At 39.7% G+C, this 126,163-nt stretch overlaps 10 protein-coding genes and 5 pseudogenes across 10 annotated transcripts; 11 read left to right on the forward strand and 4 right to left on the reverse strand.

Annotated features, from left to right (window-relative positions):
* Nucleotides 1-4,895: 4,895 nt before the first annotated feature.
* LOC113100095 (olfactory receptor 6N1-like) lies at nt 4,896-13,504 on the reverse strand (annotated as a pseudogene).
* On the reverse strand, nt 13,488-14,823 carry LOC113100108 (olfactory receptor 6N1-like). The gene has a single exon (XM_026264976.1). The coding sequence runs from the start codon at nt 14,534-14,536 to the stop codon at nt 13,547-13,549; it is 990 nt and encodes a 329-aa protein (XP_026120761.1). The 5' UTR covers nt 14,537-14,823; the 3' UTR covers nt 13,488-13,546.
* A 6,175-nt stretch (nt 14,824-20,998) lies between these two features.
* LOC113100092 (olfactory receptor 6N1-like) lies at nt 20,999-21,964 on the reverse strand. The gene has a single exon (XM_026264966.1). The coding sequence runs from the start codon at nt 21,962-21,964 to the stop codon at nt 20,999-21,001; it is 966 nt and encodes a 321-aa protein (XP_026120751.1).
* Nucleotides 21,965-27,493: 5,529 nt separating this feature from the next.
* On the reverse strand, nt 27,494-28,480 carry LOC113100093 (olfactory receptor 6N1-like). The gene has a single exon (XM_026264967.1). The coding sequence runs from the start codon at nt 28,478-28,480 to the stop codon at nt 27,494-27,496; it is 987 nt and encodes a 328-aa protein (XP_026120752.1).
* An 11,206-nt stretch (nt 28,481-39,686) lies between these two features.
* Nucleotides 39,687-40,646, forward strand: LOC113100094 (olfactory receptor 19-like). The gene has a single exon (XM_026264968.1). It carries the CDS (start codon nt 39,687-39,689, stop codon nt 40,644-40,646), a length of 960 nt encoding a protein of 319 aa, XP_026120753.1.
* Nucleotides 40,647-62,495: 21,849 nt separating this feature from the next.
* LOC113100097 (olfactory receptor 13C2-like) lies at nt 62,496-63,455 on the forward strand. The gene has a single exon (XM_026264969.1). The coding sequence runs from the start codon at nt 62,496-62,498 to the stop codon at nt 63,453-63,455; it is 960 nt and encodes a 319-aa protein (XP_026120754.1).
* A 4,225-nt stretch (nt 63,456-67,680) lies between these two features.
* Nucleotides 67,681-68,639, forward strand: LOC113100106 (olfactory receptor 13C2-like). The gene has a single exon (XM_026264975.1). The coding sequence runs from the start codon at nt 67,681-67,683 to the stop codon at nt 68,629-68,631; it is 951 nt and encodes a 316-aa protein (XP_026120760.1). The 3' UTR covers nt 68,632-68,639.
* Nucleotides 68,640-69,824: 1,185 nt separating this feature from the next.
* On the forward strand, nt 69,825-70,732 carry LOC113100098 (olfactory receptor 1C1-like; annotated as a pseudogene).
* Nucleotides 70,733-83,517: 12,785 nt separating this feature from the next.
* Nucleotides 83,518-84,546, forward strand: LOC113100104 (olfactory receptor 1C1-like). Its single transcript, XM_026264973.1, has one exon. The coding sequence runs from the start codon at nt 83,542-83,544 to the stop codon at nt 84,544-84,546; it is 1,005 nt and encodes a 334-aa protein (XP_026120758.1). The 5' UTR covers nt 83,518-83,541.
* Nucleotides 84,547-90,246: 5,700 nt separating this feature from the next.
* Nucleotides 90,247-91,260, forward strand: LOC113100099 (olfactory receptor 51E2-like). Its single transcript, XM_026264970.1, has one exon. The coding sequence runs from the start codon at nt 90,262-90,264 to the stop codon at nt 91,258-91,260; it is 999 nt and encodes a 332-aa protein (XP_026120755.1). The 5' UTR covers nt 90,247-90,261.
* Nucleotides 91,261-93,219: 1,959 nt separating this feature from the next.
* On the forward strand, nt 93,220-94,218 carry LOC113100103 (olfactory receptor 2A12-like). Its single transcript, XM_026264972.1, has one exon. It carries the CDS (start codon nt 93,220-93,222, stop codon nt 94,216-94,218), a length of 999 nt encoding a protein of 332 aa, XP_026120757.1.
* A 4,977-nt stretch (nt 94,219-99,195) lies between these two features.
* On the forward strand, nt 99,196-100,192 carry LOC113100100 (olfactory receptor 6N1-like; annotated as a pseudogene).
* A 9,353-nt stretch (nt 100,193-109,545) lies between these two features.
* On the forward strand, nt 109,546-110,544 carry LOC113100105 (olfactory receptor 1468-like). The gene has a single exon (XM_026264974.1). The coding sequence runs from the start codon at nt 109,546-109,548 to the stop codon at nt 110,542-110,544; it is 999 nt and encodes a 332-aa protein (XP_026120759.1).
* A 4,400-nt stretch (nt 110,545-114,944) lies between these two features.
* On the forward strand, nt 114,945-115,949 carry LOC113100101 (olfactory receptor 1468-like; annotated as a pseudogene).
* Nucleotides 115,950-119,167: 3,218 nt separating this feature from the next.
* LOC113100102 (olfactory receptor 1468-like) lies at nt 119,168-120,746 on the forward strand (annotated as a pseudogene).
* Nucleotides 120,747-126,163: the final 5,417 nt, after the last annotated feature.

A 126,163-nucleotide genomic window follows, 5' to 3' on the forward strand; every position in this document is an offset into this window, starting at 1 on the left:
TCTTACCTTTTCAAAAGACTCCAATTTGAAGCTAAGAGACAAGATCGAACTCTTACACCTCAAACTTATGAACTGAATGTACAGGTGTACAGACAGGATGACATCCAGTTTGAACAGGTTGTTCCCATTCACCTGACATTCGTTCCGATGAGTCTAATACCATCCCATGTATGTCCCACCAATGAACACTCATACATTGCTCATCGACAAAGACCTGCTAGAACACTTTGACCCTTTTCTGAACTTCAAACAGCTAAAAGACTTTGCTCAAGTGCGAGAACCTCTTTCTCTCCAGCCACACAGGTTGCTAGAGCCAGACTGTCAGGTCGCAGAGGTCACGGGAACTCCCACAGAGCCAGACGGTCAGGTCACAGAGGTCACGGGAACCCCAGCAGCCAGCCATGAGTACAACGCCCTAACAACAGGCCCAAGTTCAAGCCTCTGTACCTTAGTCAACAAACAGGGTACGGTGGTACCAGCTTACACCAAAGGGGTCGCTGTTCGGCTCAACCTGCAAGGTGGTCAAACCTTACACCACACGCTGGGTTTCTTCCAATCCTCACCTGAATGTGTGGAACTCGGACTCACACTTGCAAACAAGCATGTCAAACACCAACACCTGTTCCAGCAATGTGATAACATCACAAAAACACACAATGTGATCGTGTACTGGAAGAAGGAAAAAGGACACTCAAAGTTACCAAGTCTAGACGAGGACTTTAAAGATCACACTGACACCCTTGCCAAAACTGGCACACTAAACAACATTCTGTGGTCACTCCCCAACCCACCCACCCACATTCAAGGTTGAAGTGATTACACACAGCACAAGAACTTTACTAGCTAAACTGCCTACCTCAGAATCGCTTACGCAGGCTCCGTTGTCTACACAGACCAACATAGCGGACATGCGGGCTTCTGAAACCTTGATAATGACTTTGATTTACCACCTCTCAGACCCCTCCATCCACCCTGGCAACCAGTCTACAGTCACTGACAACCAAAGCCCCAGACCACTGCATGATACACAAACCATGCTGCGTGCACAGAACAATATTGTGGGTTGTGCACCGTCTGACATCACAATGCCAGGGCGTGTAATGCCACGGAGCAAAAGGGGGATACTGCCAATATATTTCCATGACGCAGCATGTGCTGCACCACGCAGCACCAGAGCCACTGACATAACACTGAAGCAAGCGTCATACCAGCAGCAAGATGTGGCAAAACATGGGCGAGGGCGAGCTAAACCCAGTCACCGCCACGAAGCAAAGAGACTGTCCTGTCCAACCAAAGACAGGCCTTGTTTGTTTCTTTCTCCCCTTTCTCTCTCTCTCTCCCTATTATCTGTACCAGGATGCTGCTGTGGTTTGCTGTGCCGTGCTGTCAGCCAAAGAGAGGACAGCTGCCACCGAGAAAACCGCTGAGACTCCTGACTACCGATGACAGGGCACACTACCCCAGCACTGTAACCAAATACAGCTGTACAAGGTTCCGATGGAGAGAGGACTCCCTCACTCACACGGAGGCCGATGTCAAACACCTGTTCAGCCAATATGAGAAAGTGACGGTTACACAAATGGAGTTAGGTGGACACCACCACCGCTCCAAACAGCTCCCGGGAGCTTTGCTTAGAGCCGCTGCTGCTGCCGCCAGAATGTTTAACATTGTTATGTCCAGTGTCAATGCAGCGAACCAGACTGTAAACTCCTTGAAACCACTGTTTACTGTCTTCCAGAAGAACTTTACCCAGACTCAGCTGTTTACAGCATTAACAACAACCATGCTGTGGGAGGTTAACTCCTCCAATGACAGCCTAACCACGAGTAAAACCCCACCGTACATGATATCTTTAAGCCTTGTGTTAACTGTGCTGTCTTACGCCATCACCATGCCAGCTGACCTGCTACAAATACACCTGGCCAACTCTCTGGATAGCGCCTTCCTACGGCACGTAAACCCCAAACAGAGAGAAGTGAACGTGCTCCTGAACCAACTCATCAGCGAGTCAAACCAAGTCTACAGACCTAAAGACATTGTCAGTGTCAGGATGTGGAAGAGCAACACCCACACCAAAACACACATTCCAAATGTGGTGGCCTACCACGACAGCAACACACAGCTGTACCTGGCCCCAAACATGCACATGTGTACTTTAACCAAAGACATTCATTATCTCTGCCTTAGCAAACCCTTCCTCAGACACAACTCTGAAGGAATCAGCGAGCTGCAACCCTGGGTCAGCGATACGCGCTGCCCTGCCGAAGCCAAGCCTCGTACACAAGTCACAGAAACGCAAGCAGAGATTGTGGGTAACAGATGGCTCGTCAACACTCCTGTGCGCTCAGCTATGCTGACCTACGACCAGCATGACACCGCCACCCGTGCCAACCTGCTGGACCAAGTACTGAAAGGTACCACCCAACACATTGACATTACTCCTGTCGATACAGCCCTCCAAGCACTGTCTCGACAGCCCATTCTGAACCAGTCATCTGCGGTCCTAGCCTGGACTGCTGCCGACACTGCACGGTGCATCTCCACCGTCATTGGTCCCGCCCTTACTCTTGGCGTGACCTTCATCCTATACAGGATACTCAACGAGATGCAAACCTCTACAGCCAAACTCACGACAACTGTGGCTGGAGGTCTCCGATGGAATCCCCGGAAAAGGGACGCAAAGTGAAAGACAATACCGAACCTCACCAAGCTGAATCCTCAGCTTCAGGAACCACCTGTCATCATGACCCACCTGCTGCATGACCATCACGATTCACCTGTCATCTGCCCATCCGGATGATTGCCGTCCGATGATGTCCACACAGGGACTTCATCTGACGTAAAGGGGGAGATGTAACAGATATGCAGGTCAGCGATTCATGGGTTAAATTCTGTTTTGTAAATTCAGACTGTTGGTACTAAATGCCAGCCTGGCTGGACTTAAATTACTTTACGATACCCATGTGAGCCTCAAAGGATACCTGAAACCAAATTCCTTAACACACACACACACACACACACAAAAAGAAACCTTTCTTTTTGTTCCTTACTTTTGTAAGTCCTTTATTAAATATGTATTTTATATGTTTGTGTATTGCATAAAATGGTTAATCCTGGGTAAATGGTTAAAGTGCTGACTTATAAGTGGAAATGCTTGATTTCAATCTTATACTTTCTCAAAAAGAAATGTTCTGCAACCCCCACACTCCTTGGTAGCTCGTAAAATTTTACGAGCTCACAGGACCACAGGACAGGAAACCTAATCCTTACAAAAGAATGATAGAATGTACTCAAATGTAGTCTTAATGTGTATAGTATTGTTTTTGCGGTACATTAGAGGTTTCCCATATAAATTGGGAATATCTGCAGTGTTATCATGTGTTAATCAAATCTTTAAATGTGTGTAATTCTGCATTTGAATGTATCTTCATGTTTTGATCATTTGCACATATTAATTTTAGTATCTGTGTAATCGTCATGCTTTGACAGACCCATTTATCTAGAGCAAAGTAATGAAAAATGTATTTAATCTGGAATAATGAACTTGCTTTAATATTCCTGATGAAATCGGACAGGCCCTAAATCATCAGGGGGTTGTCTCAACAGAGACAAAGGAACTTTCCCGCCGCTTCAGATCACGGATGTTCATTGGGTGGTTCACGCGAAAAGAGGCGTGAACATCTCAAGCTATAAGAGTCGACCGAACAAGGTCCGCCTCTCTCTTGTCTCTTCGTCGCTCTTCTTGCTCTTCTTCCCGTTCTCCGTTCTCGGACACGTCGCTCCGCGCGGCCTCGGGCCGCGCTTGGTTCTCCTCCCCCCTCAGCACACGGACTGAGGAGAGGAAAGCCATTTTCATGGCTCATTTGGAAACTTTCCTTTTCGTTTCGTTCTTTTCTTTTCTTTACTAAGTTTATTCAACTATTCGCCTCTCCACGCAAGGAAGACGAATTCTGGAACAATGTTTGTTGAACCTTTCAAATACCGCGCGAGGACAGAACAAAGGACCACGTGCTCCACGCTCACGCCAAGCGCAGCGTGCATGCGCGTCACATGGCCTCCGTTTCATGGCACATGGCTGTTTCAACGGGAACAGTGCGTAAAGCTCACAAGCTCGACGCCGATCTCACGCCACTCACATGGGACACCTTTTGCAAGTATCACTTTCTCTATGGAGATTTAAATGCTGCTTTAAAGTGTTGTTATGATCTGATTTGTTGTTGGCTTCTAAAAGTTACTGACTATGATTTTCATACCTGAGCTCCTTATGTGATTCCATTCTATTTTCTCTCTCTCTCTCTCTCTCTCTCTTTCTCTCTCTTTTATTTGGATTCGTTATGTATTGTATAAAGCTTACTGTTTGTATTGTCGTACGCATATTTACTCTGTGTGATTTGTAGTTTGATGTATTACTAGTTTAATTATTAAAAACCCATATACTGACGATTGGCCTGGACTCCACCCCACTCACATTACGAGTCCCTGAGATGTGTCTGATCTTTAGCTACAAGCTCTAAATTTAGAAACTAAATTTATCATAAGGATAGGATAATATTTTCATGGCCAGAGAATACTTTTCCTTGAATTATAAGGCGTGATAACTTTATTGAAAATTGATAGGTCTACAGTGGTGTGCTGGACATACCACGGTTTGATCTGCAGTAATTTACGGTTAAGAGATATCACAATAATTGATATGAAGAATGTAATATTGACATATTAATGAGTAAATTACAGTGCCCTGTGATTAGTATTGGTATTGGCAATTGAGCTATTTTTCATAATCAATAAAATTAAATGTAACTGTCATCTGAGATATATATTAATCAAATTTTTGATTAATTATTCAAATTCCCTATATATCATTTGAGTTAATTACTATGTAAAACTCATTTTTGTTACATCTCTTTAGTTCTGGTGCAGTAAAATGTGGGGTTTATTAAGGGAGGTATAAGAGAAGCAACAATTAAAAATGCATTTCTCTCTGTTAAAGTCAGCACAACTCCTATTTGAGTAAACAATCTGGAGACCATTTTTGGTGCATAATAACTAAATAATACAATGAGGTGACTCAAACAAGTGTTGATCATTTTAGTCGCACTATAGGCCAGGACAGTATGTGTGCACTTAATAAAGGGGAACTGCCCACAGAACCACCACTGATTAATCATTGCAGGCAAGAAAAAATAGGTTTCAGGATTAACACAAGCAGCTCTGATCATAGAACAGGCTGACAGTATGGGACGTTGTCTACCACAGATGTCAAAACACCCATTAAAGTGATAGCAATGAGCCAAGTCAGAAAAATGAACAGAAATGTTCTTGAATTTGTTGCAATGCTGTAGTATGTCAATGGAAGCCTGATCGCAATAAGCAGGTATATTGCCATTAATGTCAGAGCCATGCATACTGTGAAATCACCAAGATGATAGAAGAACATCCTTGAGATACAAGAGTAGTATGAAATGGTTTTAATATCAGCCAGCACCTGAGATCATGGTTATGCTGCAGGTAGAGGAGAAGATTGTCAACAACAGATAGATAACAGATTAATATATACATTGGTTTGTGTAAATGCCCATTAGTTGAGATGATACACAGATTAATCCCGTTCCCAAGCAATATGAGCAGTGAGCATTTCACCAAGTACAACATGTTTCTGGATCAACATCCTTATTGATCCTGGTACAACATTCCAATCAACCAATCAGAATTGAGATAACTTTTCACGAAATATCTGTTTTAGGCTTAAAATCAGGGTTAGGAGCTTCTACACCCTTGTATATCAGCTATCATTTCCCACTGATTTTAGGAATAAATTACCAGTAAGATTAGTTTTAGGGGTAGGAATTGGGCTTAGTCTATATTTTTGGACAATAATGTTGATCCAGGATCATCAAAAGATGTTGACCAAGAAAAGATGTTGACCAACATGTCTTATGTGTCTTTATGACCCAATTTGAGCATGTAGGTTAATAAGATGAGGAATGATCTGAGGAGCTTTTGATTCCGCAGGTGATCAAATCCAGTGATTATAAAGCTAAATTGTTCACAGTTTCATTTGCCATTTTCAGTCAACTGCTAAAACAGACACAAGCAAAATACAATATATACACATGATTAGTCAAAATTAATTATATCCTTGATGTACTTATTTATGCACAGAAAAAAAGCTCCTATGAAGGAAAATGGCAGCAGGATGCAGACGATGTTTGTAAAGGACATCAATCTGAGTATCATCTTGATTAACAGATGTTTACATTAACCAGTGTACATAGTATTCTCTGATGTAGATTGATAACAATGTTTGTGGTTTGGATGTAACACCCCATCCTGAATGGTTAAAATCATTATGCATCAGAAGTTAAGTCTAGTTAGAGGTTAGATTGTTTCTGCCTTTGTATCTGAAGCATGAATCTTCTTAATGTTAGTGATGTTTCATAAACAAGTTTTGGGAGGAGCATGCACAGATAATTAACACGGCCAATTCATCATCATTTATCACATCCAATAATCAAAGCAGTCCTACCTTCGTTATTCTAATCTTTCAGCATTCGGTTTGCTCTATTTGCCACCTTATCACAGACCCAATTTTCCGTCCAATGAAGAGATCTATACCGGGGATTTTTTAAGATCTTCCGCAATTTGCCAGCCCCATGATCACTCCTTCTCTGCCAAACACGGCCGCCAAGCACCAAGCATTATCGTGACAGCTACTCTTCTCGACCAGCCACACGCTGTGGCCAATAGACCGTGCAAAGCCCCGAGCTTGCCCCGCTTGACACCACCATTGTCCCGCTTAAGACCCGGCCCTCCTCGAGCGCTGGATCACAGCAGACATTCAGCGAGCTTGGGCCGCACCCCAGATCTCACCGCAGCAAAGCCTCACTTGCTTCCTGCTATGGCTCAGCCTTTCACCATGGCTTTTCCAGTCACAGCGCAGTTTTTTTTTAACCATGAAGCCAAGAAGGCATTTTTTTCCAGAGTTGTCATCCACACTGAAATGTCTGAAAGCATTACATTTGCCTAACTGTCCATCTCCAAACCTCACTGAGATGATACCATAGACTGTATAAAAACGTAGACGTAGTGTCCATGACTTTCACCCATAGGTGAAGGAGTAAGTACCGAGCTCAGAGCTCTTTCCCTGGACAGCACGCCAAATACGCATAACCCTTTACTCAGTTTATTATATATAAGTGTGAACTCGTGAATTGAGCATAAAATAATGTCTGCTGGCCCTCAGTCCCAAAAGTGACATCAGTTACTGATTCTATTAAAACAATTGTGTAATGGGATCTCAAATACTACAGGGAACATTATCGGCTCAATCATTAAGAGGGCCCCTGTGTATATTAATGGGGCGGAAGCATCATTGCTATTTTACTAAGATAGTGAAGCAATTGCTTGAGCAGGAGCGAATTATTTATTTTCAGTATTACAAATTATTTATCATTCAGAAATTTAAGCAGACCGCAAGTTAGTTTATTTTAACATCACAAATAAGTGGAACATTAAAGACCACAACCTGGCAAATCGTTAAATCATAAGCAAAAGCTGATGCATTTGAGCCCTAAATGGCTGATTAGATTTGTGGAAATAGTAGTTTATATTCTTACATAATTTATCCATCATTTTATTTTATTTTTAATACAGCTTGATTATTATGTCTTCTGAGAGAAGGTGTGCTCACTGAGGAAGACATTAGAGATCTGATGTCAAGAGTTTTCATGGAACATAGTGCTACAAACAATGTGACCATTTTTTATTCTTTTTTTTGCCTGAAGAGTGTCAACACATTTGCTATGTTAATTTGCTCTCTGGAGACTTAAAGATTCTGAAGATTGTACAGATGCGAAACCTAACCTGGGAGTATTATCAATAATGAGCGATGTAAATAAGTGACATTATCGATTAATGTTCACAATGACACACAAACACAATCAAACCAAGCTGCCTGTAACCTTTAACCTTTACCGTAAGTTATTTATCTATCAATAAAGACCCATACAAAATACAAAATAAATACTTACACAACTAAACCACTTATTAAGCATTTGGATATAACATGTAATATGACTTGTGAACAGGGCCGTGCACAGACCTTTTGAGGGGCATGTGCTGAAACTGAAAAGGGCACCCCCCTCCCTTTTTTTATATCAATTATATATATTATCTTTTTTAGCTATTGTGTTTGGTTTTATAAGCTAATTTGTATTATTTGGTTAACATGATTATGAATGACATTGAGAAGAGGGGAAGGTGAGCAATGAGTCAAGTATTTTTGACAAACTTTTTTGAAATATAATTTAAGTAATTATGTCCAACTCAATTCCAGATTATAAGAGACTATAGCCATACCGTTACTATAACATATCCAACATGTATCCGCCTACTTGGCAAAAATTTGATACTGTGGTGGACCAGGGATGTTGGTCTCTTGAAGGTCTCTTATTCAGTACACTTTCCCTAAAATAAGCCAGCAATGAAAAAATAAATAAAAATAGTGTGAAATGTACAGTTGCAGTGAAAAGCATTTCTGAAGGATCACGTGACACTGAAGAGTACTGAACTGGAGTAATGATGCTGAAAATTCAGCTTTGATCACAAAAATAAATTACATTTTAAAATATATTCATATAGAAAACAGTTATTTAAAATTGTAAAAATATTACACAATATTACTGTTTTTGCTGTATTTTGGATCAAATAAATGAAGCCTTGGAATGAATCATGAATTACATTCTGCATGATAAAATATAAAGATTTCACAGTGATCTTCTGTAAAAAAAATTTAGTTACTACTAAATTACTGTAGTAAAACCATGTTTTACTACATGTTATACATGTGAGGACGAGCAGAGAGTATACCATAACATGATTAGCCTAAATAATAAATTAAGTCTATCAGCAATCATAAATCAAAGAAGAATTTCTTAGAAATATATGTTATCTAGGTGACGAGGATCACTCGTCGCTTTGTGTAAGTTCCAGTACGAAACAGCGGGGGGCGCTCCTGTTATGATTTTCCGATGGTAAAAACAAATTATATGTTGTTGTATTACTTGTCAATATATAGTTTTTGACCAGCGAATGTGTGCAAATGTGAATTTTTTTGTCCATCATTAAAACGAAGACGGCGCCTGCCGCTGCCGGGATCACATTACATTTTCATCTACAGGTTACAAACTAGTTTTTCTAGACGGAGCGCTCAGTTTTTCCTGTGGTAAAATGCATTTGGCCAAAATCGCATTTTATAAAAGATGAAATGCTACTGTATGCACAGGCTATTTAAGTGTTGGCTATATATTGGCTATGACTAGATGGCAAATGCTAGCCCTCTCTCTCACGCGACGTCCCCCCTGTGGAACTTCAGTTGATTCAATGAATATTGAGGGGGCGGAGTTATCAGCTTACTGACAGCTTGAGGATCGAATAAGATTTACAAAAGCTCGTTTTAAGAACTTTCATTTGCTAAATATTTGTAAAACAGACAGACAGATGTAAAGGGTGACCAATAGCATTGATAAAAAAAAATAAAAAATAAAAAAACACCACCAAAAAAAGGGCACTTCAAAGTGTAAGGGCAAAAAGGGCATGTGCTCTGCACAGGTTGAGCCCTACCTGTGCACGTGCCTGCTTGTGAACAACATTGGAGTAACAGCGTTTGGTCATAAAATAGGCTTTGTACATTGTAGAATTAAATTCTTATTATTTTCTTACATTCTTTTTTTCTTCACTTTAAAAAAAAAAGAACCGTCTATAACAAGATCAAGTCATCACAACATTATATGTAAGGATGTTGTTTGTTGACTTCAACTCAGCATTTAACACTGTCATTCCCACCAAGCTGACCACAAAACTTGGAGACTAAATTAACACCTCTCTCTGCAACTTGATTATGCACTTTCTGACCAGCAGACCTCAGCATGTTAGGTCAGGACACACCTGCCCCACCACAGGCGGCAAGGAAGTCGACCGGAAGATGAAGTCGGCCGCGTGCCGCCATCTTGTAGCAGAACTTCACTTGCGTTAGCATCCCATTGACCTCCCATTCATTTTGGCATCACTTTGACAGCGAATAACTTTACATCGGAGGCGTTTAAAGACTCCATTATTTATTTCTAAAGATACACCACAATGTATAAAGGGCTCCATTACCTTCTTTGTTACATTATAGCCCCGTAGAAACAGTTTTTGTAAAAATAGGCTAACGATTGCGTCATAACCACTCGACTCTCTGTCAGTAAAGAAATTACCGTACAGACAGGAGGAGAAGCTCGCAGGCAATTAACTTAATATGGCGTACTGGCGTTACATTTTAAAATACTACACAAAATAATTAATCAGAATACTTACTCCTGCTCACTCACGCCAAAGAACTCCCCGCTCAAGCTCGCCGTCTCTTCAAGATTAACGATGGCAGTTTGCACGCACAGCTACTTGAAGATTTACATCTGTCAGACAGGTTGCTGACGTCATCAAGCTTAGTTTGAGTCTGCGCATCAGAAACGGAAGTGCTAAAAATAGCTAAAAATGGGCTTCACTTGTCTCAATTGAGTTCCAATGGGGTCGCTGTGTCCATTTCTTTTACTGTCTATGCTCCACCACCATCACAATCAACACCGGCATACCACAGGACTTTGTGCTGAGCCCATTTCTCTATCCCCTCTACACCCACGACTGCAAGCATGGATCTAACTCCATCATCAAGTTTGCAGATGACATCACAGTGACTGACCACATCAGAGACAACAACGAGACTGCCTACAGGGAGGAGGACTTATTAAAATGTAAGATTTAAGATTTAACTAAGTATGCCAATTACAGTACATCCTGAGATTGCTAGAAATACAGCATTTAAAACGAATTCTGCTCATATAGTTAATTATCATGTGCTGACGTGCTGATGGCCAGTTATAGAGATGGTAATCATACTAATGCGCCTTAAAGTCAATAATCACACTTTATTCATATAGACGGTGTTCACATTGATAGCTGTGATTAAGTCAAGTCAAGTCACCTTGATTTATATAGCGCCTTAAACAAAATACATTGCGTCAAAGCAACTGAATAACATTCATTAGGAAAACAGTGTCTCAATAATGCAAAATGACATTTAAAGGCAGTTCATCATTGAATTCAGTGATGTCCTCTCAGTTCAGTTTAAATGGTGTCTGTGCAATCATTTGCAATCAAGTCAATGATATCGCTTTAAATGAAGTGACCCCCAACTAAGCAAACCAGAGATGACAGCGGCAAGGAACCAAAACTCCATCTGTGACAGAATGGAGAAAAAAACCTTGGGAGAAGCCAGGCTCAGTTGGGGGGCCAGTTCTCCTCTGACCAAATGAAACCAGCAGTTAAATTCCAGGCTGCAGCAAAGTCAGATTGTGCAGAAGAATCATCTGTTTTTAATCTGGTCTTGTCCCAGTGGAAGGTCTTTACAGGGGATCTGTATCTGGGGCTCTAGTTGTACTGGTCTCCGCTGTCTTTCAGGGCTGTAGAGGTCCTCTCTATGTGCTGATCCACGATCTGGTCTGGATACATATTGGATCCGGGTGACTGCAGTGACCCTCTGATCTGGATACAGACTGGATCTGGTGGCTACGGTGACCTCGGAATAAGAGAGAAACAGACTAATATTAGCGTAGATGCCATTCTTCTAATGATGTAGCAAGTACATCGGGTTTTATAGGAAGTGTTCCCGGTTCCGGTTTACCTAAGTAATGCAGCCTAAAAATCCTTTTACGGATTTGGATATTAGAAGCATATTAGTATGTTATGTGTAAACCAGGTTAAAGAGATGGGTCTTTAATCTAGATTTAATCTAGAATAATGCGCTCTCGACATTTGTCAGTATAATAATGCCCTAACCCTAACCCATATTTTATAAAGTCTTTGATAAGTTTACAATACGAAGGTCTAGCAATGTAATTTGCGTGATGTCCCCGCAGGTTGGGGCGGGTAAAGAAATTTAACTTTATGCGCGATGCGGGCTGGGGCAGGCCAAATAATTTCAGAAAAGCAGGACCTGCGGCTTGGAAAAAAATCGAGACCCGCGCATCACTAGTACCCAGTAGCCTATTTATACTGAAAATTAATCAAACTAATCAAGCTCATAATGGAATATTACAATTTTTTGAGATAATGAAATTTACATTTTCTAAGGTGTAACCACCAGAATTAAAAACTTAAAATATTTCAGTTTGTGTGCAACGAATCTAGAGTACAAGAAAGTTTGATTTAATTAAATTACAAAAAATAAAGACATTTTCAATGATTTTTAAAAAAGATGCATCTATATGCAATAATAGCCTAAATGAGACAGCCAATGATCACCAGATTTTATACAGGTGTTATTATAACGATTTTGTAAATGGTGATCAGCAACCAAATAATTGATAATGTGGAAGTTACTGCCTCTTGACTTGGTGTGACTTGTCACGTTTTGCAGACAATGCAAAGGCATTATCTTCAAAATAGGAGTAAATATCAAGTTTGAGTTGTTTGAGTTGAATTTTTTTTACTGTTGGCAATTTAGATTACTAAAATATCTAATTGTTGCTTGGCCATGTGCTCTTCTGTCCACGTGTGTTGTGTTTTGTGGAGCACATGGTTTGTGTTCGACCACGTTGTCCTGTATTGTTGTTGCATGCAGATCATGTTATCAGCTGCGTGCTTTCATATCCTGTTTTGTTGTGTGCTGTGTAGCGCACAGCTTGGTTTTCCCTGGCTGCATGTTGTCTTATCTTGTATGAAAAACTGAAAAAACTATATGGGGTAGTTTTTGTTGCTCTTTTGTTTAATTTTATCAATAAAAGCCCATTGTCTGCAGCATTGAGTCTTCGCATCAACCCTTCGTCCCCTACCCTGTCAAAAGGGGCCCTCAGTATGATTGCTTTGGGGCTTGGTTCACATTGTGTCTTCATTCTGCACTTGGTTTTGGAATGGTGCTGTTGGACACATTCCCTATATGTGTGTCAGTGCAATTGGTGAAGAAGAAATCACCCACCAAAGGAAGGTTTATGTAGCAGTTTAGCTAACTGATATGAACATATTCAAGATATGTCAAAATTTAACCAATCAGTGTCAACAAAAATTTTACAAATTGGGCTATTTCTCTATCGCACCTATAGAGTCAGGACTTGTCTGTAAGGCCTTAATAAAGTCTGATATGGTTGCATGTCTGGCGAATGTTGTACACAGGAGTTAGCAAGGGTCAATGGTTATTTTTGTACATATGAGTATCAGTTTATCTTAGAGCTTGCAAAAAATAATGAGAATCAAACTTAACCATGAACTTGTTGAAACACATCTTTATTTAAAATGTTTTAAACCTCAATATTTTTCTTAAAATTTGTCTCTTACTGTTAGCATTACTTCATACTGGGATGTTTGCTAAAACTGATGGATGTGACACATCACAGCCCTACTTAGAACATTTTCCACCAGTCACCACTGCTGTAAATCACCTTGCATCACCAACATCTTCAGAATCACCCATGATATTTAATACCATATTATATAATTTTATCATATAATATTATTATGATACAGCCTTTAAGTGATTTGGTACAATTCTTTTGTGCAAAAATACATCAGCTAATCGTTTCCTGATCTCTTTAGTCCTGGTGCAATAAACAGTGGGGTTTATTAATGAAGGAACAAGAGAGGCTATGATTATTATTGCGTTTCTGTCTGTTAAGCTTAACACGACTCCTATTCGAGTTAGTAAATTAGAAACCAGCTTTGGTGCATAATAACTAAACAAGACAATGAGATGACTGGAGCAGGTGCTGATCATTTGCTTTTTGTTTGAGTTGTTGGAGAGTCTAGTAACGCTGTAAGCCAGGACAGCATAGGTACACAGAATAAAGGGAAACTGCCCACACAGCAACCAAAGATTGATCATTGTAGGCAAGAAAAAATAGGGTTCAGGATTAACACAAGCAGCTCTGATCATAGATGGATAATCACAGAACACATATCTGATGACAGGCTGACAGTATGGGACGCTATCTATCACTGATATCTCAACACCCATTATAGCAAAACCAATGAGCCAAGTCAGTGAAATAAGCAGAAATGTTCGTGAATTTGTTACAATGCTGTGGTACCTTAATGGAAGCCTGATGGCAATAAGTCGGTCTATTGCCATCAATGTCAAAGCCATGCATGCTGTGATACCACCGAGATGATAAAAGTATGTCCTTGAGATACAAGAGTAATATGAAACAGTTTTAATCTCAGCCAGCAGCACTGAGATCATGGTTGTGCTGCAGGTAGAGGAGAATATTATGTCAACAATGGCTAGATTACAGATTAATATGTACATTGGTTTGTGTAAATGTCGGTTAATCGAGATGACACACAGATTAATTCCATTCCCAAGCAGTATGAGCATGTAGGTTAATAAGATGAGGAATCCGAGGAGCTTTTGATTCTGGAGGTGATCAAATCCAGTGATTATAAAGCTCTGTACATTGTTCACAGAGTAATTTTCAGCTGCCATTTGCATTAACTCACTTCCTAACATTCAGACACAACTATTTTAAAATACAAATATAAAATCAAATGACAACAATTACACCCATGAAGTTCTCATATATACACAGAAAAAAAGCTCCTATGAAGGAAAATGGCAGAAGGATGCAGACAGCGTCTGTTACGGCCAGGTGATGAAAACTGTAAAAGTTGAAATATAGTTTTAACAGAAATATAAAAAGAGTTTTGATCATTTTAAATTCTAAACATGAATAATATGCAAAGCATTTTCCAGTCTTATTCTTCCTTAGAAATGCATTTTTAGATCTTTACAAATATTAGAATTTCTTATACAAGAGCTTCTCAGACGTTGCTCTCATCCATTTCAACAAATGTGTATGTGTGATGTTGTGCCTTTTATTTTTTTAATTGCGTGACACATAAAGTGCGTCACAGTTTTTCAGCAGCAGTGATTAATCAATTAAAATATACAAATATGTTTTCTTTAGCAATGGTTTTTCATGTTGGTCTTACACAGCTTAAATGTCAAAAAGTATAGAATATTTTAAGAAAATTAAAATGCCAATATCGTATTTTTTGAAACCTGTTGTGAAGAACTCAGTATAGCCATACTGGTAAAAAATTCAGGCAAGGGCCTCCCAAGAGGCGAGTTGAGGTCTTTTGTGTTTGTAGGGCAGTATAGGTAGGCAGGGAATGACCTCCTGCTGGGCTTGGTCATATTCTATTGGTGATATGTAGGGAGAAAAAAATCTATTCACCTAACTATCGCAATTCTTTTTCAATTTTCCATTCGATTGGTTTTACCTCAGAATCGATTTTTATTTATTTAATTATTTTACTTTTCCTAAGAAGTGGAGGGGAGAACGTTGTGCTTTTTAATTTCAACAGTGGGCGAAATGTAGCCTATAGATGTGTTCGCTTGAAGCAGCACAGTGCAGACGATCAGCATATGACATCAAAGAACTGCAAAAGAAATTTGAGAAATCAAGACCATGACAAAGGCAAAGGATAAAACCTCTTCCAGAATTATTTCTGCACTTTCCTGATTTGAATCCCAAGTGTGGAAACACTTTGTGCCATAGGCAGGGAATTACCAGGGAATTACCTAGGGAATTTCTATTGGTGATATGTAGGGGTGGGAGAAAAAAATACATTTACCTTACTATCGCAATTCATTATAAATTTTCAATTTGATTGGTTTACCTCAGAATTTATTTTTATTTAATTATTTTACTTTTCCCAAGAGGTGGAGGGGAGAACGTCATGCTTTTTAATTCAAACAGTGGGCGAAATGTGTTTGCTTGAAGCAGCACAGTGCAGATGATCAGCATATGACATCAAAGTAGTGCGAAAGCAATTTGAGAAATCAAAACCGTGACAAAAGCAGAGGATCAAACCTCTTCCAGAATTATTTCTGCACTTTCCTGGTTTGAATCCCAAGCCTGGAAACACTTTGTATTTTACATACTGCTGGGAAAACATGACTAAATAGGACTAAAACCTTTTTGCAAGGTAACTTTATCTTACTAATTTTGTTGAACATTTGACATTATATTCATGTGCAAGTTCAGGGTTTTGGTACCTGAAAGTTTCATGCTTCAAGGTACTTTTAAATATACACTGTACATACACATGTATACTTCTGAAATCAAAGTTCAGAGAGATGTGATGCATTTTGCCAGCCTGTTTTTCCCCCATGGGGTAGTTTTTGTTGCTCTTTTGTTTATTTTTATCAATAAATAAAAATTTATCATTCTCTGCAGAATTGAGTCTTTGCATCATCCCTTCATCCCCTACCCTGTCAACAGGGGCCCTCAGTATGATTGCTTTGGGGCTGGGTTCACATTGTAGGGGACCCTGACAACATGTCACAGTGATGAACAAAGGTTCCAAAAGCAAAGATGACAGGAATAACAGTCTTTAATTGACAAAGAATCTACCAGAGCAAACACCAGATAAAAGGTGAACACTTAAGGCAAAGTAGAAACAGGTTTCAAAGCAAATCAGCTAATTGCAATGACAAACAGGTGCATGAAGAGAGAGAGGTCAGCAGAACAGAGAAAGAGAAAGTGTAATATGATAATGAGCTAAGAAGGTGTGTGTGTGTGTGTGTGTGTGTGTAAATGAGTGAGAGATCATGTGAGAGAGAAAAGGAAGAAACCTGACTCATGACAGTATCCCTCCCTCAACAAGCACCTTAAGGCACTCGAGGAAGGAGCCTGATGGGACCGGTAGAAGTCATCAATCAGCGAGCGTTCCAGGACATCCCAGGCCGGAATCCACCACTTCTCCTCAGGACCGTACCCCTCCCAGTCAGAGGATGAACTTTGAGTAGTCTTTGCAAGTCACATGAAAAACCGAATGAACACGGCGCATCTGACCAGACAGTCTAAGTTTTACAGTGACTAGACTGATGACCTTAACAATAGAAAAGGGTCCAATAAAACGAGGCTGTGAGCTTGCGAGACATCCCTTTAATAGGCAAATTGCGGGTGGATAACCACACCCTCTGTCCGCAAATATATATGGCAGATCTCACCCTGCGGCGATTAGCAGCTCGACGAGTACGTTCCCTAGTTTGACATAAGGCAGATCTCACCCTCTTCCAGGTATGCTTACATATCTGAATAAAAGCCTTGATGGACGGAACCGAAGCCTGAGGCTACTGTTCAGAGAAAACGGGCGGTTGGAAACCAAGGCAACCTTCAAACGTAGATAACTCAGTGGCAGACGATGGGAGAGAATTGTGAGCATATTCGGCCCATGGTAACTGCTCGCACCATGATGAGGGATTCTGAGAGGTGAGACTACGTAGCATGCGACCAAGAATCTGATTGGTCCTTTCGGCTTGCCCATTGGTCTGTGGATGGAATCCTGACGACAGGCTGGGGGAAGCCCCTATCTGGCGACAGAATTCCCTCCAGAACAGAAAGGTGAACTGAGGACCTATGTCAGACACAATGTCTGAAGTAAGACCATGGATCTTGAGAATACATGATCCACCATAATCTGTGCGGTCTCCTGAGCCGACGGTAACTTAGGGAGCGGAATAAAATGCGCAGCTGTAGAAAAACGGTCCACAATGGTGAGAATGACATATTACTAGACGAAGGGGGAAGCCCGGTAACAAAATCCAATGCAATATGCGACCATGGATACGAAGGAACGGGAAAAGGTCTGAGAAGACCCGCCAGAGGATTGTTACTAGACTTAAAATGAAGAATATCGCGCTCATGAGTGGGCCACCAAAATCTCTGATGGATAGCCGCTAGCATTCCTCTTACTCCGGCGTGCGTGACTAATTTCGAAGAATGACCCCAGCGAAGAACCTTCGAACGAGGAGCCTCGGGTACAAACAAAGTTCCCTCAGGAGTGCGGGCTGGTCTTGTAGTATGTGGAAGAGCATGCCTGACTGCTTGTTCCATTCCCCAGACGGCTGCCCCGACCACAAAGTGCTGAGGCAAAATCATCTCCTCGGTCGAGGCACCCTCCGCAGGGAAAGGGCGTCAGGTTTGAGGTTCTTGGAACTACGTCTAAATGAAATCAAAAAAATAAAACGATCGAAAAATTAAGCCCAGCAGGCCTGACGAGTGTTAAGACGTTAAGCAGAACAAAAGTACTCTAGATTGCGGTGATCCGTCCAGACAATGAATGGTACACTGGCTCTCTCAAGCCAGTGTCACCACTCACCAAGCGCCAGACGGATAGCCAAGAGTTCTCAATTACCCACGTCGTAGTTGCGCTCCGCAGGTGAAAGACGGTGGGAGTAAAACGTGCAAGGATGAACCTTGTCAACCTTGAAATCGCTGAAGCATGACTCGAGAATCAGGAACAGCCTAATCAAGAACTGCTCGAGCCTTGTCAGGGTTCATACTAATCCCCTTCGCTGAAATAACCGAACTGAGCAAAGTAACCAATTGGGCATGAAAGACACATTTCTCAGCTTTGACGAATAGACGATTCTCTAATAAGCACTGCAGGACGCGGCGAACGTGTAGCTGGAGAGAGGGTGAGAAAATTAAGATGTCATCCAAATAAACAAACACAAAAACATTTAGCATGTCTCTTAAGACATTGTTTAATAATGCTTGAAATACAGTGGGAGCATTGACCAAACCGAAAGGAAGAACCCGGTATTCAAAGTGACTGACAGGCGTGTTGACCGCGGTCTTCCACTCGTCTCCCTCCTTGATATGCACTAAATAGTAGGGATTGCGCTAGTCTAACTTTGTAAAAATCCTTGCGCCCTGTAGGCAAAGGATAACGGTTCTTGACTGTTAAGTCGTTCAGCCCTTGATAATTGATACAAGAACGCAAAGAGCCATCTTTCTTCTTTACACAGAAGAACCCAGCGCTGGCGGTAGACGAAGGAGTAATGATCCCCGCATCGAGAGACTCTGTGAGATATCTCTCCAGAGCCTCTCGTTTGGGTGCCAAAAGACTGTACTCTACCTCGAGGAGGCGTGGTGCCAGGAAGGAGTTCGATAGAGCAGTCGTATGGACGGTGAGGCGGTAAGGAAACCACCCGGGAATGACTGAAAACCGGCCACAGATCATGGTACTCCTCCGGGACACCAGACAAATCATCAGGCTCTTCCTGGAAAAGAGGAACAGAAGGCACGGGTGAGACAGCGGAAACCAGACAAATTACATGGCAAGATAAATTCCATGAATGAATAGACCCCTTAACCCAGTCAATATGAGGATTATGTTGGGTAAACCAGGGATGTCCTAAAACAATAGGGGTAAAGTGAGACTGAAAAACATAATATGAAATTGTCTCATGATGATTGCTGGAAACAGTGAGACTAACTGGACTGGTGACACGACGAACTGAAGTAAGCTCTCTGCCATCCAGGGAAAAGACAGAAGTGACATCTGTCAAATCAACTAAGGGAATCTTGTTCTCACGAGCCCACATCTCATTGATGAAATTGCCCTCAGCACCCGAGTCAACAAAGGCAAGACCGGTAACAGAAAAACCAGCCCAACGGAGAACAGCAGATATAGTGGTTCGAGACCTGGGTGATGAGGAGATGACAGAAGCGCTTACCAGTACTCCTCCGCACTGTTGGGAACGTTACTTTAAAAAAGTTATTAGTTATAGTTACTCACTACTTGTTCCAAAAAGTAACTGCGTTAGTAACTGAATTACTCTATAATAAAAGTAACTCGTTACCAGGGAAAGTAACTTATTTGTCTCCCTCTGGGGAGATGCGCATGCTCCCCAGCTGCATGGGTACAGCATCAGGTTGGTTCTGAACAGAGGCAGTGGCAGAAGAAAAGTTATCACATGGTGTAATATGGAGAACGAACTCGGCGCCTTTGCTCGAAACACTTGTCAAGGTGGATGGCCAGGTCAATAAGCTGATCGAGCTGAGGCGGTAACCCCCGTGCGTAGATCTCATCCTTAAGGTCTACATTCAACCCTTCAAGAAATCGTGCTGTTAGTGCAGGATCATTCCACTCACTTGTAGTAGCCAGAGTCCGGAACTCTTTCGTGAAGTCAGCTACAGATCTTCTGCCTCGACGTAGCAAAGCAAGAAGACGTGATGCCTCACTGCAGAAAACGGATCTATCAAAGATCTTTATCATCTCATCCTTAAAAAGAGTGTACTTGCTGCAGCATGCAGACTGTGCCTCCCAAACCGATGTACCCCAATACGTGTTAGAGATAAAGAGGAAGAAACCTGGTTCATGACACAACAGGGGCCCTTAGTATGATTGCTTTGGGGTTGAGTTCACATTGTGTCTTCATTCTGCATTTGGTTGTGGCATGGTGCTATTGGACGCATTCCCCATATGCGTGTCAATGCAATTGGTGAAGAAGAAATTGCTCACCAAAGGAAGGTATATGTACCAGTTTAGCTAACTGCTATGAACATATTCAAGATCTGTCAAAATTAAATCAATCATTGTCCACAAATATTGTACAAAATGGGCTATTTCTATATCGCACCTATGGAGTCAGGACTTGTCTGTAAGGCCACAATAAAGCAAACCAGTATCCCATCATAAAGTTTTGGTGGATGATGATTTTAATCAAGGTAAAGTACAATGCAAGTCTGATATGGCAGCATGTCTGGCGAATGTTGTACAAAGGAGTTAGCAAGGGTCAGTGGTGATTTTTGTACATATGAGTATCAGTTTATCTTAGAAAGAGCTTACAAAAAATAATGAGAATCAAACTTCTTTTTTACCTTTTTTATCTAAAAAAAATCTTTTTTTAAAATGTTTTAAACCTCAATATTTTCCATTTTTAAACTTTTTTCTTAAACTTTGTATGTTTCTGTTAGCATTACTTCATACTGGGATGTTTGCTAAAACTGATGGATGTGACACATCACAGCCCTACTTAGAACATTTTCCACCAGTCACCACTGCTGTAAGCATAGCATAAAATATGAATGTCAATCACCTTGCATCACCAACATCTTGAGAATCGCCCATGATATTTAATACAATATTATATAATTTTATCATATAATATTATTTACGATACAGCCTTTAAGTGATTCGGTACAATTCTTTTGTGCAAAAATACATCAGCTAATCGTTTCCTGATCTCTTTAGTCCTGGTGCAATAAACAGTGGGGTTTATTAATGAAGGAACAAGAGAGGCTATGATTGTTACTGCGTTTCTGTCTGTTAAGCTTAACACGACTCCTATTCGAGTTAGTAAAACAGAGACCAGCTTTGGTGCATAATAACTAAACAAGACAATGAGATGACTGGAGCAGGTGCTGATCATTTGCTTTTTGTTTGAGTTGTTGGAGAGTCTAGTAACGCTGTAAGCCAGGACAGCATAGGTACACAGAATAAAGGGAAACTGCCCACATAGCAACCAAAGACTGATCATTGCAGGCAAGAAAAAATAGGGTTCAGGATTAACACAAGCAGTTCTGATCATAGAAGGATAATCACAGAACACATATCTGATGACAGGCTGACAGTATGGGACGCTATCTATCACTGATATCACAACACCCATTATAGCAAAACCAATGAGCCAAGTTAGTGAAATAAGCAGAAATGTTCGTGAATTTGTAACAATGCTGTGGTACCTTAATGGAAGCCTGATCGCAATAAGTCGGTCTATTGCCATCAATGTCAGAGCCAAGCATACTGTGATATCACCGAGATGATAAAAGTATGTCCTTGAGATACAAGAGTAATATGAAACAGTTTTAATCTCAGCCAGCAGCACTGAGATCATAGTTGTGCTGCAGGTAGAGGAGAATATTATGTCAACAATGGCTAGATTACAGATTAAAATGTACATTGGTTTGTGTAAATGTCTGTTAATAGAAATGACACACAGATTAATTCCATTCCCAAGCAGTATGAGCATGTAGGTTAATAAGATGAGGAATCCGAGGAGCTTTTGATTCTGGAGGTGATCAAATCCAGTGATTATAAAGCTCTGTACATTGTTCACAGAGTAATTTTCAGCTGCCATTTCCAGTAAATCACTTCCTAAAATTCAGACACAACTATTTCAAAATACATATATAAAATTATATGACAACAATTACACCCATGAAGTTCTCATATATACACAGAAAAAAAGCTCCTATGAAGGAAAATGGCAGAAGGATGCAGACAGCGTCTGTAATGGCCAGGTGATGAAAACTGTGAAAGTTGAAATATAGTTTTAACAGAATTATAAAAAGAGTTTTGATCATTTTAAATTCTAAATATGAATAATATGCAAAACATTTTCCAGTCTGATTCTTCCTTAGAAATTCATTTTTAGATCTTTACAAATATTAGAATTTCTTATACAAGAGCTTCTCAGATGTTGCTCTCATCCATTTCAACAAATGTGTATGTGTTATGTTGTGCCTTTTATTGTTTTAATTCGGTGACACATACTGTGCGTCACAGTTTTTCAGCAGCAGTGATTAATCAATTACAAATAGGTTTTCTATAGCAATGGTTTTTCATGTTGGTCTTAAACACACAGTTGAAAGGTCAAAAAGTATAGAATATTTTAAGAAAATTAAACCGCTAATATCGTATTTTGTAAAGCCTGTTGTGAAGAACTTAGTATAATCATACTGGTAAAACATTCAAGCAAAGGCCACCCAAGAAGTCAACTGTAGTAGCAATTTTTGAGGGAAATTAGCTCTTTTTAATCTTACTTTTTCACCCATCTCATGGTGTATGCTGAATTGATGTCTGAGTTTCTAATGGTTTTGTATTCTTTGCATTGTTCTAAACATTAATATTGTATGTGCAACAATAGCATGCTCTGGCTCAGTGGCCTTATACCTAATTTTAAATCTTTTTTGTTTGTTTGTTTACATTATGATTTAAATGGTGATGAATGTTTAGAGAATGTCATCTTTTCAACACTTTTCATCATAATAGTTTTTCAGTGTTGTTTTGATGTATTTTAAAGAGTTGGCAGTCAAAATGAAAACGTCTGGATGATAGATATTCTTCATTCTTTCTGACAAACAACAAAAGATAATGTGCATTACAGTATGTAATATATATATATATACCGTATTGCTTCAGGCACAAAATTAAATTTATAATGATAGTAGAGCATTTAATTGCTCTTAAACGTCGCCCCAGGGCCATCCACTCAAAGTCCAAGTGCAGCGGGTGAGTACTATCTCCTAATATTTTGTGTGCCATCCTCATCACCTGCTGTTCAATAAGAAGTAAAGCTTCTTAAGGGGACACCCATGATTTTAGAGCACGTGCTAAAAATACCTTGCAACCGATTTTTGTTTTTTATAGACAATGAAGAAAACCAACAAATAAAAGAAAAGGACAAAATACTTTCAACAAATGAATTATAAAAAGACTTAAGAACAACTCTCTGTACATTAAAAGAATTCAGTTTTCTCAGCACAAACAATCTTTGATGTGACTTTTTGACGTTTACCTCAGAATTCTGATCAAACTTTAACTTGTTGTCAAAAACCGTACCCAGGTACTTATATTGTTCTACTTCTTCTACATGTGTGCCATTAATGACTATCGTTGAAGTGCTAATGTCATCCTGCTAAAATTAATAATCATCTCTTTAGTTTGAGACGTTCAGATTTAGTTTCATATTACTGCACCCAGTGATGAAATTGTACAAAACAGAACCATATTCCTGATCTGAATGTGAAAGCAAGGAGAGCAACACAGTATCATCTGCATATTTTTTTACCAAGTAACTATTATCTTGCAAACTCTGACAGTCATTTGTATATAATATAAACAAAATAGGAGAGAGCACACACCCTTGTGGGGTACCTGTGGAGATATTTACAACATCTGATAACACATCATTAATCCTAACCCTTCGTTGTCTGTCTGATAAAAAGTTCATAATCCATAAAACTAATCCATGATTAAAATTAAACTGACTGATAAGTTTTTGCCCTAACGTTACAGGTTGCAAAAGATTAAATGCAGATGAAAAATCTACAAACAAACGCCACACAAAAGCTCTGCTGTTTTCCAGATGACCACTAAGAGTATTATCAAGAACAGTTTTGCATCATCTACGCCTCTTCCAGTGCGATATGCAAACTGCAGCGGATCTAAAAGTGGTCCAGCAACTGTCATTATATACCTCTTAATCTCTTTTTCAAAAATCTTCATAACTAAGGAGGTCAAGGCGATTGGATGGTAATCTTCAAGGAATTGGTTTAGTTTTTTTAGGTATCGGTACAATAATTGAACTTTTCCACAAATCAGGAACCATGTATGTATTTGCATGTCTATTTGTTGTTATATGTATGTTAACATAATACCAGTTTGCAATATTCAGCGACATAACAAACTGATTTTGTACAGGTAAAATAACTGGAAGTGAAAGCCTTGGACATTTAAGTTAAAAATGGCTGTTTCCACTCTAATGTTAAAAATAGCAACATTTTATCATTTTCCATGTAAGCTGCAGAGTAGGTCTGTCTTTTTTCCCAATAGCTCCTCAATACCAACAGGGACAGAGCCACAATGCTTTCACCTTAAACAATGGTCCTCTTAATGATCCATTATTATCTGAGCAGATACTGTCATGATTCTGCCCTCGTGTCCTTGATTTTTCCTAGTCTTGAGGCAGGATCATGACAGACCCGTGTTTTGTGTACAAGCGCATGGCCTTGTCTTTGGGCCATGTGCTTGTGTTGTCTCGTTCCCTTGCCCCGCCCCCCTTGTTAACCTAGTCGTGTCTTGATTGTCCCATCTGTGCCACCTGTCGTGTCTTGATTGTTCCCCCTATTTAGATCTCCTAGTGTGCTCTGTCTTGCGTCGGTTCATTGTTTCACATATGTATTCCTACTGGTCAGTCCTGTGAGAAGTTTACCCTTGTAACCCCCTTTGAGAAGTCTTTGTATTAATGTGAGTGTTTGTTTGTAGTTAGTGTTTAAGAGTTTTGTTTTTTCATGTCAATCCTGTCCTGTTAAGTTGTTTTGTTTCTCCCTAGCTATTGTTTTCCCCCTCGTGGGTTTTGTTTTCCCCTTTTGTGAATAAACCCCTTGTTTTGTGATTCCCTGTCTGCACTTGAGTTCCTCCTTGCCTAACCTTGACAGAATGAACCGACCACGAAGGAACTCAGCAGACAGGAGGCAATGCTGGATGGCATCAGCCAGCCAGCGAGATTGTTTTGAGGGCTCTCGCCTTGTGGTGTTCCGGGGGACCAGGGGAGGTCGTTCCGGAGCGAGCGGGCGAGAGGAGGAGCCCCAGAGGTCCCCACCTACCCAGCTGCCAACGATCCCAGAGGGTCGTGTCCTGGCCGTGGCAACCCTGGGGGAACAGGCAGATCCCCCCCAGAGTCCTGAGGCGCCTTCCACAGCCAGCAGTCTCCCCATGAAGCGAGGGAGACGATTGTCGTGGGAGTCAGCTTCAGAGTCTTCGGCGTCCGAGGCTGCCCTACCCGAGACCAAACTCCCCCAACCCGCCTCTGACCCAGCTGTAGCCTCTGCACCGCGCCCGAGGAGGAAGAGGAAGAAGAAGGGGCCTGCCGGTCCTGTGACCCTGTCTCCTCTCGAGCCAGCAGCGGTGAGCGTGCCCGAGCCAGCAGCGGTGAGCGTGCTCGTGCCAGCAGCAGTGAGAGCTGGCGTGCCCGTGCCAGCAGCAGTGAGCGCTGGCGTGCCCGTGCCAGCAGCGGAGAGAGCTGGCGTGCCCGAGCCAGCAGCGGTGAGCGTGCCCGAGCCAGCAGCGGTGAGCGTGCCCGAGCCAGCAGCGGTGAGCGTGCCCGAGCCAGCAGCGGTGAGCGCTGGCGTGCCCGAGCCGGCAAGGAAGAGAGCTGTATGCAAGTCTGCAGTCGTGAGAGCGGAGGAGAAAGCCGCGGCCGACTCTGCAGCAAAGACTCTTGTACAGTCGGTCTCATCTCATAAGGAGATGCCTATTATCCTAGCTGCTAAAGCCTTTTCTGATTATTTGTCCCGTCTTGTCCAAATTTTAGAAATCCCCGTCAGTCCTGTCTTGTCCCCTGACCCTGTCCCCAGAAGTCCCAAGTGTCCAGCCGTTGTCTCCCCGTGTCCTGTTGATGTGGCCCCGTGTCCTGTTGATGTGGCCCCGTGTCCTGTTGAGGTGGCCCCGTGTCCTGCTGATGTAGTCATGTGTCCCGTTAATGTCCCCCCGTGTCCTGTGGTCCCCCCGTGTCCAGTAGATGTGGTCCCCCCGTGTCCAGTAGATGTCGTCTCCCCGCGTCCCGTAAGTCTTGCCCCGCGTCCCGTAAGTGTTGCCCCGCGTCCCTTGTCTGCTCCTGTCATGTCCCCTGTCAGTTGTCCCGAGACCCCTCCCCGCCCCTCACCACCCAGACCTGCCCGTACCCCCCGTCGTCAGCCTTCGTCCTGTCCTCCTAAGATTCCTACCCCTCCCACCCGCCCTGGTCTGTCCCCCATGAACTTTGTGGTCCCGCCCCCTCCCCTTCCCTGTTTGTTTTTTTTGATTTGTCACCCCAACCCTGCCGTTGTGTATTCATGTTTGCCCTTGTTGTTGTTCGTCATGTCTTGTTGGTTTGTGTCTGTGTCCCAGTCTGTCATGTCAGTCGTGTCCCGTGTTTGATGTTCCCTTGAGGAGCGTCTGGAAGCCGCTCCTTAAGGGAGGGGTTCTGTCATGATTCTGCCCTCGTGTCCTTGATTTTTCCTAGTCTTGAGGCAGGATCATGACAGACCCGTGTTTTGTGTACAAGCGCATGGCCTTGTCTTTGGGCCATGTGCTTGTGTTGTCTCGTTCCCTTGCCCCGCCCCCCTTGTTAACCTAGTCGTGTCTTGATTGTCCCATCTGTGCCACCTGTCGTGTCTTGATTGTTCCCCCTATTTAGATCTCCTAGTGTGCTCTGTCTTGCGTCGGTTCATTGTTTCACATATGTATTCCTACTGGTCAGTCTTGTGAGAAGTTTACCCTTGTAACCCCCTTTGAGAAGTCTTTGTATTAACGTGAGTGTTTGTTTGTAGTTAGTGTTTAAGAGTTTGTTTTTTCATGTCAATCCTGTCCTGTTAAGTTGTTTTGTTTCTCCCTAGCTATTGTTTTCCCCCTCGTGGGTTTTGTTTTCCCCTTTTGTGAATAAACCCCTTGTTTTGTGATTCCCTGTCTGCACTTGAGTTCCTCCTTGCCTAACCTTGACAGATACGTGCTTTAAATCCCAGTGCACAAATGTTTTAACAGAATCAATAACTGATATTGCTGGTGCTGAGGGACAACAGACTTAATTTTACATTTATTATGATATTTAATATTATTCATGCTTATGATTCAAGCTCCATATGTAAATATTAAATACATCTACAAACTGTTTTGTTTCACAGGTAGGCTTTTTGTCAATGTATAGAAAGTAATTTTGTTTAACATTTTAAATGTCCACCAATACTGTAATTTAAAAAAATAAACAGAGCTCCAAATATTTTCCCTGTTTTCTTTTACTTTATTGGAAAACAAGCAATTCAACATCAGCATATCTGTGCTTTTGCATTTAGTCTCTAGCATTATTAACAACACATTTTTAAAACAAGCAACATTATCACAATCAGAATTAAGATGATAAAGCTATTGAAACTGACTTGATTTGATTTAATTTGGTACAATTTTTTGTGTGCAAAAATATATCTGCTAATAGTTTCCTGATCTCTTTCGTTCTGGTGCAATAAATAGTGGGGTTTATTAAAGGAGAAACTAGAGAGGCTACAATAAGAACAGCATTCCTTTCTGTTAAATTTAGCTCAACTCCTATTCGAGTTAGTAAAATAGAGACCAGCTTTGGTGCATAATAACTAAACAAGACAATGAGATGACTGGAGCAGGTGCTGATCATTTGCTTTTTGCTTGAGCTGTTGGAGAGTCTAGTAACGCTGTAAGCCAGGACAGCATAGGTACACAGAATAAAGGGAAACTGTCCACATATTGGCCCCAAACTTATAATTGTAGTTATGAAAAAATAAGGTTCAGGATTAACACAAGCAGCTCTGATCAAGGAAGCATAATTACAGAACACATATCTGATGACAGGCTGACAGTATGGTGCACTGTCTGCTTTTGATATCACAAAACCTATAACAGCAAAGCTAGCAAGCCAGGTTAGAAAAATGAACAGAAATGTTCGTGAATTTGTTACAATGCTGTGGTATCTTAAAGGAAGTCTAATTGCAATAAGTCTGTCTATTGCCATTAATGTCAGAGCCATGCACTCTGTAAAATCACCGAGATGATAAAAGTATGTTCTTGAGATACAAGAGTAATATGAAACAGTTTTAATCTCAGCCAGCAGCACTGAGATCATGGTTGTGCTGCAGGTAGAAGAGAACATTATGTCAACAACAGCTAGATTGCAGATTAATATGTACATTGGTTTGTGTAAATGCCCGTTAGTTGAGATGATACACAGATTAATGCCATTCCCAAGCAGTATGAGCATGTAGGTTAATAAGATGAGGAATCCGAGGAGCTTTTGATTCTGCAGGTGATCAAATCCAGTGATTATAAAGCTGTCTACATTTTTTACAGAGTAATTTTCAGCTGCCATTTTCAGTCAGCTACTTCTCAATATCCAAATATTTCAAGATATAGTTAGTACAGGTGATGAGAAATCAATTAGGGTCTCAATGCACTCATATATGCACTGAAAAAAAGCTCCTATAAAGGAAAATGGCAGAAAGATGCAGAAAGTGTCTGTAACTGCAAGGTGATGAAAACTCTGAAAGTTGAAATATAGTTTTATCAGAAGTACAAAAAGTGTTTCATGCATTCTTAAGATTAAAAAAAAGATATAATGTAATATAATTATTGTCCTTTTCTTCTTTAGTTCCTTAATTCCAATCAGAGTAGTAAAATAGCATAACAAATAGCATAAAACTGCCTGAGATGTTCTTCCTATTCAGATAAACACATGTCTGAAATCCTGCCTTTTATATTTTAATATGTTACAGACTGTACATTATGGTTTCCTAGCAACCATGAATGAGTAAACATAGGACTTAAATAACATAGAAATTCTCTGAAGTATTGTACTTTGTGGTTAAAAAAACACACATATATTAAAAAAAATTATATATCCAGTAAAATTATAATGTATTAAAGGGGTCATATGATGCTTTTTTAAAGATCATTATTTTGTGTATTTGGTGTAACAGAATATGATGACATGTTTTAATGTTACATTTTTTTTTTCAATACTGTACATTATTGTAGGTCCTCTATGCCCCGCCTCACTCAAACGCATTGTTTTCTACAAAATCCCTACTTCCGACAAGCGCAGTCTGCTCTGATTGGCCAGCTGACCCAGTGCATTGTGATTGGCTGAACACCGCAAGCACTAGTTGCAAATGACACCCTTTTCCATAATCGGATATGTGTTTGTGGTATACAAGCCATGGACGGTTAAGACAGTTGACTCCACTGTGTGACCATCTTTCTCTCTCTCTCTCTTTCTCTCTCTCACACACACACACACAACTCGCAAAACTCTGAATTTAAAAACATTCAATAGCAAATACTTAAACTAACAAAAAAACATACTTCCAGTAGTTGATTCAGAAGAGCCAGATTGTCGTAGCAAAGTCAGAATAACCTCCTCTCCTAGATTCACGAAACGGTCATCCATAAAATGCATTGCTGTCCTGTTGTAAGTAATCTTAAAGATTCCTAAATGCATCTACTTTTGGAAGGCCAAATAAAAAGTGCATTTGCTTTTACCTAGATACACACAGCATCTCCCTAACATGGCTGTTTTTATGTAACTGTAATTTTATGTAAATACACACAGCATCTCCCTAACATGGCTGTTTTTTTAGTAATTATCTTACTTAGTTACTTTTTATAGAAAGTATTGCGTTATCTTACTTTTGCGGTACTTTTTGAACCTGGGCTAGGCTTGCTTGTTTGCTTATAAAACAAAAAGTTATATTTTTGGCGAATGTAAAAGTCCTTTCACACCAAAAGTCTCAGGCTGAAGGAAATGTAAATTCACATCTGTACAGTAGAATGCGGAGGAAGAAAATTCAACACTCTATAAAACGTTAGTTTATCTTGTGTAATCTTTGCTTATTAGTTTGGTTGAATTGGATCATCAAAGGTCAGCAGCAAATTATAAAATGAGATTAAAAACATAAAGGATATTTGTATTATTTAACATATTTAATTATTGCAGCATCATAATCTGAGTTGCTTTTTAACTGTTTTTATTAATTTTGATTTGTTTTTTGTTTTTTAGTTGAATTAATTCATGTTTACATTTATCCTAGAACTGAAGTTACATCTTTTCATGATTTCTCTCAGCATGGGGACAGGAGAGCTTTCAATCAATAAATGGAAAAAAGTAACTGGTGTTACTTATTTGAAAAAGTATTTTTAATTTTTTTTTGTAAATTAAAAAATAATGCGTTGCACTATGCGTTTACTAGTTAATTGAAAAAAGTAATCTGACTACGTAACTTGCATTAATTGTAATGCGTTACCCCCAACACTGTTAACCAATTTGTAATAATTGAACCAAAAACCAGTGAGTGAGATTACTCATCACAGAGACGTCACTGTGAACCATAATGTATAGGCCAACTTAGTAATGTACATAAAGGCCTTTTTTAATTTAATAGCTGAGCTGATAATGATCCCATTACACAAATGTTTTAATAGAATTAGTAACTTCCGGGTATTTAGTGACAACACATGCTATTTTATGATGACTTCCATTTTTATTTTTTTATACCCTGCAGATATAAGATAAGATTTTTTCTTTTTCGGACCATTCTCTGTAAACCCTAGAGATGGTTGTGCATGGAAAATTCAAATAGATCAGCAGTTTTTGAAATACTCAGACCAGCCCGTCTGGCACCAACAACCATTCCAAGTTCAAAGTCAATTAAATCCACTTTTCCCCATTTTGAGTGAAGTCATCTTCACCACATCTAGATGCCTAAAGCATTGAGTTGCTGCCATGTGATTGGTTGATTAGCAATTTGTGTTATCAAGCAATTGAACAGGTGTATCTAATAAAGTGGCCGGTGAGTGTAAACAATGAATCTACAAATATTTTCTGTTTAACATTAAATAAAAAAGGATAATAATTAAAATACTGAGATTTAAAAAAGACATAAGTATTCATTGTTTTAAAAGTAAATGTCTGCTTTGCCCTTGTCTCTAACATGATTAGGGTTTTATTTTTTATTGTATTTTTTGCCTAATGTTGCAAAACCACTGAGCCATTTCATAGTACCCAGTAAACGAGGGACAATAGACTTATTTTTTTGTTTATAATTATGAAGAATTTTATGCTTCACATACACAAAGATGAAATACACAATACATGTACAAATAGTTCCCTGTCAAGGGAACTTCGAACTGCGTCCTCTGAAGGGACACTATGGGGAACACCTTGTCGTGACCCGTGTCTGAAGCATACTTTGAAAAATGCCAACATGTTGGCCAGCGACAGCCTCTGACGTCGCTACCGCCGCGACTATAAATACGCGCCCGTAGGACCTGTCACTTATCTTCTTCGTCTTCATTGACTGTTTTGTTTGAAGCGTGCAAATCTGAGAAACGACCAAAACGGTAAAAGCGATCTATTATTGTTATACAATGGCATCCATTAGCAAGGCGTTTAGACAGTGTGTGCATCCGTGTCAGCGTTATTTGACACCTGATGACACACACACTCTTTTCGTCTCTTGTTTGGGCGAAGAGCACACGCGCGATGTTCTTGAGGGGGCAATCTGCGCGCACTGCGAGCGTTTTTCTATGAAAAAGCTCCGTTCTCGTTTGTCTCTCTTTTCGAGGAAAGAGGGACAGCCATCTGGATCTCGCGGCTCAGGCCCCGCCGTTGCCGAGGCACGGAGCAGAATGAGCTTGTGGGGATCACAGGTGGATCTCGCTGAGGAGTGTAGAGAGGGACTTTTCCTCTCACACTCTCCTGCGGCAAAAGAGAGCGAACTTCGGGAGGAAGATGTGTTGTCATTAACCCCTTCTGACACTGAAGTTAGTGCTCTGCTGGGTTCTACCCAGAAAGAGCAGGAGATGTCTGAGAGTGGCGAAGGAGCTGAGGCTGAGCCTTCTCAATCCTCCTGCCCTGCGTATGAGGAGCTGTTAGAGGTTATGGATCTCACCACGGCAAAATCAGACTTGCCATGGAAACGTGCCAGAAAGGTAACGTCACGAGGTCGCCTCGATGAGCGTTATTTGTCTGACCATAGCCCTCCAGCCCAAGTGAGCCTTCCATTCTTGCCTGACTTGCATGCAGAAGTCGAAAAGGAATGGAAGAAGCCATTTTCCTCTCGCATCCATCGGTTTCAGCATACGAGTTATGCTAATATCGAGGGCATGCACGAAAACGGCTATGAGAGGATGCCCCCTGTAGAAGAGACGCTGGCTAGCTATCTCTCTGTGGGTGAAACGTCCTCTCTTAAATCTCCCTCTTTGCCATCTAAGCCCCTCCAGGATACATCCTGCTTAAATGGCAAATCATACGTGGCAGCAGGCCAGGCTGTGGCTTCGTTGCACACGATGGCAGTGCTTCAGGCTTACCAGGCTGACCTGCTGAAGGACCTGGATACAGGCGAGGGCCTTTCACCTGACCAGGTAGCCGAGCTGCGCCGCACCACAGACCTCTCTCTCCGGGCTACCAAGCAGGCCGCCTCTACCATGGGCAGATCTATGGCGGCCATGGTGGTAACGGAGAGACATCTGTGGGTGAACCTGGCAGACATCGGGAGGGAAGAAAGGGGGTTTCTTCTCGATGCTCTGGTCTCGCCTTCTGAGCTTTTCGGTACCTCCGTCGAGACGGTGGTCGAAAAGTTCAGGGAGGCAAGGGCGCGCTCCGCTGCCTTTAAATCCTTCATTCCACGAAGGTCCAGGTCCGAGCCCAAACAACAAAGGGGTCCTGGCCCATCTCGATCTGAGGATCGTAGATGGGCACGGAAGGCTAGTGTCGCGGCTCGCGCTCCTCCCCCGCCTAGGGGCAGGGGCAAGAGGAACCGCGGGTCACGGAGAGGTAAGCAGGGTCTGAGGGATGTGATTCAGATGAGGCAGCGTCCTCGCCCCGGATCAGAGCGATACCTAGTAGCTCCGGATGTTTTTTACCTCTGTTTTAACTTCTGTTTTTATCCTCCCCTGCCTAATTCCCCTGTAGCCACCAGCTCTCCACCTGATCGAGGTTAGGTGGAAAGTTTCTCACATAACAGTCTCCTTTCCTGGACCTATGATGTTTTGGTTGGTTCTATGCTAAGAGCATAGTAACCGCCTTACTGACGGTCCGGACCAGAAGGGGGCGCCCCGCAAGCGGGACTCCAGTACAGGAGGGTGGGTGAGTACATAACCCTTGCTTTACCTGCTTATGGGTGTTATGTTGCTGGTGGTTATATGTCTACTAACAACTCTGTGAGTTTCCTTTACAGAGCTTGGCTGATCATCAGAATTGGCACAGCACTGCAGGGAATTTCATGGATGTCCGGCCAGGTCACCCTGAGGGGCCGCCTGGCCGCTTGGCGCATCCGGGGAGGTAGTTACGGAGTCCTTCTGTATGTGCTGCCTCGGGTGATGCTCCCCTCGCTTGGGGGTTGGAGCTCGCCTCTCCCGTACGATCCAGCGCCTCTGCGATGCTTTTCTGTACACACGCTAAGCTTGTGTACTTTCTCAAAACCACATGGTGGTCAGTGTGCACGTGAACACTCTGCGCACTTTCTAAAATCCTGTACGGTAAGGGTTACGCGCTCCGCTTCGTTCCCTTTCTTAAGATGATTAGCCCCGGGGTTCCTTGGGCTTCATCCAACCAGTGTGTATTTGTTATACACCTCAAGCATCGCTTCCCTCAACATGAGGGGCTGTGTGGACTTCCACATATTGTGGTTATCAGGTAGTAGGCTTCACCAGGCCTCTCTGATGGTGAGCTCCCACATACTGTGGTTGCCAGATAGTAGGCCTCACCAGGCCTCCCTGGAGATTTAGCTCCCACATACTGTGCGTTTCCACTAAATAGCATATTGTGGTTTTCAGATAGTAGGCTTCACCAGGTCTCTCTGAAGGCGAGCTCCCACATACTGTGGTTGTCAGGTAGTAGGCCTCACCAGGCCTCCCTGGAGATTTAGCTCCTACATACTGTGTGTTTCCTCAAAAAATACGAGCTCCCACGGTTTGTGGTTGTCAGGTAGTAGGCCTCACCAGGCCTCCCTGGAGTCGAGTTCCATATTACTTTCAGTTTCCACTGAGGTGGTTATCTGGTAACAGGTAGTAGGCCTCTCTAGGCCTCTCTGTAGGTGAACTCCCACATATTGTGGTTATCAGATAGTAGGCTTCACAGGTCTCTCTGAAGGTGAGCTCCCACATACTGTGGTTGTCAGGTAACCTTTCAGTACACACGCTAAGCCTGTGTACTTTCTCAAAACCACATGGTTTTGCGCACTGTCTGAAATCCACGTAAGTGGTAAGTGTGCACGCAAGACTCTGCACACTTTCTGAAATCCTGTATGGTAAGGGTTACGCGCTCCGCTTCATTCCCTTTCTTAAGATGATTAGCCCCGAGGTTCCTTGGGCTTCATTCAACCAGTGTGTATTTGTTATACACCTCAATCACTGCCCCTCAACATGGGGGGCTGTGTGGGCTATTCTCGTGGTAGTTAGCAGCGCTCCCCTTTTCTGAAAGGGTCGCCTATGAGCATGCTGCTCGGAGCTCGGACTCCTCCTCTCATGGGAGACTGAATTCTCTGTTTTTTCTTCAGAGCGCTCCAGTACTACATACTGTTATGAGACGCACTGTGAGAGCAGACATCCTGCTGAGGCAGGGGCTGAGGCTCGGGAATGGCGCCTTCGCACCAAGGTGTTGAAGCAGAGTTGGGAAGGTTGGCCAGATTTGGGTGGATCGTTTTTTGCGGCTCGAGAGCATCACACTATCCCCTCTGGCTTCCTCTGACTCATCCAGCTCCATTGGGGCTGGACGCCATGGTACAGGTGTGGCCGAGGCTTCATCTGTACGTTCCGTCCTCGAATTGCTCTGCTCCCGGGCCATTCCATTTACGAGCTGCTCTATCAGAGTGCCACGAGAGCCCCTCCTTTGTGACAGGCAAGACTTGGTAATAGACAATGTTAAGTTCTTAGCCGTATCCCTTTAAAGGAATCTTTTGTGATTCCAAGACTTCAGCTCTACCCCGGGCTGAGGCCCCACAGGTAAGTTGGGTATGTAGCTTAGGCCTTTGGCCATAAGGGATAATGTCACGGACAGCCGTCGAACCGTCCCAGGGGCGACTACAGGTGAAATGGTAGAGTTGGTACTTAGTGTTTGCCATGTTTCTGGCCTGCACTCCCCTCAGCATGGTGGCGTGGGTATACTGTTCCCCATAGTGTCCCTTCAGAGGACGCAGTTCGAAGTTCCCTTGACAGAGTCTCAGGAGATGTCTCAGGTTTCGAATGTAACCATGGTTCCCTGAGAGGGAACGAGACACTGCGTCCTCTAGCTCCCTGCCATGCTTTGGACGCAAGCTTCACGAAGAAGATAAGTGATGGGTCCTACGGGCGCGTATTTATAGTCGCGCCGGTAGCGACGACAGAGGCTGTCGCTGGCCAACATGTTGGCGTTTTTCAAAGTATGCTTCAGACACGGGTCACGACGAGGTGTTCCCCATAGTGTCCCTTCAGAGGACGCAGTGTCTCGTTCTCTCTCAGGGAACCATGGTTACATTCGTAACCTGAGACGTTTTGTTTAACAAGTAGGCTATTTTTTTCAATACAAAGAAAGTCTATCTGTTTAATGTTTCAAATTTCTGCTAATTCTGTCATTAAAAATATATATATTTAACAAATATTTTACTTATTTAATTTGCTTTATTGCAAAACAGGCAATTCAACATAAGTATGTCTATGCTATGGCTTATAGTTTCTGACATTAGCAGGAGCATCACAAAACACATTATCAAAACAAGAAACATAATCACAATCAGAATTAAGACAATAAAGTTGTTGAAATTAACTTTAAATGATGTGGTACAATTTCTTTGCACGAAAATACATCTGCTAGCCTTGTTCTGATCTGTTTAGTTCTGGTGCAATAAACAGTGGGGTTTATTAAGGGAGGAATTAGAGAGGCTACAATCAAAAGTGCATTTCACTCTGCTGTGGTATCTCAATGGAAGCCTGATCGCAATAAATTGGTCTATTGCCATTAATGTCAGACCCATGCACTCTGTGAAATCACCAAGATGATAGAAGTACATTCTTGAGATGCAAGAGTAATGTGAAATGGTTTAAATCTCACCCAGCAGCACTGAGATCATGGTTGGTCTGCAGGTAGCAGAGAACATTATATCAACAACAGCTAGATTACAGATTAATATGTACATTGGTATGTATAAATGCCTGTTAGTTGAGATAATACACAGATTAATGCCATTCCAAAGAAGTATGAGCATGTAGGTTAATCCATCAATCCGTCTTCTTCCGCTTATCTGGGGCCGGGTCACAGGGGCAACAGTCTAAGCAGAGATGCCCAGACTTCCTTCTCCCTAGAAACTTCCTCCAGATCTTCAGGGGGGATACCGAGGCGTTCCCAGGCCAGCCGGGAGACATAGTCCCTGCAGCGTGTCCTCGGTCTTCCCTGGGGCCTCCTTCCGGTGGGACGTGCCCGAAACACCTTCCCAGGAAGGCGTTTAGGAGGCATCCGGAACAGCTCCTTTTTCACCACGACAGACAGGTACATCAACCGCATCACTGCAGAAGCTGCACCTATCTGCCTGTCAATCTCCCGCTCCATCCTTCCCTCACTCGTGAACAAGACCCCAAGATACTTAAATTCCTCCATTGGAGGCAGGAGCTCACCACCAACCTGAAGGGGGCAGGCGATAACCACCGAAGACATTGAAGAGGGCTAGTCCCCCCAATAATTAGAAATCACTAAACCCTTTTCTCAAACATTGAGAGACAGAGAGAGAGAGAGAGAGAGAGAGAGAGAGAGATTGAAGTTGCGCGAATGCGCGTCTGTGTGTTTCTCTTTTTAGAGTGAGTCTACTTAAAAACAGCGATTTTATCCTCTCGCTGCTGGAAAATATAATTTAGTGATTCAGTATTTAAACTGTATTTAATAAAAGTCGTGGGGCAGCGTTGAAAAGTTTTTCTCCTGGATGTGTGAGCTACGCGATTTCCGATATTCATGTGTGTGTGTCAGTATTCAGTGCATTAATACAGAACAATAATTAAAGGCTCTAATGTACAACTGCACACCAGTATATGTGTATATTGTAGGAGCTAGACGAATGATGATGTGTGATGGCATAGTAGTGGTGTCCCAATTCTTAGGGCAATATTTTCACCCCTACCCCTTGACACTCTGTTTCAAGGGACAAGGGTAAGGGGTAAGTGGAGGGTAGGGTAAGGGGTATAAAATAGATTTGGGATTGGGCATTAATGTACTCACATGTGGATAGAAATAAAGCTTTTGTGAAGGAGAATGGCAAAAAGATGCAGACAGCATCTATAACTGCAAGGTTATGAAAACTCAGAAAGTTTGAATATACAGGTGCATCTTAATAAATTAGAATGTCGTGGAAAAGTTCATTTATTTCAGTAATTCAACTTCAAACTTGTGTGTTAAATAAATTCAATGCACACAGACTAAAGATATTTAAGTCTTTGCTTCTTTTAATTGTGATAGTTTTGGCTCACATTCAACAAAAACACCCACCAATTCTTAACAAATTAGAATATTGTGACATGCCAATCAGCTAATCAACTCAAAACACCTGCAAAGGTTTCCTCCTGAGCCTTCAAAATGGTCTCTCGGTTTAGTTCTAGGCTACACAATTATGGGGAAGACTGCTGATCTGACAGTTGTCCAGAAGACAATCATTGACACCCTTCACAAGGAGGGTAAGCCACAAATATTCATTGCCAAAGAAGTTGGCTGTTCACAGAGTGCTGTATCCAAGCATATTAACAGAGTGTTGAGTGGAAGGAAAATCTTTGGAAGAAAAAGGAGCACAACCAACCGAGAGAACCGCAGGATTGTCAAGCAAAATCAATTCAAGAATTTGAGTGAACTTCATGAGGAATGGACTGAGGCTGGGGTCAAGGCATCAAGAGCCACCACACACAGACCTGTCAAGGAATTTGGCTACAGTTGCTGTATATCTTTTGTTAAGCCACTCCTGAACCACAGACGTCAGAGGCGTCTTAGCTGGGCTAAGGAGAAGAAGAACTGGACTGTTGCCCAGTAGTCCAAAGTCCTCTTTTCAGATGAAAGCAAGTTTTCTATTTCATTTGGAAACCAAGGTCCTAGAGTCTGGAGGAAGGGTGGACAAGCTCTTAGCCCAAGTTGTTGGAAGTCTAGTGTTAAGTTTCCACAGTCTATGACAGTCTTTTTTTATTGTCTGGTTAGGGAGCATGTCGTCAAAATGTTATGTTGTTATTTTATGGAATAACAATTTCTTTGTATATTTATTGAGGCAAGCTGTCAAGTTGTCATGTTTGTTGCATTTTGTAGACATTTCCCCAAAATATTTTAATGTTTCTGTAAAATTAAACTGTTTTAGTGTCCCCATTATGATTCTTAACTGGTCCAGTAGATGGAGTTAAGTACTTCTTATCTTGAGGAAAGAGTTTAGAGTAGTCATTTTCTCTCTCGGAAAATGAACTAGACAGGGAATATTTTCTTTCTTTCTTCTTTTTAAAAAAATAAAATAATATTATGTTCTATGTGACCTCTGCCTCCTCTGTATCTGTTTTCTTGTGGGTACATTGCATGTCACAGTTCACTTGTTTTTCCCTTGTTTACACTAATGAGCTTCGAGACTGAAATCTCTCAGGCTCTGTATGAACCTCTCCACAGATTTACCTGAGCGCAAACAGTGCTATTTACAGGGTAATTAACATATTTCTCATTATCCTTTGGAACAGACACTTCATAATTAGGTGATGCAACACTTGTTGATTACTACAGATTCTCAATGCACACACATTCAATGAATGGCTTTTCTTTAGCTAAAGAAATCATCTTACATACAGACTAATTTAACTTAAAATAACACAACAGACACAACATATTATGAATAAACAAACTGTTTAATAATAAACAGCTGATGACTGTCATTGGTAATATAAATGTACACAATTTGACATATAGCCACAGAACACTGTATATAATTTACTGCAATAAAACTTAAAAGGTAGGAAACCTGACTTATTTGTAAAGTAATATATAATTTCCATACTTTTTGATGGCGAAGGCCATCCTTCACAGTGTCAGTTTCTCCTCTCTATAGATTAGCTGATGAATGTTATGTAGACAGCTAATCATATCATCATGATTGGTCAGTTGACAATTCCAGAGAGGCCTGGCATTCATATCATAATCAGCTGCAAATATAGTTCAGTATGTAACAGGTCAGGGGTCTTTTTACAGGGCTGTGTGCTTGTATAAGCCTGAGCTTTCCAGGGCCCCATTGAGCAGCTCTCCACAATTCTATGGGTATATCATACTGTACGTTAATTGCGTTTTAGCATTCTCTTGAAATCTTGTGTATTATATATAACATTTGAGTTTAATTTAACAATATGAGATTTAGTTTTTTATACCATTGCATTCATGTTAAAATATGTTTTTAGAAATCGAATATGCTTGTAAGTTTGGGCTTTTTGGTTAGGTTCCAATTGAAAATCTTAACTATAATGTAGTAGTTGTTGCTATATTTAATATAACTCAGTTTGTGCTTTTCTTCCCAGACAACATGAATACAGAATCAGTGAATGAAATGTTCATGAATCTTGAATTAACCGAAAACAGGAATATTTCTCTCCCGTCTTATTTCTACATCAGTGGTTTTTCTGGCATTCCTCACATGAGATACTATTATATATTTCTGTTTTTTGTGTACATTATTACTGTGCTTGGAAATTCTTGCCTCATGTTTGTTATCATTATGGATCGAAATCTTCACACTCCTAAGTATTTAGCTGTCTTTAATTTATCTTTGACCGACATTAGTGAGAGTACAGCTGCAATCCCTCAACTACTGGACACGTTTTTGTTTGGGAATCAGTTGATACCATATGGATTGTGCATGTCCAATATGTTCTCTGTTTTGTTATTTCTTGCAATGCAGTCACTTACTCTCACTATTTTGTCTTTTGACAGATTAGTTGCTATTTCATTACCACTGAGGTATCATATGATTGTGACCCACGTATCAATGCTTGTTATAATTGGTGCTTCGTGGACACTAGTACTGTTACTTACAATTATTGGAGTAAATTTCATGAGCCGACTTTCTTTCTGCAAATTTATTGTCACTGTTAACAGTTTCTACTGTGATCATGGGCCTATATATCGTTCTGCCTGTAACAACAATTTCCCGAGTTCTGTGATAGCCAATTTGTTCCCAGCAATCATCCTTGGGTTTCCCGTATTTTTTATTATCTTTTCATATACATGCATAGCTGTGACATTGTTCAAAATCACAACTCCACAAGACCGTCAGAGAGCCACAAAGACATGTTCTGCTCATTTAATATTAGTGGCTATATTTTATGTACCCATCACTCTTACATATGCATTTTGGCCCTTTATTAACACTAACACAAGGATCATTAATCTTTCTCTAACCACTGCACTTCCTCCAATGCTTAACCCTATAATCTACACATTCATGACAGAGGAGTTCATGGTGTCTGTGAAAAGACTTCTTAAACGACAATTCATATACCCATCTCATAAATAGACCTCTTTTTCCCAATTTAATAACACTGATACTTGTGATTTGATCCAGTATCAGCACTTGGACTGTGCTTATCATGTGTGTTCTAGACATCCAGCATTTCTCCCAGTGTGTGGTCATGGTAAAAAAAAAAAAAAAACACTAAATTTTTTAAATGCTACTGTTGTTGTGTCACGGAATGTAATTGTATTTTCAGGTGAGAAAGTAGTTGTTTAAACCTCAAATCTGCAGTTTATTTATGATGATAGTGGCTATTTGAAAATTTGCTGTGATGACTGCATAGTGGTTAATCATGAAACAAGTGCCTGGACTTCTTATTTTTTTCTCTTCAAGCACTGCATGAGACATAATTAATTTGGGATATTTCTAATAAGCAGTCTTATCTGTCATTTGTTACTGATTAAATCATTTTGTCTGATTGCTTAGTTTCATACATTTTTATTTTTATTTAACTTAAATATTGCGTTGTTTGCTTGTCTGTTTCTCGTGAGAACTTTTTATGATGTATATTGTTCATCGAATATTATTGTTCAGTTAATAATGTTTTATATAACTAATATGGCTTACCTGTTATTAAGGAATGGTCTGTGTGTTAGTAGTGGGTATTTTTCGGTGACTTCAGTGCAGGGTAACATTGTTACGCCAGTAGATGTAGGCAAGTGACTATCCTTATAAAGTTAGTGTCTTATGAGTGAGTTAGTAGGCCATTCATTCAGCCATTGCATCAAATGCTGATTCATTAATGATCATATCGAGGAAAGGTTTTAAACAAGGAACTTATTTACACAAATGCATCTTTCCTGTAGCATCCCAAGATATATTAAACTGCCATACTTAAAGTCATTTGTGGTCGTTCCTAAATTCCTTAATTTGATGTAAATCCCTAATTTGAATATTTAAGTCCAGTCATTAAAAGATCTTAATATTTGTGGATTGGAAACAAATGGAAAATTGACAAGCTTTTGCTGCAGTTCTATAGATGTTTTGCCCAACAGGTCTTTGAGACAGTCAAGTGACTGAAAACCATGAATTGTAGCCTCTGAATTTGGTAATGCTCAACACCATTGGTTCGACACGCTGTCAATGCTTTGTAAAGCCATTTATTTTTACTATGCCATTAAAAAAACTGGAATCTCAATTTAGCAGTTCCTGATAGAGATGCAGATTTTTTAAAATAGGATACACATCTCAGTAAGAGAATGTCTCTCTGTTCATGGTATGTTTATGCTCAGTTTAATGTTTTAAAATATTGCCTTGGTCACACTGAGCCAGTATTTATTCTGATGACTTTCGTGTGACTGATCACGCTGTAGCTAGTATGGGTAGCCTAACAAAATGCTTTCCCTGTCCAGATTTAATAATAACTGACGCTTCAAATCAATTGGTCTTCAAATAAGAAAACCAGTGCAGTTAATTACCGGCGTCAGTCACAAAATGTATACAGGCCTATATATATATATATATATATATATATATATATATATATATATATATGTATATAATAGGCTTATTGTGAGGATGACTGGCAACAGCTGGTATTAAATTTAGACACTGCACTCCAAAGTCAAGTCAAGTCGAATCACCTTTATTTGCTTTAAACATAATACATTGCGTCAAAGCAACTGAACAACTTTCATTAGGAAAACAGTGACAATAATGCAAATGACAGTTAAAGGCAGTTCATCATTGAATTCAGTTATGTCATCTCTGTTCAGTTTAAATAGTTTCTTTGCATTTATTTGCAATCAAGTCAATGTTATCGCTGTAGATGAAGTGACCCCAACTAAGCAAGCCAGAGGCGACAGAGGCAAGGAACCGAAACTCCATCGGTGACAGAATGGAGAAAAAAACCTTGGGAGAAACCAGGCTCAGTTGTGGGGCCAGTTCTCCTCTGACCAGACGAAACCAGCAGTTAAATTCCAGGCTGCAGCAAAGTCAGATTGTGCAGAAGAATCATCTGTTTCCTGTGGTCTTGTCCCGGTGGTCATCTGAGACAAGGTCTTTACAGGGGATCTGTATCTGGGGCTCTAGTTGTCCTGGTCTCCACTGTCTTTCAGGGATGTAGAGGTCCTTTCTAGGTGCCGATCCACGATCTGGTCTGGATACGTACTGGATCCGGGTGACTGCAGTGACCCTCTGATCTGGATACAGACTGGATCTGGTGGCTACGGTGACCTCGGAACAAGAGAGAAACAGACTAATATTAGCTTAGATGCCATTCTTCTAATGATGTAGCAAGTACATTGGGTGGTATGGGAAGTGTTCCCGTTTCCGGTTTACCTAATTAATGCAGCCTAAAAATCCTTTAAAGGGGGGTGAAATGCTATTTCATGCATACTGAGTTTTTTACACTGTTAAAGAGTTGGATTCCCATGCTAAACATGGACAAAGTTTCAAAAATTAAGTTGTACATTTGAAGGAGTATTTCTGTTCCAAAAATACTCCTTCCGGTTTGTCACAAGTTTCGGAAAGTTTTTTTCGAGTATGGCTCTGTGTGACGTTAGATGGAGCGGAATTTCCTTATATGGGTCGTACGGGCATGTCTGCCGGAAGAGCGCGCGCTCCCGTATAGCAGAGCAGAGACGAGACATCCACTGACCAGAGCGAGAGCGTCGCGGAATGTCACAAAAGGAGTGTTTTTGGTTGCCAGGGCAAGACAACCCTGCACAGATTACCAAAAGAGAAACAGCATTAAGGGACCAGTGGATGGAGTTTATTTTTACAGAGCATCAATGGAGTTGTGCAAGTGTTTGTGTTTGTTACCCTGCATTTCGAAGATGCTTGTTTTACAAACAGGGCCCAGTTTGACGCCGGATTTGCACATCGTTTATTTCTTAAGGATAATGCAGTCCCAACGAAAAAGGGTCACGATCGTGTGTTGGAACAGCAGGCGGTGAGTAAAACTGCTTCAAATATCTCTGTGTTGTTAACTTAGCTATCGGTGTGTAAGCACATCAAGTAAACAACATGCGATGTTGTCATCAAACTGCACTTTCCACATGTACAGCTTAAAAAATAAAAAAAAAATACGACAAAGTGGAACTTAGTCATTTTCCAAAACCGCTAAGCAAATATATACAGTTTAAGTACATACCACATAGAGACGTCGTTGCTGAGGCTGCTCTTGTTAAATTTCAGCCTCTGGATCTGATTCTGGATTATAAATATACGCTGAATCTGACTGTTAGCCATGGTTTGTTTTGGTTGTTTTTTTTCCTCAGCTTCCAAACGCTCTCAACGCAAAAGCCTACTGGCGCTCGTGATTCTTTAGCTCCGCCCACACGTCACGCCTCCAGTAGTAGTACTACTCTATAGGTACTCAAGATTAACAGGATATTGAGTGAAAACGAGCATTTCACCCCCCCCTTTAACGGATTTGGATATTAAAAGCATTTTAGTATGTTAAGTGTACGACAGGTTAAAGAGATGGGTCTTTAATCTAGATTTAAACTGCAAGAGTGTGTCTGCCTCCCGAACAATGTTAGGTAGGTTATTCCAGAGTTTAGGCGCCAAATAGGAAAAAGGATCTGCAGCCCGCAGTTGATTTTGATATTCTAGGTATAATCAAGTTTTGAGAACGTAGCGGACGTAGAGGATTATAATGTAAAAGGAGCTAACTCAAATACTGAGGTGCTAAACCATTCAGGGCTTTATAAGTAATAAGCAATATTTAACAAACAACAACACTGAGCTGACCCCGACATGAAAACACTGACTGAGCTCAAATAACAATTAGAAACGTGCTGACAGAATGTTTCCTGGCTTCACAGGCTTGTTTCCCACAGTCACAAACAATTTTGTTATAGTTCAATATTTAGCAACTACAGTTCGCTAACAAAGCTTTTGGGAAACACACCTCAGATCTATCCATTTTGTGAACCATTGGTTTCCACACTTGTTTTGTTAAACAAAATAAATGATAATTTTAGAAGATTGACTCAAAAGAATCATCTGTTCACGAGTTCGGATCATGAACTCATGGTACCACACCAAAGATGATCTATTCTCGAACATTTCAAATGAATAAAGACTTCAAATTCATCTGTAAAGCACATAAAGCTAACGTTTAACTTTATAAACTTTTATTTCATGCATGATTCATATGGATCTGTTAACTGAATGCAAATGCATTCACAGTAATTACATTAAAAGTAATCACTTTGATAATCTAAAACACTTTTCAGATGTAAATGTAATCTGCTTACCCCTTATTTAAAATGTAATTATAATGAAATACAGTTACTCCACTGATCTATAATATAGAACTGGATTGCTCATGACGTCATTAAAGTGAAGCTGCCGCGCCGCCATATTGGTAATCCCTAGTGTGCGAAAACGTTTCATTGAATTAATAGGAATTTGTATGATTTTAATGAGAAAACATCACCTAACAAGTCAGCGTTTATAAATATGAAGTATCTCTGTACATTATTACAATGCGAACACCCTAGGCATGTAAACGGTTATATTTTAAATGTCGGGAATTTCCCCTACTTATTAAAAAGCTACGTTCATTACAGTAGTGAGCATGAACATGATAAACATCAGATGGACACGACCTCAACAGATATAATAAACTACAAAGTGTTCGTTCTGAAATCTGAATTTATTCAGAGAAATAACTGACTATATATAGTACGGATTTAAGAAATAAATACAAAGCTTTATTTCCCAGATAGTAAATTAACATTATAGAGCAATATTAACAACATAATTGTATTATTCATTGTTATATATTAAAATCAATTTTTGATACTAATACGTTCATATTTAATAATTCCTGAATAATTTTGTTCATAAAGAAATAAGCAATTTGTGTGTTTGATCAGTTACCTGTGTCGTCAGTGCGCAGCAGACACACCCACCTACACGATTTAAATATATCGCTTATCCTGCCCCAAAAGACCGTAAACACTGCAGATAACATCTGAAGTAAACATTACTTCATTAGACATAACATAAAAATGAGTCCCGTTTGACTGATCAGCTTCAAATCGAGTTATTTTAGGACAGCGGTTTGAATGTAACTCAATGGTGCTCTCTGCTGCATATTTTAAACTTTAGTTATTGTGTAATGTTATTGTAAGAGTATAAATAATATCTGTAAAATTCTAAAGCTCAAAGTTCAATGCCAAGCGAGATATTTTATTTAACAGAATTCGCCTGCAAAAAATGACCCATTTGGACTACATCCCTCTATTTCCTGCAGTAATGACGTCACTAAAACAGTTTTTTGACTAACCTCCGCCCACATGAATACACAAACAGGGGGCGTGGTCTTGTTGCACTCTGACAGAGAAGAGGAAGAGCTGCGTTTGTGTTTGTTGCCATGTTGCTGAAACACTGTTATTTTCATCTCGGAGTCCAATCATCTTTGTTTGGCCTTCCCAGGGACGCTGTACTTAGAAATCAATGATTACAATTTATGTTTAACTCGGTTCCTGAAAATTATAATCCACATGTAAAACTATGTGCAGCACATTTTGCTGAGGACAACTTTCTCAATCTCAATCAGTTTAATGCCGGATTCGCACAAAGATTATTTTTGTCATTTGCAGCATGTTTATGTCTCTCGGCCACCATAGCAGGTCCTGTTGGGACTCCTGACCCCGGGGTCCTATGAAGAGCTGATAGCTGCCTCAATTGTGCCTGTAGCGGTAACCGTAGTGATCATATACAGGTGCATCTCAAAAAAATGTGAATGTCATGGAAAAGTTCTTTATTTTTTTATCATTTAATTCAAATAAGCAAACTTTCTTATATTCTAGATTCACAGACTGAAAATATTTCTGACTTAAAATATTTCTGACTATTTCAATAGTTTTTTTGTTTTAATTCTGATGGTGACTTACAACTTAGAAAAATGAAAAGTAGGAAACTTTTAAAGAAAAAGAAAAATTAAAATCCAAAGTATGTTTAATTATGCACTCAATACTTGGTTGGGGCTTCAGTGTGGCGTGGCATGAAGGCGATCAGTCTGTGGCACTGCTGAGGAGTTACTGAAGACCAGGTTGCTTTGATAGAGGAATATATATTGATACAGCACTCTGTGAACAGCAGCCCTTTCAGCAATGACCTTCTGAGGCTGACGCTCTGTTGATGATCGGCTTATGGACAACTGTCAAGTCAGTAGTCTTTCCCATAATTGTGGTTGCATGTTCTAAACTAGCCCAGGAGGTACACTGTATTTATACTCAAAATTTACCAAACTAATCAACCTCAAAATAGAATATAAAAATTTTTGAGATACTGAATTTTTTTTATTTTCTTAAGATGTAAGTCGTAACCATGAGAATTAAAACAAAATATTTTTGAAATATTTCAGATTGTGTGCAATTAATCTAGAATATAAGAAAGTTTGCTATTTTGAATTTTTACAAAAAATAAAGACCTCGTCTATGACTGAGCTGATGATTTTTCTGGACTGAAAAAATTTGACTGCTGGACAGCTTGGTCTCCCCCAGTTTTAAAATCCCATCTGCGCCCCTGCAACCGGTGTATTTTAAAGTGTATTTTATTCAACAAATGTCTATAAAGGGGCGCTTCCAGGACTCAAAATGTTAGCTTGAGGTGCTCTTTGGATGGGATAATCAATATTAATAGAACAAACAGGAAACTCCAAGGCACTATCTTTAAGAAAAATTAAAAAGCCTTTATTTTATGGCTTGGTCATCATAAACCTTTAAAAACTCAGTCGCGTTTCAGCATACAAGCCTTGGTCAGGGAGTCAACAGTTTCTAAAACAAGAGTCCTTCTTATAAGTCTTCACACAATAGAACAGGATTTTTGTGGCTACACACCAAGGTTACATACAATACATGCATCACCAAAGTACATGTACGTCACTAGGAGCACTTTGCATAATAATCTCTGCCTACCGTGTTGGGAGAAACGGAACTCTGACCTGCCCCACCCCCCCACACAGACGCTCTGTTTGGTGTGAGAGCATCATGTCGAGGAGACCGTTTGTTTTATTTTCACTGCCAAAGAATGAAGATAAGAAAAACTAATGGCTAAAATTCATTTTCACCACAATACCAGAGCAGTACAACAAATCCCTTTTGTTGTGTTCACAACATTTCAAGCTGCAGTAGGGAACTTTTGACGCTCTAGCTGTCAGGTGCAGGTACAGAAGATCCAAACGCAAAAGGTCGGAGGACTACTCGAGTGGAGAGAAACTCCAGATGGCTCTTCCCGGCTGGGGACAGGAGACAGGGCACACTAAGGCGAACGCTGCTACACAAGACAGGACAAGACAAGGTTATGGTAGACAATCACACAACGGCATAGCTCACACAATAATCCGACCCAGAACAGAGGGAACAAACGCCAGAAATAGACTGGAGTAATTAGACAAGACAAGACACAGGTGAGAGCGCAAAGCAGCGAGAGCGCTGATTGCGATGAGCAACAGGTGAAGACAGAGCGCAAACAGGTGTGCGGGGGAAGCCCCAATCAGCCGGCAGAATTCCCTCCAGAACAAAGAGGCGAATTGCGGTCCTCTGTCCGACACAACGTCCGAGGGTAGACCGTGAATCTTAAATACATGATCAACCATTATCTGGGCAGTCTCTCGGGCAGACGGTAGTTTAAGAAGCGGAATGAAATGCGCGGCCTTAGAAAAACGATCGACCACAGTAAGAATAACCGTGTTGCCGGCGGATGATGGAAGACCGGTGACGAAATCTAAAGCAATGTGAGACCAGGGGCGCGACGTGATGGGGAGAGGTCGGAGGAGACCTGCAGGTGGGGTGTTGCTAGACTTTGTCTGAGCGCAGACAGGACAAGAAGCTACAAACCGGCGTATGTCCCTCATTCTAGTGGGCCACCAAAATCTCAGAGGAATAGCGGCTAAAGTACCCCTAACCCCGGGATGAGCGACTAACTTAGAGGCGTGACCCCACTGGAGAACGGAAGAGCGTGCCGTCTCGGGGACATATAACCATCCTGTCGGGGCACGAGGGGGCCTGTCTACGAGAGATAGAGCTCTTTTAACAGTCTGTTCCACTCCCCAGACGGCAGCTCCGACCACACAGTGCGGAGGAATAATCGCCTCCCTGGTCGAAGTCTCCTCTGAGGAACCAAACTGCCGTGAGAGGGCATCGGCTTTAAGGTTCTTTATGAGAAAAAAAGGCACAAGGGTGAACCTTGTCATCAAGGGAAGAACGTTGTGAAAGAATAGCCCCAACTCCCACGTCGGAAGCGTCAACCTCGACTATAAATTATCTTTCAGGGGACTAAAATAGGCGCGGAGGTGAATAATCTTTTGAGTCGATCATAAGCCACTTGCGCCATGTCAGACCAAACAAACTGAGATTTAGTCGAGGTGAGGGCTGATAGTGGAGCGGCTACTTGACTAAAGTTGCGTATGAACCGTCTGTAAAAATTAGCAAAACCTAAAAAATGCTGGAGCGCAACTCGGGACTCGGGAATGGGCCAATCGAGAACTGCCCGCACCTTCTCGGGATCCATGCTGATGCCCTCAGCCGAGACCACCGATCCCAGGAAAGTGACCGATCGAGAGTGGAACACGCATTTTTCAGACTTGACAAAAAGACGGTTCTCTAGTAATCGTTGTAAAACCCGGTGAACGTGTTGAACATGAACCTCGAGTGAGGGTGAGAAAATGAGGATATCATCCAGATACACGAATACAAAGATGTTTAACATGTCCCGCAGGACGTCATTGACCAAAGCCTCAAATACAGCGGGAGCGTTGATCAGCCCGAACGGGAGAACACGATATTCAAAGTGACCAATGGGGGTGTTAAACGCGGTCTTCCATTCGTCCCCCTGCTTAATGCGGACAAGATGGTAAGCGTTGCGCAAGTCTAATTTAGTGAAGATCTTTGCGCCCTGCAAGATCTCAAAAGCTGCCGACATAAGAGGCAAGGGATAACGGTTCTTGATCGTAATGTCGTTCAACCCTCGATAATCAATACAAGGGCGCAAGGACCTGTCCCTCTTTTTCACAAAGAAAAAACCTGCACCAGCAGGAGAGGAGGAGGGAACAATAATCCCAGAGTCGAGAGATTCGGAGAGGTATCGCTCTAAAGCTTCTCGTTCGGGCGGCGAGAGGGAATACAATCTACCGCGAGGAGGCGTAGTACCGGGAAGGAGGTCTATGCTACAGTCATAAGGCCGGTGAGGTGGGAGGGAAACGGCCCGGGAGCGACTGAAAACCGCCCGCAGATCATGGTACTCCTCCGGGACTCCTGAAAAACAGAAACAGAGGAGGGGACAGGGATGGCAGACATTAAACAATTAACATGACAAGAAAGACTCCAAGACAAGACTGTTCCCTTGACCCAGTCAATATGAGGATTATGCTGGACTAACCAGGGATGTCCTAACACAATGGGGGTATAGGGGGACTGAAAAATTAAAAAAGAAATAGTCTCTTGATGGTTTCCTGAGATAGTGAGACTCACCGGACCGGTGACACGATGAACTCTAGACAGTACACTACCATCCAGGGCAAAGACAGTGGTGTTACCCCTCAGGTCCGCTAGGGGGATGTTGTGTTCCTGTGCCCATCTCTCATCAATAAAGTTCCCCTCAGACCCTGAGTCGATCAACGCGGAACACATCACAGAGGAGCCCTTCCAATGAAGAACCGCTGGCAGAGTGGTCCGGAACTTGGGTGGAGAGGATGTTACAGCAGCACTCGCCAGTACTCCCCTGTCTACTGGCGAACTCTGGCTTTTACTGGACACGATGCTGCGAAGTGACCCGCCGCCCCGCAGTAAAGGCACAGTCTGTTGGAAATGCGACGTTGTCTCTCATCTGGCAGGAGACGAATGCTACCCAGCTGCATGGGTTCTGGCTCAGGTCTAGTCATAACAGCAGGCGGCTCACGAAAAGGGGCAGGAGCTGCACGAGCCCGTCGCCGTTGCTCAAAGCATCTATCCAGACGAATCGCCAGCTCAATCAGTTGGTCGAGTTGAATCGGTGCGCCGCGGGCGTAAAGTTCCTCCCGCAGATCCACATTCAAACCCTCCAGAAAACGTGCGACCAAGGTAGGCTCGTTCCACACACATGTGGTGGAAAGGGTGCGAAACTCTATGGCGAAGTCAGCCACTGTTCTCCTCCCCTGGCGGATAGTGGTGAGAAGGCATGAAGCTTCGCGTCCGAAAACTGACTGGTCGAAGACCTTAATCATCTCCTCCTTAAATAGTTTGAAGCGGTGGCAACAAGGAGACCCAGCCTCCCAGACGGAGGTCCCCCACTCCCGAGCGTGCCCTGTCAGCAGGGAAATTACATAGGCGATACGGGCACGGTCTTCCGCATAAGTCTGAGGCTGCAGGGACAAAGCCACCTCGCACTGTGTAAGAAAGGCTCTACATTCGGTCGGCTCACCGGCATAACATGGGGGATTGTTCACACGGGGTAAAGGAAGAGATGAGCGACTCGGAGCGGCTGGTGATACTGGGTGAGTATGAAGAAGGCGAGACGACAGGTCATTAACCTGTGCAGCCAAACTCTCCACTGCGCCCCTGGCAGCAGATAATTCCTCTTCGTGACGACCCAGCATAACTCCCTGGATCTCGACAGCAGAAAAAAACGACTCCCCCTTCGCTGGATCCATTATGGTCGGATTATTCTGTCAGGTGCAGGTACAGAAGATCCAAACGCAAAAGGTAGCCTTCAATAATTACAGTCCTTTATTATAACAAAAACAGCCAAAGGTAGATGGCATAAAAATAGAACAAAAAACACTCTCCTTAAACTCAACTGAAGAGCCTCTGCCAGGCGGGGCAGCGCAGAACAAAAACTCTCTAACAGGACTCGAAAAGGAGGAGGACTACTCGAGTGGAGAGAAACTCCAGATGGCTCTACCCGGCTGGGGACAGGATACAGGGCACACTAAGGCGAACGCTGCTACACAAGACAGGACAAGACAAGGTTATCGTAGACAATCACACAACGGCATAGCTCACACAATAATCCGACCCAGAACAGAGAGAACAAACACCAGAATAGACTGGAGTAATTAGACAAGACAAGACACAGGTGAGAGAGCAAAGCAGCGAGAGCGCTGATTGCGATGAGCAACAGGTGAAGACAGAGCGCAAACAGGTGTGCGCGCACTGAAGTGAGAGAGAGAGCGAGAGCGAGAGAGAACGAGACCCAGATCCTGACACTAGCGGTCAATATACAGAACTGCTTGCGTCTTGCGGAAGAACATTGTAGCCGGAACTACTTCTCTCTGTTTATGTCTATGAAGAATCACAAAGATACTGGGTTACTCCGCCGCGGTACCCCCGAAGCAATCTAAAATAGTCAGAATATAAACACTTATTATAGGTGTACCCTAGTGATTCAGGACAAGCTAAAAACACAGTTTGGAAAATGGATTCATGGTGTACTCGCTTATTATGTTCATTTTTCTACATTTTGAACACAAACAAAGTTGCGGACCGCAGCTCTGATTGGTTGTTTTTTACCGGGAGCGCATGACTTTCTGCAAATGGCAATAGGACCACTGGGAGGAGCCAGAGGAGCTTGATTTTTTCACAGATTATCTGTCTCATATTCTACTGTCAGGACATAATGTCAGGTTTAACACAAATGTAAAAAATATTTTTTTACAAAAGTTCCCTACAGCACCTTTCACTGATGACTGCTTTTCTAATCTCGGTGAGTACAGCGTGATTTTCAAAGCGTTTGGCCATAAAAGATGGTTCATTACCAATTTTATTTAGAACAACGAGCATCTCCGAATCACAACGCAAAGGATGATTATGAAGTTATGTGTCTGTTTTCTCCCGAGCATCTTATCAGTATGTGTGCTGTCTGCAGCCTTTGTTTGTGCTGATCGTCACGTCATTTAAATGAAGTGTAACTCTGTGAATACTCAACGAAGAGACATGAGAGAGATATCTATAGAAAGCTTGACATGTCTACTTTACAACTAAACAAGTGCTGCTAACAGATATTCTGTGATAAAGTAATCCATATGAAAACAACGCGATGTCTGTTTTTCATGTCTCCCTTCATTATATCCAATGTGACCATGCCCCCGCGCTGAACGCGCTATTCAGATTCAAACTGAAGCGCGCGGCTTGAATACACCCACACAGAAGAAAAAGCAGCGAGGCTGTTCAACTTTTTATTTTACTGTTTGCTTCGCGATGAGAGTAATAAGACATAATTCACCCCAAACAAATGCTAAGGCATAGTTTACCGTGGAGGTGTGTGCGGAACAACCAATCCAAACTGGTTATGTTAGTTGACCAATCAGAACACAGTATGCTACCGAAAGGTGGGGTTTAAGGAAACTGAATCTTTTGAACAGCTTTGCGCGAACCGTTTGGGGATCTCTGAGAATTGAGGTAATTTTAAAATGATATTTTGACAAAATGACAATGTTTTTTAACCTTGGATGGATTTAAACCTAATGTACAGGACTTATAAACAGTGATAGGAAGCTTAGAATTTTCATCTTACTGGCTCTTTAATGACAATGGAATATGATCAATTCCACAGATCTGTACAGTCGATGGATCACTATTGTGGTGTTCCCCATAATGTCTCGCCATAGGATAGTTCATGCTGCCCGTGCAAATCGCATATTTATGTTCAGCCAATCTGTCCTGTAAGCGCCTCTTTGTCCTTCCGGAAACTGTTGACTCCCTGACGAAGGCTTGTATGCCGAAACGCATCAGAGTTTTTAAAGGTTTATGATGACCAAGCCATAAAATAAAGGCTTTTTAATTTTTCTTAAAGAGAGTGCCTTGGAGTTTCCTATTTGTTCTACAAGTGTATTTTATTATTTAAGTTGGTGCGTTAAAGTTTCTGTAACTTATTACACAATGGGCAATGCTGTTTAGCTTTGTTAACTAGATGTTAGGGCTGTGCCAAAAAAACGCTCCTGTGATTATAAGTACATCTCCAGCACATACTCCTGCCCACTTGCTTCTCAAAACTAGTCCAATCGCGCATTTCCAGGAGGGCAGCGTGCGCTCAGCTGCTGTCGAATCACAACACAGGAACTGCTGGCACAATCCCAACTCGTTAAGTATTTCTGAAGGAGGGACTTTATAAAACAAGGAAGTCATCAGCCCGTTTTTATGGCAGTGAAAACAGCTGTATACAGATAGTTAAATTGTGGGAAAAATACTGTTTTTTTATATGCAAAACATGAACACATGTTATATGGCACACTGTAAACACAATCAAAGCTTCAAAAAGTGTGAAAAACGGGACCTTTAAATGTCTGGAACTTTAATCATTAAATGGTTGAAAAAACTGAATATGTGTGATAATATGACAAGCGCTCAGCATGTCCAATCTGGCTCTGCACCAGTCAAAGCGCTAAAGCAGGTTTAAATTCAGCAGTTGATGTTGTGACGCACTGAAAGTTCGAATTACACCGGTGTGATCATATGCCTCAAATGGTTAAAAGGACAGGTTAAAAATAGAGGTAAGAACACCAGACAGCTCTGTAGCACATGCCCTGAGCGCCCACACTGGGATAACATCTTGGCCTGTTCCCTTAAGTTCTTGTATCAGCTGTAGAATAAAAAGCTTTCAATCTTCTCCCTGAACTCCCTTTAATGACCTTCCTCAGTTTGTATTTTGCTGCTGTATATTCTCTTTACTATATGATCTAAATGTGCTTTTGGCTTGAAATCTTTCTGACTTGTATGGTGGGCACAATGTTGTCAGTGCAAGTGTAACCCTTGATATTTTTGTATTGTTTTTAGTTCTTAGTCATGCTTCTTTAAAACCTGATACTGTCCCTTTAAGGGAGAGAGTGCAGAGCAGTAGCGCGCATGGACAAAATGCAAGGCAAGTGAGTAATTTAGGCTATGCTGATTACAATAAGCCTTTATATTGCGAATTGTCTTTTGAATAACTGATTTATTGTTTATGTCAGTTGGGAGGTTGAACTTGAAACACTGTGGAAGAGAAGTTGAACACATTGTTTTCAGTGACTGTTTTCTGAGACATTCTGGTGAGTGTATTCTCTTTGTAATGAGATATGTTGTTGTCATGTTGTTTTATTTGAGCAAAACCAGTCAGAATGTATTCATGTCTAAGAAAATGTGGTTAAATCGTGCATGTGATCGGGAGTGAAGATTAGAGCAGCTAAGCATAGCACCATAAAGCTAGTTTTGCTAATCAAGGAGAGCATGAGGTGTGCAATGCTTGCGTTTGTTCTAATGTTGAGTGAATTTGCAAATGTATACACCTATAACTCTTAAACTGATTTAGGTAAAAGTGTATTGTTAGCGCTCAAAAAAAACACAAAAAAAAACATGTGATCTCTCTTACTAGGAATTATCTATGTGTTCTGATATTGTTGATGTTCGGTGATACAATTGGACCTGAATCATCTGAGTGGATTCCTCTGGGACAAATTCTCTTCGTCATAATCCATCAACTCATCAGCTCTTCTTTCCTTCGTACTTGATTAACTGAATATTATTCCTCGTGAAGTGGTAGGACTGAGACATTTCTTCTTATTTTTTCCACACATCACACAGGACTGAGATTTTTTTTTTTGTTGTTTACAAACTACATTTGGACTGAAACTTTTTTTTTTCTTTCTTTCCAAACTTGAAATCAGTTTCCTTGGGTTATAATTATATTGTTATCAAGCTCAATTTTTTTTTTTTTGGAGAGTGAATATAATCGAATTCTTGTCTGTGGCTTTGTTTTATATTTTCCACGTGATATTTCAGTTGTTCATTTAAATTGAGATTTTGGTTTAAAAGGAAAAAAAATACCCCAAAGCTCCTAGAACGAACTTAGAAAAGTGATATTTTCAATTAGCTCAGAAATCCCTGAAGTACCCCCCTGAGTTTTAGGGGGTTACACAAGTACTGATGTACCCATTCGCACATTCTGCATACTCCTTTATGCTGATGGAAGAATCATCCAATATGGTTGTAACTTTATACACCTCCCAGTCTGCCTGAGCAAAATAACCCTGGATTATACACTCAGTTTCCAAAAACCAGAGTCTGACTTGTTTAACAGTTGGGCTATTTGGCTTAAGGCCAAGTGTACATAGTGCGAGTTCTGACACTCGGGAGGTTGTGAGCCATTGTATGCTTTATGAGTCAGTTAAAAGGGGGGTGAAATGCTCGTTTTCACTCAATATCCTGTTAATCTTGAGTACCTATAGAGTAGTACTGCATCCTTCATAACTCCAAAAAGTCTTTAGTCTTATTATATTCATAAGAGAAAGATAGTCTGTACCGATTTTTCCCGGGAAAAACACGACCGACTGGAGGCGTGACGTGTGGGCGGAGCTAAAGAATCACGAGCGCCAGTAGGCTTTTGCGTTGAGAGCGTTTGGAAGCTTTGACATTACCCAGAGCCATTGAAAAACATATTTAACGGCTCTGACATTACCTTGAGGAAAAAACCATCATCCAAAATAAACCATGGCTAACAGTCAGATTCAGCCGTTTATTTATGATCCAGAATCAGATCCCGAGGCTGAAACTGAACGAGAGCAGCAGCAGCAACGACTCGCTCCGAGCGGGGCTCGAACCTGGGTCTCCGATGGGAGGCGGACGCACTAACAAGGAGGCAGAGATATTTTAAGCAGTTTTACTCACCGCCTGCAGTTCCAACACACGATCGTGACCCTTTTTCGTTGGGATTGCATCATCCTTAAGAAATAATGATACGCAAATCCGTCGTCAAACTGGGCCTTGTTTGTAAAACAAGCATCTTCGAAATGCAGGGAACAAACACTTGCACAACTCCGTTGATGCTCTGTAAAAATAAACTCCATCCACTGGTCCCTTAATGCTGTTTCTCTTTTGGTAATCTGTGCAGGGTTGTCTTGCCCTGGCAACCAAAAACACTCCTTTTGTGACATTTGTGACTAGTCAGGATGCTCTCTATAGTGCCTCTGTAAAAGGTGCATATGATGGGGGCCGGGGCTCTGGCACTTCTCAGTTTACAGAGGAAGTGAAGATGCTGTTGTGCTTTCTTGGGCAGTGCTACGGTGATGTCGGTCCAGGAGAGGTCCTCTGTGATGTGCACACCCAGGAACTTGGTGCTGCTCACTCTCTCCACAGTTGCACCTTTGATGGTCAGAGGAACATGTTGAGTGTGCACTCTCCTGAAGTCAACAACAATCTCCTTCATCTTCTCCCAGCTTGTGAATGAGCTGTTGAGGGATGATTGTGTTGAATGCTGAACTGTAGTCTATGAGCAGCATACTGACGTATTAATCCTTTTTTCTCTAGAAAAAATGTGAGTGCTGAGTGGATGGCAATGGCATCATCAGTCGAGCGGTTGGACCGATATGCAAACTGGAAGGGGTCCTGGGAAAGGGGCGGGTAGACATGATATGGTGCATGACTAGCCGTTCAAAGCACTTCATGAAAATAGAAGTAAGTGCAACTGGACTTTAGTCATTGAAGCAGGATGGAGACAGCAGGACTGGAGTGTAGGGCTGGGTATCGATTCAGATGTTCCAGATCGATTCAATTTCGATTCACAAGATCTCAAATCGATTCAATTTCGATTTGATTTTCTATTAGAGCTGTAATCGGGCCTTAAAAGTTAAGCCCGACAGATTTCGGCCCGAGTCCGACAAGTAGATTGACAGCTTTTTAAAAGCCCGAACCCATTTACAGCCCGACATTATTTAAATGTAAGCACGCACAACAGCTTTTTTGCCTTTTGTCAGGAATGAGTCATATATACATGTTTTAACATTATTTATACAAGACTAACGTAATAGGTCACTTGGAAGTTTGAACAAATAAATAAAATCAGTCCTCTGTAACATCGTAACATCTCAGCACTCTATAAATAGCCCTAGGTATAGGCTCATTTAGTATATAAATAGGCCGACGTACCAATAAAACAAGTCTTTCTTAAAATAATTAAGATCAATTCTAAATTAAGATGCGTATTTGGCAATAACTAAATGAATTAAGATAAAAGCTCGGCTGGATTTGCTTCGCCATAGCAGCTGACATAAAGAATGCCAACATTAGCTTATATAGCCTACTCTGTCTACATTATGCATTTAAGACTCAAATAATATTTAGTTATTATTTGAAAAACATTTACTCACCAAGATTAGGCTAGGTCTACATGTTTTTGTGGAGGAAAATGATTGAATCCACTGTAGATGTCTTTGCTTTAGATGCTGGTGCTACCAAAATGTAATCATCAGAGGCAAGCCTAATCAGCATACATTTTCGCATCTTTCTCATGCTAATCGAAACACATTACTTGACCGCTCAGTTACCACACAAGCCCGAGCCCGGCCTGATTGGTTCGATTGGCCATGGGCTTCTTCACACTGCCTGAACATGTGCAATTGTGCTTTTGAAGAGTACTGACCACGTGCACCTGTCCGCGCGGTCGTCTGCTCAGAGCCTCGGTACACACTCTCCGATGGCGATGTTTACATCATGCCTGCCTAGCGGTCCATAGCGGACTCGGGGTGGCAGAAAGTATAAGAGGCTTTAAGATGCAGTTCTTTAAGACGCGAACGGGAGCATGACCTGACGCACGATATTGCAGAAAATGTGCGTTCACAAATGTTGATCCAAATATGGAAAACACTTTCGAATTTAATATGAGGTTCTCTCCAGAGATGTTTTGCCATATTTCTTCAATTAAGGATGATTGCTGCATAGTATATGGTGTTTCCATTTGCTTTAACTTCTTCAAGTGAGTTGCAATAGTTGGGGAGATTGTGCTGTGACAGATCCAAGCTGGGGGATTTTATAATTGTTTGTATGTTTGACTGTTTCATCATCAATACACTTGTAGGTGATGTAGGTGGTGACAGTCTCGGTGTACTCTTGGAGATATGTGGTGTTATTGTATGTGGCAGCCTGCTTAAACATATTGCAGTTAGTGCTGTCAAAACAGTCTTGAAGAGCCTCTGATGACCCTTCCGGACACACTTGTATTTGTTTTGAACTGGTTTGGTGACTTTAACGAGCGGTCTGTATGCAGGAATTAGCATGACAATGATATGGTCTGAGGCACCAAGGTGGGGGAGAGCCTTGTAAGTTCCTCTCTGTGTGGAGTAAGCGTGTGGAGTGTTGTTACACCATGTTGTAAAGTCAATGTGTGGGTGTATTTTGGGGAGATCATGGTCGTGGTTTAAATCCCCAACTAAGATGAGAAAAGCATCAGGGTGGGTTGTCTGCTGCTCACTGATGTGCTGGTACAGTTAATTTAGTGCCTTGATCCTGTTCTTGGAGCTGGGAGAGATGTTAAAAAAAAAAAAAGGAAGAAAGTAAAGCAATTTGGGGTGCTCCGATCACGATCGGCCGATCGTTATGCGCATCTCGTCAGTAAAGCCGGTTCTCTAATCAGCGGTTAATTCCATCAGGTGCGTGATTTCACATAAAGCAGCTGTTACTACACAGAGCCGTTGTTAACTGAGAAGATGCGCCAAAAAACGCTGAAAATGAAGTGGATTTGCGCATCTTCTCTAGATGCGCATAACGATCGGCCGATCGTGATCGGAGCACCCCAAATTGCTTTACTTTCTTCCTTTTTTTTTTTTTCTCGTATTCGTAGATCCGTCTATCTTCCGCCAAAATAATAAATGCGCAAAAATTAAAGAGCTCTGGAATGTTTAGTCGTGCCTCTGTGAAGTTCTGAAGGCATTGCTCCTGGCAACCGATAGCGTATCCTGCCATAATGGCCGACCGGCTCAGACCCCGCCCAAATCAACCCAAATCGGCACGTGACTTCACTCTCAATAGCTAGTACGATGGTGGGTGTGGGTTAGCCATTAGCCTAGCCCAGATACCTCCCAACGTACCCCTCTTCTGCTTCTCAGCGCCTCCGCTGTGGGTGAGATGCAGTACTGTGGGTCGGTAATGATGTAGGCATCCGGAGCAGACTGAGATCCAACAGCTCTTTCGCATGCATGGAGTTTAACTATAAAAATGTAGAAAAATGCAGAAACTCACGACTGTATAAGCGCTTAAAGCAATTTTGTCTAAGAAAAATTCCAGCTAAAATTGTGCTTGTAAAGATATATATAAATATAAGGGCTGCACGATATTGGGAAAAATGACATTGCGATATTTTATTTTTCTGCGATATGAAATACATTTTTTTCTTACAAAAAAAAATGCGGTGAGCACACTTACATTCTCATTTTAAATGATTTAAACATCGACACCATCGTGTCAATTGATTTAAATGCATGAGGGAGAGAGCGCAGACAGCCCTCGCGTTTGAAGATGGGGAGCGTGTGGCCGGGGCTTGCCCTCTCTCTCCCGCGCGCTCTCTCTCTTTCGCTCTCTCTCTCCCGCGCTCTCTCTCCCTCGCGTGCACGCGCTCTCTCTCAGTTTGAACAAACAAAAAGATGTAAAAGAGCCCAATTCAGTACTCGCGGTGTTCTGGTGTTCGGGGCTCACGCAGAGAAAGGTGTCTCACTTGAACATCAAATTTCTTATTTTTGCTCTTGTGCCGACAAATACATACAAAATATGTCAAAAAATCCACCTTGGAAATTATGCTTGAAAAAACTGTCAGTTATTTCTTAAGTGAAAGTAAACAGTTGAGGGAAAAAATGGGATGTGTATTATATTGGATGCGTTCATCGTCTCTTAAAGTGACCGCGCCTAAATTAGCTACTGGCTGCTGTAATGTTAATCCAAGAAAATGAAAATGAAAATCACTCACTGCTCTTGGCTGAATTACTTTGTAGTTTTAACAGTCAAACCAAAAATTATTCAGACACCAGATTTAATTTTTTTATATATATAGCAAAACTTTAATAATGTGAGAAATGTTGAAGGTGTCTGAATGTAGGTTGGATAGTCTTCAATGTAAAAATGAAATATACAGTGCTATTTTTAATTTAATTATTTGGTTTCCGTACCTTGTCACCTGCAAAACTGAAAAAAACGTAAACATTGGTGTGAAACAGGCGCAAGGTTGTTTGCACCTTGTGCAATGTGGAATTAGTTTACAGCTTTTTCAACCACTTTGTGATGCATTTTGAAAACAAGGAGATGAGCCCCTTTTCTAATGCACCACCTAGTTTGTCAATTTTATTTGGGTAGCACACATATTCTGAATGTCTTCGGCAGAATTCGAATGAGCCATTTTAATCTAGATTAATTTCAATATCACAGTGAGATGAATCTAGATTAAAAAATTAATCTATGCCCACCTCTAATATATACATGCAGAGGAAAGTTGTACTGTTTTTAGTGCAGCAGGGAGACAATGTCAAATGAGACAATGTCAAGCTGTTCTGGTTGCGCCAGTCAATGTCAGTTGTTGTCATTACTATCCACTAATATACTATCTACAGTGTTGCCAAGTCCATGATTTTCCCATGAAATTGGGCTAAATTATCCTTGTTGCCGCAGGCAGTTTTTCATGTCCACATCGTGGTTTGATGCCACCCAAATAATGTGCATTTTAGCCCCTCAAAACGCAGATAGTTTTGATTAGTTTTGAGTAGCAACTGGGTGGGTTTTGTTGTGAACACCTGCCATCTCTTTCCGTTAAGCAGGTAAAGTTATTATTACGAACATAGATGACTCATAGAAAATACATTGGTATCATAAAGAAAAAATAATGACTTTACTGGAGATCCACAATTATTGATATCTCGCTCACAGGTCTTGTGCGTCTGTATGTAGGTGATGTAAAAAAGAAAAGCAGGCTTTTGGACCAAAGCACTGAGGCAAGGGAGGGGGAGACTAAAAATCTTTCTAAACTTAAAATGCATTTTGCCCAATTTGTGTTGTCTTATAAAATGTTTACAATATACAGCATGGTTTTTTTATAGGGCTGTGCAAAAATAGAATGCAGTAAAGGCACTTCTGTGATTATAAGTATATTTCCAGCATGTGTGTTCAGATCAGGGTTGCCAGGTTTTCAAAACAAATCCTGCCCAGTTGCTTCTCAAAACTAGTCCAAAACTAGCCCAATCGCGTTTCTAGGAGGTTCCCCAATAAAAATTGCATCCGGAGGTTAAAATACACCTTTTTTTGCAGGGTTGCCTTGGTAAAATTCACATTTTAGGGGCTAAACATCACATTATTGGTATTGGGGTCACTTCAACCCGAGGACATGAAAAACAACTGCGGACTTGCCAACACTGGTTCAGGTTGGGCTGCATTTACTACACAGAGCTATAGTCCACTGAAAAAGCTACACAAAATCACTTTCAAAATCGACAAAGAATCGCCTGCAATTTTCAAATAGATTTTGTGTTGATTTTCAGTGAACTATGGCTCTGTGTAGTAAAGGCCAACCAGTGTTGCCAAATCTGAGGTTGTTTTTAAATGTGATCCCTCACCACTAAAACAACAGATGCCTCCATACTTTTTGTAGTTTAAGGGCTCCCTCCACAACTGCAGTTTTGCACATCCCTGTGGATTAGTCAGTGTATCTGATTCTGATTTATCCAATTATGCTAGATCTGTGCTATGATTGGTCAACCGACAAGTCTGAAGAGGACTGCCATCTTTACCTGAAGGATATATAGTTCAGGTCTGGGGAAGTCTTATTACAGTGCAGTTTCTGTACTAGCTAGAGCAAAACTTTCTATTTTTGTATCTTTCTTAAAGTGAGTAAACCTTAGCCACTGAATTTGTAGCATCTATTATACAAAATCTTGCATATTTTATATATATATATATAAGGTGCATGCTAAACTATAAAAGTGCTTTTAGAGCTTAATGTGTTTATGTATATGTTTCTGTGTGTGTATAAAACAGTGCGCAATTATTTGACATTATAATTTAGTCTTAATATATATTCTCAGAGTCTGTAGTTGTAATTTGTTTTAGAAGAAAATGTAATGAAACCATGTTTAATAATATACTGCTTTTCTACCCAGAGAGGATGAACACAGGATCAGTGAGTGAACTCGCCATGAATCTTGCTTTGACTAAAAACAGCAATATTTCCATTCCATCTTATTTCTACATCAGTGGTTTTTCTGGTATACCTCACATGAGATACTATTATGTATTCTTGTTTTTTGTCTACATTATTTCTTTGGTTGGAAACTCCTGCCTCATGTTTGTCATTATTTTAGACCGAACTCTTCACACTCCTAAATATATTGCTGTCTTTAATTTATCACTGACCGACATTTGTGAGAGTACGGCTGTGATCCCTCAACTACTGGATATGTTTTTGTTTGGGAATCAGTTGATCCCGTACGTTTTGTGCTTGATTAACATGTTCTCTGTCTTTGTGTCTACTTCAACACAGTCCTTTACTCTTGCTGTTCTGTCTTTTGACAGATTAGTGGCTATTTGTTTGCCACTGAGGTATCATATGATTGTAACTCACAGATCAATGCTTGTTATACTTGGAGTTACTTGGGCTGTGGCACTGCTTATGGTAATTGCTTCTACAATTTTCATCAGCAGACTTTCTTTCTGTAGAGTGATTGTCATCATAAATAGTTTCTACTGTGATCATGGGCCTATATATCGTTCTGCATGTAGCAATAATTTCCCAAGCTATGTGATAGCTGGTTTGTACCCAGTACTAATTCTTGGCTTTCCAGTAATTTTTATCATCTTTTCATATGCATGCATAGCTGTGACATTGTTTAGAATCACTACCCCACAAGACCGTCAAAAAGCCATGAAGACATGTATTGCTCATTTAATAGTAGTGACCACATTTTATGTGCCCATCACTTTTACATATGTTCTTAACACAGTTATAAACACTAATACAAGGATCATTAATCTCTCTTTGACCTCTGCCCTTCCTCCAATGCTTAACCCTATAATCTACACATTAAAGACAGAGGAGTTCAAGGTCTCTTTGAAAAGGCTTCTTAAACGGAGAATCATATTCCCATCTCCAAAATGAACACTATTCCCAAATTTTAAAAACATGGTTAGACATACACTGTTGTTATCTGTATTGACTTATTATTTTTGTTAAATAATATATGCTTCAATGTTACGCATTTCTAAACATGATTTAACAATACAAGTTCTGTAAAAGCCAGACAACGGGTACCATGACTCCATAAACCCACAACAAATGCTAACACTAACAAACTACTGTAATCCATTAAATACTAATTAAAAATATAATTTTCATTGTTATTAAAATAATAGTGTGTAATAATGTTAGTGTGTAATTCTTTTGGTCCTTACTTAAAGGAGCATTGCGTAGGTTCTGAGATTTCTAACTGTTAGAAGAACTGCAGCCAGTCTCATGCTCGTTCTCAGTGCGCACGCTCGTACGAGCACGACCACATCAACCAGGGTTGCCGCAGCAACCACTGACGCCGGTCGCTCTCTCTTTTTGCCACACTAGATATGTTTTTTTTTTTTACTTACAAGGAGTGTCCGTGGGTGTCTGAATTGTGCTGCTGGAGGCTGGTCGTTTCTTTCCATCCACAGAGTCCATCTGAAAACACTATTGCCGCTGCTTACTATAATGGCTGGCGTGCCGTACGGTTGTAAGCCCAAGTAGACGAGAACGCCCATGACGTCACATTTTGTGAATTTTCACGCCAATTCGGGCCCGACTCCTCCACACACAATTGAGCCTACAGGCTGATAGAGGCATCCGTGGTGGACAGTCGAGGTGTCATCCTTTTTTTTTTACATCATGGTTGGCTCATACATGTACTAATGAAAACTCTCTTAAAGATCTTTTTAAGTAAAAACCTCCACATAGCTCCTTTAAAATGAATCACTGCTCCTTTCCATCTGACCTCTATAGGGAAGTATTAAAAGGGGTGCTCATGGGCCATCCATCAAAAAGAACCAAAACCAGAGAGAATTACATTTTGCTTTTGTTTAACTAGTCATAGTTATTAAATTGATTTACTTATTTACTTTTAAGCAGTAATTGCAAATAATTTAAAATAAATACATAGTATAGATGAAAATGAACACAGAGTGTCTAAAAGTAATAGCTCTACACAAAATAATAATAAATATATCTATTTAATGACCTAAATATATATATATATATATATATTACATTGAACATTCAAGAAAGCCTTTCATTGTCAGGTGCATACCAAGTTTTTAACAATAAACAAAAAAATATACACCTTATTTTGCAATTCACGTTTTTGGGAAACACATAGTGATGTAATGTGCAGGCCAAACAAATGTTTGTAACTTTTCTTGTAGAGCATGCTCTTAAAGGTCACGTTTTTTGTGTTTTTTGAAGCTTTGATTGTGTTTACAGTGTGCAATATAACATGTTCATGTTCAGTGTTGGGTATAGTTACTTTGGAAAGTAGTTAGTTAGGTTACAACGTTACCATCAATTAAAAGTAATCAGTTATGATACAGCGTTACCTATTCATAAAAGTAACGCGTTAGAGTACTCATGCGTTACCAAAAATTAAAAGCCGTTTGCAGCGGCTCACACACGACAGACATAGCCCCTGGCCCCTTTAAATGCACCTAGAAGTCGTGACTCCCGACAATGAATAACGTCAGTCATCCGACTAAATTAACACTGCAGGATAACAATAACAGGAAAGACAGTCAGCAATCGGCTATTCCACATGGCGTTTTATTTATTTATTATCACAGAACATATTATTAATCAAAATTCGCACCTAAGGTTACCCAGCCCGGGTAGCCTAGGCTACTGTATATTATGAGCACCACAAGATAACTCCTGATTTTTCTTTAACTTTAAATAATGCAGTTATCAAAGTACAAGTATGCTTACTTGTAAACACAACCTTAAACATGCTTGCAGATTTAAATCCATTTAGAAATGATGAACAACCAGCCAGCCAATGATCTAACAGAAATTAACAGCTGCCTGTCAAACAAAAATGATAACAAACCGAATTAAATCCTTCACTGCCACACAGGCAAATGACAAATCGCTTAATAGCCGAACTAATTATTATTAAAGTGTCACTCACAGTCACAAGCCTAAATTCGCTTTAACACAGTCCTCTTACATTTACTCTTCAAAGTAGTGACTAAAACGTAACGTTAAATTTGAGGTAGAATTTTTGGCGGTCGACAGAAACTTTTCACCAAAGCAGAGTGTGCATTTTACCGTTATGTTCTTTTCTTTTTCGTTGACAAATTGAAAATAATGTGCGTACTTCCATAAACCAAACGCTGTCCTCTCTGCTATCTTGCCGGGAGTTCGGAAAAAAACAAAACCCACACACACACAGGGTCAGGCGCAGGGCACAGACGCATCACAGCCATTGACTTTACGATCACAGAGCTTCGGCTCCACTGATACATCCGCAGGTGGCACAATAGACATAGGCCTACTGTCTGAAAAAAAGCAGGCTGCAGTCGGGATTTTCCTTTCCTTAAAATAACGGATTACTTTTTTAAAAAAATAACGAAGTTACTGATTACTTACGCACGAAACTAACGCGTTAAGTTACACATTTTAGGAAAAAAGTAATTAGAGTACTCTAACGCGTTACTTTGTAACGCGTTACCCACAACACTGTTCATGTTTCGCTTGTAAAAAAAAAAAAAACATCATTTTTAACACAATTCACCTATCTGTATAACGTTGTTTTCACTGTGTTATAAAAACGGGCTGATGTCTTCCTTGTTCTATAAGTCCCTCCTTCAGAAATGCGTAACAAGTTCTGATTGTGCCACCAGTTGTGGTCCATAAACAACGCCTTCTCCAGACAAAGAGGGAACTTCTCCATCTTTCAAGAATAATCTTTGTGCGAATCCAGCATTAAACTGATTGAGATTGAGGAAGCTGTCCTCAGCAAAATGTGCTGCACATAATTTTACATGTGGATTATAATTTTCGGGAACAGAGTTAAACATAAATTGTAACCATTGATCTCTAAGTACAGCGTCCCTGGGAAGCCCAAACAAAGATGATTGGACTCTGAGATGACAAAATAACAGCATTTCAACGACATGGTGTCAAACACAAAGGCAGCTCTTCCTCTTCTCCGTTGGAGTGCAACAAGACCACGCCCCCTTTTTTGCGTATTCATGTGGGCGGAGGTTAGTCCAAAAACGGTTCTAGTGACGTCATTACTGCAGGAAGTAGAGGGATGTAATCCAAACTGGTCGTTCGATGTAGATGAATTCTGTTAAATAAAATATCTCGCTTGGCATTGAACTTTGAGCTTTAGAATTTTACTGATATTTTTTATACTCTTAACAACAACATTACACACTAACTAAAGTTTGAAACATGGGATCACGAAGAACGGGACCTTTAAGAGCTACGATCCATGTTCCGGGAAAACATGGCAAAGGCAAGTTTTTTTAGCTGATCTGTTTTTGCGTGTGTATAAAAGGGCTTTCTTTTGTATGTTCTTTCACATGGCCGTGGCCTCCATCCTCACTATTGGTGCATTTGTCTGTTCACATCTCTGTTCATTTACAAGAGCCATCTGATAATGAAGTGAATGATTATTAGTGTTGGATTAATGCCCTTTAGCTATTAAACAACAATGAAAGGTAAAATCTCTAGGAACAATAAAATAATATGAAGAGGGGGTCACAAAACAAACCAGGACACTGTGATTTCTTCTGCTGGCTCGGATTGCCAAAACAAGCTTTTGGGATGTTTAGAACGCAGAGATCAAGGGAACATTTCAAGTGCTAATATTAGCAGTGTTTCAAAACTCTATTTTAAAAATATCATTCTGTAAAGGATAATATTTCTTTTAAGAATTTTGAGACAACTTAGCATAGTCGTTATGTAGCAACTAATAGGCTTCAGTTTCTCCCCTCTTTTGATTAGTACCGGTGCCTGCTCTGTTAGGTGATTGGTCAGTAGACAGGTCCATTGAGGCTTGGAGTTTGTAGTAATCGATCAACTGAGGGATATACAGTTCAATATATAACAGGTCAGGGAAAGTCTTTTTACAGTGCTGTCTGTTTTATACATCAGATCCACTCTTCACTTTTCTGTGAGTAAAAGTATTTAATGATGCACAATAACCTTAATGATTACATAAATGTATTATAATTGCTTTATATAAAACTCATTAGAACATTTTATTTCTCTGCCAACATATATTTCTTGTCTTAAATAAAATAAATAAATACTTATTTTCTGCCTAGACAGGATGAATGGAGGATCAGTGAATGAACTTACCATGAATCTTGATTTCACTGAAAACAGGAATATTTCTATTCCATCTTACTTCTACATCACTGGTTTGTCTGGTATACCTCACATGAGATACTATTACATTTTTCTGTTTTTTGTCTATTTTATCTCTTTGCTTGGAAACTCCTGCCTCATGTTTGTTATCATTATGGATCGAAATCTTCACACTCCTAAATATATCTCGGTCTTTAATTTATCGCTGACAGACATTTGTGAGAGTACGGCTGTGATCCCTCAGCTACTGGATACATTTTTGTTTGGGAATCAGTTGATACCATATGGATTGTGCTTGTCCAATATGTTCTCCAATATGTTATTTTTTACAGAGCAGTCACTAACTCTGACTGTTCTTTCTTTTGACAGATTAGTTGCTATTTCATTACCACTGAGGTATCATATGATTGTGACCCATGGATCAATGCTTGTTATAATTGGTGCTTCATGGACAATAGCAATGTTACTAACAATGATTGGAGCAATTTTTATGAGCAGACTTTCTTTCTGCAAATTTATAGTCACTGTTAACAGTTTCTACTGTGATCATGGGCCTATATATCGTTCTGCTTGTAACAATAATTTCCCGAGTTCTGTGATAGCCAGTTTGTTCCCAGCGATCATCCTTGGGTTTCCAGTATTTTTTATTATCTTTTCATATACATGCATAGCTGTGACATTGTTCAAAATCACAACTCCACAAGACCGTCATAGGGCCACAAAGACATGTACTGCTCATTTAATATTAGTGGCTATATTTTATGTGCCCATCACCTTTACATATGCTCTATCATCATTTATAAATGCTAACACAAGGATTTTTAATCTCTCTCTGACCACTGTGCTTCCTCCAATGCTTAACCCTATAATCTACACATTCATGACAGAGGAGTTCATGGTGTCTGTGAAAAGACTTCTGAAAAGACAAATCACATTTAAATAATAGCTCCCCACCCCCAAGTTAAATAACTTTATTTTCAGTGTTCTTTTGTTACTATATCTTCATGATGTTTAGAATAATAGTTTTTTATGTTATATGCTTCGAAGTGCAAAAAGTTGTCATATAAATACATAACAGAATAAGTGTGGTGAAAGTCAGTATTTTATTATACTTTACAACATCAACATCCCATATTAAAGTGTGTTATTTCATTAGTAAAGTACATCTTATATCTTTTTCATGTGAGTTTTAAAAAAATATGGATGTTTGACATTTTGTGGGTAGTTCTTGTTTCAGAACATATTTGCAAACATAAGACTCTGGACAAGATTTAAAATGCTAGAGTTATTTTTATTATTTAATGGGTCCCATTAAAAACAATGAAGATGTGGCTTGGAACAACTTTTTTTCCCTTAAACCGTATTGTCTGTGGTAAGTTTTTTTTTATTTTTTTATTTATTTATTTTTTGTCCCCCAGAACCCTCTTTTCACAGCTGAATTATTTTATATTCCCGACACATAAGGCTAGGATGGGCAGTGTTCTTCATGATCATTTTAGTTACACTATTTGAAAATCTCTTCATACCCTGAAAGCCCTAGGCGAGATTTTAGATTTCTGCACCCTGCCACACAACACAACACACAACACAAATACTGATAAGTATTGGCATAAGTAGTAAATAAATTTTAATGATAAATAAATGGAGATGTTGAATTGCCTTGTAGGTATTTTATGAGTGAATCTGTTAAAATTGCCTATTGACGAGACCAGACATGAGCTACTCTTACAACTATGCCTACAGTGACAAGTAATTATTTCAACAAATAGAAATATGAACAATATGAAATGCCTAAAATAGACTAACAGAAATCAAAGGCAACATTTTGTAATTTAATTGTAGATGTTAGCCAGCTAGCTTGAAGTTGCTAGTTTGTCTAATTAGCATACCCATAACTTTCATTTCTATTTTGTTCATACCATGGAAAAAAGACATACTTAAACCTAATTATTTCAAGATGATTCAATATACGTAAATATGTCTGATAACTGGTAGAATAATGTAATTTTGGCAGTTTTAGAGAAGGTAGAGTATAAACCATGTGTTTCGTCTATTTTCTGTTAATGATTTTACTAAAATGACTGTACGCTATGTTATTATAGGTTTAATATTTTCACAATTGCTGCCGGAAGGAACATGGAACCGTGGAATACATGCATTGATTTTTCTGATATTCCACATGCAAAATACTACTGTGTTCTTGTCTTTAGTGTATGTTGTGACTGTTTTGGGGAATTCATTTATCATGTGTATCATGTATTTGGCCCGCAGACTTCACACAGCCAAATACATTGCTGTTTTTCATCTGGCTCTTTCTGATCTGTGTGAAAGCTCAGCTTTGATTCCAAAAATCATTGACATGTTTTTATTTGATAAACAAGACATTTCATATGAAACATGTTTAACAAATATGTTTTTTGTATATCATTTTATGAATCTGCAGTCTTTGACACTACTCGCTTTGGCTTATGACAGACTGGTTGCTATTTGTTTTCCTCTACGGTATCATGCCATTGTAACCAAACCAGCCATGTTTCTGATCGTAGGGGTGATGTGGATTGTGTCTGCGACAATTTTTTCTTTACTTGTAGGTTCAGTAAATAGAATATCTTTTTGTAGGTCTAATGTACTTAATAGTTATTTTTGTGATTTATGCCCCTATCTGTGCACTAGCTTGTAATGATATTTCCATAAATATTTTGATGGGTCATATTTCCTTTGGTCTCCTGATTTGCACACCACTCATACTGATCATTATTTCATATTTCTGCATTGCTCTGGCTCTGCTTAAGATTGCTCACGGTGCTGACCGAATCAAGGCCATAAAAACCTGCACCTCGCATCTCATATTGGTGGCAATTTTTTATCTCCCAGTTTTGTGCAATGTCCTTGCATCTGTAACAACACCTTTGCATCCAAACGCCCAGATAATTAACAATTCTCTGACTCAGACAATACCACCAATGCTGAATCCCATCATATACACTCTAAAGACAGAAGAGGTCATGCAGTCCATAAAAGAACTGTACAAACACAGCAAAGTGAATACAACTGAAGAAAGAAAAATGAAATGCAGTAGGATAAAATAAATTAAATACAGGTTTAATCTCATACCTTCTGATCAGTGTGTGAAACAGCAGGAGGTGGATTTTGCCTTGCACAATATTGGTGTTGACTTTCATTACATGCCTGAAAGAAACTCTTTGACTACAGATATATAGTTATTTGTTTCATCAGCTGTGATCATTCAACAAATATCTTATTTAACAGAGTTGATTGATGAAATACTGTATGTAGATGTTGTAACAGCAATGGTGTTATAAATTGAGAAAAAATATTTAAAAATTAAGTGAAGTTTCTGTAATTGCTTCTTTTATTCAAAACAATACAAATAAGTTAAGTCAAGGCTGTAAAAATAAAGCTTTACAAATATTCAAACTTTTATTCAGTGATTTTAATTTTAATAAGTCAAAGGAAGGTACATGTCTAATTCTTTCAATATAACAAATTTTTTAAATATGCTTCTGCATCATGTGTATTGTCCTTATGAACAAACACCTTGAATGAAACATTAGCTGGCATTTGTTCTGCTGATTGTGGACCTCAGTTTGTGAATTAAATCATGAGATCCCAGATCATGTAATGGAGACACATGCTTCAGGGAACTGAATCATTATATTAATCTGTGTTTAACTAAAGTAAAACAGTCAATACCTACAAGCAGTTACACAACCCCATCCATATAATAAAATTCTTAATCTATGAACTCACACATTAAACAACACATAATGGGTTGACAGTATTTTAGCAGTGCAACAACTTATTCACAAAACAGATCATATGAGAAAAGGTCATATTATGCAATTTCTATTTTTCCTTTTCTTTGGTGTGTTATGTAGCTATTTGTGCATGTGTAAGATCTGCAGTTACAAAGCTCAAAGTCTCCCACAAAATGATTTATTCTATCTAAAAGAGAAGGCTGATCCAGACTAAAACACCTCGTTCAAACACGCCCCCACATCTCTACGTAACAAGAGGGAGTAACAATGACACTTTTGAGAGAGGCGGGGTATAGAGGACCTACAATATTGTACAGTATTTGAAAAATAATGTTTTTTTTTTTTTTTTTTTTTTACATTAAAGCATATCAGCTTATTCTGTTCAGGGTTAATTTTGACAGGCATTTAATTTGATAAGAAAATGCTTAAGTCTTTTTTGCTTAATTTTAGTCATTTCAGTTATTTGACTTTAGATTTAGTATAGTTTTAGTCTACGAAAAGTAATTGCATTTTTTCTCAACTTGTCATTAGTTTAGTCAAAGTGCAGTTACCTACATTTACTTCTCTCTTTGGATCAAATCAATTAAGCTTTATCCCAATTTGGATTGAAATTGAATTTTTTTTTTTTGATACAGTAATTTTACTTAACGTGTACATTTATTTAACATCTTGGATGAAAGGCATGCATGTAATACTGACACACGTTCAGTTTTTGCCCACCTGTTTACATTCACTCAATCTATAACTGACTATATTTACGCGAGATACTCTACATGATAAACATTTGAACTGAACTGATGTGTGTGTATTTGAGCACTGAGAACTGATCACGCACTGTATATGATAACTAAAGAATTAGAGTATATGCGCAAGAGAGAGCACTTCTATCGGCGCTATTTCACCTTTCCCACACTCACTAACTTTAAATTAATCAACAACGTATTGTGACTCCCGGTAAATAAGGGACATCTTGTGACCTTATCCCAACCCCTTTGGGTGCTAAGGCCATTGTTTCAGATTGCTAGTTCACATTTTGGTAGCCTATCCATCCACTGCTGCTGCCACACTGAGACTAGATATGTGAACGCTCCTCATCTGATTGAAATACAATGACAGGACACACATTTAAAGGACAAGAGAGTAGATTATAGGATGCATTTTGAAATGTCCGGTAGTCCTCAAATAACATTATAGTCCCATCTCGTCCTGTAAATGAAGACTTGGCAAAAATTTCATTATATTGTAGTTTTAATAATCATACAGTATTTTAGGTTTAGCTCATCAACGTCTCGTCTTATTCATAGAAAATTTTTTCATCTTTTCATTTTTCATCATCTTCATTGACGAAATTAACGAAATAATGATCTTTAAAAGACATTTACATTTAGATGTATGTCTATCAATTTAATGCATCTAACAAAGTTGTTGGATGTAGCCTAGCCACACCTCTACAGATGTCTGCTGAAGGATATGGTAGCTAGGGCTGCAACTAACGATTATTTTGATAATCGATTAATCTGTCGATTATTTTTACGATTAATCGATTAATCGGTTTATGTACTTATATTTTAGTTTTTTCCATTTTTTCCCCAAGTAAATTATTAATAAAGGGTCTTTATCATTCAGCATAGATTTTTAAGAGATTTTAACCATTTTCCATTGTCATATCCTCATCAAAAATATACCTGGAGTTGTTTTATTATGTTAGTAATCCTTTGTCGAACTCTTCTGCAATCAAAACACTGACCCATACTCTAGCAAAATTCACAAGGAGATTTCAAATATTGTTTCCACCATGGCAATCCTTAGAGCTCCTAAAGTAGTTTAACATCCCGAACAAAGCTTAAGGAATCTTTGAGAACATATTTTCACGAAGTATAAGGATAAAACAGAATAAAATTGCAGTGCATTGTATTTTATTATTTACTGGGGAAAAGATTTATAGCTTATGCTGTGAAATTATAAACAATCCTTTGAAAAAAAGTGCCAATGGCATGAAACCTGAATGGAACTCACAATTTAAAGTAAAATCCATCAGAAGGTTGTCCAGAAAAAAAAAAATTGGGACACACACAAAAAACCTGCTGTGTGAAAAAGAGCAGTGAATACTTAGAAAAGAAGAGCATTTTAAATATACTCAAACATTTACCTCTCTCATTCAGTCATAATTAGGCTGCAAGTCTGAATTATGAACTGGTAAACGACAAACTGATCACATAACATGTTTGTAAAGCTTTAAATGTTAACTGTTAAAAAGCAATGTTATCAGCTTTTACGACTAAACATTTGCAAACAACCCTTGTACTGGAGAATCTGCACAAATAAGGGGCCGTTCACATATCGCACCTAAAAACGCGTGGAAAACGCCCAAAGCGCTCGGGCAGAAGCGCCCCTGAGGCGTCTGCCTTTGCTAAGCAACCATGACGTGCTCTCTCCATGACGTGCCCTCTCCATGAAGACCCGGAAATTTCAGCAAAGGATAAAAGGATGCGGTGTGGACGCGCCTGGAAAAACGGGCGCATCGCACCGCGTGCGTGTCGCGACCGCGTCGCTTCCATTATGAGAGTGCATACTGCGCGCCTACATAGGAAATAACGAACTTGAGCACGCAAAAGACACGATATGTGAACGGCCCCTTAAACAGTTCAGTAGTGCAGAGTTTACAGGTTGCTCTTCATTTTGAAGGCTCAAAGTAAAGTACTCCCACTTCCCGCTGAATGCTGCAGAGCATCTCGGTTACGTATGTAACCTTGGTTCCCTGAATAGGGAACGAGATGCTGCGGTGACGTCACCACGTATGGGAACACCTCCGGTGTGACGAATGTCTGAAGCCCTATACCATCCCGCTAATCCTATTGGCCAAATGGCGCATAGCACCACCCTACGCATGCGCACGCATGATATACCTGGGTGCAGCGCGCCATTTCGCTCAGATTTCATGACTGAAGATGAAGAAATTATCAAGGTACGGAACGGCCAGAACCGCAGCATCTCGTTCCCTATTCAGGGAACCAAGGTTACATACGTAACCGAGATGTTCCCTATCATAGGTCACTTCGATGCTGCGGTGACGTCACCACGTATGGGAACGATATACCAAAACGCCTGACGTACCTGATAACTGAGATCCGAGGAAGCATCTGCTCAAGCGGAGAGAACCCGGGAGCCAGGGGCCATCCTCACATCCAGACTGTAGGACTTGATAAAAATGCTCGGTGAGGACCATCCTGCCGCAGCACAGATATCATCCATAGAAGATCCACTGAGAAAAGCTTGAGAAGAAGCCACAGCTCAAGTGGAATGAGCCTCAATTCCTAAGGGCGAAGCGAGTCCGCGCGCCTCATAGGCCAAAGAAATTGCCTCCACCAGCCAATGGGACATGCGCAGCTTTGTAACCGCATGGCCCTTACTTTTATGTCCAAAACAGACAAACAGCTGGTCAGATTCATGCCAAGGGGCTGTACGATCCACATAAGTCTTTAAAGCTCTCACAGGGCAAAGACTTAGATCTCTTGATCCAGCCTCAGCAGGTGAAAAAGCTTCCAGGAACACTTACTGAAAGCGAAAGAGGTTAGATGCGACCTAGGAACATAGTTAGGCCTGGGCCGCAGCAGCACCTTCACAGAGCCCGGTGCAAATTCCATGCATGAGGGTGAAACAGAAAGAGCCTGTAAATCCCCAACTCTCTTGAGGGAGGATAAAGCCATGAGAAGAAATGTCTTCAGTGTCAAGAATTTATCCGATACGGGCTCCAAGGGCTCAAACGGATGCCCTGATAAACCTAGCAACACAATGGATAAACCCCATGAAGGAACTCGCACAGGGCGGAAAGGCCTCAGCCGTCGCGCACGCTGTACGAAACGAGAAACTAGTGGATGACGCCTCATAGAGGCACCGCCTATGTATTCGTGGTAAGCTGAAATGGCTGCCACGTAAACCTTAAAAGTGGCTGGTGTTACGCCATCCGAAAAACAATCCTGGAGGAACTCCAGCACTGAAGCCACTGGGCAGTAAACTGGATCCACATTACGATTGCCACACCAGGCTGTAATCAGTCTCCACTTGAAAGCATATAAGCGTCTCGTAGAAGCTGCTCTAGAATTCAATATAGTCTCAGTGGTTCCAACAGAAAGACCGGGACATACTAATGCACTCCGCTCAGTGGCCACGCCCACAGTTTCCACAGATCCGGCCTCGGGTGCCAAATCAGCTCCTGTGCTTGTGATAATAAATCCTGTCTGAGGGGAATCTCCACGGAGAGCCCGCTAGCAGACTGATAGATCCGCAAACCACGGCTGCGTGTGCCATCGCGGAGCCACCAGCAGCAGCTGTTCCACTCTGTCCCGCCGTATTCTGCATAATACCGCTGGGATCAAACGAATCGGAGGAAAAGCATACAGACTGGTCCTGGGCCAGCTGTGAGCTAATGCATCCACGCCCAGGGGCGATGGGGGGCATAGGGAGAACCATAGCGGGCAATGCGTAGTCATGTTTGACGCGAATAAATCCACTTTCGCTTTGCCGAATATCCACCATAAAAGATTCACCGTCTGGAGGTGTAATCTCCATTCTCCCTGTTCCAGAGCCTGTCTGGATGGCATATCCGCTCCGAAGTTCAAACGTCCGGGGACATGAACAACTCGGATCGACAGAAATTTTCTCTGAGACCAGAGAAGAACATGTCTCGCCAGCCTGCACAGGGGGCGAGAGCGTAATCCTTCCTAATGATTCAGGTATGAGACAAACGCTGTGTTGTCTGATCTGAGCAGCACAAGACGGCCGATCAGCAGATTCGCGAATTACTGGAGAGCCAGAAAACTGCCAGTAATTCCAACCGGTTTATATACCAACTGCGTTGTGCAGCTGTCCACACTCCATGGGCTGGTAGCCCTTGACAAACAGCTCCCCAACCGGTCAAAGACGCATCCGTCGTGACGGTCTCTGGGAAAGCTCAAATCCCCAGCCGAACCCCGGTAGGAGAAACTCGGTTGGCATCCATAGTTTTAACGACATCACACAACTCCGTGTCACCGAAATCGTCGGATGCGGAAGACAACGGGGTGAAATATTTCGTCTTTCCGCCCACTTTTCCACTGAAAAGGGGCGCATGTGAAGTAACCCCAGACAAATTACGGGGAATGCCGCTGTCAATCGTCCAAGTGGTTAACAGACGGACGCCCTGGAGCCGCAACGGGGCCAGAGCTACATCCATGCATTGAGAAGTACGGGGTCTACGACTTCTATAGCCCCTTTGCTCAGCAGAGTTGACATCTCCTGTCACAACACTGCTATTACCATCAGTCTACCACCGTGGAAAGAATTCAGCGGAAAGAGGCGGGCCTCTAAAAAGCGAATTGGTGTATCCGTGACAATTGTGCGTAACACCCATTGAGAAATGCCGGGCAAGCGTTACACGCGACCCAAAACGATACTAGCAGTCTCAAATTTCCGCTTTCTGCAACGTTGTCATACACATAATGTCCGTGCACGGAAAAGCCTGCGGCATTCGTGCACAGGGGAAGTGTATGCATAAGAGCTATTGCGTCCCGTTGTGTATAATCCTGAACGTGTCCACGGCAGGAATTAGACCAACGAATTGAACATCAGGCTCTGCCGCTAACTAAAACGGCGGCTGTGCGAGCCGTCATAAATGGGTCGTCTGTGTAAGACCCTAGAATCACCCCTCAAAATCTGAAAGCTGGATTGCGCAGTGTCCGAGGGATTATTAGTTATTATTTATGCCTGGCGTCACAGCCCGATCCAATGCTGCTCGAAGCGCTGTTTGCTGCGAGACAGTCAATGTCAGAGCGTAGGGACTGCAGTGAGAGTGTTGGATGCGCATTAGCGGTCCAACAGCACTCTATAGTGGAGGGCACAGTCCCTGGCGAACATGAAGTAAAGCGCATGCGTAAACTCGCTGCGTTTCGTTGTGTATAATCCTGAAGCGTATCCACGGCAGGATTTAATTCACCAAGATAAAAATTGGGCCACGTCGCCATTGCGAGAACGTGGCGGCTGTATGAGCAGTCATAAACTGGCCATCTTTGCCAGCCTTTTGTGCCTGAGGGGGCGCTCAAATGATAACTCAATCCAATGATGCTCGAGGTGCCTTTGCTGCGAGACAGTCAATGTTAGAGCGTGGGGACTGCAGTGAAAGGGTTGGATGTGCATTAGCAGTCCAACAGCACTCTCTAGTGGAGGGCACAGACCCTGGCAAACATAGAAGGAAAGCGCAAGCGTAAAACTCGCCGCGTTTCGTTGTGTATAATCCTGAAGCGTGTTCATGGCAGGATTTAATCCAACAAGATAACAGTAGGCCACGCCGCTAGCGAGAACGTGGCAGCTGTGTGAGCCATCATAACTGGCCATATTCGCCAGTCTCTCGTGGCGTCCCTCAGACTCTGAAGGCTGAATAGTGCAGAGTGTCTGAGGGGGCGCTCAAATGATAGCTCAATCCAATGATGCTCGAGGTGCCTTTGCTGCGAGACAGTCAATGTTAGAGCGTGGGGACTGCAGTGAAAGGGTTGGATGTGCATTAGCAGTCCAACAGCACTCTCTAGTGGAGGGCACAGACCCTGGCAAACATGAAGTAAAGCGCATGCGTCAAACTCGCTGCGTTTCGTTGTGTATAATCCTGAAGCGTGTTCACGGCAGGATTTAATACAACAAGAAAACATTAGGCCACGCCGCTAGCGAGAACGCGGCAGCTGTGTGAGCCGTCATAAACTGGCCATATTTTCCAGCCTCTTGTGGCGTCCCTCAGACTCTGAAGGCTGAATAGTGCAGAGTGTCTGAGGGGGCGCTCCAATAACAGCTCAGTTCAGTGACGCTCGAAGTGCTTGTGCTGCGAGACAGTCAATGTTAGAGCGTGGGGACTGCAGTGAGAGGGTTGGATGTGCATTAGCAGTCCAACATCACTCTTCAGTGGAGGGCACAGACCCCGGCAAACATAGAAGGAAATGCATGCGTCAAACTCGCTGTGTTTCGTTGTGTATAATCCTGAAGCGTGTCCACGGCAGGATTTAAACCAACAAGATAAACATAGGGCCACGCCGCTAGCGAGAACGCGGCAGCTGTGTGAGCCGTCATAAACTGGCTAAATTCGCCAGTCTCTTGTGCCGTCCCTCAAACTCTGAAGACTGAATTGTGCAGTGTCTGAGGGGCGCTCAAATAACAGCTCAGTTCAGTGACGCTCGAAGTGCTTGTGCTGCGAGACAGTCAATGTTAGAGCGTAGGGGAAGAGCGAGAGGCTTCTCGTAAGAACCGTAATAAGAGAATGAAATTTTTCCCGAAATAGACACGACTCGATACGTCTAGACGAGACTAGGTCGCGGCGGAGTTTGGCGCGATCCGTTCGGCTAGAGAGGTAGTCAAACGGCATCGCTATATAATAGCATGTCACTTAATCGTGGCAAAAACCCGCGCCGTTCGTGATATGCGCTGATAAGGGCTGCTTCCAGGACCTCGAACCTCTTGGTGGAGGTCCGTGAGAAGGGTAGTTTATCCACCGCGTGGATAGCCACATATTAGCACACTGAGAAAGGGGAAGCGCGTTTCTCCTGTCCGCTCGGAGGGAGAGAACCGCTTATGCCGGTCAGAGCCTACTCTGAGTAGAAGCTGCGGTTAGACAACATAGTATAAAGCAAAACTGCTCTGATTAACGCGCTCGAGTAGGGGAGAGCGAGCAAGTGGAAACTCCAGTGCATCACTGTACTCATAGTCAAGCCGCACATATCGCCCCTAACCAACACCTCGTGCGGGGCCTCGGCGACCGCAGAAGCGAACGGTGGGGGTTAGACGCGAGGCGACTGAAGAAATAGACTCCAGAGCGCGGATACTTTTCTTATTTTACCATAGCCGTAGGCTATCACAGAGAGAACATGAGAGAGGCTGCAAACGAATCTCTCATGAGTGCCTCCCTGTGATAAACCCATATACGGCTCTTACCTTTCGTTGACTCATCGCGTCCGCGAAAGAGGAGTTAACACTGCTCGAAGAAAATCGCTGGAGAACGCGAGACGATAGGGCACAGATGATTCGCTATTCCTGAAGGAATGAAATCTGAGCGAAATGGCGCGCTGCACCCAGGTATATCATGCGTGCGCATGCGTAGGGTGGTGCTATGCGCCATTTGGCCAATAGGATTGGCGGGATGGTATAGGGCTTCAGACATTCGTCACACCGGAGGTGTTCCCATACGTGGTGACGTCACCGCAGCATCGAAGTGACCTATGATAGGGAAACGCTGTTCGGGAAGCACGTGACATAAAACGAGGCCAGCTATTGGCTATTCGCTACTTCACCTGCTGTACTGGCTGAGTAAAACCTCCGGTGGCTCATTACTGCCACACTTTGGTCACCGCAGATTTGAAATATGCACGAAATGAGCCGCTTATGGCAAATAAATTTATTTAGCGACGATTCGATTACTAAATTAGTTGACAACTATTTTAATAATCGATTTTAATCGATTAAATCGATTCGTTGTTTCAGCTCTAATGGTATCTCGGCATCCATTGCAAGGAGCCATATCCTACACTTCCAACAAGGCATTATTTGCTAAATCGAAGGAGGCTGCAACACTCATGGTGGAGTAATCCCTTATTTCTAGTGGGGATGGTATACACTGGGCTTGATAGGCCAACAGAATGGCATCCATGATCCAGTGGTCCATTTTCTGTTTGGAGACAGCCTTCCCCTTCTGCTGTCCTCCAAAGCAGACAAAAAGCTGGCCAGATCTCCTAAAGCTCTGTGTACTGTTCAAGTATATGTACAGGGCTAGTTCTGCCTTGTCATGAGACATCACTTGCAAACCACCAAGGTCAGTTCAAGTCACCTCTATTGATATTGTAAAAAAAAAAAAAAAAAAAATTGTGTTGTAAAAAATACAGATTATTAAAGCAGCTCTACAGTGTTAAACAGGAAAAATGTGTGCTGATAATATAAGAGGACAGAAGAAAACAGTCTGTTTATCAGTTAATGTAAGTTCCTTGTTGTGTCCCCAGCTAATCAAGCCAAAGGCAACATTGCCAAATAACCAAAACTCCATTTGTGACAGAAATGGAGAAAAAAACCCTTGGCCAGATGAAACCTCCATGGTGTGGTTTATTTTCAGACTGCAACAGGTCAGATTGAGCAGAAGACTCATCTGGTGCTTGTGGTATTGTCCCGGTGGCCATCTAGTTGACAAGGTCTTCACAGGAGATCTGTCTCTAGAGCTTGTCTAGTTGACATGGTCTCCGCTGACATTTAGGGCTGTAAATCTCATCTCCAAGTGCTGGTCCACCATCTGGACTGTATAAGGACTGAATACAAGGGATCTCAGTGACCACCTTAACTGGGTATGGACTGAATCTGGGTGGCTACAGTGACATTGGTATAAGGATAAAATAGATTAATATTAGCATAGTTGCCATTTTTCTTGTACATTACATCGGGTGTAATGGGAAGTGTTTTCAATTCCAGTTGACCTAATTAATGTGAACTAACAATCCTTTCATGGATTTGAATTATAGAAAAGTGATTGTGTTATATGTGCATGTCAGGTTAAAAAGATGGGTCTTTTTAGAGTACTGAACCAACATGACATCTCAGTGGATCTCCGCTTCTTGAAGAACACTGTGCAGCGAAAAGGTGCCACTTTAAGGCATATAGCAACTAGCAGAGGTAACTCTTGCTTGAGAGACTGTATCCCTCTGAATTGCTTCTCGTCTCACCCTGGGGGCCAGACAAGGAGAGTCCGGAGGTCTGGAAGCAGATGCCAAATTGTGCCCTGCCCCTGAGACAGAAGGGGTGCCCCTGCCAGAATACTGTTTCCCCTCGGAACAAGATTTTAACTGAGAGGGACAAAGGAACATGATTTCATCTACCACCCTGAGTGTTAATATACACCAGAATCACACAAGTGTTTGCCCTGGATCAACAGTCCAAACTTCCTCATGGCTAACAGCACAACCAAAAACCCGAGGTAGTTGATATACCAATGCAGTCAGGGCCCCGTGTAGCCCAAGTCGGAAATGGAGAGCTGATGATCCAGGGCAATGGGGAGATGGAGACGGGGAACCAGATGGCCGTGGTTGAGCCGGAGAGACAGAGGACTGAAGAAGAGCCAAAGGTTTGGAGGAACCTGAAGGAGCCAGAGGGACGAGATGCAGCCGTAGGAGTGGAGTCCTGAGGCACAGGATGGTCGACGACAGACCAAGGCTGAGCCGGAGGGATAAGGGAGCCCGGAGGAACCAGTGGACAGAGGGGCAGTGTGGAGAGGAGGGAGCTAGGAGGGAATACAGTCCCATAGAGCTTGCACCGCATGGATGGTGGGGTTAGGGCGAGCATAGGGACTGCTAGACGATAGCGGATGAGGAAGCAGGAGAGGGTGAGAGGGCAGGAAATTTGTGAGCCTCTGGGCTTTTCAGGCTTTTGTTAAAATAATCAAAAGATGGTCACACGATGAATATTTAGATGTTTTTTCCCTGAGTAGTTTGTTTTTATTAAAACAATTATGAATATTTAATAAAATCTGGATCTCTTTGTCTGCCATGCAAATCAACTGTTCCTGCTACTCCCCAGACTGGATCTCTTCTCTCTACTTTCCCTAATTGCATATTCAATCATTAGATCTGTTAGCATTAATATTTTTATTCTTATATTTTTTTGGGGGTGATTAAACTGTAACACTGTGTGTTCCAAGAGAGTGAGGAACTAACTGATCTCTGCTTCATTACAGTTTTCACATATTTTTTTCATCCCTAATGCTGATCTGCCTTCAGAACACCTGGTAAAAAAGTTGCGTGATAACGTGTGTCATAACTATGACACACCCTTTACGCATTAGTTCTGGCTTTTGTTCACACAGCGCTCGTTCCAGGACTGAACCCGGTAATGTTACTAGGTCCCGACCCGGGATCAAGGCTGTTCAGGCAATTTTCCGGTCCAACGTGCAGTGTGAAAGGGGCTTTTGTCTAAAAGCATGATATTTTGCAAATGTAACTGGATTGGGTGCTGATGTACAGTAAGACTACTGAAGATTCTTAGAACACTAATATGTAGCCTACATATCAACATATAAAATACACTCTCATTTAGATCATAAAAATATAAATTCATTATATATTTGGGGGTTGGGGTTCGTGTTCATGTGATAAAGCCTATTTTTAACCCAGAGTACTCCCCCCCCACCCCCCCCCCCCATGTAAATGTTTAAGGACTAAAAGTGTGGAGAAGGGGTGGCGGGGGGATGCTGCAAGACTGTCAATGAATTGTGCTTAGTTGTTGAGACATGGTAGCAGAGCTGAGACCTAAGAAGTTACCAAACTGCTGCAAGACTATCAATGATTTGAGGTGAGACTGCTGTATATATACTGTACATCTAACCATTGATTGAGTCTATGCTCCTCCCGAACTTTGTTAATAAAACCTAATTTAGTATTTACACTGAGTAAAAATAGCATATTTATTTAGTGATAGATGCTATTTAGATTAAGTGAAAATAGCTGTATTTTAAGTAATATGCTATTTACACTGCAAATAGCAAAATTGTATTTATTCTAAAATAGCAGGATATTCTACTAATTACTTATTACAAAAAGTGGCAGTTATCTGCACCTCTGCATTGTAATACATTATGCAATACATTATATGAAATAACAGTATGCCATAATTGCCTATGTACTTATTTAATAAAATTTTTATGTTCTCTTCTCCCAGCACCCCAAAGTCTGCCCTTTATGACGAGCCTGTTCAAGTCTATAGGGAAAAGGGTTGATGCATGAACTAAAGTCCCAAGCTCATGATCAAATATAAATATGTCTGATGATTGTTAGAAAATGTCATTCTGGCAGCTTTGGGAAAGGTAGAGTATACACAATGTGTTTCCTCTGTTTCTCTCTAATATTTTACTACAATGACTGTAAACAATGTATTATTAGTTTAATATTAATGTTAAAGAACATTAAGAATTTTTATTCATTAATCATTGTGATTTGGAAATCAAATCATTATGGGAATATTCTGGTATTTTGTGTATTTCTATAACAGTTCTTCATCACAGGTGAAACAAAAGCCAGAGAGCAGTTATCATGAGCTCCATGCAGTCAAACTCCTCAACAGATTTGACCTTTGTTCGACCTGCAACATTTTTTATCAGTGATTTTTCTAATATTCCACATTCAAAATACTACTATGTGTTCTTGTCTTTAGTGTATGTTGTAACTGTTTTGGGGAATTCATTTATCATGTGTATCATTTATTTGGCCCGCAGACTTCACACAGCCAAATACATTGCTGTTTTTCATCTGGCACTTTCTGATCTGTGTGGAAGCTCAGCTTTGATTCCAAAAATCATTGACATGTTTTTATTTGATCACCAAGACATTTCTTATGAAGCGTGTTTAACAAATATGTTTTTTGTATATCATTTTATGAATCTGCAGTCTTTGACACTACTCGCTTTGGCTTATGACAGACTGGTTGCCATTTGTTTTCCTCTACGGTATCATGCCATTGTAACCAAACCAGCAATGTTTCTGATCATAGGGGTGATGTGGATTGTGTCTGTGATATTTTTTTCTGTACTTGTAGGTTTGCTGAATAGAATATCTTTTTGTAGGTCTAATGTACTTAATAGTTATTTTTGTGATTATGCCCCTATCTGTGCACTAGCTTGTAATGATATTTCCATAAATATTTTGATGGGTAAAATTTCCTATGGGCTCCTGATTTGCACACCACTCATACTGATCATTATTTCATATTTCTGCATTTCTGTGGCTCTGCTTAAGATTGCTCACGGTGCTGACCGAATCAAGGCCATAAAAACCTGCACCTCACATCTCATATTGGTGACTATTTTTTATCTCCCAGTTTTGTGCAATGTCCTTGCATCTGTAACAACACCTTTGCATCCAAACGCCCAGATAATTAACAATTCTCTGACTCAGACAATACCACCAATGCTGAATCCCATCATATACACTCTAAAGACAGAAGAGGTCATGCAGTCCATAAAAGAACTGTACAAACGCAGCAAAGTGAATACAACTAAAGAAAATAAAATGAAATGCAGAAGGATAAAGTTAAAATAAATACAGGTTTCATCTCATATCTTCTGATCAGTGTGTGAAACAGCAGGAGGTGGAGTTTGCCTTGCACAATATTGGTGTTGACTTTCATTACATGCCTGAAAGAAACTCTTTGACTACAGATATTTAGTTTTGTTTCATCAGCTGTGATCATTTAACAAATATCTCATTAAACAGAGTTCCTTGATGAAATACTGTATGTAGATGTTGTACAATTACAAAATATACTGAAACATTTTTTGAAGTTTATGTAATTGCTTCTTTTATTCAAAACACTGTACAAGTAATTTAAGTCAAGAGTCTAAAAAAATAAAGCTTTAAAAATATTCAAAATTTTATTCAGTGATTTAATTTTAACAAGTCAAATGAAAGAACATTTGCCTTACAATTATTTCAATATAACAAATGTTTTAAATTCTGCATCATGTTTTTTTATCCTTATGAATAGATACCTTGAATGAATCATTAGCTGGCATTTGTTCTGCTGATTGTGGCCCTCAGACAGGTTGTGAATTAAATCAGCTTTTAATTTCTTGAGACCTCAGATCATGTAATGTAGGCATGTGCTTCAGGGAACTAAATCATTATATTAATCTGTGTTTAACTGAAGTATAACAATCAATACCTACAAGCAGTTACACTACGCCATCACACACAGACAGTGTAAGTCCATATAATAACATTCTGTATCTATGTACGCACACAGTAAACAACATATGATGGGTTGACAGTATTTAAGTACTGCAACAACTAATTCACAAAACAGATTTAAAGTTTTTTAGATTCAAAAATTTTCTTCAGTGTGTTATGTAACTATTTGTGCATGTGTAAGCTCAAAGTCTCCCACAAAAGGATTCATTCTATCTAAAAGAGATGGCTGATCCAGACCGGCTAAACGCCTCGTTCAAACATGCCCACATCTCTAGATCATGCATGGGAGCTTTGTGGAAAATGGCGCATTTGAGAGAGGCGGGGCATAGAGGACCTACAATCATGTACAGTATTTGAAAAATAATGTTTTTTTGAATATTATATAAGTATGTCAACATATTCTGTTACACCAAACACACAAAACAATGATCTTTAAAATAGTATCATATGACACCTTTAAAAATTCTCATGTAAACACAATAAATGTTATTGTCAGTTACCCAGGTCTATGCAATGTGCCTTGAGAAAGTCTGCTAGTGATAGCACTGTTCAAGAAGTACATGTAAGAAGGTATTTGAGTCAAGACGACTGAACGCATGTGACAGTGCGATTGTAGAGAAAAGCCACACATGTGTATCAGTAAATTTGAAGTCACAGAGAGAAATGTTTTAAGAGTTGAAACCTGTGACTTTTTTTTCTCTCCCACAAACACAACACAACAGTTACACCTTCTCAAATTCTTCATTGCAGGTGCACAAATCCTATTCTACAAATCACAAATTAAGAAACTTGTATGCTCACATTTTGATACAATTGCTGCAGTGAATATAGTGCAAAATGCATTTACACAACCGCATCAAGAAATTTGAAGTCGTGGAGAAATTTTGCACATCCGCAAACCAGTACGTGAATTCATCCAATGAGAGTTGCACACTTGTAGAATATTTTCTCAGAAATGTCTCGTATATTTTTCTAACACAAACACAAGTACATAACTACAGCTGCTTGAATCTGCTGTGACGAATCTCAAACACTGTTTTTCACTTTCAAGTGACAAGTTTCACGCGTTCTCCCTTTTGCACCGAGATATTTGGTTCAAAAGTGAGTTGTGCATCTGTAGAGGTAGTGGGCGGGACTGTGTAGAGATTAGAGAGTTTCAGCCAATCAGAAGAGTTACTTTGGGTCGTTGCTTGGTGCCTGAAGTAACGAGAAGGGGGAAAAACGAACTGCCATCTTCGTGATCTGCCAGAGTAAAACAGCAATAAACGTAAGTTCCATCTTATTATATTTTTCTTCTCCGAAATCACTCACCTTTCTACATTTCTATTGTTTATAGTTTAAATATACGTGCTGATCGGCTACGTTGGTAATCAGTGTTTCTGAGTTCGGTTAGGCTTTCTTGTTTCATGAAAGGTAACTGTTAAGCTAGATGTCCAGTCCTGCACTGTTAACTTTGCTAACCATCCATATTAGTTGATACCCTCATAATTATGTTCTCTTTTGCTTTACCTTTACAGAACAGGGTGGTTCTTTGCAGGTCAGTATCATTTCAAGTACCTAATGTAACTAAGATTGACTTTATGAGAATTTAACATGCTTAGAAAACTATGGGTAACAGTTATCATGCTTTTTTAAGTTTTATAAGAATACCATAGTAAAGTAAAGGGATGTCAGATGTCATTGTAATCGTACATTACTTCAAATACAGTAGATGTTTCATATACCTTCATATACGTGGCCTAAGTGGTCAGCAAAATGAGAGAAGTTCCCTATTCTGAAAAAAGTGTATTGATAACATTGTTAAAATATTATTTTTTAACATTCTAATAAAACTTCCCACCGCAATAGATATGGACTTACATTGCTCAGAAGTTATTGAAAGTGAAAACCCAAACTTTGTTTGATGTCAAGCACCATTATAAATAACCTAAAAAACAGCAGTACCAGCTTCACTTCTTATAAACCAGACTGACTTTATTTCTCTCATACATTAACAAATGTTCTTATTGAGATTAACAGAGGTTTAGATGTTGAAGGTTCATTGAAAATAATAGTTTGGTTTGACATCACCGTTATGGTGATCAGTAGTTGGGCAGATTGACTCAAACTATTCAATGTTAGTTTTTATTTTTGGCTGTTGTAACTATGACATAGTCTCATTTGGAGAGAGCGAGTGTGACCCGATGGACAGCATGTCGTTAGAGTCTTCAGATGTGGGAGAGCTGTAGGGGCTCATATACGTCGACCCCTCCCCCTTGCCATCTGCACAGCCCAGCACATCGAGCCCAGGCATGGACTATTCGCATCCTGGCGAAGGCTGTAAAAGAGGTGGGTCTGGAATGGTCCCTGCCTGAGGAGCCCACCCACAGCATTGGATGGGTTCTTGCTGGGACGCATTCAGGCCCCCCATTAATGAAATTCACCATTCTTCCTGGAGGTCCATGACAAGATCACCAAGTCTTGCCATGCCCCCTACGTGGCTTGCTCCTGTGCCTCTTCTTCGTCCGCCCTCATGACTGTCAATGGTGCTGAAGAAAAAGGGCATGACAATCTGCCTCCCCTGGATGAGTCTGTGGCAGCGTATCTCTGCCCACCCTCAGCCATCGGTCGAAAGGCAAAGGCTGCCCACCCATGCAAGCTGTGTAGGACTACTTCAGCTCTTGCCGGACAAGCCTACTCATCTGCTGGACAGGCAGCTACAGCGCTCCAGTCCTTGGCAGTCTTACAGGTCTTACAGGCCAAACTCTTCCATTGTATGGACGAGTCCGGCCCAGACTTTCAAAGAACTGCGCAGAGAAACTGACCTGGCCTTTTGCGCCACCAAGATGACAGCAAAGGTAATCGGCAGATCCATGGCCAACCTTGTGGTACTGAAGCAACACTAATGGCTAAACCTCACAAAAATCAAAGACTTTGTAGATCATAAGGTCCCCTTCCTTGACTTCCCAGTTTCCCCTACTAGCCTGTTTGGACCTGCAGTTGAGGGAATCGCTGAACGCTTTACCACCTCACAGAACTCATCCCAGGCAATGTGACACTTCCTGCCAAAGTGCTTCAGCTCAACAGCTGCATCTAGTCACCCCAAAAATGTGTTCCATTAAGGAACTGTCAGTATGTGTTACTGTAGCAGTCAGAATTTTCATTGACACTTCCTCCAGGTAACAAAGTCACACCAGTAGGTAGGTACAAAAGATTAGTTCACTAACACTAAGTAATTTGGGAGTGAACCGCCACATTACATTGTGTTTCTCAAAAACATGCCATTGTTTACTAGCTTCATTCAGAAATGTTTTCGTTGATGGATCAAAACTGGGCCAGGTAACTGGCAATATTGTGCCTAAAATTAGTTAGTCAACATTGCATTCACTGTTCAAATATGATCATAATTCACAATCATGTTGTTGTTTTGAGTATCAGCTTCTTTATTAGGTTGATACATGAACTAAAATCCAAAGGTCAAGAGCATGATCTAATATAAATTTGTCTGATGGCTGGTAGAATGATGAATATTGTTGGAGGTTTGGAGAAGATGAAGTATAAACCATATGTTTCTGTTTCTCTGTAATGGTTTTTCTCCAATGTTTGCTTTTATTTTTATTAGTTCAGTATGATTTTATCAAAGATTATCCAACTGTTTTTGTTCATCAGTGCTCTTTAACTGGAAATTAAACCATTATTTAATATAGTGATGTCTTGAATGACATTTGTTTGAGATCAGGTGATTTTCTTTCTTGAGAGTGATCTCAGATCCTTTATTACAGGTTTGAATTTTTTTCAACGGCTTGGATTTTTTTCTACAATTTTTATTTTCCACAAATGACTACGATTTAAACGATTATTTCGTTTTTATATGTTGTTGTTGTGGTTTATGACTTTTGGATCAGAGAACTTTTATCCATTGGATCAGAGTGCTGTCAATCACTGCATGATTTGCTTCCTATTGCAGCTTCTAAATTTGATAATGCTCAACACCAAGAGTCACCAAACTTGGAGAGTATACATCCAACTTGTCTGAACACACCTGCCTGGAAGTTTCATATACTGTACCTTGTAATACCTTGATAAGCTGGTTCAGGTGTGTTTGATAAGGGTTGGGGGTAAACTCTGCAGAACACCGGCCCTCCATGATTGAGCATGGTGACCCCTGCTCAACAACACTGGTTCAGAGAGTTGTCAATGTTTACAAAGCCTTTTTACCATGCCACGTTTGGGCAGTTTAATATTTGGATTATGCTTAAAATCAACCACAAAAATACTATAGTAATTTATAGTAAATTCCTTTAATGTTTTTTAACCATACTATAGTAAAGTGTATTAAACAGTATATATTATAGACAGAATACTGTACTATACTATAAATTACTATAGTATTTTTTTATGCGAGCAGGCCCACCCTGCAACATCAAGCCGCACCACCCAGATAAAATATGTTCCTGCGTCTATGCAGGCTTGTGCTTAAGTGAAACAACTGATTATATTAGGCCTTGTTTGTTTAACTAAATGAATATAGTGAAATGCTATGACAAACAATTACTCAAACCAAGAACATAATATACACAGCATTCAGTACAATGACCACAACAGATTTCTGATACTATAATCCCATTATAATCCTGTTATACATTCAAAGATGTTATACAAACAGTGAAATGGTTCCAGTGGCAGTACTGGTAGAATATCTCATGACTGGAAAGACCTCTCAGTCTATCTTATTCTATTCTATTATATAATTGCTGAGATTTTTCAAGTCTATGGGGAGAAGAAGCGTTGCTCCATCAACTAAAGTCCCAAGCCCAAGCCATGATCTATTATAAATCTGTCTGATGGCTGGTATAGTAATGTCATTCTGGCAGCTTTGGAGAAGGTAAAGTATAAATATTGTTTCTCTCTTATTTTACAGCAATGACAAATTTTATTATTTGTTCAAAATTATTATATCAAAGAAATTCTAAGCATTTTGTCTATAAAGCATTGTTACTAGAAATTAAATGATTACTTGAATATTCTGAGTGTATTTCTATAACAGTTCTTCATCGCAGGTGAAACAAAAGCCAGAGAGCAGTTATCATGAGCTCCATGCAATCAAACTCCTCTGCAAATGTGACCTTTGTTCGTCCTGCAACATTCTTTATAAAAGGCTTTTCTAATGTTCCACATGTGAAATACTACTATATGTTCTTGTCTTTAGTGTATGTTGTGACTGTTTTAGGGAATTCATTTATCATGTGTATCATTTATTTGGCCCGCAGACTTCACACAGCCAAATACATTGCTGTTTTCCATTTGGCACTTTCTGATCTGTGTGGAAGCTCAGCTTTGATTCCAAAAGTCATTGACACATTTTTATTTGAGCATCAGGTTGTTTCATATGATGCATGTTTGGCAAATATGTTTTTTGTATATCACTTCATGAATCTGCAGTCTTTGACACTACTTGTTTTGGCTTATGACAGACTGGTTGCTATTTGTTTTCCTCTCCGCTATCATGCAATTGTAACCAAACCAGCCATGTTTCTGATCATAGGGGTGATTTGGAGTTTTTCTGTTACCTTTTTTTCTGTACTTGTAGGTTTGGTGAATAGACTCTCGTTTTGTAGATCTAATGTGATTGATAGTCATTTTTGTGATCAAGGCCTTATCTATAAACTAGCTTGTAATGATAATTCTATAAATATTTTGATGGGAAAAATTAGCTTTGGTCTCCTCATGTGCACACCACTTATACTGATCATCATTTCATATTTCTGCATTGCTCTGGCTCTGCTTAAGATTGCTCATGGTGCTGACCGGATCAAGGCCATGAAAACCTGCACCTCACATCTCATGTTGGTGGCAATCGGTTATCTCCCACTTATAAGCAATAATATTGCAGCCTTAACAACATCTATTGATCCAAACACCCGAATAATTAACAACTCTTTGAGACAGGTAATACCATCTATGTTAAATCCCATAATATACACTCTAAAGACAGAGGAGGTCATGCAGTCCATAAAAGAAATGTACAAACGCAATAAGGTATACACAACTCAAGAAAGAAGAATAAAATGCATTTGTAAAATTTAAGAAATAAAAACAATAATTACAATAACAATGATAATCGTACTGCTTATTAGCTGTGATCCTTCAAGAAGTATTTAATATAAGAAACTTCACTGATATTACATTTTTGATGTTGTAACAGACACTGTGTTGCAAACATGCCAAATGTGTTTAGACCACAGGACTGAAACCTAGTAAAGTTGCTTTGTGTTTCCTTTCTTCGTTTTAAAACAATATACAAATATTTTAAGTTCATTTAAGTTCAATATTTTTAAGTTTTTCTTTTAAAAATATTTCAGCAAATAAATCACCTTAGAATATAAATAATTTTAGGTAAATGGTCAAAAAAATTTAACAAATGTTTTACAAATGCTTCTGCATCATGTTTATTATCATCATGAACTGAAAAACTTCACACTCCATATATATTGAATGAATCATTAGATGGCATCTGTTTGAGCTCTGCTGACTGACCCTCAATTTGTGAAACAGTGGCTTTAAGGGTTTCAACTTGATTTCATGAGAGTGAGCCCAGACTATGTAATGGCTTGTTCTTCAGTGAACTAAATAAATTTATTGGGCCACATTAATTTAACAAAAAATATATAGTCAATAAATGTGACAAGCAATTACACAGACTAAGCCCAGTACAATATATACAGTGCTCAGTATAATGACAAACAACAGCTTTCTGCATCTATAAACCCACTTAGTAAATAATAACAGACAAGAAACTAGATGATAAACAAAAGATGGATATAACTCACTGGCCTGCCTATATATGACAACAACACATTCTTGAAGACATTTGTATCCTAAGATAGTTTTTAAAAATAAAATACTCTAAATAGTGTCAGTAAAATTATAATAAATGAACACTTTTTTTAATCAGATTTAATCACCGTGAGAGCTTTCCAATATGCATGCCACTGAGTGATGTATGTACTTCTCGGTCAGAGAGCATCTGTCCATCAAAAACTCACTATCCAATCAGAGTAGATCACTGTTAAGCCTGCCCCCACGAGAAGTTTGTGTAAAAAGTCCAAACGAAAAACTGAATCATAAGAAAATCTATGGCAATGCATTCAGAATCCACGATTAGCGAAAACGAATAAGAAAGAAAAATAAGGTTCTATTTGATCAGACCCTGCTGATTTTTTTTTTATATCCAAATTTGATAGAACTTTATGAACTTGTGTAGCTAAAATGGGATTTTTTCATGTACCCTTAAATTATTATCGTGGGTTACTTCTGCAGAAATAAAATATCTGCTAAAAGCATGTACAATATTCTCTTTATCTTTAATTAATCTAATTTAATTTAAAATAATCAGGTAGATTGGTAGAGTTTTTTCTTTTTTTGACCATAAACTGATTTGGTCAGTTTCCAAAAATTAGATCATATCATATGTAAATAATAACACATTTAGAACTTTTAACTAAGTTTTTACAATATGTAATTAATCCAGTCCATATCAGGCTGTGCACTGATAACTGACAAGCTACTCTTGTTCTGTCATTGCATCTTATAAATGAATGTTCTGTATATTAAAAGAGGATTATGGCTCTATGTAACACAAAAGTGATTTTGTTAGTGTCGTAAAAACAAACAAACAAAAATAAATAAATAAACTTCTGCCCCCTTAACCTCAAGTCTATAGGGAAAAAGGGTAGCTCCATTAACCAAAGGTCCGGGCTCGAGAGAATCATATAAATTTGTCTGATGGCTAGTAGAATGATGAGATGAGCTTGTTTGGAAAAGGTGGAGTACAAGCCACATATCTTACTTTTCTCACTAGTCATTTTACTTGAATAACATTTTTTATTATTAGAATGATTATGTTAATGAACATCTAAATATTTTTGCTTGTTCGTTCAATTTAACTGGAAATGAAAATATTAATTTGAATATTTTCTGTTATTGAGTGCAATTCTACAACATTTCTTTATCACAGGTGACACAAAAATCCAGAGAGCAGTTATCATGAGCTCCATACAGTCAGACTCCTCTGCAAATGTGACCTTTGTTCGTCCTGCAACTTTTTTTATCAATGGCTTTTTTAATATCCCACATGCAAAATACTACTATGTGTTCTTGTCTTTAGTGTATGTTGTGACTGTTTTAGGGAATTCATTTATCATGTGTATCATTTATTTGGCCCGCAGACTTCACACAGCCAAATACATTGCTGTTTTCCATCTGGCTTTTTCTGATCTGTGTGGAAGCTCAGCTTTGATTCCAAAAGTCATTGACACATTTTTATTCAAGCACCAGGACATTTCATATGATGCATGTTTGGCAAATATGTTTTTTGTATTTCATTTCATGAATCTGCAGTCTTTAACACTACTTGTCTTGTCTTATGACAGACTAGTTGCTATTTGTTTTCCTCTACAGTACCATGCCATTGTAACCAAACCAGCAATGTTTCTGATCATAGGGGTGATGTGGAGCTTTTCTATGATATTTTTTTCTGTATTTGTAGGTTTGGTGAATAGTCTCTCCTTTTGTGGATCTAATGTGCTTGATAGTTATTTTTGTGATTATCGCCCTGTCTATAGTTTAGCCTGTAATGATAATTCTATGAATATTTTGATGGGAAGAATAGGCAGTAGTCTGCTTATTTTCATGCCACTGATATTGATCTTCATTTCATATTTCTGCATTGCTCTGGCTCTGCTTAAGATTGCTCATGGTGTTGACCGGATCAAAGCCATGAAAACCTGCAGCTCACATCTCATATTGGTGGCAATTTTTTATATTCCAATTTTAAGCAATAATATTGCATCCCTAAAAACACCTTTTGATCCTGACACCCGGATAATTAACAATTCCCTGACACAGACAATGCCCCCTATGCTGAATCCCATCATATACACTCTAAAGACAGAGGAGGTCATGCAGTCCATAAAAGAACTGTACAAACGCAGCAAAGATAACATAACTACAGAAAGAAGAATAAAATGCAGTAGGAGAAATTAAAAATAATTGCAGGTTTAATTTCATCAGCTGTTTGTAGTTTCAACAGATACTGTGTAAACAGACCAAATATGTTTAACACTTTTGTGCTTGAAAGACAATGATAATTTTTTTTCTTGATTCCTTTCTTTGTAAAAAAGAAAAAAACTAACAAAATCTAAATAGCTTTATTTATTTTTTTATGCAGTATTCACATGCATTTAATCGTTTTAGATAAACATTACACCCCTTTTACCCTACATTTGCATTTAATCAATTGAATGATTAGTAGTTATATTTGTCAGTACCTTTTTCTTCTTGTACAGATTGTGTATGTGCAATATGTTTATTGTTTTATTCAGTTACTATTTCTTAACATCATATTGTGATTCTAGGCCATGTAATGCCCTGAATGTTCTTCAGTAAAATAAACTCATTAAAAGTAATTATTTTATTTGACCTTGCTTATTTAACAAAATTAATGCAATATATAAATATGATGAACTGCTACATAAAGCTAGCAAAAAAAAAATGCTCAGTACAATCCTGTACAACAGTTTTTGCATATAAACCTTATAACACAGTCACATTCCAGATATTATCTACATGCTAGAAATGCAGGATACACCACACAGGCCTATATAGGTATGTAACTTTTATAATGCACAACCAAATTAAAAAAATTATTTTAAACAAAAAACACAAAGTTTTCCACAATAAATAAACACTGTTAAAAATACAGTACACTTTTAGTTACTTTTTACGTTCAACATATACATGCAGTGTGGATTTGTATGTAGGTTTTTAGCTTTGGTCTGTTTTTTTTTCTTGACGAAAATAATCTTAAATGCCATCAATGGTTGTTCAATTGGTTATCTCAGTTTAACATAGGTTTTAAGCTGATAAGAGCATTGACTGTTAAGATACTATTAAAAAACAAATGTCACACATTAATCTACACGTTTTTCAAATTTAGTCTGAATGGTTCTTAGTGCGATCAGTCAGAATCAGTAGCAGATCTATTAGAACGTTAGAATAAGGTACTATTTTGAACACTCAGTTCCAACACAAATCTCATGGGAACTCCAAGCTTTTGTATGTTTTGATGATTGAATCGGTGGCAAATTATTGTGTACGATCTCATTCATATGTTTTCAGCAATAGTAATATTTCAAACTGATTGGAAAAGCAATACAAAGTTTATAGAAGCTCTGATGCTTGTGTAAGAATATTTACAATGTACAGGAGCCATAAGTACACAATCTAAGAAGTAAAAAGCTTTGTGACTGCTTCGGTATCTGGTTCAAAGAAGCACCCCTGCCTGATTTCCCTTACTAATAATACTTAAAGGTCCCGTTTTACGCGTTTTTTTGAAGCTTTGATTGTGTTTACAATGTGCAATATAACATGTGTTCATGTTTCGCGTGTAAAAAAAACACAGTATTTTTCACACAATTCACCTATCTGTATACTGCTGTTTTCACTGTCACAAAAATGGGCTGATGACTTCCTTGTTCTATGAAGCCTCTCCTTCAGAAATACATAACGAGTTCTGATTGGGCCAGCGGTTCCTGTGCTGTGATTCAACAGCAGCTGAGAGCAGGCTGCCCTCCTGGTAACGTGATCGGGCTAGAACGCACGTGCTGGAGATGTATTTACAGTCACAGGAGCGTTTTTACTGACGAGATCCGCATGAAAATTGCATTTGCTTTTTGTCACAGCCCTAACATCTAGTTAACAAAGCTTAACAGCGTTGCCCTTTGTGTAATAAGTTACAGAAACTGTTAAACGCACCAACTTAAATAATAAAATACACTTACCGGTTGTGGTCCACAAAACAATGCCTTCTCCAGACAAAGAGGGAACTGCTCCATCTTTCAAGAATAATCTTTGTGCAAATCCAGCATTAAACTGATTGAGATTGAGAAAGTTGTCCTCAGCAAAATGAGCTGCACATAGTTTTACATGTGCATTATAATTTTCGGGAACCGAGTTAAACATAAATTGTAACCATTAATCTCAAAGTACAGCGTTCCTGGGAAGCCCAAACAAAGGTGATTGGACTCAGAGATGAGAAAAACAGCGTTTCAATGACAAAAACAAACAGCTCTTCCTTCTTCTCCGTCGGAGGGCAACAAGGCCACGCCCCCTGTTTGTGAATTCATGTGGGCGGTGGTTAGTCATAAAAACTGTTTTAGTGACGTCATTACTACAGGAACTAGAGGGCTGTAGTCCAAACGGGTCGTTTTTTGTAGGCGAATTCTGTTAAATCAAATATCTCGCTTGGCATTGAACTTTGAGCTTTAGAATTTTACAGATATTATTTATACTCTAACAACAACATTACACACTAACTAAAGTTTAAAACATGGAATCACGAAGAAGGGGACCTTTAATAATATTGTTTGTGGAATTTTTAAAAATATCATCAAAGATGTCTAATCCTGCTCCCTGAGGGCTATTGTCCTGCAGAGTTTATATCCAACCCCAAATAAGATTATTAGGCTTACTAGAAACATCCTGGCAGGTGTGATAGGGCAAGTTGAACCTAAACTCTGCAGCACTTTGTTATTTGAGGAGCAGCTGTCACTCATCTTTGCTCATCGAGATCTCAAAAAGTTCTTCACAGAAGCTCTATGCTACACAATTATTCCCCTATTTATGTCCCCACTTTGTTTGTTATAAAAAGAAGATTAGCAAGCGTGCAGAACTCAGCATTGAACAAAGCTCTGGCATTTTGAGTGATGAGTATGTGAATTAACTTAAACCCCTGACAGCACACATTCATCACAGAGACGTCTGTTTGATGTCTGCAAGACATATTTTCAAGAATGTTTCATCTGCTATACGTCTATAGGATTGTTTCCTATCAAATGTCTTTTTTTTATTATATGACTTTTAGAGAAAAGATGTTTATGATTTAGAATGTATGTAAAACTGACATCTTAAAGACGTGTATCAGATGTTTGTACACAGCAGATGCTTCATTTGAAAAGCGTCTGCTGTGTACAAACATCTGATAAGCGAACTTTAACAGACATCTTGCAGACATATGTGTGCTATAAGGGACAAATCTGATTGGCCATTGCGTTCATGAAACCAACAATCAACCGTATCTGTGATTAACTACATTGCTCAACACTGCAAAGAGACATTGCAAATAAAGACCTGACCTTTTGAGATAATATAAAAAGTCTTGCCTGGTTAATTCATGGTATTTGTTATGTATTTTTGACAGTATGAAAAAAAGGGTCTGTTTCAAACCATGTTTTTGAGACATTTGAGTTTTAAGGAGAAAACACAAGTTGACTGATGAATTATTACATGGGTTATCTTTAAGCATATTGAAAACAGAGATGTAATCAAAGTTAAAATTATATTTATCACCATAGGGGGTCTTTAAACATTCTGACAAATAAGTAACTTGGCAAGTGGTTGTTTTTTTATGAATGAGTCTTCGTTCACTCAACCGACTTGTTAATTCACAGATTCACTAAAACCACTATCCACAGAGTGGGTGCAGCCAATTGTAAACTTGAATGAGCAAACATAAATGAGAAAATTATGTCATCACTTTGGCTTTGTTCTGAACTATTTTTGGTGATGCCATAAAACTAGACAACGTAACTGTGTCTGGAATGTAAGTTATAGTAATTGTTATTATTATTATTATTTGGCTATTTAATCATTACATGCTGTTGTTCTGATTGTCATAATATATTCAGAGTAATAATGCTCTTGCTATGTTTTACCACCTCATAAATGAGAAGGGTGCATATTTATTCTTTACAAAAATACATTGTGTTCAATGGGCTTACTCCAATTCACCCATGGTACCTAAGTTACTAACAGTGGCGCTCTGTGGAATATAGCAATGCTGAGTTTTCCATGCCTGTATAAATTTATATTACTCCTGCCCCATTAGCCTTATGTCTGTAGAGAGAAGAAGATGGTTCCTGACTCAGAGGCATGTCTTAGTGATGGCCAGGGGTGGCACCAGACCCCTCTTAAATTTTTCTGGCCCCCAAGGCACCCACCTCCCACCACATGTCTTGCTATAATCTTATTTTTAGTAAAATTCTAAATGCATCTTGCAATGGTGGATCCTGGCATGTGCAGCTGCCTATAGTGCCGCTTTCTTCTCCTCTTTATACTTAATTTTAGGTGGTTTCAATAGCATGATGTATGACAAATATTGAGAGTGCATAATATTACTTGATCCATGCAATGCGCAAGGACGAATTTCTCCACTCGTAAGTGGATTTCCTTCACTCACACAAAACTGGACGTTTGCTTTTAAATAAAAAAAGCTTGTTTTTTTTAATTGGCCCTGCTCTTGCTCTGATATTATGTGAACACGCTCAAACATTGTCTTCGCATCACTGAAGACCAGAAGAGCTTTTTTTCTAATTCAGGTGAGGATTAGGCTTATCTCAATAAATGGAAGCAAGCTGATTATAGTCAGCCTTCTCTAGTTATTTAATTAATAGTCTACTTATTTTAATTAAGTGCTTAAATTATAAATACTGTGTTATATTGTAATAATGTATAACATACATTATTGCCGAAGCTTTGCAATGTGTGTGTGGCCGAAAAACAAAGTCCTACATTTTAATTGGATTATAGACTAGAAAGCTTGCAAAGAGTGTTCATAACCACTAAAAAGCTGTCAATCTTAGTTTAGCCCATCACCCTCCTGCCATTTAAAATGCTCTAGACACACCTCTGTCCAAACTCAAGAGGATAATCTAACTATATATTTGCTGATGTCTGGTAAATTAATGAGATGGTACCAGTTTGGAGAAGGTAGCGTATGTGTTTCCTCTATTTCTCTCTAATGATTTTACTGAAAGGGTTATTTTATTATTCAATCAAAAGATTATATCAAAGAACATCTAAACATGTGATATTAAATAATTATTTGAATATTCTCTTTTACTGAGTGTATTTCTGTAACAGTTCTTCATCACAGGTGAAGGAAAAATCCAGACAGCAGTTATCATGAGCTCCATGCAGTCAAACTCCTCTGCAAATGTGACCTTTGCTCGTCCTGCAAACTTTTTCATAAATGGCTTTTTTAATATCCCACATGCAAAATATTACTATGTGTTCTTGTTTTTAGTGTATGTTGTGACTGTTTTAGGGAATTCATTTATCATGTGTATCATTTATTTGGCCCGAAGACTTCACACAGCCAAATACATTGCTGTTTTCATCTGGCTTTTTCTGATCTGTGTGGAAGCTCAGCTTTGATTCCAAAAGTCATTGACACATTTTTATTCGAGCACCAGGACATTTCATATGAAGCGTGTTTGGCATATATGTTTTTTGTATATCACTTCATGAACACGCAGTCTTTGACACTACTTGTTTGTCTTATGACAGACTGGTTGCTATTTGTTTTCCTCTACGGTATCATGCCATTGTAACCAAACCAACCATGTTTCTGATCGTAGGGGTGATGTGGATTTTTTCTGTAACATTTTTTTCTGTACTTGTAGGTTCTGTGAATAGACTCTCTTTTTGTGGATCTAATGTGCTTGATAGTTATTTTTGTGATTATGGGCCTATCTATAGAATAGCTTGTAATGATAATTCTGTAAATATTTTGTTGGGTAAAATTTGCTATAGTCTACTGATTTTTACGCCACTGATATTGATCTTCATCTCATATTTCTGCATTGCTCTGGTTTTGTTTAATATTCCCCATGGTGTTGACCGGATCAAAGCCATAAAAACCTGCACCTCACATCTCATATTGGTGGCAATTTTTTATATCCCAATTTTAAGTAATAACATTGCATCTATAATAACACCTTTACATCCAAATGCCCGGATAATTAACAATTCCCTTACACAAACAATACCACCAATGCTGAATCCCATCATATACACTCTAAAGACAGAAGAGGTCATGCAGTCCATAAAAGATCTGTACAAACGCAGCAAAGTGAACACAACAACAGATAGAAGAATAAAATGCAGTAGAGGTAATTAAAAATGACTAGGTTAATTTCACTGCTTCTCAGTCTCCTTTTGTCTGTAGTTCTAAACAAGCAAATATGTTTAAAACCTAGGAATCTAGTAAAGCTGATTTGTGATTATTTTCAACACTAATTTTCATATTATATATTTTTTATGTAGTATTCACCTTTCTATTTAACATTTCTAGGCTAACAGTAAGTCAAAATGAGAAAATCTTTGGATAATACATTAGTTTTTTTTTTGTTCCATATGGATTGTGTAGGTTTAATAGATTTATTGTTTTATGTAGTCAGTAATTCTTACCATTCTGTGCTGCTGTATGACAAATTAGCCCCCCTCCCATACCATGGATGATCCACAGCCATATAAGCATGTGCTTCAGTGAACTAAACTCAATGCAGAGGAAAACACAGAAGCTTCATTTGAAGTGGCATTTAGATTAAACACTGTTTAATGCAGGGCATGAATTTAACCTGCAGTTACAAATGCAGAAATAATGGTTTGATAAATGACACATTAAATGTTGAATACTTATTTGAAATTGTATATATATTTAAGATACTAAGATACTTTACATGTGACAATGAAAACTGCCGGTAGATGTCAGCAAGTCACGGTTAATAAGTGAGTCATTGCGATTGAATCATTTAAACTGTTGATTCATTCAGGAACGAAAATTCGTCATGTTGCTCAGAGCAGAAAACTGTGCAATGGTGGGTGTGTTTGGATTTATTTTTGTTGTTGAAATAGAGCAAAAACAGGCGATATGGTGTCTAAAATGCAAGTTTGTAAATTAACTTTGTTTTTATTGAACTGTTTGAAAAAAAATCTATACAGTATGTAAAATCATGCTGATTTATGGAGAAAAACAGCACTCTTCCTTTGATATTGATATTATTTGTGATCATACTAAATGCATTATAATAGACTGAATCACACAGTGAAAAAACACAGTCTTTTAATGCGCGTGTGCACTAGTCTAAACTACTAGACTTCAAAGCACTCTGTAGGATTGTTTGGTTTGGTTTTTGGCAAAATACTGATAATGTCAAATAGCATATCATTAAAACAACAATTACAATACTAGCACAGACAATATATATCGCACATCCTGCACCACTGTCTTTTTTGCTAATTTTTGCAAACCCTTTGATAAACTATCAATGTTTAATTTTATAAACTGCTAGTTTTATCTTCCTAGGCAAACGCAGCTTACACTGCATAATACAGCTTAAAATATGACCAGGGGTTCACTTCACTACTCTCTAATATGAATATACATTTTTTGAGTCTCGCTGGGTATGGATATATTTAAATGCTCTGTGGAGAGATGCTTGTGAGCTTATCTCCCAGGGTCTTTCAGTGACATATATTGTTTTCAGAGTATTAAAACTTGAGACAGCTGTTATGCCACGCCTCACTTAGTTTCTGCTGCCAATGCTTGAAAACATTAGTGGCCATCGTGGGTGCATGCCAAGTATACTGTAGGGCTTCCCCCCTTTGTTAGGGTTTTTCACTTGGATGTCCCGTTACTTTTGGAACACAGTTGATTGAGGACAGCTGTATTCCCAGCTTGATTATGGGGAATGTCCCTTCCTTTGTTAAGCTGGATGGTTTTAGGTGTGGGCTGGCTCCCCATGTCTCTGGCTGTTTTCAAGTTGGCGGTCCCTCTTGTTACAACTTCCTAATTTTGATCCAGGGTTAGGAGAGACAACATTGAGATTGTGATCATTTGTACATGCCGATGATGGTAGCAAAAGACAAATGCCGCACAAACCTGCCAATAAACCTAGTTTATTGCGTGACAACAATAGTAAAGATAGTGTATAAGGTAACAAAACAACAAGAAAGAAATTATACAATTTTACACAAATTAAATAATAATAAAGAAAACCGGTATAAATCGGGGAGAGGGACACAAGTGGCACCAAAGAAAAGAAAAGAACTAAACAAAGCCAGTCTAACTCAAATTCAACCTCTAACCTTACTAATAAACAAAAAATAAGAAAAAAAAGAGTCTTCAGTGTGTTTCACACAATAACTTGTCTATTCTACCTAACAAAACAAAAACATACAAAAGTGGCGCTCATTCCTAAATAATGTGTCTATACATTAAAGTCACTGGGTGTTGCAAAATGAACATCACGTGACATACTACCTGTCCCGCTTTCCCCTGGGGCAAAAGTTTGTCAACACAATGCAGAAAATAACTAAATAATAAAGACAAAAATATACATAAAAAATAAACGAAATTTCAGCTCAAAACTAAACAAATTAGGAGTAGTAGTAGTAGTAGCCCTTTATTGTCACAGGTACCCGCGAAATTAGCCATCAACCTGTCCATACATACACAACATACATACAATATGACAAAGGGGTAGACAGGACAGGAAGACAGGGAATTGAGGAAGAAATACAGCATAACATTAGGGAAGTGAGAAGAAGAAAACCAACACCCAGACTATGCTCCTTTTGGGAGCACAGTATGGGAACAGGAAAAACACCTCAGCACAAAAGCACATAATCAATACACCATAAACACACAACTTTGCAACTGGGGACGGAAATTGGGGGGGGGGGGGGGTTCGAGGTAATCCAGCGCAGGCAAACAGCCATCCGGTCCTGCAGCCATTAACCCTCTATAGTACGCAATATGATATCAATGAGGAAATAATTGTTTGTTATGTTTTTCCTGCTTAAAAATGGACACTATAACAAAAAGCTTTAGCTCTCAATGGAGGCGGTCGCATTTCTTTCCTCTCCTTCCCTGCCTTGCCTGCTTCGCCTGTCTCTTGTCTAGTCTACTTTGAGAGACTCTCTCTGCTCTGCTTTCCTAAACTGAAACATGGATTTGATAAATTGGTCTCTCAACGCAATTGACACCATCTTCTCGATGAGGAGCTTGGGTTCGGGGAAACTGACTGCCCTGCTGGAACGTTTGCAGCTGGCTACACGATGGATGCGTGGGCGAATTGGCGGGTCATGTGTCTGGCGGCTCTTTCCGTGGAGGACATTGAAGACATCTACCTATTCGGAACCATGATAACAGGTCTTCTGCTGATTGGATTAGGCTTTGCCCTGGGTTATCGGGAAATTCAGAAGACTGGAACAGCTGTCCAAAGCCTCACAAGGCTGCCCGTCAAGATTGAAGCAGTGGGCAGAGCTGTCAGCATTGAGACTGAGACTTTTAACCACAATATGGATAACATCCCGGTGAAGCTCACGGCTTTGGAAAGGAAATTGGAGGATTTGGAGACCAAAAAAGACAATCATAGTGACCGTTAAATTGGAATGCGTCTACTAGACCAAAACAACTGGGATCTTATCTTCTTTCGGCTCCACTCCCAGCTTGGCCTTGGCTGGAAAACAAATGTTCCCCTTGGAAAGCATGGCAACGAGACGCTCTGCGTTCCTCAACCCATTTCCCACAAGACACCTGCTGATTGTTGTTGACTCTGTCAACTTGCTGTGACGCTGTATAATCTGCGGACTGAGGCATCAAGAGAGAATCGCAACTCTACAGGCCTACAAATACACAAACTCTTACACATATACAGATATGCACTCACCTCCCCACCCCCATCCCTCGCCTTCACCGCTTTGTACCGCCAGTCTGTCAAGACCAGACTTTCTAGCTGCAGGGTAGGATGGCTGCTGCCTGCACTGGATTACCTCGACCCCCCCAATTTCCGTCCCCAGTTGCAAAGTCGTGTGTTTATGGTGTATGTGCTTTTTGTTGCTGAGGTGTTTTTTCATATTCCCATACTGTACTCCCAAAAAGAGCATAGTATGCGTGTTGGTTTTTTTTCTCCTCACTTCCCTAATGTTATGCTGTATTTCTTCCTCAATTCCCTGTCTTCCTGTTCTGTCTACCCCATTTTATGTATGTTGTGTATTTATGGACAGGTTGATGGCTAATTTCGCTGGTACTTGTGACTAGTGACAATAAAGGGCTACTACTACATATCAATATACATTATCATTATTTTTTTAGTTAATTAAAAGTTTGTTGCCTCAAGGCAACATTGTACCACTATGGATAAATTGAAACCGTTTTCATGAAGAAAAAAATTATATATTTATTTAAAATATCAATTTCTTTAATTAAAAACTTGAAAAAACATATTTATTTATTTATTATTCAGCTGTTGCCCTCTGGCAACATTGTACCATCGTGGAACGCAAGTACTACAAACCATCATATCATCATGTTAATGACCTGTGTAGGGTCGGGGGGGCCTAACCCCCCCAGGGGCCTGACAGGAGCCCTCCGATTATCCGAGACCCCCAGAAGTAATGCCGCCTTCATCCTCAGTTTGGCGCCACTCACCTCGTCCCACTAACTCACTATTTGTCCAATTGCCTACTATAGTGGCCAAATCTCCTGTCGAACCCCGCTGATCAATCACAAGCCACGCCCCATCCGACAGACCCACTATTTATCCGATTGCCCACTATAGTGGCCAAATGTCTTGTTGACCCCCCTGACCGGTCCGTAGTCATGCCCCTTGTCCCATGAACCCACTATAGTGGCCGAATGTGTTATCATGTGTTTATCCATATTGCATCTGTTTTTTTATTTGTTGAACCGCAATTAAATTATTACTCTTAAATTGGTCTGGACGTTTTTTGTATTTTCTAGTTCGGTGAACAGACACAGTCTCCATAGTCTAATATCTAGGTGAAAGAGTCTCTATGTGCTGAGAATTAACTGACCTCTGTGACATGAGGCAGCTAGCAGACAGTCGGTTAGCCAGTCTGTCTGCTTCCTGAAGGGGAACATCTCGGGTTACACATGTAACCATGGTTCCCTGCGTTCCCCTCGCCATATTTTCTGCTTGCCTGTTTCAAGTCTCCTTCAGACAACAGTCCTCGGTCCCAGAGGAGAACTGGCCCCCTGACTAAACCTGGTATCTACCAAGGTTTTTTCTCCATTCTGTCACCGATGGAGTTTTGGTTCCTTGCTGCTGTCGCCTCTGGCTTGCTTAGCTGGGGACACTTCATTTCCAGCAATATCGTTGACTTGATTGCATAGATACTATTAACTGATCTGAGCTGGATTATGACATCATTGAATTCAATGTTGAACTGGCTTTAACCGAAAAATAAGTGTTCGCATTATTGACACACCGTTTTCCTAATTAATGCTGTACTGTTGCTTTGACAAAATCTGTATTATTAAAAGCGCTATATAAATAAAAGTGACTTAACAGTTGGTGACACATTCAGCAGGTGCTTTTTTATACTACCCATCCGTGATGTCATGGGCTAGGTGGACCAATAGGATTGGAGATTTTCAAACCATTCAAGACAATTGTTCTGCTGGCGGCATTCGCCAATGTCCATAGGGTACTCTGCATCACAAGAGATGTTTGGTTTTTGAGAGGGTCTGTGTTGCCACCTTTTGGAACCATTTATCAGTGCAAAACCAAGACAATGTGATTTCAGATTCTTGAACGAATAGTTTTTTTAAGACGTTCTTTTAGGAGTAATCGATCAAGCCAGTTCACAAATCAAATTGAATCAAATAATAATTTGGGGTTAATAATGCAAGACTCAAAGCGGAATATGAGTCTAATTCAACCAACTGTCTAAGGATCCTAACGGGTGAGTTGCAGACATTATGCACATGCATATTGTAATGATAAACTTCCTAATCATCGGGAAGAAGGAGGCGGGAACCGGCGGACAATCAAATAACATTTTAATAATTCAAAATAAACACAAAACAGCGCACCAGCCACTCACGGACGACTGGTGCGCTCAAATAAAAACCAAAACATAAAATAAGGCCCAGGCCTGGTCCTCTCTCGTCCTTCACGGTCGTCGCTCCAATTTTATATCCTTCCGTCTCCTACGTGGGACTCGAGACAGGTGGTGGGTTGCAGGTGTAGCTCATCTCCAATCACTACACCTGGCCTCACTCCTTGTTCCCTCGTCTCTCGGCCCCGCCCCACTCGTCACACATATCTATCACCAGGGATTTGAATGAGACATGCACAATAAGTTTCTTTTAAGTAAGTTTAAATAAGTTTTATTAAATAGACCAATGTTTCATCATATCCATATTTCAAATTACGTAAATTCGATATTCATTCTCAAAAGCCTTGAATCGATATTTTCCGCTATTTATTTCAGCAAACATTTAAAAGAAGATCAGATTAATGTTAATCTTTTAACTAGTCTTCTCCACTAGATGTCACCCTCTTATTTCCCTTGTGCAATGTTATGTTAGAAAGCCTGTCACTTATTCAGGTCTTATCATGGCGGAGATACTGTTGACAAGAACTAAGAACAAAGTGTAATTTGCAATGCTCAGGTCAAATTCTATAGTAATACCACAAATCTGTGGAAGTTTTTGACATCACGCGTAAAGGCGCCATAATGTACACAATGAATGGTGGATGGTGCAACCACTGTTTTGTTAACACAAGCGCAGATGATGCCCGCCATCAACCTCTGTTGTCTGACTATGATGATAGGAATAGCATACACAAATTTCATCCCTAGCTGCTGTGAGAGTCACTTCATTAGCAGTTTATTGTTTGATTTGACAAAACTAACATCATATCAAATACTGTACAGCAGCTGCAAGTTCCTCACAGCAACCTATCAAAAAAACGCGAAGAAACTGTCAAAAATATATTACTATTTAGCAGTCTTAAGACTCAATGTAACAACAATGCTGCTACTACTACCAATAAATATTAATAAATCTTTATTTCTTTGTATAAATTCACCATTTGTTAGCTGATGTTTACTGTAAAAAAAATTTTGAAACTCGATAGCATTTGTATTAAAATTATATTCACTGAATGTAATTATAAAAATTAAAATAAAAAAATTGAGAAATGAATCGAACTGAGAGCTTTTGAATCTAAATCGAATTGAATCAGGACATCTGAATCGATTCCCAGCCCTAAATTTAAGTTGTTAAGCAAAATCAGTTAGCTTATTCTTTCTACAGGCCTATACTTTAGACATATAGAACATATACATGTTCATGCATAAGCTACTCAATATTGCTCAGTCGTGACTTGTATCTGACATAAAAGGATTTCCTCATGGATATGACTTTTACATTAGGGAAAGCATTGTCAATAGCCAGTGATAAAAGCCTCACAGAAATGCAAATATTGCATAATATATACAGTCTTGTTCAAAATAATAGCAGTACAATGTGACTAACCAGAATAATCAAGGTTTTTCGTATTTTTTTTATTGCTACGTGGCAAACAAGTTACCAGTAGGTTCAGTAGATTCTCAGAAAACAAATGAGACCCAGCATTCATGATATGCACGCTCTTAAGGCTGTGCAATTGGGCAATTAGTTGAATTAGTTGAAAGGGGTGTGTTCAAAAAAATAGCAGTGTGGCATTCAATCACTGAGGTCATCAATTTTGTGAAGAAACAGGTGTGAATCAGGTGGCCCCTATTTAAGGATGAAGCCAACACTTGTTGAACATGCATTTGAAAGCTGAGGAAAATGGGTCGTTCAAGACATTGTTCAGAAGAACAGCGTACTTTGATTAAAAAGTTGATTAGAGAGGGGAAAACCTATAAAGAGGTGCAAAAAATGATAGGCTGTTCAGCTAAAATGATCTCCAATGCCTTAAAATGGAGAGCAAAACCAGAGAGACGTTGAAGAAAACGGAAGACAACCATCAAAATGGATAGAAGAATAACCAGAATGGCAAAGGCTCAGCCAATGATCACCTCCAGGATGATCAAAGACAGTCTGGAGTTACCTGTAAGTACTGTGACAGTTAGAAGATGTCTGTGTGAAGCTAATCTATTTTCAAGAATCCCCCGCAAAGTCCCTCTGTTAAAAAAAAGGCATGTGCAGAAGAGGTTACAATTTGCCAAAGAACACATCAACTGGCCTAAAGAGAAATGGAGGAACATTTTGTGGACTGATGAGAGTAAAATTTTTCTTTTTGGGTCCAAGGGCCACAGGCAGTTTGTGAGACGACCCCCAAACTCTGAATTCAAGCCACAGTACACAGTGAAGACAGTGAAGCATGGAGGTGCAAGCATCATGATATGGGCATGTTTCTCCTACTATGGTGTTGGGCCTATTTATCGCATACCAGGGATCATGGATCAGTTTGCATATGTTAAAATACTTGAAGAGGTCATGTTGCCCTATGCTGAAGAGGACATGCCCTTGAAATGGTTGTTTCAACAAGACAATGACCCAAAACACACTAGTAAACGGGCAAAGTCTTGGTTCCAAACCAACAAAATTAATGTTATGGAGTGGCCAGCCCAATCTCCAGACCTTAATCCAATTGAGAACTTGTGGGGTGATATCAAAAATGCTGTTTCTGAAGCAAAACCAAGAAATGTGAATGAATTGTGGAATGTTGTTAAAGAATCATGGAGTGGAATAACAGCTGAGAGGTGCCACAAGTTGGTTGACTCCATGCCACACAGATGTCAAGCAGTTTTAAAAAACTGTGGTCATACAACTAAATATTAGTTTAGTGATTCACAGGATTGCTAAATCCCAGAAAAAAAAATGTTTGTACAAAATAGTTTTGAGTTTGTACAGTCAAAGGTAGACACTGCTATTTTTTTGAACACACCCCTTTCAACTAATTGCCCAATTGCACAGCCTTAAGAGCGTGCATATCATGAATGCTGGGTCTTGTTTGTTTTCTGACAATCTACTGAACCTACTGGTAACTTGTTTGCCACGTAGCAATAAAAAATATACTAAAAACCTTGATTATTCTGGTTAGTCACATTGTACTGCTATTATTTTGAACAAGACTGTATATTTGTCCTCTCCCGTTTATCTTTCTTAAGGGGGAAAGGGAAACAAAAATTAGAAAAGCTTTAAGAACTATTTTAATTGTCTTTATCTTTTAGAAGGAGAATTTTAAGTGCTTTTTACTTAAATATTTAAATGGCTTTGTGTGCTACATACAAGTCAGGCCCAATATATTACCTGTATTTTTGAGGGCATAATTTCACAAGTAACTCTTTATACAGCTTAAGAGTAACTAAACAGTTCTATAGCATTATTCCTGCATTTCTTTTCTTCAAATCTGTAGGGAAAACGGTTGATGATGAACTAAAGTCCCATGTGTAAGTGAATGATCTAATATATATTTATCTGATGGCTGGTAAAATAGTAAGATGGGAGCACCTTTGGAGAAGGTCGAGTATAAACCATGTTTCCTCTGCTCTGTTTCTCTGTAATGCTTTTACTGCCTCTTATCAAATTATTTCAAAGAAAATTAATAAATTTTCATTAATGCTCTGTGACTGGATTACTTTACATTAAATGATTACTTGAACATTCTATGTTTTTGAATGGATTGAATCACAGGTGACACAGAAAACCACACAGCAGTTGTCATGAGCTCCATGCAGTCAAACTCCTCTGCAAATGTGACCTTTGTTCGTCCTGCAACGTTTTTCCTCAATGGCTTTTCTAATATTCCACATGCAAAATACTTCTATGTGTTCTTGTCTTTAGTGTATGTTGTGACTGTTTTAGGGAATTCATTTATCATGTGTATCATATATTTGGCCCGCAGACTTCACACAGCCAAATACATTGCCGTTTTCCATCTTGCCTTTTCTGATCTGTGTGGAAGCTCAGCTTTGGTTCCAAAAATCATTGACACATTTTTGTTTGGGCACCATGATGTTTCATATGAAGTGTGCTTTGTGAGTATGTTTTTTGTATATCATTTCATGAATCTGCAGTCTTTGACACTACTTGTTTTGTCTTATGACAGACTAATTGCTATTTGTTTTCCCCTACATTATCATGCCATTGTAACCAAACCAGCAATGTTTTTAATCATAGGGGTGATGTGGATTTTGTCTATGGCATATTTTTCTGTACATGTAGGTCTGCTCAATAGACTTTCTATTTGTAGTTCTAATGTGGTTAATAGTTATTTTTGTGATTATGGCCCTGTTTGTAGACTAGCTTGTAATGATAATTCCCTAAATTTGCTGATGGGAAAAATTTGCTTTGGTTTCCTGATTTGCTTGCCTCCAATACTGATCATCATTTCATATTTCTGCATTGCTCTGGCTTTGCTTAAGATTGCTCATGGTGTTGATCGGATAAAAGCTATAAAAACCTGCACCTCACATCTCATATTGGTGGCAGTTTTTTATCTCCCAATTTTAAGTAATAACATTGCCGCTGCCACAACACCTATCCATCCAAATGCCCGGATAATTAACAATTCTCTGACCCAAATAATTCCACCTATGCTGAATCCCATCATATACACTCTAAAGACAGAGGAGGTCATGCAGTCCATAAAAGAACTGTACAAACGCAGTAAGGTGAATACAGTTAGTGAAAAAATTATGAAATTCAGTGTGAGAAATTGAAAGTGATCAAAACTGACTTGTGAACATTATCTGTTTGAATGAGACTTTGTCCATCTTGTATAAATCAGTCATGCTAGTATAAAAATAATTTGTTACAGTTTTTTCCTTGTATGTCAAAAGCTTTCCCAAAGAGTTCTTTGTGATATGTTTGCAGTTTTTTACTTATAATTTATTTATTCCAACCATTCTGTAATATGACATATCAGCAGGTTTGCCTTTCTTTTGCAGGGTGATTCCAGACCATGTAATGTAGGCATGTACTTCAGTGAACTTAATCCTCATATGACATTAAAAAACATAGACGTTAAAATCTGAAAGAAGAATCCTTTATCTTCGGTTCAGTCCATAATTGTTTTGACAAAAAAACACAACTTAACAAAACATTGTTTTACAATAGTAATATTGATTTTGTAACTTTTGACAGTTGTCTGTAGACCAGGGGTGTAACGGTACACAAAAATCATGGTTCGGTACGTACCTCGGTTTTAGGGTGTACTCACACTAGGCACGGTTGCCATGAACCGGGCCCGAGTACGATTGTCCCACCTCCCCACTCCCCCTCTGGCCTGCACTCACATATAGGGTTTCAGCATTCGTGCCGGAGCACGCTTACGTCATTATGGTGTGACGGTTTCGGGATAAACAGGAAGAGCGGCGCTCTCTGAACACAATGGAGTGCATCGCTCTGTTTTCTTTGTGGATAATTTTGTGTTGTTTGGTCCACAGACTGTTGTTAAACAGATGTGTCACCTTAGTGGCGCGAAAATTTTCACGTAATCGTGCTGCTCGTATGAGGATGTTTGCAAGGACTTTGCAGTTTTTCGTTTTTATGCGTTTTGCACCTCTGCCGTAGACCAAAGCGACCCTTTCCCTGCCATGTTGGTTTTGGAGGGTCGCAAAACCGTGACGCAACGCGTCCTTTTCTGTGCTCCAGCACGGTTAGCGCTCACACTGCATGCGAACCGCGCCCGAGTCCAACTGAACCGTGCCTTGGCCCACCTCTTCCAAGCGGGCCAGGGCCGGCCAATCGAGCCGCGCCCCGGCACGGTTCGAAGCACTCACACTAGTCAAACGAACCGCGCTTTGGTGGTCAAACGCACTCGGGCACGGTTCAAACTGGCAGTGTGAGTACACCCTTAAAGTCACGGTTCAGTTCATTTTCGGTACAGTAAGGGAAAGAAATGCAAACATTAAACTGCAGGTTGTTTATTACTATACACGTAAAAAATACTTTTTAATAAAATATATATAAAATAAAAAAGAATAAGAAATACAATACTGCTGCAAAGTTCTCCACTAAATAATATACTCTGTCTCAAACCAATAACATATAATAAAATATAATGAAAAATATAATAAATAACTATGATTACAGTGCAGCATTACCAATCCCAGTTTTTAGGCCTGCCTCACCAGAATCGTGCCTGACGCGGCGCTGGTTGCTGCTGCTACTGTAGGTGACATAGAGGGAGACCGCCGACAGACCAGGATCTTGTCTTCACGACAACAATATCTATACTTCACGTTGAGCATAAATATAAAGCCTACTGATAAAGGACACCATCAACAGCATTGACGGCAAAATAGACTATGTTTGACAGGTGCAATATTTGAAAATCAATAATTATTAATTTATTTTTTAAATTACATTTATATCTGAATTGATGTCAACCTATAGACTTTCAAACATCAAAGTGTCATGAATTAATATGTATTTGTGTACAAAATGACATGTAAACATATTTCCCATTCTATTTTGCCTGGAACCGCTTCCAACACACTTGCGTGTCGCGTGAAAAATAGGCGTTGGTTCTATTTCGAGCCACGCGGAAAACGCGTGCATGCTAGAAAGAGAACCGAAGGAAGGAAGAGCTACTGCAAGCGATTTTTAGTGCTGCAAATCCATTTATCCTTTGTTGACATTTCCGCGTCTTCATGGAAAGAGCAGGTCATGGTTGCTTAGCAACGGCAGACGCCTCGGGAGCGCAACTGCCAGAGCGCTTTGGAAAGAAGGAGAAAGCGGCACGCCTAGCATCTTCCACGTGTTTTTAGGCGCGATATGTGAACGGCCCCTAAGACAGTATTTTACAAAGGTACAGGCACAACTACCTTTATGACTGGTTCAGTCCTTTGTGTTAAAAGTCCACTTCCGCGAACCTAATTTTCAAGGAAGTACCCATTAACTGAACTCTCAAACTCTGAAGACAAAATGGTATCAAAAAGGAACTTCAAAGATGGATCCTCTCTCTGAGCAGAAACCCAGACCTGATGAGAACAGAAAGCAAAACATGGAGACCAGGAACTGCCCTCTGTGAATTCACAAGGTCCTTATCATTGAGTTTCTTCATCAGTTGTTTTTTTACTCATTGCACGCATGAGTGCACAAGAAACGAATACCTCTGGATACTGGAAAAAGGCAAAACAGATTCTAAAATGAATGATTCAGATGCACCAGTGTCTCGAAGAACCTTAATAGGAACCTCATCAGTACTTCCAAGCAGTGACACATGGCCATCTTAAATGATAGGAGCATAACCTATATCTTCATTACAAAGTACCACTGGTCCTTCCAACTTCTGTAAACTATAATGATGACTGTCAGAATCATTATCTGTCTGAACAGATGAAACAACAAGAGTAGGCATAGGTTGGGACTTAAAGGGATAGTTCACCCAAAAATCTAAATTATGTCATTAATAACTCATCCTCATGTCGTTCCAAACCAGTGAGACCTCCATTTACCTTCGGAACACAGTTTAAGATATTTTAGATTTAGTCTGAGAGCTCTCAGTCCCTCCATTGAAACTGTGTACGGTATACTGTCCATGTCCAGAAAGGTAAGAAAAACATAATCAAAGTAGTCCATGTGACATCATAGGGTCAGTTAGAATATTTTGAAGCATCAAAAATACATTTTGGTCCAAAAATAGCAAAAACTACGACTTTATTTAGCATTGTCTTCTCTTCTGTGTCTTTTGTGAGAGAGTTCAAAACTAAGCAGTTTGTCATATCTGGTTTGCGAATGAATCATTCAATGTAACCGGATCTTTTTGAACCAGTTCACCAAATCGATCTGAATCGTTTTAAACTGTTCGCGTCTCCAATACGCATTAATCCACAAATGACTTAAGCTGTTAACTTTTTTAATGTGGCTGACACTTCCTCTGAGTTCAAACAAACCAATACCAATTAATACAGCACAAAAATGCCAACAATCCACAGTTTTTTAAGATGCCGAAAAACTCTTAAACAATTCCCAATAACAAACCAAACTGCTGTTTGCTAGTGCTAGCACACTGATGAATCAAATACCAAGTTAAAATACACTCCACCTTCATATTAAACAGGCGCTAGTGCAAATATATCAAACATACAAATGTATTTTCCTTAGAAGCTGGACCTCCCAAGCTATAACAAAAATCTTGGACGAGTGCCCAATTGTTACATCTAAATGCCAAAGGTGATAAATGAACAGCAATAAAGATACAAACAATTAACAAAGTGCAGGTCAAGGTTCGGAGCACAACTGCAGGGTAAGGACAAGAGCTCCCCTTCCAACAAAGGCCAAACACCTTAACTAGAGTCCCAAATTGGTGACAGGTTTACTGTAGATCCTTATCTGGTAACCTATAAAAGAGAAGAAAACTAGAACAGAAAAGAAACCCAAAACAAAACCGTAACATGGGGAAAGAAAAAAGAAAACAGACAAAAAGAAAACAAGCCTGTTTGTTCATCTGCATTTTTTTTTCAAATCCGATGGAATAACTGGAAGATAACGAATCAAACATATTTATGCCATAATTTATTTTTAGTAATAGGATTATATATATATATATATATATATATATCCCTGTATATTACTTTACTTTGTAAATTAATCACAACTTTTTAAATTGGGACTTGTGGTTGATATTAATATTTCAGACAATAATATTAGTCTCTTGTTATCATGGGTAAACACATTATCTTAACTTTAAAAAGCTTTTAGAGAAATGTTTTCGCTATCTTGTATATTTTTTCTAAATCATAGTTTGTAAAGATTTACTCCTACCTTTTTTCCCCCCTGAAGTCTGTAGGGAGAAGGGCTGATCCATGAACTGAAGTCCCAAGTGCAGGAGAACGATCCAATATAAATATGTTACATATAGTTGACAGAATAATGATTGTGTGGCTGTATTGGAGAAGGTAGAGTATAAACCATGTGTTTCTGCTGTTTGTATCTATTGATTTTACTGTAGTGACTCAATTGTTGTACTATTATTTTAGCATCTATCATATTAGAGCAGGGCATTCACTGTGACTAGAAATGAAATCATTATTTGAATATTCTCTTTTATTGAGTGTATTTCTATAACAGTTCTTTATCACAGGTGATACAAAAAATCCCGACAGCAGTTATCATGAGCTCCATGCAGTCAAACTCCTCTGCAAATGTGTCTTTTATTCGTCCTGCAAATTTTTTCTTAAATGGCTTTGTTAATATTCCACTTGCAAAATACTACTATGTGTTCTTGTCTTTAGTGTATGTTGTGTCTGTTTTAGGGAATTCATTTATCATGTGTATCATTTATTTGGCCCGCAGACTTCACACAGCCAAATACATTGCCGTCTTTCATCTGGCTTTTTCTGATCTGTGTGGAAGCTCAGCTTTGATTCCAAAAATCATAGATGTGTTTTTATTTGAGCACCAGGAAATTTTATATGAAGCATGTTTTGGCAAATATGTTTTTTGTACTTCATTTCATGAATCTGCAGTCTTTGACACTAATTGTCTTGGCTTATGACAGACTGGTTGCTATTTGTTTTCCTCTACGATATCATGCCATTGTAACCAAACCAGCCATGTTTCTGATCATAGGGGTGATGTGGAGTTTTCTGTGACCTTTTTTTCTGTACTTGCAAATTTGGTCAATAGAATCTCTTTTTGTAGATCTAATGTAATTGATACTTATTACTGTGATTTTGCCCCTATCTATAGACTAGCCTGTAATGATAATTTTGTGCATATTGTGATGGGGAAACTTTGCTTTGGTCTTCTGATTTGCATACCTCCAATACTGATCTTCATTTCATATTTCTGCATTGCTCTGGCTCTGCTTAAGATTGCTCATGGTGTTGATCGGATCAAAGCTATAAAAACATGCACCTCACATCTTATATTGGTGGCAATTTTTTATCTGCCAATTTTAAGTAATAACATTGCCTCTGCCACAACACCTATCCATCCAAATATTCGGATAATTAACAATTCTCTGACCCAGATAATTCCACCTATGCTGAATCCCATCATATACACTCTAAAGACAGAGGAGGTCATGCAGTCCATAAAAGAACTGTACAAACGCAGTCAGGTGAATACAATTGGTGAAAAATCTATGAAATTCAATGTGAAAAATTTTAAGTGATCTAAAATGACTTATTTACAAGTTGTTAATACTATATTTAACTTATTTTACAGTTGGATTGCTTTCATTGTCTGTTTGAATGAGACTTTGTCCATCTTTTATCTTGTATAAAACAGACATGCTGTTATAAAAAAATCCTTTGTTACAGTTTTTTTTTTGTGAATGTCAAAAGGTTTTCAAAATACTTATTTGTCTTTGTCCATTTTTTTAACTTAGAATTTATTTATTCCCACCATTCTGTAATATGACATATTAGCAGGTATGTCTTTCTTTTGCAGGGTTATTCTTTTTTTTCTTGAGTGATTCCAGACTTAATCCTTTAAGAACTTAATCCTTATATGGCATTTAAACATAAATGTTCAACTCTGAAAGATGAATCCTGTATCTTCTGTTCAATCCATAACTGTTTTTACAAAAAAGAATAAAGCAGAAAAAACACAACTTGACAAACCATTGTTTTGCGATAGTAATACTGATTTTGTAACTTTTGAAACAGAAGAGGTCATGCAGTCCATAAAAGAACTGTACAAACGCAATAAGGCGTGTGTTACACAGTGAGTTATTCCCACCATTCTGTGCCATTTGAAACATTTTGGGGCATTCTATGAGGATCTAAATTTGTTCAACTTTAAACTTTTAAGTGTTTATTCAATAAAATGAATGCAGTCAGAATGACAAAAAATAAAAATTTAAACAAGCCTAGTACACAAGTGCTCAGCAACACATTTTTGTTTGATCTGCACAATAAACAATGGTATATCTTACATATAAAAAACATTAAATGTTCCCCACTAGCATTTGTAAAAGTACAGAAAATTCATCTTATATCCTTTGTACTATCAACATGAATGAAATGGCAATATTTCAATGTTTGTCATATCACACCCTCTCATTTCATTCAAATAAATAAATAAACAAAAACGTAATTCTCTTCTTTGCATTTCTCTTCTGCTTAGCTATGTCTCCTAATCTAATAAACTTGACATTATATCCTGCAAATTGTCACGAATCATGTCCATGGATTTTACCACTTACCACCAGAGGTTGCGCTCCAATGGGCTAGGTGCACAAGATGGCGCCGGTGAGCTTCAGCGACGCGAGTGTGTGCGTACTTATTTCCGGTCTTGAGACGCTCGCATTGACTGTAATGGAAACTTGCATACGAAACTTGGCTAGATGTATATAATTAATGATTTTCAAATTTAACAGCCGATAGTGGTATATCAAAAACATGGGGAAACATCCTCCCTATATTTTGCGTACCTCTGTGTGGAAATTCATCAAGATACAACGCGGAGATTGCTTTATTCTTCTGTTGATTATGCGGATCAGCGTCAGGTCAGGTCCACAGGTATTTCTTCTTTCAAACACAAACCTCTCAAATATGCAATACTTTTCATTTTCGAAGAGCTGGTTTTGTTATGTTATGTAAGATAAATGTTTCTGACTGTCAAACAAGACGCACAGAGATTTCTGATAAAGCATATTTTATTAACTTTATTTGATAACATAATTTATAACTAACTGTACAATTAAACGTAATATAATTATGGTATGTTTGCATTAAATAAAAGATCGCTGTCTGCATTCATGTGTGTTTTTATATGTTTATTTGTTTTGTGAAAGATCTGTAGCATAAATCATTATCTGTCTATGAGCAGCCATGTATATTGTTATTGTTTTGCATTAATTATCAGATTAAACGTATTAAAATTAGTCACGTATTTTTTCCTGTGTAAAATAATGAAATATGTTGTTAAAATAACGATGAAACAGACTGATGTATGTGTACAATTGAGAAATGGATATTTCTGAAGATAAATCGCAGACCACGTCTCACGAGGTAAATATTTAATATAATAATAATAATGCAAACATTTTCGAGAAATAAGTAATTTGTACATTTACATATTTGGTAAGATTAAATACATTATATAGCTGTGTATACACGTCATGAGTTCAACTTTCATCTCGTGAACAGTAGTGAACATTACTGTATTTAATTCATTCACCAGACCCAAACATACACAAGTTTCAAATCCACTGGCTCAGTTAACATTTGTAGTATAGTGATAATAGCAGTGTATATCTTATTTGCATATGAAGTGATATTATAAATCCTGTAAACATATAGAAGGTAATATTTGGACTTCTCAGGTTCTCTGCACTGACTTTAAGCACAACCGGAAATATCTACGCACACACTCGCAAGACCGGAAATCCAAGATGGCGGAGATATGCAACTAGCCCATTATATTGACTTTCACCTTACACAGAGTGTTGCATGTCACTCTGGACTACATTTCCCATCATTCACTGCTCTGATTGCACACACCTGTAACCAATCTCACACACACACACACACAGATCCTTCTCAAACTGCTGAGTATTGTTTGGACATATCGCTAGTCTAGTAATGTTACAGAGTTAATAGTCTTTGTCTGTTTAGCCTGTTTAATCTAGATGTAGTTTTGGATATCTTGCCTGTCTTTGGATTGCCCTTCTCTTCTTGCCCTGTTTGGATACTGTTTACACCTCACCTGGACCATTGCTTGTGTTTCTTGTTTGGACATTGTTCGTCGGAGATTGACCATGCCCGTTTACTGGACTACTCTTGTGTCTTGCCCTCAATATACCTGTTTGCCATTGTTTGACCCATGCCTGTTATGACCACGTCTATTTATAAAAGCATGCAAATGGATTAACATGCTTCACGTCTTGTTCGCCCTGTAACATAAATAGGCCTACTGTGTGCTTTGATGAATTGCTTAAGCTTGGAAGTAGGGGTGCGCGATAAAAATCGTCAGTTTACAACGGCTCTGTGTAGTAATAGCTGCTATGTGAAATCGCACACCTGATGGAATTTCCCGCTGATTAGATAACCCGCTTTACTGATGAGATGCACATTAATTATCGGACGATATTTATCGCGCACCCCTACTTGTAAGTCACTTCGGATAAAAGCGCTGTTAATGCCTGGGTCACAATAGACGATTAAATTAAAAATTGAACCGATTTTAAAACCATAGGAGACCACAGATATAAGAATAGTTTCAACCTATTTTTAACATTATAATTCTCCAAATGCACACACTAGACTAGACAATTCCGCCAGACAGACAGATGTGTGATCTGACAATTGTAGTAGCGATTTCACAGTGTCAATTCCACAAACACAAGATGTCACATAAACTTGCATGATCAAACCAAAAACAAATATGGATGATGATCGATGTCGTCGACTGGCTCTTGTGGCATGCACAACAAGAAAATTACCATACAGAACTTCAGTATTATTTCGGTGTAGTATTGTTACACCATCAAAACTTAAAAAATCGGATGCTTTGTGGACAGCATCACTTTTGATTATAAACAGAAGAATGCACAAAGGGTCAACTTCATAAACTTATTATTTTGGAGTATAGTAATTTCAAAAGTCATCTCTCATTATACTTTTTGTAATGTATTTATCATTATGTTTGTACAGTATTCCTATTTAGCAATACATTTATGATGTCACATGCTAAATTTGCTCCTACCCATTTTTTTTCAACTCTGCAGGGAGAAGGGATGATCTGTGGACTAAAGTCCAAAGCTCAAGAGAATGATCTACTATAAATTTGTCTGATGGCTGGTAAATTAATGAGATGGTGGCAGCTTTGGAGAAGGTAGAATATAAACCACGCGTTTTCTCTGTTTCTTACTACTGATTATACTGCAAATTAATGAAATCATTTTAATATGAATATTCTTTTATTTGAAGTATTTCTATAACTGTTCATCGCAGGTGAAACAAAAAGCCAGACAACAGGTATCATGAGCTCCACGCAGTCAAACTCCTCTGCAAATGTGACCTTTGCTCGTCCTGCAACATTTTTCATAAATGGCTTTTTTAATATCCCACATGCAAAATATTACTATGTGTTCTTGTCTTAGTGTATGTTGTGACTGTTTTAGGGAATTCATTTATCATGTGTATCATTTATTTGGCCCGCAGACTTCACACAGCCAAATACATTGCTGTTTTCCATCTGGCCTTTTCTGATCTGTGTGGAAGCTCAGCTTTGATTCCAAAACTCATAGACATGTTTTTATTCGAGCACCAGGACATTTCATATGATGCATGTTTGGCAAATATGTTTTTTGTATTTCATTTCATGAATCTGCAGTCTTTGACACTACTTGTTTTGGCTTATGACAGACTGGTTGCTATTTGTTTTCCTCTACAGTATCATGTCATTGTAACCAAACCAGCAATGTTTCTGATCATAGGGGTGATGTGGATTTTTTTCTGTCACTTTTATTTCTTCAATGGTGAGTTTAATCACAAGACTCTCTATTTGTAGATCTAATGTAGTCAATAGTTATTTTTGTGACCATGGCCCTATTTATAGACTAGCTTGTAATGATAATAGCATAAATATTACCATGGCAAATATTTGCTTTGGTCTCCTTGTTTGTATGCCACTGATACTGATAATCATTTCATATTTCTGCATTGCTTTAGTTCTGCTTAAAATTGCTCAGGGTGCTGACCGGATCAAAGCAATGAAAACCTGCACGTCACATTTCATGTTGGTGGCAATTTTTTATGTGCCGCTTTTAGGTATTAATATTGCAGCTTTAGCAACATTTATCCATCCAAATGCGCGGATAATTAACAATTCCCTGACACAGACAATACCACCAATGCTGAATCCCATCATATACACTCTAAAGACAGAAGAGGTCATGCAGTCCATAAAAGAACTGTACAAACGCAAAAAGGTGAACACTAGGCTACTACAGAACAAAAGGGTAAATACAAAGGGTTAATAAAACAGTTTGATTTTATTGAACTGTTTTAAGGAATCTGTAATTTTGTTTACTATGACTATCCAGTTGGTTATACAGTCTGTTAAGAGCATTAAACAAATACTTAATTTAACAGAACTGACTGACCTGTGTGTTCAGATGTTGTCGAAAATAATCTCAGCCTTCTCACGTGCGATAAAAGAAATCACTCAAAATATTTATAAGGTCACAGAATTTAGAATTTGCATTGTAATGCAGTTGCAAATGTATTGTAATGAATGGCCAATTATGAATTGAACTAAAGTAATAAATGTACTTAACTTTGTTAAATGAGTGAAATGTTTTGTTTGAAGTGCAACAAGGCTTTCCATGTGTGCTGATGTGATTTTGTGTACATAAGGATTGTTCACACACAAATAAATATTATTTACTAATGCTCATATTGTGCCAAAGCCATTTGACTTAACAAAAAGTCACATTAACATGGCCATTAATTTTCAACAAAACAAAAAATTAAAATGAAGTGAATGGTGTTCAATGGAAAAAAGGCATTCATACAATGTACAAATAACATGAAGGTGAGTAAAAGGCGATTGTATATTAATCTCACATCTCTCGGTAAAAAGATATGAACCTCATAAATTGTGTATACATTTATTAACAACGTGTAAATATGCTTATAGCAAATGAAGGAAGTTTACAAATCACTTGTGAGACCCACAATGCCAAAGAGCTCAGACAACAGTATAGTATGTTAAGCAAAATTAACAGAAACTTCTACAGAAACTATTAAAAAGGACACTGAGAATAAAAGAAGCACTTTGATTAGGGGGAAAACAAATTCTGATTCTAGTCTGCCCTCTAGTGGCAAAAGCAAGTGTTGTGCTGGGGTGCGTTTTCCAAAACCATGGTTGCTAACCTGTTAGCAACTTAGTTGGTTGGCAATGGGAAATGCATCGCAACCAACAAAGTTGCTAACTTAGTTAGCAACTATGGTTTTGGGAACGCACACCTGGATGATGGTTAAGCCTATTGTGACTTGCTGTATTTTGCCAATAGATTTAATGTGCCAACCATATTATACAATACATATTTTTAATTGCTGTAAAGGGTAGAAAGACACTCAATTGTGTAGTTACAGTCATCAATTAAGTCTCGCTTCTTACATTTTTCTAACATATAATAACGAAGGCATGCAACTAGGCCTTTCAAGATTAAGAAATGATAGAAAGTATCTAAAGTATCTTAAATAAGTCTAATACCTTATGCATACTCATTGGTTGATGAAGGCAAAACATAACAGGCAAACTTTTTTATGCATTTGGTTTAATTTTGATATTTTGAGCTGTTTGGCTTTTAATAACATTTTGCAGGACTAGAGGAAATATTTCAAAACTACATGTCGAGATATATAATATCTTAATATATTTATTTCAGTATATTCTGTTAAAGGCTTCATTGGATACTTCATGCACTTTTAACCTTGGTGCATGCAGATAACACTAACAGCAGAACATTTAATACATAAAATAAAATAAAGTACAACTATACCAAATAGGTAAGGTAAAAAGAAAGATAAGTAAAGCAACACAAGGCACATGGCAGACAGTGTGCAAACCACTGAAGTAACAGTGCAGATATAATGATTGTAGTGCAAAAAGAGCTTATTCAGTCTGATTAAAATGTAAAACATCTTCAGAGAGCAGTTCTTTATTTAAACTGACAGCAGAGGTTGAATAAGCTCAGCAACTGTTGAATGAGGTTAGTGAGCAGACCAGTGCTGTACAAAGTGTCTGGTGCAGGTTCCAGTGTGTTTAGCATGTGTGTGCTTGTGTGTGTGTGGGGGGGGGAAGGGGCGGGGGGATGGGATTGTTTATGGTTTTGGGGGACTGAAGCAGCAGCAGTTGATGGGGGGGGGGGTGCTCTACAGGTGAGACGGGTTCCATAAATGTTCCAAAAAGGGGAGACTAACACTAACGATCTTCTCAGCTGTTCTCACTATGCATTGAAGAGTCTTCTGGCAGGATGTGTTGCAAGGCGCCATACCACACAGTGATGCAGCTAGTTCAGGATGCCTGTGTAGAAGGTGCACATGATGGGGGGCCAGGGTCCTCTGGCTCTTAATTGAGCAGAGGAAGTAGAGACGCTGCTTTTGCTTTCTTGGCCAGTGCTGCGGTGTTGTCGGTCCAGATGTCCTCTAAAATGGACTCAGGAACTTGGTGCTGCTTACTCTTTCCAGAGTCGCAACTTTGATGGTCAGAGGAGCATGCTGAGTGTGCACTCACCTGAAGTCAGCAACAATCTCTTTCATCTTCTTCACATTCAAAGAGAGATTGTTGTCACTTCACCCACCTCGCTCCTGTACTTTGTCTCATGTCTGTTTCTAATAAGGACCCACCACAGTCCTGTCATCCACAAACTTAATAAAAGAGGTTAGAGTTGTGTGATGGTATGCAGTCATGCGTCAACAGAGTGAAGTGGGGGGGGGGGCGGGGGGCTTAACACACATCCTTGGGGGGGCTCCAGGTGTTTAGTGTGATGTGCTTGGATGTGTTACTGCTGACCCCTAGTGCCTAAGGTCTCCAGTCAGAAAGTCACGTGTTTTCTCTCATGCACTAAGTTTAACAGGGCTGACGAGTCATGAACATGCGGATCCATGTGCAAGCTTTTATTACACAGAGACGTTGTAGTACAGCATGGGGTCAAACACTGGCAAAACATTTATATAGTGGGGCAAGACAAAGAATATTCCTAGGGCAAGAGTGGATCTTCGATGAGCGAACAATATCCAGAGGGCTAAGCAAGAGGGGTAATCCAGAGTCAGAACACGAGAAACAGGGTAAGGCAGGAAAAAGACTAAGCTACGAAAACTATAAACTGAAATAAGACTATGAAAACTGTAAACTGAAACAGAATTATTGAAACTATAAACTGAAACAGAATTATGAAAACTATAAACTGAAACAAGACTATGAAAAACTATAAACTGAAGCAAGACTATGACAACTAGAAACTAAGACAAAACTATAAAAAACAAACAGGGAATGGCTTGGTATTGCAACTATCGCTAGGAGAGGGATATGGCAGAACAATACTCTGCCGTATGTGAGAGGAAGTCCAATGCTTATAAAGCGTGTCTGATGATCAGTGTTAATTTTGTTGACTAAATATTTTCGTCATTATTTTCGTCACGAATATATTTTTTGCGGACGAAAACGAAACGAAAACTAAAAAGAAGGCACTGATGGAGACTAAAACTATGACTAAATTGATTGACATTATCGTCAACGAATAAAGGAACGAGACGAAAATAGACTGTTGACGAAAATCAAATCTGCAGACGGGAGAGATGCGAGGAATCAACAAAAGAACCGGCAAAACGGAACAGACTGCATGAGAGAAGAGAACCAATCCGAGCCCTGACTTATTGAGACGTGAAGCGAAGGTTTTCAGTTTTTAAATGAGTCGGCATTTGAAGCAGGTGATGTCTAAAAGAGCGACAAAATGTCCACAGCTCACTTCACGTTTGACGACGAAACAAAACAAAACAAAGTGTAAAGCACGCGGAACGCTATTCGTGGCAAGAACACAACCAATTTGAAAAAGACATTTACAGACGAGCCACCTGGACATTTTCTCAAATGTAATTTCACAACGATGTTCTTTTGTTTATTGAGCTAAGCAAAATTGGAAGGACTGTAGTACGTAGATGTTGTAGCATTAAATATTACGAACTGAAAAGTACTGTAAAATAGCCCCTTCTTCAAGTTAGATGAGAGCACAATACTAATACGTAATATTATGGATAAATACATTTGATTAATACTTAATGTTTAGTATATTTTATAATGTTCTACTTGTTGACAATATCACAAATATTTCTATATTAGTCATGTGAAACGTGAATGTTCACATCCTATATCATTATACGTACTAATCTAGAAATATTGTAGTATTTAAAACATACAATATTGCTAGACAAATGAATACCATAAAAAATCTTGTTACTTTTTTATCCACCCAAATATTTACTTTAAATGTATGCATTTATTGTTCAGCTCAGCTGTAAGCTTTAAGGTCCTGGACCTAACTTTATTTTTCTTAATTGATGGTCAGTTGGCAGCTAGTTATTGTTTACATTATCATGTCAGTGTTTGTTGCTGCATAAAAGCTTTTTGAATCGAAATAAAGACACAGTTGTGTTGAAATAAAGTTGAATTTGTGTTTTATATATTTTGGTTAAGTTTGTTTCCGTATATCAGCTGTAAAAAAATTGTCTAGTAAATCTGTTATTGATTTTAGTCTTATTTTAGTCGACTAAAATACCAAGCAATTTTAGTCGACTAAAATAAGACTAAAATTAAAACAAATCAGATGACTAAAACTTGACTAAAACTAAAAAGAATTATAGTCAAAAGACTAAGACTAAAACTAAATTAAAATTTCGTGTCAAAATTAACACTGCTGATGATTGTATTGTGTGTGTGGTGATTGGTCTCAGGTGCATAGTGTGATTGTTATCAGGTGAATGTGATTGGTGCAATAAGGCATGGGAAATGTAATCCAGATTGTACTGTGGAGTTTGTGTTGTGGAGGATGACCTCTGGTGGTGAATAAATGGAAGTTCAATGAACGGATCATTGAACAATGATCAAAAATCCTGCCTTCACTTGCATTGAACTTGCATTTAATTCCTATCTATATTCTGATGGATTTACAATGGGTTTTGTTTATGTACAATTTGCCTTATTTTACACCAGATTTTATTCCTAAAATAACAATGAAAATAACTGTAAAATTTATTTAAAGGGGAAATGCTCGTTTTCACCCAATCTCCTGTTAATCTTGAGTACCTATAGAGTAGTACTGCATCCCTCATATCTCCAAAAAGTCTTTAGTTTTATTATATTTCTAAGAGAAAAATAGTCTGTGCTGATTTTTTTTCGGAAAAACACGACCGGCTGGAGGCGTGACGTGTGGGCGGAGCTAAAGAATCACGAGCGCGAGTAGGCTTTTGCGTTGAGATTGTTTGGAAGTTGTGACATTACCGTGAGGAAAAAAAAACATCATCCAAAACAAACCATGGCTAACAGTCAGATTCAGCCGTTTATTTATGATCCAGAATCAGATCCCGAGGCTGAAACTGAACGAGAGCAGTAGCAGCAACGACTACAACAGCGTCTCTATGTGGTATGTATTGAAACTGTAATATTTCGCTTATGTACCCCTCTCTCACCAGGTCCTTCCTGACATTGCTCGCACTCGCTCCGAGGGGGATATAACCGGGTCTCCGCATGGGAGGCAGACGCACTAACCAAGGAGGTAGAGATATTTTAAGCAGTTTTACTCACCGCATGCAGTTTCCAACACATGATCGTGACCCTTTTTCTTGGGACTGCATTATCTTTAATAAATAAACA

Source organism: Carassius auratus, unplaced genomic scaffold, assembly GCF_003368295.1.
Source record: "Carassius auratus strain Wakin unplaced genomic scaffold, ASM336829v1 scaf_tig00217171, whole genome shotgun sequence".
In the NCBI taxonomy this organism is placed as follows: Eukaryota; Metazoa; Chordata; class Actinopteri; order Cypriniformes; family Cyprinidae; genus Carassius; species Carassius auratus.

Coding starts and splice junctions, on each gene's coding strand:
- LOC113100092 (XM_026264966.1), bottom strand. CDS start 21,964: ATGGCAGCTGAAAATTACTCTGTGAACAATGTACAGAGCTTTATAATC.
- LOC113100106 (XM_026264975.1), top strand. CDS start 67,681: ATGAATCTTGATTTCACTGAAAACAGGAATATTTCTATTCCATCTTAC.
- LOC113100105 (XM_026264974.1), top strand. CDS start 109,546: ATGAGCTCCATGCAGTCAAACTCCTCTGCAAATGTGACCTTTGTTCGT.
- LOC113100099 (XM_026264970.1), top strand. CDS start 90,262: ATGAGCTCCATGCAATCAAACTCCTCTGCAAATGTGACCTTTGTTCGT.
- LOC113100103 (XM_026264972.1), top strand. CDS start 93,220: ATGAGCTCCATACAGTCAGACTCCTCTGCAAATGTGACCTTTGTTCGT.
- LOC113100093 (XM_026264967.1), bottom strand. CDS start 28,480: ATGGCAGCTGAAAATTACTCTGTAAAAAATGTAGACAGCTTTATAATC.
- LOC113100104 (XM_026264973.1), top strand. CDS start 83,542: ATGAGCTCCATGCAGTCAAACTCCTCAACAGATTTGACCTTTGTTCGA.
- LOC113100097 (XM_026264969.1), top strand. CDS start 62,496: ATGAATCTTGCTTTGACTAAAAACAGCAATATTTCCATTCCATCTTAT.
- LOC113100094 (XM_026264968.1), top strand. CDS start 39,687: ATGAATCTTGAATTAACCGAAAACAGGAATATTTCTCTCCCGTCTTAT.
- LOC113100108 (XM_026264976.1), bottom strand. CDS start 14,536: ATGTTAGGAAGTGAGTTAATGCAAATGGCAGCTGAAAATTACTCTGTG.